The 111,613-nt window shown below is 33.5% G+C and overlaps 11 protein-coding genes and 4 long non-coding RNA genes across 24 annotated transcripts in view; 8 read left to right on the top strand and 7 right to left on the bottom strand.

The window, feature by feature from the left end:
- Positions 1-1,872, bottom strand: part of LOC108227890 (zinc finger CCCH domain-containing protein 30) — a 3,823-nt gene extending 1,951 nt beyond the window's left edge. The window contains exons 1-2 of one of the 4 annotated variants that reach the window (XM_017403271.2): positions 1,589-1,872; positions 1-638 (exon numbers count right to left, since the gene is read on the bottom strand). The exon at positions 1-638 is cut by the window's left edge and continues 1,951 nt beyond it. In XM_017403271.2, coding sequence (XP_017258760.1) covers positions 1-615 — 615 coding nt within the window. In that variant the 5' untranslated portion in view covers positions 616-638; positions 1,589-1,872. Of the gene's footprint in view, positions 670-733; positions 1,245-1,588 lie in introns of those variants that run through there. The other 3 variants (XM_064079058.1, XM_064079056.1, XM_064079057.1) reach the window with 3 other exon arrangements.
- A 20,259-nt stretch (positions 1,873-22,131) lies between these two features.
- On the bottom strand, positions 22,132-23,479 carry LOC108226799 (remorin 4.1). Its single transcript, XM_017401792.2, has 2 exons — positions 22,782-23,479; positions 22,132-22,472 (listed from the first exon to the last, which is right to left on the bottom strand). The coding sequence occupies exons 1-2, from the start codon at positions 23,373-23,375 to the stop codon at positions 22,284-22,286; spliced, it is 783 nt and encodes a 260-aa protein (XP_017257281.1). The 5' UTR covers positions 23,376-23,479; the 3' UTR covers positions 22,132-22,283.
- Positions 23,480-24,960: 1,481 nt separating this feature from the next.
- Positions 24,961-34,373, top strand: LOC108227721 (putative elongation factor TypA-like SVR3, chloroplastic). Its single transcript, XM_064079548.1, has 14 exons — positions 24,961-25,407; positions 26,229-26,338; positions 26,919-27,122; positions 27,734-27,910; positions 28,297-28,449; positions 29,555-29,644; positions 30,337-30,471; positions 30,571-30,687; positions 31,116-31,267; positions 31,365-31,449; positions 32,132-32,226; positions 33,099-33,264; positions 33,375-33,570; positions 33,814-34,373. Exons 1-14 carry the CDS (start codon positions 25,158-25,160, stop codon positions 33,945-33,947), a joined length of 2,064 nt encoding a protein of 687 aa, XP_063935618.1. The 5' UTR covers positions 24,961-25,157; the 3' UTR covers positions 33,948-34,373.
- A 4,005-nt stretch (positions 34,374-38,378) lies between these two features.
- On the top strand, positions 38,379-42,726 carry LOC108227856 (calcium-dependent protein kinase 8). The gene is made up of 8 exons (XM_017403222.2): positions 38,379-39,451; positions 39,605-39,728; positions 39,827-39,970; positions 40,435-40,587; positions 40,712-40,827; positions 40,971-41,138; positions 41,642-41,872; positions 42,336-42,726. Exons 1-8 carry the CDS (start codon positions 38,951-38,953, stop codon positions 42,480-42,482), a joined length of 1,584 nt encoding a protein of 527 aa, XP_017258711.1. The 5' UTR covers positions 38,379-38,950; the 3' UTR covers positions 42,483-42,726.
- Positions 42,727-47,005: 4,279 nt separating this feature from the next.
- Positions 47,006-55,667, top strand: LOC135147085 (uncharacterized). Its single transcript, XR_010284498.1, has 5 exons — positions 47,006-47,888; positions 49,203-49,395; positions 50,044-53,197; positions 54,512-54,704; positions 55,353-55,667. It is a non-coding gene; the product is annotated as an uncharacterized LOC135147085 (long non-coding RNA).
- A 1,422-nt stretch (positions 55,668-57,089) lies between these two features.
- On the bottom strand, positions 57,090-57,801 carry LOC108226957 (uncharacterized). Its single transcript, XR_001807761.2, has 2 exons — positions 57,539-57,801; positions 57,090-57,429 (listed from the first exon to the last, which is right to left on the bottom strand). It is a non-coding gene; the product is annotated as an uncharacterized LOC108226957 (long non-coding RNA).
- A 9,292-nt stretch (positions 57,802-67,093) lies between these two features.
- Positions 67,094-73,382, top strand: LOC108227400 (probable galactinol--sucrose galactosyltransferase 2). Its single transcript, XM_017402520.2, has 14 exons — positions 67,094-67,296; positions 68,322-68,544; positions 68,905-69,146; positions 69,409-69,499; positions 69,642-69,690; positions 69,792-69,883; positions 69,975-70,082; positions 70,199-70,321; positions 70,827-71,379; positions 71,553-71,620; positions 71,760-71,894; positions 71,975-72,192; positions 72,633-72,721; positions 72,809-73,382. The coding sequence occupies exons 2-14, from the start codon at positions 68,354-68,356 to the stop codon at positions 73,169-73,171; spliced, it is 2,322 nt and encodes a 773-aa protein (XP_017258009.1). The 5' UTR covers positions 67,094-67,296; positions 68,322-68,353; the 3' UTR covers positions 73,172-73,382.
- Positions 73,383-75,751: 2,369 nt separating this feature from the next.
- Positions 75,752-79,161, bottom strand: LOC135147029 (uncharacterized). Of its 4 annotated transcripts, XR_010284325.1 has the most exons (6): positions 79,079-79,161; positions 78,930-78,995; positions 78,413-78,508; positions 77,266-77,518; positions 77,009-77,126; positions 75,752-76,085 (listed from the first exon to the last, which is right to left on the bottom strand). It is a non-coding gene; the product is annotated as an uncharacterized LOC135147029 (long non-coding RNA). The 4 variants fall into 4 exon arrangements; XR_010284322.1 differs by having other exon boundaries at positions 78,930-79,155; XR_010284323.1 differs by having other exon boundaries at positions 75,752-76,064; positions 78,930-79,155.
- Positions 79,162-79,616: 455 nt separating this feature from the next.
- Positions 79,617-80,840, bottom strand: LOC135147357 (uncharacterized). 2 transcript variants are annotated; one of them, XR_010284915.1, is made up of 4 exons: positions 80,797-80,840; positions 80,437-80,702; positions 80,144-80,263; positions 79,617-80,042 (listed from the first exon to the last, which is right to left on the bottom strand). It is a non-coding gene; the product is annotated as an uncharacterized LOC135147357 (long non-coding RNA). The 2 variants fall into 2 exon arrangements; XR_010284914.1 differs by having other exon boundaries at positions 80,144-80,702.
- A 2,220-nt stretch (positions 80,841-83,060) lies between these two features.
- On the top strand, positions 83,061-84,367 carry LOC108225298 (uncharacterized). The gene is made up of 2 exons (XM_017400134.2): positions 83,061-83,723; positions 84,159-84,367. The coding sequence occupies exons 1-2, from the start codon at positions 83,242-83,244 to the stop codon at positions 84,199-84,201; spliced, it is 525 nt and encodes a 174-aa protein (XP_017255623.1). The 5' UTR covers positions 83,061-83,241; the 3' UTR covers positions 84,202-84,367.
- A 138-nt stretch (positions 84,368-84,505) lies between these two features.
- LOC108225297 (pentatricopeptide repeat-containing protein At2g02980, chloroplastic) lies at positions 84,506-86,695 on the bottom strand. The gene is made up of 2 exons (XM_017400133.2): positions 85,714-86,695; positions 84,506-85,614 (listed from the first exon to the last, which is right to left on the bottom strand). Exons 1-2 carry the CDS (start codon positions 86,632-86,634, stop codon positions 84,787-84,789), a joined length of 1,749 nt encoding a protein of 582 aa, XP_017255622.1. The 5' UTR covers positions 86,635-86,695; the 3' UTR covers positions 84,506-84,786.
- Positions 86,696-88,121: 1,426 nt separating this feature from the next.
- Positions 88,122-88,454, bottom strand: LOC108226940 (uncharacterized). Its single transcript, XM_017401933.2, has one exon. It carries the CDS (start codon positions 88,452-88,454, stop codon positions 88,122-88,124), a length of 333 nt encoding a protein of 110 aa, XP_017257422.1.
- A 2,015-nt stretch (positions 88,455-90,469) lies between these two features.
- On the top strand, positions 90,470-104,682 carry LOC108228172 (protein SEMI-ROLLED LEAF 2). 3 transcript variants are annotated; one of them, XM_017403684.2, is made up of 20 exons: positions 90,470-90,645; positions 90,805-91,105; positions 91,773-91,847; positions 92,161-92,276; positions 92,729-92,843; positions 92,924-93,052; positions 94,088-94,135; positions 94,673-94,830; positions 94,952-95,148; positions 95,281-95,573; positions 97,294-97,443; positions 97,542-97,967; positions 98,231-98,380; positions 99,099-99,174; positions 100,581-100,708; positions 100,971-101,171; positions 101,295-101,429; positions 101,507-101,629; positions 103,567-103,803; positions 104,163-104,682. In XM_017403684.2, exons 2-20 carry the CDS (start codon positions 90,959-90,961, stop codon positions 104,265-104,267), a joined length of 3,009 nt encoding a protein of 1,002 aa, XP_017259173.1. In that variant the 5' UTR covers positions 90,470-90,645; positions 90,805-90,958; the 3' UTR covers positions 104,268-104,682. The 3 variants fall into 3 exon arrangements, with proteins under 3 accessions (XP_017259173.1, XP_063935813.1, XP_063935814.1); XM_064079743.1 differs by lacking the exon at positions 90,470-90,645 and having other exon boundaries at positions 90,821-91,105; positions 101,543-101,629; positions 104,163-104,411; XM_064079744.1 differs by lacking the exons at positions 90,470-90,645; positions 94,088-94,135 and having other exon boundaries at positions 90,821-91,105; positions 104,163-104,411.
- Positions 104,683-106,708: 2,026 nt separating this feature from the next.
- Positions 106,709-108,462, top strand: LOC108226871 (protein TEEBE-like). Its single transcript, XM_017401865.2, has 3 exons — positions 106,709-106,986; positions 107,204-107,701; positions 107,784-108,462. The coding sequence occupies exons 1-3, from the start codon at positions 106,902-106,904 to the stop codon at positions 108,311-108,313; spliced, it is 1,113 nt and encodes a 370-aa protein (XP_017257354.1). The 5' UTR covers positions 106,709-106,901; the 3' UTR covers positions 108,314-108,462.
- A 650-nt stretch (positions 108,463-109,112) lies between these two features.
- LOC108227037 (protein TEEBE-like) lies at positions 109,113-110,846 on the top strand. Its single transcript, XM_017402034.2, has 3 exons — positions 109,113-109,422; positions 109,538-110,038; positions 110,109-110,846. Exons 1-3 carry the CDS (start codon positions 109,335-109,337, stop codon positions 110,630-110,632), a joined length of 1,113 nt encoding a protein of 370 aa, XP_017257523.1. The 5' UTR covers positions 109,113-109,334; the 3' UTR covers positions 110,633-110,846.
- The last annotated feature ends 767 nt before the right edge of the window (positions 110,847-111,613 follow it).

The raw sequence follows: 111,613 nt of genomic DNA, 5'->3' as shown, positions 1-111,613 counted from the left end.
ATTTGAATTAGAGGTGGCACATGACACCCTCAAGTCATTTATACCATCAGGACCATTGTTTACAAGGAGCTCTCCCAGCACAAGTTTCATGTCTTGGAACTTTGGAGAAACAAGAATCACATCAGCAGGGCGATAACCATTAGCATCAATCAAATTTGGATCAGCTCCTGCTGACAGGAGCAGTTTCACAACATCAATAGATTTCAAAGATCCACTTGAGGCGGCACAGTGAAGAGCAGTAGTTTTATCTAGTCCGCAGGACTGATTAACATCGGCCTCAGATAGAGAAAGGATCAGACTTAAAACATCAACACTCCCATAAGTAGCAGCAACCATTAAAGGGGTTCTATCCTCAAGAACCATCTGTTTAGAACCCTTCTGGCGGCCATACCACAGTCCAACCTCGTCAATAGCAGAAGGGTCTCGCTGGATCCATCTCTTAAACCCCTCGACATCGTTATTAGCAGCCATTTCAAGCAAAGTAACAAAAGTATCTTCTGTTTCAACATTCAAGCCGTTCATGTCTATGTCAGGAAGTTGAGTACTGTCTGTTTGGGAAGGAGACAACGAAATTGGAGGTAATATTTCCTTTACCCGCTCGGATGCACAGCCCATGCTTCCATTTATCAAAAACCCGGCTGAAAAAGTAAGGTAAAATATTGGATCAACCTGAATGCCTAGTCAGAGTATATATATCAATATATACGCATTTACATAGGCATATAATACTAACCAAAACTAGATAATAATCGCCATGAATGACTGACCATTATACAAAGAAACCCATATAGCAGAACAAGTGGTGACAAATCCATCTCAAACCGCTAATAGAGTAATAGTCACTTATAAGTTATGAACTTATGATCCTATGTAGGATACATGTACTGGAAGAAAAGTATTTTATGTATGGATCATGTAATAACAAGAATTTTTGTGGTACTACTGAGAGCACGAGACAGGAAATAAATTTCTCATCATCTCAAATTTCTTGTATAAATAGATTTTCACAATATATTCAAAGCTTCAAGGACCAAGTCTGGACCATATCCTAAAAAATAAAGAAAGGCAGCATCTTTAAAATAGTTAATACAACCGAAAGTTTTAGATCAGATAATAGTAATTCCCTCCCCCAGAAAAATAAAATTAGGGAATCAGAATAATTAGAAGATAAGGCATATATCTTTAATTAAAATTATAACTGCAGAACTCTTATCTATCACACACACAGAGAGAGACGGAGGAAGAGGAGGGAAGAGGGGGGGGGGGGGGGGGGGGGGGAGAGATGTTAAATTAATAGAACAAGTTCAAAGTGGAAAGCAAGAAACATGAGTTGCAGAAAATCAGAGTCAATAGAAGCTTATACAGTTGCATCAACAGGGTAATACTTAAAAACGAATTAGCCTTATTTCTTGAAAAAAGAAGAGATCTTGCTCTTGCACACCCCATGTTTTCATTTCTTGCAACACTTTTTCTTGAAAAGCCAAACAGAGCTTCAACATGAATACCCAAACAACGATCATCATTCTTGTCTCACACACACATATACATACATAACTTGAAATCAAGAAACAGTGAGAAAAATACTTACAGATGAGTTCAAGTTTGCAGCAACAACAATGAAAAAAATCAAGAAAGCAACTGAGATAGTCAAGTGAGGATGTAGAGAGAGAAAGAGCAAAAGGGTGAGAGAGAGAATGCAAGAGAAGTTGAAATTGATTGAGCTACTTGTTCTTCCTTTCCCATTTTTAATGATGCTCTTCTTCTCTTTCAAGAACAATCACAATAGCAGAGTGCTTCTGCTGAGATATAATAATACTAAATAATACTATCTCTCTCTTGATGTTATATACTAGCAAGTCAATAGATGACTAGTCACTAGACACAACTAGTACTCCCTCCGTCCCGGTCATTTGTATACAAATGGCTGGGACACGGTGACCAAGAAAAAGTGTAAGAAATGAGTAAAGTTAGGTGAAAAGTGAGTAGAGTGGTGGGATCTATTTATATTTAATAGTAATAGATTTGAGATACTGGAGGAAAGTAGTGGATGTAACAGTGTTTATATTATTATAGAAAGTAGATAGTGGAGGAAAGTAGTTGAGGTAATGTTATTTTATATTATAAAAGTTACTAATTTTGGTATGTATACAATTGATGGGACGTCACAAAAAGGAAACTGTATATAATTCATTGAGACAGAGGGAGTACTGAACCAGTGAACTGACAAAATGAACTGCATTTTTTTTATTTTTCAGCACATTTGTTTATTAAAAAACAAGAGGATATATAATATAATATTATTTGATATATGTATTTGTCTACAAATAAAAATATTATTTCTATGCGTTTTTTCACATGTATTTTAATTTATACATGCGTTCCATCAGTTAAACATTTTAAAAAACAGGTTAGAATGTATAACTGATATATAAAAAAACAAATGTCCCACATCAACAAATACGTTATACAAAAGTCTAAGATATACCAAATGTTGTAAATTGGTCACTTCAATAATTTGTTTTAAAAAACATAGCCCAGTCAAGTACAAGGTAAGTTCATAGACCCTCCTCCACTCAATAAAGATACCCCTTTTTAACTGCTCCCATTATAAAATCTTTTTCCCAATATATGTTTTTAATAAGTACAATTCTATTTTATTTTTTGGTGTGGGCCCTTTGTTAGGTTTTATTTGGTTTGATGGTAACGAGTCGACAATCAATTTACTACAATTTTTTGGTTTGTGCACATAAAAAAAGAAGATGTCAGTATCCATATCGCTTTTTTACTTATAAATTAGGCTGTAATTGTCGTCGATTTTTTGTTCTGCAATTTACAAGATGTCTATATCAGTATTTTTTATTTTTAAATGGAGTTGTCAATTTTTTTTTTGTTGGTTACGATTTGAGAATTTTTGAGTTCTTTGTGCAAGCCAAGGCCTTCTTATCAAATGACATTAGTTAAGCATTATGATTAGACATGACAAATTACATGTTAATGGATTATTACAAATATATTCATAATTTTTTTGCCATGTTTAACTTTTGAAAGTTAGACAAATATTAATTAATTATTAGTAAACAATCCTCATATATTTCATTAAAAAAAGCACGATAATGAATCTATTTATCTGAAATTTTAGTGATTTTTCACTTCAAACTGAAAAATGTTTGTTTGTGTAATAAGTTAGAAATCGATTTACAGTTAGAAATAAGTCAAAAATAACTTAAAACTAGAAGTTAGTTGATTTATTTTTTTCAGTGACTTAATTTTTCAAAATATTTTTTAATAAAAAATATAATTTATTCATAAACTATTTTTATTTCATTATTATATTTTTAATAATTCATAAATCATTAATAAATTAAATTTATTCAAATTTAAATTATAAATTTTCATTTTATGATATCAAATGATATTAAATAATAAAACATAAATTTTAAAATCAATGATCTCAGTATTCTCTATAATGACTATATAAATACTACTTCAACTAAACTTGCCGATTTAGATTCAACTAGAATATAGTACCATGTAGGTGGCCTTATAAATAACCTTTAAAATGGAATCAGAACACCGTCGTGATCTTTTAAGGTTTTTGCCAAATTTTGTATTTAATTATCTCATTTCCATCTTTCTTTTCCTTTTTATGACTTCCTTGACATGTACTTTATATGTTTTAAAATAAATATTATTTTTTACACCAAAATTAAGTTGTAAAATATATTTGTATACATTATTTTCCAATTTGTTTTATAAATAAAATGTAAATAATAAATTTTTATTCAAATTTTTTTAAAAAAATTTGCTTTTTAATCAGTTATGTGCAAAAAGTCAAAATATCACTTATTTTGCAACCGTATATTAATTTCACGGTGGTTTTTATCTTCTTTTTTATAAGGCACAAGTTTCTATTTTCCTTCCTATTAAATTTGATCAAAAAATATAAATTATGAAGTAACACGTATAATTTACTTTCACCAGACTATTTCCTTTGTTTAGCATCCTCCCGTTTCGCACTCACCTGCGCGAGAAGAGGTATTATCAGTTTCGAACCTAGCACCCCAGATGTAGACACCAGACAGAAATGAAAGGAGCATAAATTCCATTAAAAAAAAAAATGTAGATATCATAAATTTATATTCATATCATCAAGATAAGGCGGGGAGGGGCCCTTGGTTAACCATATCACAGGGTAATTTCTACTCGTTCTTTCTGATAACTAAAATAAAGCAGATTTTCACTAAGTGATTCCATTTGAGTTATAATAAATTAATGATAGACTATTTGGCTCACAGAAATTTCATCTTTTTCTTCTTCAGTATGTCCTCACCAAATTAAATAGATTGAACTTTCATCTCCATTGTATATTCAACTTTTAATTTTTTGGAGTTGGGAATTAGACGGATGATAAATGGATATCTGAATAAAATAAATGAAAATGAGAAAATCTAATTTAAAATTAAGTTTGAAATTATATTAAACAATAATCTTATCTAAAATTTTAAATTTTCATGTGGCTGTGGAGTGAATCATATAACAGTTTATAATAGTAAATATATTATGTTGTTCAGGATTTTAAGTTGGCACTTTCATTTTCTTCAGTTTTCTGGCGCACGTAATATATATTTCCTCCATTCTACTTATTTCTTTACATATCTTTCACTACTTGGTACTGTATGACTTAGCTTCATAATTTAAAAAAAAAAAAAGATTTGTGGTTCAAAATTTATATTTTTATTCAAAAATAAAAATTATTTATAAAATTATATTCCATCAAAATCATGTGTCGAGTTCCTATACTTAAAGTAACACAAACCCTAAAAGGTTGAGAGAAGAAGGGACGCGACAAGATTAAAAATGGGCGGCTGCCTACTTGACCTTGTATTATATTGTGGACCACAAAATATAGTAGAAAAAGACCTTCATTTCCATGGGCTGGGCCCCTGAAACCATGACTCTACACTTGGCAAGAGCATGGCTGTGTTAATGTAGCTTCAATCACAAGCACTGTGCTATACATCCTACCTCTGTTCTAAAAATCGCTGATTAATCACGATTAATCACCGATTAATCCCTGTTCCATAACTCGCCGAACTGATTAAATCTCCGATTAATCACCGATCAATCCGATTAATCTCCGATCAATTCAATTAATCCCTGATTAATCCTTGTTCCGTGACTTCACCGATTAAGTCCGATTCCCGCTTTTTACAACACTGCATCCTACACACATATATGTTGCATATTGCCCATAAATAAAAGTTGTACTTTGGGAGTTTTTTTTATGTGGTTGATGATTAAAGCTGCTTTTCTACATTCTACTGTTATCACTTATCCAAGGACAGATAGCTTCCCCGGTGTCTAGCAGCAGTAACTCAATAACCTTTCTTTTTGCCTGCACAAACACACACAAAACATAGGTGCTCCACCTCAAATTAAATGTGAAATATATTTTCTATCCTTTTACGTGTTTTTTTAAAAATATAAAAGCATCTTCGGATTCGTTATAATCGTGGGCTACATTGCACATGTAAGACATTAGGTAAAATTTGCTGAACCTGTAAAACATCGTGCTTGAATGGTATTGAATATATTGGTTGGCTATAATTTAAAAATAGTATGTTATTAATATTTTGAGTTGTTAAAATAGAATATATTAGTTTAATATGATAATAAATGATGTGCAATCTTCCTGCAGATTTCTTACCGACAGAAGGTTGACTAAAATTATAGACAACAAATAAATTTGATTGGAGTATGAGTTAAAGGTTTTCTGTGGTCCAAAGATGCTTTAAGAAAATGTTAGTTAAAATTTGTTTCTTCTATTTATTCCATTTTGTTGTGTGTTTATATATATTAGTAAAATACAGTGAATTGTAGTTCATGAATTAAAGGTATTCTTTAGAAAAATATTTCAAAAATTATTTTAAAATGAGGATAAATATTTTGAGACAAACTTTTCATAAAAGACTAGAAGGGGATGGAGTCACGCTCTATAAAAAAACAGATTTTCACGTTATTTAGATAATAAAACAATTATATTCGATATAACAATCATTCTTGGCCGAATTGATGTCTTTTTCGATTCAATATATTATCCTTTAATGCATTTCGAGTTTTTTTTAATTATAGAGGCATTCTTTCCACGCCCTGACTAAACGAAAAGGTATTGGTCAAGATTGCACTAATTTGTTATTTAGCTTACCAATTTGTCAGCATTTTCATCCCAATATAATAGTTTGGCATTATCAGTTCAGTTAAAAAATGTTAAATATAAATACAGTTCTGTCACATTTTTTGTTTTTTCTATAAGCATGTAGATTTTATTATTGAAGGCCATCAAAAAAGAAATTATCTTCTATATTTTGTACGTGTGATGTGACAAAAAGAAAAAAAAAGGCGACTAATTTCTCGTGCAAGTGGTAAACGCATATCAGCTACCAACTTTGTTTCCAGACAAATTCAAACGCTATGATGAAGTTGCCAATTTGCCGTATCTTTAGCCTCGTCACCCTTTTTCAAGTGACAAGCACCAACGTTGTCAACGAAATAAAAAGAATTATCTCGCTACTTTTATGAAAAATTGCCATCTTTTAATTTTATTCAGAAAAATAGATGGGTGTTGAACTGTTGTTAATTGAGCATAAATAAATAATACTCCCTCTGTCCCATTTAATTGTATACGTTTCTTTTCAACTGTTCGACACGCATTTCAATGCTCTTATAAAATATAGTTCCGTAACTTATTTTTGAGATTTTCTTTTTCTGAATAAAAATATAACATCCAAACTTTATTTCAGAAAAAGAAAATTTTAAAAATAAATTACACAACTATACTTTACGGGAGCATTAAAGTCCGTGCCGCGTCCCCGTCCCCCAATGTATACTACTCAGGGGGACGGAGGGAGTATTATTTAACAGGGCAATGCTAGAGACCCCCAAAAAAATTCCCAAAAATCTTTACCAAAATGATGTGGCAAACAAGTGGCTAGTTATGATTGGGTGATTGATGAATCTGCAGGGAGGTCTCATTATTATGGGAGTGAATTCAGCCAATCAGATTTGGACACATCATTTGGGAAAATTATTTGGGACAATTTTTTGGGGTCTCTAGCATTTTCCTATTTAACAAGCGATAGTATAGCTCGTTTACTTGTGTTGATGAGTAGGATGGTCTGCACACACGAAATTTATTCTAAAAATAAATGAATTATGTTACCTGCATATACAAAATGAAAACCGCAGTCATCTTACGAGGACAGCCTTGCTGAAGCCTGATGGTTAATGGGGTTCTTAAATTGGTTAATTGTTTTCGGGCCGGCCCAATATATTGGGCTTACTGATAAGAATCTGAACCACCAACTAGGGCTGCACATGGGCTGGGTTGGGTCGGTTTCGGCCATTCAAGCGACCCAACCCATTTAGTACGGGTTAGAAAAATTTAACCCATTAATCATAAAAAGAATTAGAAACCCAACCCTACTAATTGTATGACGGGTTGGGTTGGTTAGGGTAGGGTTGATCGGGTTGAAAAATTTCTGCACACTGCACTACACACACTGCACTACACTCACTGCACATTCTATCATTCTATCATCAAATAAGTAAATATAGTTCCGTGAGCAACCAAAAATATTCTACTCCCTCCGTCTCTTATTACTTTTCCTGTTTCTCTCTAGCATGTTTGCCAATACACACTTTTGATTCTTAATATCATTAATTTTGTATGAATATTAAATATAAAAACTTCATTGTATTAAAGTACTCGTGAATACGAATCCAACAAGATCACTCACGACTATATTTAGTCTTATAGATTAAACGTAAATTAATAATTAGTCTCATGTTATGAACAGTCCCGACATATCAGACGAGAAAAGAATAAAGAAACGGAGGGAGTATTAGAGTGTTAAAGATATATTTTGACCGGGTTGGGTTGGTTTAAGGTTTTTAAAAGTCATATTTCGACCCAACCCATTATAAACGGCTCAACCAAAAATCAACCCAATTAACCCACGGTTTGGAATGGGTCGGGTTAGTCGGCCTAGTTCAAGGTTGGGTTGGGTTGGTTTGAGCGGGTTGGACAACCCATGAGCAGCCCTACCACCAACTACTATTTTCAAATTTCGTATAGGTTTTCCTCTTTTCTGTCGAGACCCAAGTTCTAGATTTCCATTACTGATTTGGGTTTTCATCTAGAAGGATTCTCTAATATTAGACCGGGATTGCATTACGCGATGAATATTTATTTAATAGATCCCGAGGATAGCGGATGAGATAAATTTCATATTAGCACGAAGAGTATTTATAATTAGAATTAATTACATTTTGTAACCTCTAGGTTTGTAACTTTAAAACGTGACAATATACATTCTAAACTTAATTAATATTCCGTGCAAGTTGTAACCCTGATCACTATTCCGTCCAAATTAACACCTACTTTATCCCCTGTGAGTTGTGACCTCTCAAAAATTATGTATTATATTTTGAAATTATTTTTGAACACACACAACGATGTAAAAAAATTTAAAATAATTTTTAAAATATGTATCTAGATTTAGAATCTGAAAATTTATTTATTTTTACATAAACGATGTAACTTATTTTAAAATAAATACATATTTTAAAATTTGACGGAAGGAGCTCTATTTTATAAATATTATATTTTAACATAATTTATTTACGTAAAAGTGATTTCTATCTATAGAGAAAACAACAATTTAATAAAGCAGAACTAATTAAAACATCGCTGTCTATGTAGCTAAAAATATTTACTCGTCATGACTCAAGTTACATCTTTTAAATACTCTAATTAAATAAAAGGAAACGATTAACGCGTATTGACCACTAACCAGCTTTATTAGGGGTGAGCATAAAAATCCGAAATCCGGATTATCCGATTTTCCGGTCCGGTATCCGATTGAAAAAATCCGGAAATTTGGATATCCGATCCGAATAATCTGGACCGGATATCCGATCCGGTTTTTTCTTATAAATTCGGATATGGATCCGGATCACATATATATAAGAAATCGGATATCCGGATCCGATCCGGTTATATTATTTTTGATAAAATATATTTTTATAAATAATATATTAATAATTTTTAGTTTTGTAAAGAATCTACATCTTGTAAATTTCACATCATTTAAGCATGAGTACGTGATTTTGTTTAGAAGCAGCAGCCAGTGTAATACTCCTATAACACATCACAATATCGTCTACCGATCATAGTTAAAAGAGTTGAGTTTGATGCTTAAATGTATTTAGCTAATATCGACCTCCAAAGTCCAATCCTTGCCTTTGATATGTCAGTACTTTTTTATTTTAGTCTCGTTGTGAAGCAAATATGAAATACACGTTTTATATTATTAAATATTAAGTATGGTACATGTATTTTTATAATTTTTTGTGGACTTCCAAATTCAATCATCATTTACACATTTATTGCTCATGTTATGCTATATTATTATTATTATTATTATTATTATTATTATTATTAGCATATATTCACTTAGACCAGATGATACTTATTGCATTTTATTTATTGTTTCACTTATCAAATATTAATATGAATATGAATCTATTTACAATTTTATGGGTAAAAGGTATCACATAGTAGGTTATAAAAGTGTTTTTTTTTAATATTATTTGCCAAAAAAATAATAAGAAATGAGTATCAATCGGATTCGGATAATCCGGTTTCCGATCCGATTTAAGAGGATATCCGAATATTCGGATATCCGGTTAAACCGGAACCGGAATAGAATTTTAGTGATCCGAAAAACCGGATATCCGGTTTATATTTTATAACCGGACCGGATATCCGGTTATGCTCACCCCTAAGCTTTATACAATAATAGTAGTATTTTTTACCGTGTATGTATTTTTCCGGTTAATGTGTTCTTTGTCGACATGTATCTTCTAAGATCTTACTTTAAAGTTTCTTTCAAGTTGTTTATTACCTGACCTCTTTCCTCAATTATGCTTTTCGTTTGTCTTGTGTTGTCGAGTATTTTGAAGAGTATCGTTCGCAGGGAAGGACTGATATCAATACTAATTTCAAATCTCTTATCTCTTGCAATTCAGAAGTGTGGAGAAGAATTTGGTGATGTATGGTTATCAACTAATTAATATAATAAATAAATAAACTATATAATAAATATGAGAGAAAACAACCCAAGAATTAGAGTTCTTCAATGGCTATCATGAATGTCTAATTTGTGTCTCTTGTTTGCTAAAAACATCCTTCTAATATTTATAAAATCCTCTCCCAAGGTAGATTATAATGCCTACAATTATCCATTAAAAGCCACTCCCATGGTCAATCAAAGAACACTTGTAAACTATTAAGAACCAAGGATTTTATGTCTCACAATTCTCATATTAATCTCCCGATCCAATACTCAAATTGTGTCCATCATATCATGTACTAGAATTATAACTCCTCTCCCGATTCGTTATAACTCCTAGATATTCAATTACAAGTTAGCTACTCCTGTAATTGTATAAAGCGCTCAATGACAGATTAACAAATCAAGAGAAAACACAATCCAACTAAACAAACATAACAAGCCAAAGAATACTACCTAACTCTTGGATCAAAGGATTAGCTACTCATGATAAGATGAAACAAATATATATTTATACCACAAACCATGAGCGTAAGAATTTAAGTACAAAGAATACAACTTGATGAAAGTGCTTGAAGTCCGGATGAATCCCTTCACTCCTTCTTCCAAAATCTCTCACAAGTGTTTCTCTCCCTTTTCTCTCTACCAAGGCTATCTCTATATTATTCTATATGATACAAGTTAATTGTCTCAAATCTCTATCAAAACCCTCATATATATAAGAGTTTTCTTAGTTTACAAGAAAATAAAATAATATCCTAAAACTAGTTGGATTCTGATGCTGAAATTCGTAGGCTTCTGTTCAGGCCTGATTCTGGGCTGATCCAGTTGGATTTTGACATCTGGACCACCTTAAACTTGTAGAGAATTTCAATATCTTCGCGTGGGCTGTTGAATCGCCCAATTCTGACGTCCAGAACTCAAGTTACGGCCCAAACAAGATTTGATTCGCTGGCTAACCATAAAGTCCGAATTTTCATCTGATTAAGCCCAAATAAGCTTGATTTAATCCAACTTTAGGAAAATTTATTTTCCTGAAATTAAACACTTAAAATCAATTAGTAACATCCCGATTATTTACAAAATACTAAAAATTATGGGAATAAAATCATATAAAAACATATATAAATATATGCTCTATCAAATATCCCCACACTTAGTCTTTTGCACGTCCTCGGGCAAATAAAATAAATAACACTAACACCTAATAGATATACCACTTCCGTAGGTGATCACGGTTGCATTTGGCATATGCAACAAGCCCTTTAAACCCCTAGGCAGCCCTAGTGGACGAGTAAGGTCTCGTGAGGGCCTATAGCGAATGTACCCACAAAATTCATCTAGCTCATGTAATAATAATATAGATGACCACAAGAAATGCAACTAATAAATGTAAATGTATGGATCCCAATAATAATAATAGTGTATTCCAAGTCAGTGATAACCATCAGAATATGCAACAAGTTTAGACACATCAAGCTCACACCGCAATAAAACCACTTAGTGAACACAAGTACAGAGTGTGCGTGTGTGCCTAGCTTAACAACATGCTCTTCTTTGAATCAAGAACAGAGACACACAAGTTTCAACATGACTAGTCATGCGAGTTAATAGCTCCCAAGTTGAGTGCTAGAATAAATCTTAAACACTTCTTTACTTAGAACTAGCTATCATTCAAGTTTACAAGGGATTTCTATGTCTTCTTTTTATTTCTATAATACTACTATATATAATTTTTTATTCTTCTTTTTTTTCACATGCTTGGTCTAAGGTCGGGACGCTCCTCAGGGTAAGTGAGTTACGACCACCAAAAGACTTCACAAGCTCAATTTTTTTCTTTTTTTTTTAAAGTCAAGTAATTCTCCAGTAATCAAGGATAATGAAAAGTCACCAAGAAAAATATATTTCTAGTACAATTGCACTTAATACCAGCACAAGTACATGGATCGTCCCTTTCATATTCGCCACCCATTGATCTCAAAGGAGTACTTGATACTTTATTGAATTTTTCTTTTTTTTTTTCTCTTTTTTTTTTGAAGAAAACATTTACACCCCACAATCACCTCAAACTCAAGCATTTACGTACTAAGCTCAAAAGAGAATAGTCAAAATTCTAATCATCAACAAGAGGCTACCCCTCAAGAAGCAAGTATATCTAAGTCTCAATTCAATATTTAAGAGCATAATAAGCTTGTGTCAATAAATAAACTCTGCACTAGTGACACTGCACATGTAACATCACTAATATGTGATCATAGCAAGAATCAATCAAAAACAAGCTACACATAGTATCATCATAGGTTACTAACTTGGACTATTACATGGGATCATGATATGCTATGATATGCAATGAAACTTACATGTTATGCAACTATATGAACTAATGTATGCAATGTATGAGTGTTTATCCTAGCATGGTATGATCATCTAACTATTTTACAAGGCTAGAATTATTTTTGATTTTTAAATTCTATAATTTTTTTGTCTTTTTTTTTTTAATATTATAACATACTATTGAGAACACATCCCCACACTTAAATGAGTCAATGTCCTCAATGACACACTAATACTCCTCCTATAAATAATAGAAAAGTAAGAATACTCCCCTATGCATACGCATGAAGTGCCGTTTGAAAAATAAGCGAAGTGTGTTGCTTCTAAGTCGATGCACCGCGGGCACCTTAACCATGCCCATGGTGCAAATCATTCTGCCCGGACTTCATAAACTGACCTTCTGGACCTTAAAATCCGATCTCCACCGTTCAGAATTTAGATATTAGTGTAAGGAAGATGCTGTCCAAAATTCAGGACGATCCGACCGTTGAAACTCCGGGAAACGCAAAAACAATGCAGCTGATGCAACCAGAAAAATTGCTGCGAATTTTTTTATTTTTGCACCTGTAACAACCACTTCAAACAAACACATCAAGGTAACTTGTGGGAGTAAAAACAAATCAAAATCTACTTAATATTATAATCATGGGTTGCCTCCCAAGAAGCGCTTGTTTATTGTCATTAGCTCGACTTATTCACATACAAGTAACAAAACTAATGAGGTGAAAAAGCAAATAAGTGCACATATCTACGAATCAATAATATAATTATGATGTGCAAATATATCTTTGGTCCACAAACATATAAGTCAATTTGTATGGACCACACTGGCTGAAGAGACCTCGAAAAATCAAAGTAGCTAGAAAAGTCGTCAGAATAATCATCATAAGTACTACTCATAAACTCCACCCAAATTGGATCCTTATATTCTAAAGCAAAATCATCAATTAACACATCGTTCTCAATTAGAATTGGATACTCATCAATTTTTATCTCGTCTACCAATTCATTAAGCACAACATTATCTACTAAATCTGGCAGAATTTCAGTTGTATCCAATTTTTCATTATCAAGCACGGGACAATTATAATCTAAGCAAGTCGATTCATTAGACACAATATTTTCATGAATTGCTAAATAAGTATCATGACAAAGTGGAAAATCGACACAAGGAGGAATCCTAAAACAACCATTATGCATCACAAGTTGAACTTCCATAATAAAAGTATTTCTTTTAGCATTCTCCTCGTACCAACTTATCGAATCTTGACATATTATATCAGTCTTATTAGCAACTTCAAATTTTGGTTCATCAATATGGTCAAAAAGTCCCATAGACATTAAAGAAGAATTGTACTGAACTAAGTTTTTATCAACATCATAACATGGGTAAGGATCATAAAATTGATTTTCAGATGCATATGAAAAATCAGTGTTAGGTGGGTATGGAGGATAATATGAGTTGCAACAATCAAACGATTTCACCTGATACGCATTAAAATTCTGAAAAGAATTATAATCTTGATATCGTTCATTTTCAAGAGTATCGTTCGCAGGGAAGGACTAATATTAATACCAATTTCAAGTCTTTTATCTCTTATGATTCAGAAGTGTGGAGAAGAATTTGGTGGGTTTTATCTATCAACTAATTAATATAATAAATCAATAAATATAATAAATATGAGAGAAAACAACCCAAGAATTAGAGTTCTTCAATGGCTACCATGAATGCCTAATTTGTGTCTCTTGATTGCTAAAAACAATCCTTCTAATATTTATAAAATCCTCTCCCAAGGTAGATTATAATGCCTACAATTATCCATTAAAAGCCACTCCCATGGTCAATCAAAGAACACTTGTAAACTATTAAGAACCAAGGATTTTATGTCTCACAATTCTCATATCAATCTCCCGATCCAATACTCAAATTGTGTCCATCATATCATGTACTAGAATTATAACTCCTCTCCCGATTCGTTATAACTCCTAGAGATTCAATCACAAGTTAGCTACTCCTGTAATTGTATAAAGCGCTCAATGACAGATTAACAAATCAAGAGAAAACACAATCCAACTAAACAAACATAATAAGCCAAAGAATACTACCTAACTCTTGGATCAAAGGATTAGCTACTCATGATAAGATGAAACAAATATATATTTATACCACAAACCATGAGTGTAAGAATATAAGTACGAAGAATACAACTTGACGAAAGTGCTTGACGTCCGGATGAATCCCTTCACTCCTTCCAATCTCTCTCACAAGTGTTTCTCTCCTTTTTCTCTCTAAAAAGGCTATTTCTAAATTATTCTATATGATACAAGTTAGTTGTCTCTAATATCTATCAAACCCTAATATATATATAAGAGTTTTCTTAATTTACAAGAAAATAAAATAATATCCTAAAACTAGTTGGATTCTGATGCTGAAATTCGTAGGCTGCTGTTCAGGCCTGATTCTGGACTGATCCAGTTTCCTTTTGATATCTGGACCACCTTCAACTTGTAGAGAATTTCAATATCTTCGCGTGGGCTGTTAAATCGCCCAATTCTGACATCCAGAACTCAAGTTACGGCCCAAACAAGATTTGCTTCGCAGGCTATCCATAAAGTCCGAATTCCCATCTGATTAAGCCCAAATAAGCTTGATTTAATCCAACTTTAAGAATATTTATTTTCCTGCCATTAAACACTTAAAATCAATTAGTAACATCCCGATTATTTACAAAATACTAAAATTATGGGAATAAAATCATATAAAAACATATATAAATATATGCTCTATCAAATATCCCCACACTTAGTCTTTTGCACGTCCTCGGGCAAATAAAATAAATAAAACTAACACCTAATAGATATATACCACTTCCGTAGGTGATCACGGTTGCATTTGGCATATGCAACAAGCCCTTTAAACCCCTAGGCAGCCCTAGTGGACGAGTAAGGTCTCGTGAGGGCCTATAGCGAATGTACCCACAAAATTCATCTAGCTCATGTAATAATAATATAGATGACCACAAGAACACGAGAATGGAATGCAACTACATGAATTAATGCACTAATAAATGAAAATGTATGGATCCCAATAATAATAGTGTATTCCAAGTTAGTGATAACCATCAGAATATGCAACAAGTTTAGACACATCAAGCTCACACCGCAATAAAACCACTGAGTGAATACAAGTACAGAGTGTGCGTGTGTGCTTAGCTTAACAACATGCTCTTCTCTGAATTAAGAACAGAGACACACAAGTTTCAACATGACAAGTCATGCGAGTTAATAGCTCCCAAGTTGAGTACCAGAATAAATCTTAAACACTTCGTTACTTAGCACTAGTTATCATTCAAGTTTACAAGGGATTTCTATGTCTTCTTTTTATTTCTATAATACTACTATATATAATTTTTTATTCTTTTTTTTTCACATGCTTGGTCTAAGTCGGGACGCTCCTCAGGGTAAGTGAGTTACGACCACCAAAAGACTTCACAAGCTCTTTTTTTTCTTTTTTTTTTTTTAAAGTCAAGTAATTTTCCAGTAATCAAGGATAATGAAAAGTCACCAAGAAAAATATATTTCTAGTACAATTGCACTTAATACCAGCACAAGTACATGGATCGTCCCTTTCATTTTTGACACCCATTGATCTCAAAGGAGTGCTTGATACTTTATTGATTTTTTCTTTTTTTTTTTCTCTTTTTTTTTGAAGAAAACATTTACACCCCACAATCACCTCAAACTCAAGCATTTACGTACTAAGCTCAAAAGAGAATAGTCAAAATTCTAATCATCAACAAGAGGCTACCCCTCAAGAAGCAAGTATATCTAAGTCTCAATTCAATATTTAAGAGCATAATAAGCTTGTGTCAATAAAGAAGCTCTGCACTCGTGACACTACGCATGTAACATCACTAATATGTGATCATAGCAAGAATTAATCAAAAACAAGCTGCACATAGTATCATCATAGGTTACTAACTTGGACTATTACATGGGATCATGATATGCTATGATATGCAATGAAACTTACATGTTATGCAACTATATGAACTAATGTAAGCAATGTATGAGTGTTTATCCTAGCATGGTATGATCATCTAACTATTTTACAAGGCTAGAACTATATTTAATTTTTATATTATTTATTTGTTTTTTTTATTCAATAACATACCACATTTTTGAGAACACATCCCCACACTTAAATGAGTCAATGTCCTCAATGACATACTGATACTACTCTTATAAATAAAAGAAAAGTAAGAATACTCCCCTATGCATACGCATGAAGTGCCGTTTGAAAAATAAGCGAAGTGTGTTGCCTCTAAGTCGATGCACCACGGGCACCTTCACCATGCCCATGGTGCAAATCATTCTGCCCGGACTTCATAAACTGACCTTCTGGACCTCAAAATCCGATCTCCACCGTTCAGAATTTAGATAATGGAGTCAGGAAGATTCTGTCCAAAATTGAGGACGATCCGACCGTTGGAACTCCGGGAAACTAAAAAACAAGGCAGCTGATGTAACCAGAAAAATTGCTGCGAATTTTTTTATTTTTGCACCTGTAACAACCACTTCAAACAAACACATCAAGGTAACTTGTGGGAGTAAAAACAAATCAAAATCTACCTAATATTATAATCATGGGTTGCCTCCCAAGAAGCACTTGTTTATTGTCATTAGCTCGACTTATTCACATACAAGTAACAAAACTAATGAGGTGAAAAAGCAAATAAGTGCACATATCTACGAATCAATAATATAATTATGATGTGCAAATATATATATGGTTCACAAACATATAAGAAAATTAAAATGGACCACACTTGGTTAAGAGACTTCCAAAAATCAAAGTAGCTAGAAAAGTCGTCAGAATAATCATCATAAGTGCGTCTCATAAAATCTTCCCAAACCGGATCCTTATATTCTAAAGCAAAATCATCAAGTACCACATTCTTCTCAAGTATAATTGGACACTCATCAATTTTTATCTCGTCTACCAATTCATTAAGCACAACATTATCTACTAAATCTGGTAGAATTTCAGTTGCATCCAATTTATCAGTATTAAGCATGGGACAATTATCATCTAAGCAAGTAGATTCATTAGACACAATATTTTCATCAATTGCTAAATAAGTATCATGACAAAGTGGAAAATCGACACAAGGATGAATCCTAAAACAACCATTATGCATCACAAGTTGAACGTCCATAATAAACGTATTTCTTTTAGCATTCTCCTCGTACCAACTTATCGAATCTTGACAGATTATATCAGGCTTATTAGCAACTTCAAATTCAGGTTCATCAACATGGTCAAAAAGTCCCAAAGATATTAAAGAAGGATTATATTGAATTAAGCTTCTATCAACATCATAACATCGATAAGGATCATAACATTGATTTTCAGATGCATATGAAAAATCAGTGTTAGGTGGGTATGGAGGATAATATGAGTTGCAACAATCAAACGAGTTCACCTGATCCGCATTAAAATCCTGAAAAGAATTATAATCTTGATATCGTTCTTGATCATTGTTGAAATTCTGAGCGTTATTCCAACCAAAATTGTAATCCATGACGTCTCTTTAGCTCACAACTTTTTGGTGTCACCCTCAAAGAACCTGTAGACACACCAAAAACAACAAAAGAAGGGGGAAAAAATAATATACAACAATAAAATCTAAACCACAAGAAACAATTAACCTAAAATTATCTAATACTCAAATTGTGTCCATCATATCATGTACTAGAATTATAACTCCTCTCCCGATTCGTTATAACTCCTAGAGATTCAATCACAAGTTAGCTACTCCTGTAATTGTATAAAGCGCTCAATGACAGATTAACAAATCAAGAGAAAACACAATCCAACTAAACAAACATAACAAGCCAAAGAATACTACCTAACTCTTGGATCAAAGGATTAGCTACTCATGATAAGATGAAACAAATATATATTTATACCACAAACCATGAGCGTAAGAATTTAAGTACAAAGAATACAACTTGATGAAAGTGCTTGAAGTCCGGATGATACTTATTGCATTTTATTTATTGTTTCACTTATCAAATATTAATATGAATATGAATCTATTTACAATTTTATGGGTAAAAGGTATCACATAGTAGGTTATAAAAGTGTTTTTTTTAATATTATTTGCCAAAAAAATAATAAGAAATGAGTATCAATCGGATTCGGATAATCCGGTTTCCGATCCGATTTAAGAGGATATCCGAATATTCGGATATCCGGTTAAACCGGAACCGGAACCGGAATAGAATTTTAGTGATCCGAAAAACCGGATATCCGGTTTATATTTTATAACCGGACCGGATATCCGGTTATGCTCACCCCTAAGCTTTATACAATAATAGTAGTATTTTTTACCGTGTATGTATTTTTCCGGTTAATGTGTTCTTTGTCGACATGTATCTTCTAAGATCTTACTTTAAAGTTTCTTTCAAGTTGTTTATTACCTGACCTCTTTCCTCAATTATGCTTTTCGTTTGTCTTGTGTTGTCGAGTATTTTGAAGAGTATCGTTCGCAGGGAAGGACTGATATCAATACTAATTTCAAATCTCTTATCTCTTGCAATTCAGAAGTGTGGAGAAGAATTTGGTGATGTATGGTTATCAACTAATTAATATAATAAATAAATAAACTATATAATAAATATGAGAGAAAACAACCCAAGAATTAGAGTTCTTCAATGGCTATCATGAATGTCTAATTTGTGTCTCTTGTTTGCTAAAAACATCCTTCTAATATTTATAAAATCCTCTCCCAAGGTAGATTATAATGCCTACAATTATCCATTAAAAGCCACTCCCATGGTCAATCAAAGAACACTTGTAAACTATTAAGAACCAAGGATTTTATGTCTCACAATTCTCATATTAATCTCCCGATCCAATACTCAAATTGTGTCCATCATATCATGTACTAGAATTATAACTCCTCTCCCGATTCGTTATAACTCCTAGATATTCAATTACAAGTTAGCTACTCCTGTAATTGTATAAAGCGCTCAATGACAGATTAACAAATCAAGAGAAAACACAATCCAACTAAACAAACATAACAAGCCAAAGAATACTACCTAACTCTTGGATCAAAGGATTAGCTACTCATGATAAGATGAAACAAATATATATTTATACCACAAACCATGAGCGTAAGAATTTAAGTACAAAGAATACAACTTGATGAAAGTGCTTGAAGTCCGGATGAATCCCTTCACTCCTTCTTCCAAAATCTCTCACAAGTGTTTCTCTCCCTTTCCTCTCTACCAAGGCTATCTCTATATTATTCTATATGATACAAGTTAATTGTCTCAAATCTCTATCAAAACCCTCATATATATAAGAGTTTTCTTAGTTTACAAGAAAATAAAATAATATCCTAAAACTAGTTGGATTCTGATGCTGAAATTCGTAGGCTTCTGTTCAGGCCTGATTCTGGGCTGATCCAGTTGGATTTTGACATCTGGACCACCTTAAACTTGTAGAGAATTTCAATATCTTCGCGTGGGCTGTTGAATCGCCCAATTCTGACGTCCAGAACTCAAGTTACGGCCCAAACAAGATTTGATTCGCTGGCTAACCATAAAGTCCGAATTTTCATCTGATTAAGCCCAAATAAGCTTGATTTAATCCAACTTTAGGAATATTTATTTTCCTGAAATTAAACACTTAAAATCAATTAGTAACATCCCGATTATTTACAAAATACTAAAAATTATGGGAATAAAATCATATAAAAACATATATAAATATATGCTCTATCATCTTGTATAAGGGAGCGGTTTCTCTTTTAACATTACGTGTCAAATACAGAGCTACTCATAAATCTTTAGTTGTTATATGCATAATAATTATACAAAATTTGATTAATCATTTTAATTGTTTTTATTTTTGCAGCTTTTGATTTTTATGTTTCATATATAAAATTAGTTCTCTGCACACAGCAGTTTAAAAATATAAATTTCATTGTAATTTAATAAAATATATTTACCTGTCAAGGACTCCATCTGTTCCATGAAATTCTATATATATACATTTCTTGTCCGGATTTTCCGATCAATTTTATATGTTTATAAATTTATCAATTGAATATTGATGGATCCCTCATTTTCCTTTCTTTCTTTCATTAGGGTATGTTGCTTTATATGATTTTTTTTTTATCTTCGTAATCAATTGTGCTGCTATACATATCATCGAGATGGAGGGAGGGAGGGAGAAAAATATTGAACAATCTACAATTATGTTGGCTTTAGAAAAAAATAAAAAATAGGGCTTTTTTTATTCATAACTACGTTTTCAATCTTATTTCCAAAAATACTACCTTATCCAATCTTATTTTCAAAAATACTACCTTCTCTAAAATATTTTCAAAAATACTGTGGTTGCATATGCAACCATATATGCAACTACAAATCCTGATTTCAAGTTCCAGTTTTCAAATGTCATTTTCGACCTCATCGTTGGAGTCGATATATATATACAACGATGAGGTCGAAAATGACATTTGAAAACTGGAACTTGAAATCAGGATTTGTAGTTGCATATATGGTTGCATATGAGATTGTATTCAGTTGATTCTATTGTAATCTAATGGCCCCGCCAGGGGCACCCATACATCAGTTGCAACTTACAGTTTCCCGTTGCATATGAGGTTGCATATGAGGTTGCACGCAACCTCATATGCAACCTCATATACAACTAAATGCAACTGAAAACTGTAAGTTCCAACTGAAGTATGGGTGCCCCTGGCGGGGCCATTAGATTGCAATAGAATCAACTGAATGCAACCTCATATGCAACTAAATGCAACTGAAAACTGTAAGTTGCAACGGATGTATGGTGTGCCCCTGGCGGGGCCATTAGATTGCAATAGAATCAACTGAATGCAACCTCATATGCAACTAAATGCATATGAAAACTGTAAGTTGCAACGGATGTATGGTGTGCCCCTGGCGGGGCCATTAGATTGCAATAGAATCAACTGAATGCAACTGAATACAACCATATGCAACTATATATGCAACTGAATTCCTGATTTCGAGTTCCAGTTTTCAAATGTCATTTTCGACCTCATATTTGGAATCTATATATATATATATATATATATATATATATATATATATATATATATATATATATATATATATATATATATATATATATATATATATATCGACTCCAATGATGAGGTCGAAAATGACATTTGAAAACTGAAACTTGAAATCATGATTTGTAGTTGCATATATGGTTGCATATGCAACCACCGTATTTTTGGAAAATATTTTCAAAAAGGTAGTATTTTTGAAAATATTTTAGAGATTTGAAAATAAGATTGGATAAGGTAGTATTTTTGAAAATAAGATTGAAAAAATAATATATAAGATAATTCCCCTAAAACATATTATATCCAAAACATTTTTGTTATTTTCGGAGTAAAAACTGAATGAAAAGACAGACCGTCTCCTGCATACATAATAAACAGTACTTGAAAAATTTAATACAAGAATAATTTAATCTTTTTCATATTTTGTTACTCAGGAAATAACATTTTCCCCTCGTAAGCCAACAAATCTAGTGCTAACCAAGCATCTAAAATCGAACACACTCTCTCACAAGTAGCAAACAGTGAAACACACAAACATAGGGGCGTACCCTCAATTAAAAAGGTGAAGGGAGACCACAAATATAAAGCACACACCAGTGACTAGCCTACTAGTCTTACATTAGTACTTTGTGTTGCTTATGAATAATTATACTGAAAAATAATAATTAACTAGTCCTAATTAAAATGAGCGCTTGGGTGGTGCTCTTCCCATAGCTTTCATCAAATGTGCAATTTCAAAGACCTTGGCCACTTTTGTTCCTCTCCTGGCCTCTGCTGAAGCCTTCCTTTCCTCTGCTTTTCTGTGTGCCTTTGCTATCTCATTCTCCATCTTCTCCTGTGCTCTTGCTCTCTTTTCCTCCAGCTTCCTCTACATCATTTCGACATAATGCATTAAACACGAGTACGTGTCCAGAATACAATCATCATAACATCAAAAAACCCGTCTTTAAAGAATTTTGTCATTTTGACCTTTAAGACATATTTTAAGATGAACGAAAAATATAACTCTGGAGTCCTGAATAGATCATCATAACATCAAGAAAACCCCGTCTTTCAAGAATTTTGTCATTTTGACGTTTAAGATGTACTTTAAGGTGAATAAAAAATATAACTGGAGTCTGACAGACAAAAATTGCAAGAAAACTTAATTTTCACGGAAATTGACTTTGTAACATACCTCAACTTTCTTCATCCGAGAACTTGACTTCTGAATCTGCTCACCTTCCCAGCCCTTAATAATCGCATCCTCGCGCTTAAACCTGTTAGTAATCTTGGCAATCTTAGCATTTTGCCATGCAAGTATCTTCATCTCAACTTCCCCTTTCTTCACTCCATGCACTGACACATGATCCTCACCACCATTCACTAGACCAACACTCCCCCCTCTACCACCAGGCCTCCAAGGAGACGACTGAGGATCCACATGATGACTACTATCCGGCACAATAGCCAAAGGGTTCATCTCCTCCTCCTCTCCTATCATTCCCATGAAAATACTATGATGATCAGCCTCACTGCCATTGTTTCCTGTTGTAGACCCTCCAACAACTAATGCATTGAACTCTCTACTCATGGTGGAGTACACATTCGTCTCGACGGAGCCGCCATCAAGGCTACTTGTGTCCCACGCTTGTCGGCTGGCTGGAGGAGGATGAGGTGAGGCTAGAGCATGGATGTCTCTAAACCTAGGGTTCTGTTCTTGACTACTTCCATGGTCTAGGTTTTCATGAGTAGTGGTTGTGGTAGTTAATATGTGACTAGCTAAAGACATAGTGTTTGGTTTCAAATGTTGTTTGGAAAGAAGATGCTTAATTGTGGAAATGTGAGGTGCTTTTGGATTGAGTTAAGATTAAGGTTAAGGAGTGGTTTTGGTATGATGAGTGCATAATATAGAGTCAAATTTGTCATTCATGCATATTTTAATCAGAAAAAGAAAGTTTAAAGAGGGGAAAGCGATTAGCAAGTCAATCAGCCAATTAGATATAGTGAAAGATGCAGTGTCACATTGATCATTTAGTGATGGACACATAAGATATTTTCCATAATTTTTCTGCAGAATTAAAAAATGTATATTTATATTTAATTAGTGCTAAATACTAATTTGATGACTCTCACCTTATCTAATTTTTTCTGAAGTATTGACTTGTTAAGCTTGGAATCCCGGTCTTATTGCGTACGCTTGGAGTAATATATATTGTTGGTCTGTTGCACACATTAGCCAATGGGCGTATGGTTGAGCATAATTCTGATTACTCTGATAATGCATAAGATATAGGGTTAAGTCGTCATTAAGAAAGATACAGATCAATTTCAAGATATTAGAGTTGGGGGTAAGAGAATTTGGCGATTAAGTGGACCGATAGAGTAGGTAGTTTAGTTGGACCATCCACCACACTCGATAATTACAAAGATACTTCACATTTAGCGGATACTCCCTCCATCCCACCAAATTTTTTGAGTACCAATCGGAAATTAAATTACTATATTTTTTTGAGAGAAAATAAGTTGTTATATTTAATATATATTTATTAATTACAAATATATTTAACATAATAAAATATTTAATTATTTATTTTAATAATCAATTCTGTTGTTTGCGGTTCAGTTTTGACATTAACCAGAACCGAAATTGAACCCGTTTCTAACGGTTCGATTTTTCAATTCTCATTTTTCGATTTGAATTTGTTTTTCTATCGCCCCAGCCTAAATTCCTGAACACCGTAAATCACAACTCGGGTTTTTTCTTGCACCCAGCCTAAACTAATAAACCCTGTAAGGGGTCGTTTGGTTCATCTGATTCTGGTATCAGGTATGGGTTTTGTTGATTGCAAACCCATATTTGGTTGTCTATTTTTATAATCTGATACCCATACCTCAAACCCACCAGGAATCAGATTTGATACCTTAAGGAGGAGGTGGGTATGAGAGAGGGGTATGAGGTATCAAATGAAATTTTTATTAATTCATTTTTATTTATAAAGTTAAATACAATCTAAAAACACATAAATTAAATATGATATTTTTTTAATCTGAAATAAGTTATATTTATTTTTATTTACTATTAATTAGTAATATTAGTTATTACTAATTATTTATTTTCATTCCAGTACATAAATTATTTATTTTCATTCCAGTACTAAACCAAACACAAGATATGAAGAATGATTCCTCAACCCCATACCAGCTTAACCCGATTCCTGATTCCAAACCCATACCATCTCGTGAACCAAACGACCGCTAAGTTGAAACTTGATAACAACTGGTCTGATTTAGGATTTGTGGGTTGCATTTAGCCACACCACATCTGGCCCAATCAAAACCAAAACAAGACCATTCACAACAACACAAAATAAACCCACAAAACTCAACCAACCAAATATCAAAAACAAAACAAAATCCCAATCTCACCTCTCTATTATCTTTACTTGTATTATCTTTGTAACCAACGTACACACACACACACTACATATAGCACATATTTTCATTTGCAACCTCTCCTTTACCATCTCTTTTCTCTCCACTCTCTGCACTTGTGTTTCAGAGTGTGAGCAAAATGGAGATGGCCATTGGGATTAATAACTCTATCAAACCCACCTTCTGTGTCAACCCCATTAGACCAAGAAGCCTTAATTCCACTAGCCCATTTGTAAAAACCCAATCGTTTGCTCGTTCTTTGTGTTTGAACAAGAAGCCATTGTTCAATTCTTGTTCTAGTAAAAACCCAGGTTTTAATTCTATTAGATGCTCTGTTTCCGAAGTTGCTGACACGGATACTGAAGCAGCAGCTGCTGCTGCTAATACTGGTAGTCCCATCTTTTACATGTTCTTGATTATTATTTTACTTTCTTTTTGTTACTATTTACAGTAGAATTCGATACATGAATACCCAATAAACGAATAATCTTGATAAATTAGTATTTTTGTAATCCTAATACAACAGGGACTATGTATTTTGCATATAGAGGTTTAAGTGCTGGTATTGGGGAAATATTAATTTCTTGTTTGATGGGAAAATTGAAATTTTGAGTGGCTTATTGATTTCGATATTGTTAGTTTGCATATTAATATTTAAATGTCTTGACCAAGAAAAATAAGAAAGTGTGCTAAGAATTATGAATTGTCTAGCTAGGTACAAGTTTCCTTTATTATGTAGCTCAAATATGGTGGGAACTGAAAACGCACCGATGATTGGGTAATAAGTACATATTTACGACTTGGGATGCTAGCTGAACTAGCGTATTCGATAGTCAAGCCAACCATAAGAGATATTTGATTAGAAAAAACCAATTGCACATGGTTAAATATATGTATAAATATGTGGAAAAGAATACGGAGGTAGGCTATACCCCTTCTGGATATATGCATTTACTTGTGATCATGTCAAAATGTATATATACTTTTATATTTTTCAGTTTTAGCAAACCATGAAATTTAAGTTAGTCAAGAGTTAGATGAGTAAATCCTGAGATTAAAGTTCCCTACAGCTTACTACTCAAATTGTGATCTAGACGTAAACATCTGTTGCATACATACATAATGTTTTTTTACTCAACTGTTTTATGTACACCTGTATACCAAGCACAACTAAAGGATTACTTACTGACCACTTAATTTACTGCTTTAGAGAGGAGGAGCAAACTGATGAGGAGAAGCGACATAAGGAATATTGCAATTGTCGCTCATGTAGATCACGGAAAGACAACACTGGTGGATTCTATGTTGAAGCAAGCAAAAGTAACTCTTTTGGAAAATACTTATATAAATATTTTGTTTTACCTTGTAGTAGTTAAATTAAATGTGACGACTGTCGCTGATATGATTCATCTGTGATATATCCCATACACTGTCAAGATCCATCTGCAATATATAGATAGTTCTCTAAGACCTATAAGTTTCTATGAAAATTATTGTACTGAAAAGTACATATAATATTAGCTATGTAAAGTCCTTGTCATTTGCATTATATGTACAACTGATGATTGTCTTTGGAAGCACTTGGTGCATCACAACTTACAACATTGGTCTCGTATTTTAGTTACTGGTGAAGAATACTTTATCCTCTTGTAATCAGTTTATTCGTTGAAAGTATACTACACAATAAAATCTGTGACCCTGAACTTTATAGTAAGAGTTATTATTTCTCTAACCAAACAAAGAAAAATTGAGAGCTTGTGCTGATGCTTATTTAATTTTTTAGAGCTCTCAATCTAGCCGATGTCTTGCGCTGAGGCATTAATCTATGATTGTGGCATTTTGACAAGTGCGATTGAACTGATGTTTGATCATTTGCTTATATCTCTGTTATATTCCACAGGTTTTTCGTGACAACCAAGTTGTTCAAGAGAGGATAATGGACTCAAATGATCTTGAGCGTGAAAGGGGAATTACTATACTAAGCAAAAACACGTCAATCACTTACAAAGATACAAAAATAAACATTATCGATACTCCAGGACATTCTGACTTTGGTGGAGAGGTGGAACGTGTCTTAAATATGGTGGAGGGTGTTCTGTTAGTGGTAATGCTCTAAACGCTCTGGACGTCCTGGTAGTTCATCTTTGTAGACTTTGATTGCATTTTATACTTGTGTATATTTGCTTGCAAGATAAATTTCATCTGTGTCTCTGGTTATCCCATACTCATTATGTGTATTTTGGTAGATTTTACGAATCCATAGAGTGGCACAATGGCAGTCTTTCCCAAACAATGTCCTTGGTTTTGTCTTTGACCATGCTGGAGAAATTTATAAGTGCTAAATCCAGTCATTTAATTTACTCACTAAAGCTTTTTAGTACCATAATTACATATCATAGATAACACATCCCAATGCTTATAACAAACTGTCAGTAGTTTGCGCTGTCCTGCCAGCATAGTGTCTTTATAAAATTTCAGTTGCATTATTTGAGAAGGTTCTTGAATTAAGTTTACTAGGTTGATCTTTTAGGCTTACGATATACGTCTTATGGTGTTTACCTATTGCTTGTGTACATTATAAAATGTCACCTCAATGTGTTATGTCATTTTAAATTTCCCATTTTTGTTTGATTTCTGGACAAGTAATTCATTAATTCTTAATCCTTTTGTTTTAATGATCATCTAACAGACAACTTGACATCGCTTTATTTGTAGGTCGACTCTGTTGAGGGCCCAATGCCACAAACAAGGTTTGTTTTGAAGAAGGCTCTAGAATTTGGCCTTGCTGTTGTTGTTGTAGTTAATAAGATCGACAGAACCTCTGCTCGTCCAGAATTTGTTGTCAATTCTACTTTTGAACTCTTCATTGAACTTAATGCATCTGATGAGCAGGTAGTGGCAACTATATTATCTTGATTTTACAAAGAAAAGTATGCATGTTAAATTACTGTCAGTCTGAAGCTGCACATGGATTAAAAGCTGAAACTTGAATAGATGTTAGGCATGGAGAAGCTGTAATGGTCCAGAATAAAAAATGGGTCTAATATTACTATCTAAAGACTTTCTTACTATTTGATATACTAGGCCTTATAGGATAACAGACTATTGGCCTCTAAATTTAAAAGCTTTTCAAGCAAGGGGTAAAAATACATTATTACTAATTACAGAAAAGTGATCAGAAGTGTTAATTTTTATTTTTCAAAAATAATCATATTGTACAGGTACTCAGTGTCCTGGTACATCAGGATATATAAGTTATTCTTCATTTGTTTATGCAGTGTGACTTCCAAGTAATTTATGCAAGTGGTATAAAGGGGAAGGCTGGACTTGTTCCTGACACTTTGGCAGAGGATCTCGGACCTCTTTTTGAGACCATAATTCGATGCATACCGGGGCCACATATTGACAAAGATGGCGCACTTCAAATGCTTGTAAGTGAAAATTGTGCTGCATCTTTTCGCAGCTACGTCATATCATTGCTATTGTCGTAACATTCTTTGCTATGAAATATAGTATATCAAAGAAATACAAGCTGCTGTCTTTTTGGATTGATCTTCACCCTAATTTTATGGGTGAAGGAGAAGATCAAGATTTGTCCATTATACTGAAGAGTTTAAATATGAAATAAGCACGCAAAACCGGAATCCAATAATACTTAAACTTCGTAATTGACTATAACCTTGTAGGGATCTGAAGTAATTCAATACATGTGTGTTGGCACAGGGGATCCTTCCTCGACCACATCATGCAATCCGTTGCAGATCTCAGCTTTTCCCGATCTTTTAATCACAGAATCTTTTAAGGCTAGACCATAAACTAGATCAGCTTGTCTTTTTTAGCCACACTGAAAGTGATGGCTTATACTTGAAAGACTAAACTCAGACTAAACTCGCTCTGGATATGCAATCTTATTTGCCACAATTAAGTAAATTATATATATTTCCATTGCTCATGATACTATTCAAGTCTCTCATCAAGGATATTTCACATACTTCTTTGTTGGCCATGATATGCTGTTCTACCATAAAATCACATTGGCAATCCGCCGCCAAAAAGTCCCCTTATGAGCCTGCCCTCTCTTGCACCCACTTTTAACATTCATATTACAGCATGGTTTCTGACCCTTTTCTGATTTTCTGAGGGATATGTCTGAGTCTATATAAATACAGATGTGTCAGTACCAAAAACACAATTACCTCTTCTATTAAAATGGATTGATAAACATATAAAAAAATTAATAATCTGTTTGAGCCATGTTGAGTTGTTGACATGTAGATAACTTGAGCTTTATAGTAACAAGAAAATAAGGAAAAGCTTAGTTTTTCTTAATGCACATGAACAGAAACTATCTGCCACAAAGGAAGTACCTCATTTGACTGCTTAAAGCAGACAGTTTTAGTTCAACAATGAGAATGTCTCCACACCTTGATACAACAATATCTTTCTCTGCCAATCTATGTTGCAGTAATGAGTGGTGATATTAAATATTATGTACAGGAAACTTATGCTGAAAGTTACTTATGAAAAACATTGTAGGCGACAAATACTGAATATGAGGAACACAAAGGAAGGATTGCTATTGGACGTTTGCATGCAGGAGTTCTGACCAGAGGAATGGAAGTGCGGGTAAGATGCACTGCACCTACACTTGCTTGTGTTATGTTAATATATGTGCCCTAATCATTTACTGTTTTCTATCGAATCATTAAAAGTTTTGGGTTTTAAGGTTTATTTTCCAAGTTTCTCAAGAATAGATTGATCACTATGCTAGAGAGTTAGATTAAGTTGAGCAAATAAAAATAACTCTTTACAATTCACCACATCAACATGCCACAAATATTGTGAGAATTACTTTTATGGTTAATAAACACCAAAAGTATTGTAGTGATATTTTTTTCTTCTCTGGAAATCGATATTATAGGCAAACTTTTTTTTTTTTTTAATTTGCAGTTCACCAATCATTTAAGAATTTTCCCTGACACTTTCTTAAATCACTAACAAATTTATTTGCAGAAACGGGGAAGCCATTGTATTTGTGAGAGCTTGTTACTTGTAGTGTCATTTCATATTTTATGAACACAGATGCTAACTTATCTAACATCAATCAGGGTACATGACAAGTACATGTCATAATCTGTTCTAGCATGTCATAGATAGACTGATATTCTTTCTTTTATATGAAACTTTGATTTTGTTTCATGTTTTTATCTGAATATATTCATGCATAAGTACGTGCTTCTGCCATTATTTCCACAAATCTTGTTCTAAAGAAGCCAGTTGTTTTTAAAATTTTCTTCTAACTGTCTCCGCACTTGTAGGTATGCACCCCAGATGATGCATGCAGGTTTTCAAAAGTTAGTGAACTTTTCGTGTATGAGAAATTTTATAGGGTTCCTGTAGAATCTGTGGAAGCTGGTGATATCTGTGCGGTCTGTGGTATCGATGATATTCAGGTGTGAACTTTGCTTTCTTAATTAGACAAAGGAACAGTATATAAGAAGCCTAAATTTACTCTACAAACTAATGACAAGAAACTTGTTCTCTATACTCAGATTGGGGAAACAATTGCTGATAAGACTTTTGGAAAGCCCTTACCTGCCATTAGAGTCGAAGAACCAACAGTGAAGATGGCTTTCTCTATTAATACGTCACCATTTGTAGGCCGTGAGGTGTGTAATAAATAATTATACGGGTACACGTTTTGCTGTGTATAATCATTTTTTTGCAAGTACTATCTAATCTAGTTTTCCCAGTTATTTGCTTATTGTGCTTCACATACATACTTATATAATATGTACACTGTTTTGTTATACTTGTTTTACCTTTGACACTTTTTGCAACTTGTGTTGTGTGTGTGAAATTTGTAACGAGAGATTGCAGCCACTTTGCCTCCGGCACGATTTAAGTAGTTACTCTCATCCAATGTTTCTGAATTTAAATGGAAACTTAATAAACCATGTCCAGGTGCACTTTGTGCATGTATATTTGTGGTCTGTTTACAGCATGTTTTCTGCTGATGCCAATATATTATGTTTTCTTAATAAGCATAATGGCCTTTTCAGGGATTTCGAGTGACATGGTCTCTGTTATTTTGTAGGGAAAATATGTGACAAGCAGAAACCTAAGAGATAGGCTCTACCGCGAGATTGAACGAAATTTGGCTATGAAAGTTGAAGATGGTGAAACTGCAGATACATTTCTTGTCAGTGGACGTGGTACTTTACATATAACTATACTTATAGAGAACATGTAAGGAGTTCAAATTTCTCGACTTCAATTTATTTGTTCAGGTTTCGACTCATAATGATATTCTCCACACATGTTAACATGGTAATACAAATTTCAGGCGAAGAGAGAATTATGAGTTTATGGTTGGACCTCCTAAAGTTATCAACAAAAAAGTAAACGACAAATTGCTGGAACCTTATGAGGTGAGTGCCCATTGTTATGGTTTGCATAATAGATGGATTGGGTATATGTTGATTCCTTTAATATAAAATGTATGTGGTCACTGTACTGTTTCTTCAGTATGGTGATTTGGTTTTCTCTAATAATAGGAACATGATTTTTAACTGCATGCCAGGTGCAATTTAAATTTTAGCTTTTCTTCCTTTTTACTTTAGATAGTATTCCTTTTCTTTCTTCTTAATCTGGATCGATTTTAGTGTTCTATCTTTTATGAGGAGTGCTATGGACAAGGGTTAGATCAAGTTTTAGTAGTATAGCCTCAACAGTGAAAGTGGTGTCATACAGCCATGGTAAAGACGATTCTAAATTTATCTAAATTTTCTTAAAATAAAAGAGCTCTGTTGCTGTCAAAACTATAGACTGCATTTAGAGCCATTACAGTCTACAGAGTATTAACTGTGCTTACCTTTTTGTGTATGTATAGGTGGTTGAGATGAGTGAAATCTAGATTTCACTTTAAAGAACTATGTACAAGGGTTTCAAAAAATAATTGCATCTTTTTTACATCTGTATTGTGGTAAATGCCTGAGGATTGGCTAGAAGATGCCAACTTATGGACGCATTTGCAAATCTAAATATATAACAGTATCAGTATTCGAAAAGTTGCAGCTTCTGAAATTAGATTCTGTTAATGGATACTTGCAGATAGCCTCTGTGGAGGTACCGGAGACACACATGGGTTCGGTGGTTGAGCTTCTTGGAAAAAGACGAGGCCAGATGTTAGATATGCAAGGGCTAGGGTATGCGGAAAAACTAATTTCTCTATATGTGGCTTATACAAAATATTTATTCATTTGGGATTCTCATTATAGTAGATGTCGAATTAAATATTGAAGAATTTATTTTCTAGCTTCTGCATAAGTGATCACGATACCGAGAATTTTATACAGCACAAATTCTTTCAAAATTAAAACATGCATTATCTTGTTGAAGAGTCTATTGCATACTATATTGTTAATACTGTAAAAGTGAAGTAGATCCCTCACTGCAAACGGAGATACTAATGTATTTAACACAAGTGAAGATATATCTTCCCAGAAACAATGTACTCCCTCTTTTTTTAAATATATATGACGTTTGACTTTTTGACACATATTTTTAAGTGCTTTGATCGGGTAGTTAAAAGTATTATTTTTAAAATTTTCTTTTTCTGTATAAAAATATGTAATCAAAATTTTAATTCACAAAAAAAATCAATTAAAAAATAATAATTTTTACTATCCGGTCAACCCACCTAAAGATACGTGCCCAAGTCAAAAGTGACATATAAAAAAAATAGAGGGAGTAAGACAGTAAGAGGTCTAGGTTGTGATATGGTGATTATTGCATTATGCTTGTCTGGAATTTGAGTAACATGCCTGATGCCTTCATATGGGCCATTGCCTGATTCTTTGGCATTTTGACAGAAAAATTACATCGTTTGATATTGTGATATTATTGTAACAAAAAATATCCATGGTTTTTGTCATGTCTGATTGAAGATTGCAATCTAGTGTATTTCTTTGGGACATGATTTCCTTCATTTTAAGAAGCAGTCCTTTTACTTGTCTACAAAAAGGAAAGGATGATATCTGCAAGATTATATAAAGATTGCTTGTTACTTGTGTACTAGGTCTGAAGGAACGACATTGCTTAAATATAAGATACCAACTCGTGGACTTCTTGGACTGAGGAATGCAATTTTGACGGCTTCCCGAGGCACAGCAATTCTCAACACAATATTTGATAGCTATGGACCCTGGGCTGGTGATATATCTACACGTGATCAGGGTTCACTGGTAAGTTTTTGTACATATATTAGCAAAAATCGTGGTATGGATTGAATGTTTGAAAGCTCAGGTCTTTAATCCATTTCTTGCCCATGAAGTTTAGCATTGATTGGTTATAGGTTGCTTTTGAGAATGGAACCACGACATCTTATGCTCTATTTAGTGCACAAGAAAGAGGACAATTGTTTATTAGCCCTGGAGCAGAGGTGTATAAAGGTATGATTGTTGGCATTCATCAGCGGCCTGGTGACTTAGCACTGAACGTGTGCAAGAAAAAGGCTGCTACAAATGTGCGTTCCAATAAAGAAGTAACAGGTGAGAAACCTCTTAGTAACATTGGTGGAATGTGATTTACTTCTATTTGGGACAGAAAATAACGGGTTCATTATTTCTTCTGAACACTTACTAATAACCCCGAGCTCCTTTATATTTTATCAATTTTTCTGGTATACGTCTGCCTTACCGTTCATTTATATAAAACCATAGGTATATGAAGTTAAATACAAAGTTTCGTCTTGTTGCACCTAATAATTTGTATCTCCCTAATGGACTGTGCAGTGGTTCTTGACACCCATTTGGAGTATAGTTTAGATGACTGCATAGAGTACATTCAAGAGGATGAACTAGTGGAAGTCACTCCTCAAAGTATCCGAATGCTAAAGAACCCAAAGATGGGAAAGAAATCTCGGTAAGCTTACATGCAAACATCTAGAGGATCTCTCGGTTTTGCAAGGGTGCCAAATTCACAGCCGAATGATCCATGTCATGATACAACAAAAACATTCTTACCACAATTACGTTGGTCCAGTGGGGTTGGCTCCCATTAGCATACAGAGTTTTGAGTAATCTCAGGTATGTTGAGTTTACACATTCACAAAGGTGCATTCAATTTTGCATATTCACTCGATGGATGTATATAATAGCATGATAACTGCGAACAGATTTGTGTACTTGATGAGATTTCGTAGTTAGTACTGATTTTGAGAACCAGGAAAGGAGTTTTCTTGGATCTTTATGGGTCCTCTTGTACTTGTACTTAGCTAAGATGATTGAGCATAGCAATTCTGGCACTATGATTATATTGAATAAGTGGCTTGCAGGCCATTTCTATTTGTTTAGTCAGCTGTCCAGGTATTTTAGACTGGCACTACCTTATAGGCTTATACTGATAAAAATGATCGCATTGCCTTCTTTTTCCTTTTTATGCACGCTGACACAGAAGTTGTCAGTTGTCACCAATATACGATTTTATATCATCAAACTTACAGAAAGCAGCACGATGAGTACTAAAATAATTATAATAATTTCGGAAGGTTGATGACCTACATATAATTTGAACCGCATTTGTGGGTATTCATACGAACAAAGTTCCATGTAGTCCACATATTTACTGTAGTACCGTAGACCACGTATGTTCTACAACTATAGAATGACATAAAAACATTGCAAAATGTGTTATTTTGCAAATCATGTTCTATAAATATCATTATTTTGTTAAAAATTTTGACAATTCTAAACATTCTAAAAATTAAATAGTAAAAAACATATTATTCTGCAAAACATGTTAAGTTTGCAGAACATATTTACATATTACAGAACATATGTGTTCTACTTGTCGAACATAAATGATTTTCAATATTTTTCATGAAATAGTGATATATATAGAATGTATTTCACAAAATAACAAGTTTCATACCTTTTGCAATGTTTTCATGCCATTCTATAGTTGCAGAACATATGTGGTCTACGGTACCACGGTAAATATGTGGACTATATGGAATTTAACTCGTATTCATATTGATATTATATATTCCCACTCAAAGAACCGGGAATAACAAATTGATCTTTGTTATAAATACTATGACGAGGGATAATGCAACCAGATTGAAAGACAAATAAACAAGCTAGATAATCAGCCATTTTGTTTTCGGATTGTTTAACTAACTGAATATAAATATTCTGAAAATTAAAGATGAAAATAATAGTTTCTTGAGCAATCCAACCTGCATCTCTCAAATAATCACTAAAATATAACTAGAATGAAGATAATATGTATATATGAATTTATAAATAAATCACTAGAATAATTTTGACGAGATGTTCTATTATTTGGTTTTTAGAATATAACTAACTGTTACATTTTCATTAAACAAGTATTATAAGTATTTTTTTTGGCTGGAAAATAAGTATTATTTTAAATTTTCTAATTAGTGTTCTGATTAATCATTACGATTTGTTTTCCGTTTCTGATTAATCAATACAAGTTATTAAAGCAAACATGAGAGAACATATAATAACAATTAAAATTAATTCCCACACATAAATAAGAGTTAAAAAGGATGCTGTTAGGACCTTTGTATGTGGGATCTCAATCCGAATATAAGATTGCAAAACAAGGTAATATTTCATATTCTGATTTATTTTTTTCCTTTTTGAGGAAATATTCAAATTTTAGTTTTTACTCGAGGGAGAGATGCCGGATTGGATCATTCTTACTGATAAGTGGGTGCGTATAAAAATTGAATTAATAAACAGATAAAGAAGAGAAACAATCCATGAAAGTTGAAATCGCCTTGGAGGCATCTACCAAATTTGTAGGGGTTTTGTCATTTTCAGTCATTTGTCATTTGTTTTTGTGATCAATTTGGAGTTGTGGATTTTGCTTTGTTTAAACCCAAATTTCAACTTGTCCCGCTCTCTTTTCTTCTCCGCTAATATTGGCAGTAATATAAAATACAGAGCTCCTGGGACCAATAACAACAAAACAATTAATTTCTTTCTCAAAAAAAAAAAAAAACAATTAATTTATTATTTATTTGATTGCTTAATGCTAAGGCCCCATTTATTTAGTGCTTAATGGTAGCTTAATGAACTTAAATGACTGATTAAGATAATCCATCTCGTTTGGTAACCCGTTTTTATACAGCTGAGCGAAACTTTTAATGCTGATTGATTCATTCTCAAATTCCTGTCTCATCCATTCAGTTGTGTATATCCACGTAGAAGTACCTGTTTTAGAATCATGTACATTCACCTAGATAATAGATTAACATAGAGTAGTTTTAGAAGAAAAAAAAAAAGAAATGCTAATGATGCAGATTGGTGTGCAAAAAATATTTTTACAATTTAGAAATTAATTATTACTTATTTGCATGAAACCATTTAAAGATTCTTTCATTATTTATTTATTTATTTGATAAATATTTATTATAATTTTTTTAGTTCAATTAATAAATTATTGAGAAAATTAGGAAATAAAAACCATTCAGATATTATTACAATTTACGTCCCAAATGATATTTATTATTCAGCATTCAGATATTTTATTGATTTAGATATTTTATTCAATCAGATATAACTCGTTCAGATTTGCCGAATGACTCTTAAGACTGCTTCTGCACATGATCGACATTCTTAATAATAAATATTTTGCCAATCATTAACTACGGGATATAATTAAACATTAGCTTATAATGAACGGATCAAATGTGATCAGTCTCTTATAAGCGGGAAAAAAAAAAGGAATTAACAACCAAACAGCCTAAGAGCATCTCCAACAGCTTCCCTATATGGTGTTATAAGCTATTAATATAAGAAATATGACATAAAAAACAATTCCAACAGAGTCCTAATCATCCCTTAAAAAGTTAGGATACCCACTTCATCCCTCATTTTTTTAAGGATTGTGGAACCATTCCTCATACTATTTTGAGGAATAAAATATTCATTTCTCTCCTTTTTCTCCCTTTTTCCCTCTTTTTTCTCTCTCCTACTTACAAGTTGAATATAATATTATAATAATAATAAGGAATACAAATAGGGAATGTTCCATTCAATAAAATGTAGTAATCCTTTAAAAAAAGAATCTATACTATAATATAATAAGGCAACATAGGTTTAATTTGTAGTCGTACAAAATTTTAGTTTGGTCATCTCCTTTATAACTACAAGTCGGTCACATGTAGACTTCTCTTGCTCTTACAATATTAAAGAGTTTTATGCCGTTCAAATTACAAACACTTGTGATGTAATACAAGATAAAAAAACTCCACCATTATTCTTTTAAATATAATTTATATATTATTTATATACTATATATTATAATAAACCGATAGTGGTATAATTCGTAATCGTCCAAAAAATGTAATCAGTTGGTAAATATAATCAGGTTAAAATCTAATTCATTAATACTTAAATACTAATAAGATGATGTTAAAATTTAAATTATAATAATAAATTACGAATTTTATAACCGCCCGTGCTTCGCACGGGTTAAAGGCTAGTATTTTATTATAAAGGAAACATATTAGGACTCTGCTGAATATGCTCTAAAGGCTAGAATGTTTGGTGATAAAGTATCAAAGTGAATTTATTCATTTCTCGGTTATAACTATTATTTGATATATATAATTTAATATAATGTGCCGAACACAACTCAATTTATGTAATATATTCCTTCTGTTTTTTAATATCTATCTCTTTATTTCTTAACACATATTCTAGGTTATATTGATCACATAGTTAAAATTGTGTTTTTCAAGTATTTCATGTACTGATATAATATTTTTATTCAGAACTTTTTTTCCAAAAAAATCTTTTATTATATAATCAAACCATATTTACGTGCCAAAAATCAGATATCTAAGGAGATATTGTCTTAAATTTAATCGAAAAGTTAGATTTTACCTAAAAAAACCTCAAATACAGAGTTAGGAGGGGATGAATTTAAAGTTATTGCTGCTATACAATGAAACACACGGGCGGGGCGGTCAGAATGGAGGGATGACCAAAGTCAACTTCCAGAAGGCCGGCATATTAGACGCGACTTTTTCCAACTAATACTTCCCCAATGATAGGCATGCATTCATTGCCTCTTGCTGTTAGTTATGCCGTCGTATCAAACTGCTCTTCCAGTTATTATAAAATTTAAATAAATTTAGCTTTATTATTATTATTATTATATTTAACAATAATTATAAATTGTACCACAATTTTTATTAAATTGACGGAAATGGAACTTCACAGCTGAGTCAAACAAGGAAGAAGATTTGATTACACATGCCCAAAACATGATAACACTAAAACTAGGAATATAAGAATTTAAATACAGATAAATAAATTGCACTGAAATAAAAGTGTCTGACACACAAATCTTAACACCTGTAATTTAGTTTGTGCCACTGTTGTTTCTTACAGAACAAACAACATACAAGTAGAGTCAAAGATAGGAGAAGATTCAATACTTGTAAGAACAGAATAATCCAAACACACATACACATATTCATAATTTTGATTAGTAGTACTAGTAACATAAGAAGAAGTAGCCAAGAAATGGGTCAATAATTTATGTCCTTGACTTGTGAGTTGTTTAACTCTGTTTCATTGTCTTAAATTCCCTTTCTCGACCTCTTCTTCTCCAACCATCTTCCTCTCATCTTCCTTAAATCTCCTTCTTACCTGCCCTATTAATTATTCACTTCATTTACACATTGTTTTTCAGTTCTTGAATTAGCCCAACTCATTTTTTTAGTTGAATCATTCCTTTACTTATATTAAACTGTTTCCCAGTTGGGTTTTCATTTCTGTACAAGAATTTGAAGAAAGATTTGATCTTTATTGCCTTGTATAAATTTTCTTGATTTTTGGTGCCTAGTTGTATTGATATTTGTTTTAATTCATCTGGGATTTAGACAAGATGGGAAATTGTTGTGCAATTCCATCAGATCCTTCTGTGAAAAAGAAGGGGAGAAACAAGCCAAATCCATTCTCAGTTGATTATGTTGCAAACAATACAAAAGGTGGACACAAGTCTTATGTTTTGGAGGATCCCACTGGTCATGAAATTGAGGAGACATATGAGCTTGGTAATGAGCTGGGGCGTGGCGAATTCGGGGTTACTTATGTGTGTACTGAGAAATCAACAGGTGATGTTTATGCTTGCAAGTCGATTTCGAAGAAGAAGTTGAGGACTAGAGTGGATATTGAGGATGTGAGGCGAGAAGTTGAGATCATGAAGCACTTGCCTAAGCATACAAATATTGTGACCTTGAAGGACACTTATGAGGATGATAAGGCGGTGCATTTGGTTATGGAATTGTGTGAGGGTGGAGAATTGTTTGATCGGATTGTTGCTAGAGGACATTATACTGAAAGGGCTGCTGCAGGTGTTACTCGAACGATTATAGAAATTATTCTGGTGAGATTTTTACTTTATAGGATGTCGATGTTTATTCTGCGAATTTGGTCTTTATAATCATGCATACCTCTGGATTAGTTGGAGAACTAGCATTGCAACTACTGTGTTCTGCTTTGCTAAAAAATATGAATAAGTGTCTTTGTTATCTTGCAGATGTGCCACAAGCATGGTGTTATGCATAGGGACCTTAAACCTGAGAACTTTTTGTTTGCAAACAAAAAGGAAACAGCAGCCTTGAAGACGATTGATTTTGGATTGTCCGTATTCTTCAAACCTGGTAAGATTATACGTCTAGAGCACATGATTGATTAGCTCAATATATTATCAAGATAGCTAGATAAGTTTGCATTGCTAATACACTATTGGTCTTTGCAGGTGAGACATTTAATGAAATTGTAGGAAGTCCTTACTACATGGCACCTGAGGTGCTAAAGCGCAATTATGGTCCAGAGATAGATGTTTGGAGTGCTGGTGTAATTCTCTACATTTTACTCTGCGGTGTCCCACCCTTTTGGGCAGGTTAGTTTCTTTGTTTCTGAAATAGTTTTTCTTCTTTGATTGCTTAAAATTCCATGCTCGTAGTGTGTGTTTAAATTTGTGCAAATGTGCACTATAATCGTGAGGCGGCTGCAGGACAGCTCAGTAGCTTAATACTTTTCTGTGTATAATAAGATTAAAGTAGATACAATTTCAAGAACCTCAATGTTCATGTAGTTTGACCAAGGGAGGATGCAAGTTTTCGTAATGTTAACTTTTGCTCCCCTGGCACTCAATATTCTGGTTCCTGGCACGGAGTCAATGAATATCCTACAATTTGTTTTATTTATTAAATTATTGTTTAAAAGTGGACAATCCTATTATGATATCTTAGGTATGAATAGTTACTATACTAACAATGATTTTTCCGATACCCAGAGTACTTGAATTTTGTGGTTATTCAAGCCTCAGATATACTAATCTTATATTATTCTATGACTGAGCAGAAACTGAACAAGGAGTTGCACAGGCAATCATTAGGTCTGTTGTAGACTTTAAAAGAGACCCATGGCCAAAGGTATCTGATAGTGCAAAGGACCTTGTGCGTAGGATGCTTAATCCAGATCCTAAGAAACGTCTTACTGCTCAAGAAGTACTTGGTAATAACTTAGCATTTTCTTCTTATGTAAACTTCATAAATCATATATGTTTTAGTGCTTGCAAGTTGCAACCAATTGCATGAGTGTTAAATTTTAGTATCTTAATAATGGTTATTAATTGCAGATCATCCTTGGATACAAAACGCCAAGAAGGCTCCAAATGTTTCCTTGGGTGAAAATGTGAAAGCAAGACTCAAGCAATTTTCTATGATGAACAAGCTCAAGAAGAGGGCACTACAGGTATTGTTTGAAGCCTTCATTTTTTAATCAATATATTAGTCCATGTTCATAAAACCTTTAACTTTACTTCATATTGAAGTTGGCAAATTTTGTATGGTTATTTCTTTGTTTGTACCTGGGTACTAAACTGCCATCAATCACAGGTGATTGCTGAGCATTTGTCAGCTGAAGAAGTGGCAGGCATAAAGGAGGGATTCAAAGTGATGGATATTAATAACAAGGGAAAGATAAACATGGATGAGTTGAGAGCAGGGTTACATAAGATTGGGCAGCAGATTACTGATGCGGATCTCCAAATTCTTATGGATGCTGTAAGTATTAGATTTTCCAAAGTACTGTATGTCGAACCTTTGTTTTATACTTGTTGAAAGAATAGGATCACTTAAATTAAGCATATTGAAGGTGGCAAATTGATTCAGAAACAATAAAAATATAAATTTATTAATGATGGTATTAATGTTATTTTTGATACCAACCTGGAGCTTCCTAGGTTTGAAAACCATCATTTAAAATGTACAAACATATGGCTTTTCTTTATAGTTCAACTAACTTCAGAGCAAATATTTTTATTATCTGAATTTAAAGGAAATGAGGATAGATTATAAAGCAGCTGTTCTGGTTTAAAATTTAAACATTTAAAGTTGTGTATAGATTAGAAAGTTGCCAATAAATTTTAGATTATTTCCATAACCTGGATCAGAGGACCTAATCCGGAATTCCTTGTGAACACCCCGAGCCTTCAGCTGTAACACCTTGTTTTTATGCTGCTACTACTGTTCAAATTTGCAAGAATAACCATGGGCTGATTTCACAGGGAGATATTGATAAAGATGGACATCTGAACTATGGAGAATTTGTAGCCATTTCTGTCCACCTGAAAAAGATGGGAAATGATGACCACCTGCACAAAGCATTTGCATTCTTTGATCAGAACAAAAATGGATACATAGAGATTGAAGAGCTTAGAGATGCATTGTCAAATGAAGTTGACAGTAGTAGCGAAGAAGTTATTAATGCGATCATTCAGGACGTGGATACAGACAAGGTTTGTGATTACCAATCTTTTGTACAATACTAATTATTCTTCAAAAAAAAAAAAAAGAAAATCTAATGTTGATTTAATATTCAAATTTAGATTGTAGTAGAATATGTAAAATTCTGCATTATTTGGTGAAGTAGACTGATTGACTCTGATCAGATAACGAAGAAGTCATTAGTCATCACGGTTATAATTCAAAATTCATGCTGTATTTTCTTCCCTTTTAGAATCTAGAGTTACTGGATAGATTCGGTATCACCTCTGTTCTTTGATCCCAACATTGGTTCGGCCTGCCAGAACTGGTCACATCTAATTGACCCCGTGTTGAAGTTTCTAAACTTATTTAGTGCTCAGCATGTGCTCACAGACACACACTAGAAAAATCATTATATTTTTACACAATGCAGTTTCATACTTGTTCATATATCAAGTTTTGCTCCAAAATGTAAATTTTGTCAAATGTTTTCAGGATGGACGCATAAGTTATGAGGAGTTTGCTGCAATGATGAAGTCCGGAACAGATTGGAGAAAAGCATCCAGACAGTATTCGCGAGAACGATACAACAGTCTGAGCTTTGCACTTATCAGAGATGGATCAGTGAAGGTGAAGGACTAGTGAGATAACTCTCAACGTACATAACTGCCTACCTGTATAATACAAAGTGTGATGTGTTTTTCATTTCAAAGAAGATTTATTTTCTTTATTTTTTTTTGGTGAAAACCCTTGTTTGGGACCTGTAGCACGCAAGTTGATATCCGTCATGTAAGGCTTCGCAGAGATTTCTTTGTTACATTTTTTTATATGTGAAGAATGTATATATATGAGCACCGGCCTATAATTAATACATGTTACTTCTTGATTCTGCGGTGTACTCTGATGTTTCTTTCAAGTGGGAATAATGATCATCCAAACACAATACATGATTTTGAGTTTCCGATTTTCATTTATCGGACTCATTAATTAATAACCAAAAGCCCCTTCATGCTGCGGCCGGTAGACACATGCAGAGAATCACCTGGAAATGAGGTGATCTTGTGTTGGAAAGGAGGGAATGGACTCCTCCTTAGTAAACAATTGAAAATTTACTGCAAAACAAAGGTTACATACAGGGGTGAGCATAATTTTTCCGAAACCGCCCGAACCGCCCGAACCGAACCGTCCAAACCGAAAAATTCGGTTTCTTACCGGTTTGGTTTGGTTTTGGTTTATAATATATAAAAACCGAAATTTTCGGTTTGGTTTTGGTTTTTGAAAATAAACCGACCGTTTTACCCAAACCGAACCGAAAATATAATATATATATATATATATATATATTATTAGAAATATTATTTAAGACCTTTATACATGTGACCCTACCAATTCTAAACTATTGTACAGTGTACTGTGTACACCTCTTTTTTCTCTCCTGTCTCCTCGGCTTCTCATATCAGTTATTACTCTTATACTGATTGGTGGCTACTGGAGTCTGAAGTACACATAACATCCACGTTAACAAGACGACAACTCAATAACTTTACACAACACATTCTTCTTCTTAATCTTGTAAGTGCTACTTCATTTTATATTATCTTTTTATGATTAAGATTTAAGATATTAAATCCCTTTTGTAATGTATAGTGTACTATAATATTATTCAATCTTTTTTAGATAGTACTCTTTCATATCTTGATTCAATCTTATGCTAATTTTCACTGTTGTTTTCAACAGCTTACAACTTAACATGTCTACTCCAACTCCTGAAAATGAAAGTGTTCCTGCCGGAGCAAATGAAAGCGATATTTTGCGAAATGTTGCAGTCGATGATTCTCAACCGAGGCCTGCTACTAATGTTATTGCTGATCCTGATGTTATTATTGTGGATCCTGTTACTACTGATGGTGACAGCAAACAACCGGAAAATATATTGGATGAGCTTAAACCCCAAGGTATGAGGAAAAGAGGATTTAGATCTGATATATGGAAAGTTTTTCGTTTGGTTAACAGTGACAAGTTGGCTATTTGTAACTTTTGTAAGAAGAAGTATGCATATGATTCAAAAAATGGAACAAGTACTTTATGGGCCCATGCTAATCAATGTGTGAAAAATCCCTTTAAGAAAGTAAAAACTGATCAGCCATTGCTTTCATTTGATAAGAAAAAAGATGGAGGAAACACTCTTAAACCTCACACTTTTAATGTTGAAGAGTGTAGACAAGCCTTGGCTGAAATGATTATTTTAGATGAGTATCCTTTTCGTTGTGTCGAAGGTGAGGGCTTTGTTAGATACAGTAAGAAGTTAGAGCCTAGATTCAATCTTCCATCTAGGTGGACAGTTGCGAGGGACTGCATAAAAGTTTATAAAGATGAAAAGAAGAAAACAAGACTTATGATGAAAAATCAGCGCATATGCATGACTACTGATTGTTGGAGCTCGAATCAGATAATTAATTACATGTGCTTAACTTCTCATTGGATAGATGATAATTGGGTGCTTCAAAAGAAAATTTTAAACTTTCGTCACGTAGTAAGTCACAAAGGAAAGATGCTTGGGAAAGAGATTGAAAAGTGTATGCTAGAGTGGGGGATTGATAATATACTAACCTTGACGGCTGATAATGCTAGTGCAAATGATGCACTTCTTAAATACTTGAAAGACAAAACAGGAAAATGGAGTTCTTGCATTGCAAACAATGAGTTTCTACATGTTAGATGTTCTGCCCATGTTCTGAATTTGGTTGTAAAAGATGGACTAAGTGAAGAAAATGCATCAATTGAGGCAATTAGAAATGCTGTCAAATTCATTCGCTCCTCAGCTGCCCGGTTTGATGCATTTAAAAAATGTGCGGAGATAGAAAAGATTAAATCCAAAGCCATGCCATCAATAGATGTAGATACAAGGTGGAATACGATTTATCTAATGTTAGAGAGTGCAGTTGATTATGAATTAGCATTTGACAGATTATTGGAAGAAGATAAAGCATATAAGAGTTATTTTGATAAAAAAATTAGAGGGCCGCCTACTAAGGAAGATTGGACTTGTGCCAGAGTTTTTGTAGAGTTTTTAAAACTATTTTATGATTGCACTTTGAAATTTTCGAGCTCCCTGTATGTCTCATCTAATTCCTTTTTCCGTGAAATGTTACAAGTGCATGATATGTTGAAATGGATGATGAGTGGAAGTAATGATGAGGCTTTGAAGAATATGGCTCGAAAGATGAAAGTAAAGTACGATAAATATTGGGGAGAATATGCAGATTTTAATTATTTGTTATTTGTTTGTGTGGCTTTGGATCCGAGATATAAGATGAAATATGTTCGGTGGAATATAAAACGGTTGTGTGACAATGATATGGTGAAAGCTGGTACTATCACTGATAAGGTTGAGGAAGCGATGGAAAAAATTTATAAGTTTTACGAGTCCTCTGTTTCTAATCAGCATCATCAGAAGGTTGAGGACTCAAGGGCTGAGAAAGATGTGTCTAGTGAAAGATCCATGTACGCCATTTTGGATGAAAAAAGGGACAAAGAATGGGAAATGGATATGATGGCTGAGGATTTTGATGTTAAGAGTGAGTTGGAAATGTATTTATCAGAAAAAGTTGAGCCGCCAGCTAAAGATTTTGATATACTATCATGGTGGAAATGCAATGCTCCTAGATATCCAATTGTTTCAAAGATGGCACGAGAATATTGCTAGCCGTCCCTGTGTCAACCGTGTCTTCCGAATCTGCATTTTCTACTGGGGGCAGAGTCCTTGACCAATTCAGAAGTAGTTTACTCCCAAAGACAGTTGAAAGTTTAATTTGCGCTCAGAATTGGTTGAAAAGTCCTTCGGAACCAATTCAGTTACGTGAGAAGCTACTAGAGTTGGAAAAGTATGAAGAAATTGCTTCTGGTATGAAATTATATATTTAATAGTTTTCTTATTTTGTCTGCTTTCTATTTTCTTTAAAATGTATAAATTTTTTTGTTTCTTTTTTAGAATTGGATGGAGCTTTGATGGTGTCTGATGAAAATTGAGATTAGGTTCTTTTTTCTTAATATATAAGTTCTAACATTCCAGCTTCCAGGAGCATAATTGCAATACTAATATTATATAACTCTCCCTTTTAAAACAGGCCTGGGCATCTTTGTTTATTAGCATGCAAGCATCACTGTCTTCTCTTTTGTTAGGCCATTGTCCACATTTTTGATCCCTGTTTTAGTGAGTCATTAGGATTGATCATATTTATTCTTAATGTTTGGGTTGTAAGCTTATGTACTGATTTTTTTATTTTCTTTCTTCCTTGTAGGCTTGCAGTTGATGGCTTGAAGTTACTGGAACCTTAAAAATGATTATAATGATTTTGTTTTATTAGCCAGACTATGCTTTCAAATTGTATTCTATTTTGCTCTCTGGATTATGGATCATTTGCTACTTATTAAACAATGCAATGGATTTTAGTTATAAAAGTTATTTACTTTATTTATACATGTATGTGTGATGATGAATGGTAATCTGCTAGCATATGCAAAAATATATTCCAGAATTCTAGTACATATAAAATTAATTAGAATTTAACTAGAAAATATTTCAATAAAAAATTATTAAAATTTGGGTATTAAACCGAAACCGACCGAACCAAACCGTTAGTAATCGGTTTGGTTTGGTTTGGTTTTTCTAACTTTCGGTTCGGTTACGGTTTCATGGTGAAGGAAACCGTGATTTTCGGTTTGGTTTGGTTTGGCACTCCGAAACCGGCCAAACCGCCCGATGCTCAGCCCTAGTTACATAAATTGGGCTTTGGAAAAGTTGAATAAATCAAGTTTGTACGTGAGAAATAATTTTTATTAAAAGATGGGTTCAACTATGAACTGCTATGGTAAATATTCGAATCTATACTATATACGAGTGTGTTTTGAATTTTAAATGAAATTCATATTCTAGTTCTTTTTTTAATCTTTTTTTTTGGACAGAAATTCTTTTTTTAATCTAAATATTTTATTTAGTTAAACTCAGAATTTAAAATAAAATCAGATCATATATGGCTCTGGAATTTACTACACAAGCTCAAAAGATGAGAGACAACGATAAAACTATAATAGCCAAGCAACTGAGACGAAAAATTGGACAGTTGATTTGTTGAGAACCATTGTGACAACCCGGATTTTTCAAAATATTTTATTAATGGTTTTTATAAAAAGGAGGAATAAAATTTAATATTTTATTCCAGTTTGGTAAATTTCAAAAAAAAAAAAAATAATAAATAAAAATAAATATATTTGTTTAAATATTTTCCTGGTCAACGGGGTTATGGGAAAATATCTGTTGATCGTGCAATTATCTGTTAAGAGATTTAATTGATCTATTTGTATACGATTATGTCTATGTGTGCATTTATTTCTGCTTTTGATATTATTATATTATTTTATCAAAGATTTATTATCCTCTTAAATGGATATTTATTTTTGTAAAAATACAAAGATAATTTGAATAATTATTTTAATTGCTTAATAGTGATTATAAATATTTTAGGAGTTTTTAAAATATTAAAAATCTTATTTCTTTAAGAACATGATTTTTAATTATTTTTAAAGCGCAACTAACTTCTAAATTTTGTATAAATTTCGAAAATGCTCTATAAATCCCGAAACTTTAATTTTATTAGTTTTGTAATATTATTGGATTTATAAAAAAATGTTTCGATAAATTTCGGGAGAAATTTTATTGCAAGTTATCTCCGTAAAACAGTTAAAGAGGGTACGAATCAATTGATTAGCCAGATTGTTAAGGACATGTGACAACAAAAGGTTTAGCCACGTGCCCCTGCTTTTCCACCGCCTTTCTTTTCTTTTCTTTTTCCTTCCTCATTGTTTCTAATACTCTGCATAAAACTCTTGCTGCTATGTCTCATCTCTCACTCTCGCACGTATCTCACCCAAATCACTCTTGATCTCACCCTCTCCGTTGGCTCTTTCTTCCTCCTGCCGTTGCTATAGCCGCCGCCTATTTCTCCGGCGACCATCCAAACCCCTGCACCTCCTGTTACGATTCAATGGGTATAAACTCGATGGTTTTACTTATTAAATCAGTTATGTGATACATGTATGTGTATATATGCGTGTATTTACATGTCGGATAATCGAAATTATATTCGGGTGAACCGTGTTTATACGTGTACATGTATTTGATATGTGTGTATAATCTGATTTATGTGTGCTTGCATGAGTATAAACTGATTATATGCTTGTAATTGAAGGTTGATTGAATTTTTGAGATTGAGATTGGTGTTAGTAATTGTATGATTGAATTGTGTGCCTAATTGATATTTGAATTTGGTTGTTGTAGGTCGATTATAATCAGTACGCCAACTAGTAGTATAATTGGATGACTGGGGTACTTGAATTATGAGAATATATAACTGAGTATTTAGGCTTTCAAGTTTAATATTTTGTGTAAATGTAAGAGTTAAGTATTGGGCTAAAAATTCAGATTTACACATAATCGATTGAATTCTAGGTTGCGGCTGATCTGCTTTGTAGTACAATTCTGGGCTCATAGAATCGAATTATATGCTTAATATTTGTGTGTTTATGTGCTCCTCAGAGTCTAGTTTATGTGCGCGAAAGAATCGAATCGATTCGATTAGCGAGCTAGGAGATATGACCGTTTTAGTATAGTATGGTGCTGAAAATTCTGGGCAGGGTTGTCCTGTTCCAGGCTCTGTTTTACAGCTTTAAACTTGGATTTTCTTTCTGAAAATTTTACTGTAGGTTGGAATAATATTTAGGAGAGTCTCATAAAAATTTCGTATTAAAAAGATAAATTTTCAATTTATTAAAAATCATAGACCGAGGGCTGTTTGAACTATTTGTTCTATTTTTCTTTCTTTGCTAGTGCATAGTATGAGGTTATACTTGACTAATTGCATATAATTGATTATTACATTGATTGGCTCGGTTAACCTTGTATATCTAATTAAAAGTGTTTTGCGTATAACAAGTTAGCAATCCTGCTAAAAGATTTTATTATATGTTTACTACAAGTCAAGACAGATTTTCTTATGTGTTTACTGCAAGTCAAGGGATCTTTTTATATTAATAATTCATGTGTTAGCAATAGTATTGGTTGGTTGTTGGCATTGCAAACAGGTGGATAAGCTTATAAACAGAGGAGATGCTGCCGAATTTTCGTTAGAAATTATATGGATTTAATGCCTATAAAAAGGGTTGTTTGTACAACTATGTGCTATGTGTTTATGTGACTGTGGTATGTATATGCGAAGGGTAGATATATATATAGGTCTTAATGCAATTCAGGGTTAGTCAATATGTCTAATCCGACGACTGAAATACTATTTTATCATCGTATAGAATTGAAGACATTGACCGAGGCATTAATCGAGAAGTGATTGAAAGGGGTATTCAGAAATAGCCAAGCAGAATGTTACAAGTTGAAGTAGGACGGAGATTTGTTATAGATAAAAGTGTGTCAGAAGCTGGCAGAAAGGAATGATTATGCGGTATATAGTGTTACTAGGAATCTGAGCTAAACTTTGGAGTTAAGGCAAGTACTTCTACCTTCTCTCGCAATTTAGAAGCAAGTATTTCTACCCTACTCCTCTAGTACCTATAGATACTAAAACCTTCTTTATATCATGATTCAAATTATTTGCAATTACTTTCTTGTGAAGCATATCTAGTACTTTTAAACTTTTTGGTTGAACGGATAACACTTTTGGTATCAACTCTACACTATGATATGCATAAAGAAATTGTTTTAACAAAATGTTATTCTGGCTCTTGAATTACATGATGGAACTGCAGATTGTTTTAAAAATTAAACTATTGGGTTGTTTTTGCGTAAGAGGCTCGGGCACCGGCCCAGCGTGAAAGGTGGCTCCTTAAGCCCGGATTACCGGAATTCGTAATATTTGTCAACCTTGCTGAATAAGCTTGGTTTATGGACTATAGCATGACTGATCATCTGTTATAGCCAGGTGTCCAATTATTTTTAAAGCCCAATAAAATTGTGAATAGTTTAAAAAGAAGTTACCCTGCCTTCAAGAGATATTTGCTTATACATTCATTTCTGCAGTTTTAAATATTTTCACTTCTTTATTATGGCATTGCTGTACAACAAATATCAATTTCATTTTGTTATTCTTGCTGAGCATTATTGCTCATTCTTGCTATTCCTTCTAACCCTTTTCAGCTAGGAATAAAGATGATTCACTTAAGACTAGGCAAGGATTGCAAGTGGTTGAGTTCAGGAAAATTGTTAGGTAGGGTATCCGGGACGATGTGATTAAGACTAGATGCAGTTGGAGTTCTGCAATTCAATTCAGTTGGAAATGAGATTTGTTTATTTGGTCATCAGCTACTCTTCTTATCGATGTTTAGCTGATAATGCAGTTTAATTTGTAATTAAATTTGATAGTTTTAGTTTCTGATTTCAATGCTGTAACCTGTATGCGATCCTGTTTTCAGGGGGTGAATTTGAGTTTTAATTTAAATCATTTTTTTTATATATTCAGGTTTTGAAATACTTGTATTTTTTTAAATTGTTTTTCTTTCAGTGACTCAAAAATACAGGTTTTAAATTATTTTTATTTACACGTGGCACCAGATCCAGACCCCCGGATTTGAGGGCTGTCACAGTTGGTATCAGAGCTGCAGGTTATAAGTTATTGAAATCAGAATATAGGTGGTAATATTAGGTCTAATAAATAGGTGCACTAAGCGTAAACTCACATAGAGGTAGTCTACAACTCTTTGGAAGAGTCTGTGTCAATAGAACCAAGATTCCAATAGAGTACTGATTTTGAGTATAACATAGTGTGTATAATAGTTCTCTTAGTTCTCTTGACCCAGAACTAGTAAGTTTATATATCAGGGAAGGAAGAACATGCCCCACTAGTTTCTAGTCTATTGAGTAGTTAGTACCAATATCAGCAAACAAATAGTTTCACCTGTTGAGACTAGAAAGTCAATAATTATTTCATAGTCCTCGTCACCAAGACAGAGATAAATTAGAAGAGTGACTTTATGTGTTTTTATTATGGATCAAAATTTCTTAACACCAGTTTAATTGAGTTAGAAACTCATAGTAGGTGGATAAGATTTCTTTTGGTTGATTTAGATTCAAAACCATTTGAAGGATGAAAGATACACCTATTAGGTGAACTTTATAATGGGAACCAATTGAGGTTGGACTAGTATAGATTCTCACATAGTCTAGAGTAATCTTTATAGTGTCTGCCAATCTTTGAATAGTATTTGGGGAGTTATCTTTGATTCTTGTTAAAGATATATAGAATTGGTGAAAGAATATAGGTCTTAACAGGTCCGAATTTAAAGCTTTGTATATAGTGAAGTAGTGAGCATTAGAGCTAATACAAGAATATGAAACTTGTAGGGTCAAGTAAGAAGTTTCGTATATAGTTAAATAATGAACGTTAAAGTTATTTAGAGCTCGTGTAGATTAGTGGATATAGTACTTGTTAGTAAGTTAAGACGTCAACACTCAGTGGTGATGATTATACGAAACTCGATAATATTTCGGACTATGCGAAGCTGAGCAGGACTTCTGACGATCATGGATATTTATAATGAGATCTTCACAGACCATTGTGAGTCAACGATAATTTACGTTATTGAGCATCATCGACCGCTGAAAAATAGAAGAAGATTAGAATCGAATAATGATCCATCAGAGCAGCATATCTTGAAGAATCTTGGCAATACCTTCCTCTTTGTTGATTATATTGATTACCTTCTTCATCAATGAATTGTCTTAACATCTTTTCCTAGAGACGTTTGATAAAGACTATATTTCAATCTCATGAGTTATAAAATGATACTTGTGTCTATTTTATCATTTCTAACTAATCTTTTCATTGAAACTAGCACCTTTGGAACTTATTCAATTTTTAACCCAAGGTGCGCATCAAAGATTCATTCATCAAAAGTCAATCATTCTTAATTGATTTTGAATATCTATTATATCATTCTACTCTAACTGAGATGAACAACCCTACCTATAGGGGACACAAGGACTACCAGTCTGTGTGATAGGAGTTGGATGGGACGCCATCACTTGTGTGTGTTGTACATTACAAGAAGGTTAACTACCTTTAGTAGTGTCTTAATTTAGACACGCAACACCAAGTTCTTTAGATCATATTGATCTCTCGGTTATTCTTTTGTTTCCAATCACGTTATATTTGTTCCAATAGATCTAATCTTTCATATTCTTGTAATCTTTAATAGTTGAAGGTATGCCAACTGAGTTGCCAAGTAAAATTAAGCCTTTATAGTAGGAGGTACCATGAGCAAAAGCGAATGATGATGCGAATATACGACAGCAATCAATAGGATATCACCTCATAAAGAAGTATTATGGATTAAAGAGATCGTACGCTCTAGTTTTCTTTTCGCTGATTCCGAGGACGGAATCCTTTTAAGGGGGGTAGATTGTGACAACCCGGATTTTTCAAAATATTTTATTAATGGTTTTTATAAAAAGGAGGAATAAAATTTAATATTTTATTCCAGTTTGGTAAATTTCAAAAAAATAAAAATAAATATATTTGTTTAAATATTTTCCTGGTCAACGGGGTTATGGGAAAATATCTGTTGATCGTGCAATTATCTGTTAAGAGATTTAATTGATCTATTTGTATACGATTATGTCTATGTGTGCATTTATTTCTGCTTTTGATATTATTATATTATTTTATCAAAGATTTATTATCCTCTTAAATGGATATTTATTTTTGTAAAAATACAAAGATAATTTGAATAATTATTTTAATTGCTTAATAGTGATTATAAATATTTTAGGAGTTTTTAAAATATTAAAAATCTTATTTCTTTAAGAACATGATTTTTAATTATTTTTAAAGCGCAACTAACTTCTAAATTTTGTATAAATTTCGAAAATGCTCTATAAATCCCGAAACTTTAATTTTATTAGTTTTGTAATATTATTGGATTTATAAAAAAATGTTTCGATAAATTTCGGGAGAAATTTTATTGCAAGTTATCTCCGTAAAACAGTTAAAGAGGGTACGAATCAATTGATTAGCCAGATTGTTAAGGACATGTGACAACAAAAGGTTTAGCCACGTGCCCCTGCTTTTCCACCGCCTTTCTTTTCTTTTCTTTTTCCTTCCTCATTGTTTCTAATACTCTGCATAAAACTCTTGCTGCTATGTCTCATCTCTCACTCTCGCACGTATCTCACCCAAATCACTCTTGATCTCACCCTCTCCGTTGGCTCTTTCTTCCTCCTGCCGTTGCTATAGCCGCCGCCTATTTCTCCGGCGACCATCCAAACCCCTGCACCTCCTGTTACGATTCAATGGGTATAAACTCGATGGTTTTACTTATTAAATCAGTTATGTGATACATGTATGTGTATATATGCGTGTATTTACATGTCGGATAATCGAAATTATATTCGGGTGAACCGTGTTTATACGTGTACATGTATTTGATATGTGTGTATAATCTGATTTATGTGTGCTTGCATGAGTATAAACTGATTATATGCTTGTAATTGAAGGTTGATTGAATTTTTGAGATTGAGATTGGTGTTAGTAATTGTATGATTGAATTGTGTGCCTAATTGATATTTGAATTTGGTTGTTGTAGGTCGATTATAATCAGTACGCCAACTAGTAGTATAATTGGATGACTGGGGTACTTGAATTATGAGAATATATAACTGAGTATTTAGGCTTTCAAGTTTAATATTTTGTGTAAATGTAAGAGTTAAGTATTGGGCTAAAAATTCAGATTTACACATAATCGATTGAATTCTAGGTTGCGGCTGATCTGCTTTGTAGTACAATTCTGGGCTCATAGAATCGAATTATATGCTTAATATTTGTGTGTTTATGTGCTCCTCAGAGTCTAGTTTATGTGCGCGAAAGAATCGAATCGATTCGATTAGCGAGCTAGGAGATATGACCGTTTTAGTATAGTATGGTGCTGAAAATTCTGGGCAGGGTTGTCCTGTTCCAGGCTCTGTTTTACAGCTTTAAACTTGGATTTTCTTTCTGAAAATTTTACTGTAGGTTGGAATAATATTTAGGAGAGTCTCATAAAAATTTCGTATTAAAAAGATAAATTTTCAATTTATTAAAAATCATAGACCGAGGGCTGTTTGAACTATTTGTTCTATTTTTCTTTCTTTGCTAGTGCATAGTATGAGGTTATACTTGACTAATTGCATATAATTGATTATTACATTGATTGGCTCGGTTAACCTTGTATATCTAATTAAAAGTGTTTTGCGTATAACAAGTTAGCAATCCTGCTAAAAGATTTTATTATATGTTTACTACAAGTCAAGACAGATTTTCTTATGTGTTTACTGCAAGTCAAGGGATCTTTTTATATTAATAATTCATGTGTTAGCAATAGTATTGGTTGGTTGTTGGCATTGCAAACAGGTGGATAAGCTTATAAACAGAGGAGATGCTGCCGAATTTTCGTTAGAAATTATATGGATTTAATGCCTATAAAAAGGGTTGTTTGTACAACTATGTGCTATGTGTTTATGTGACTGTGGTATGTATATGCGAAGGGTAGATATATATATAGGTCTTAATGCAATTCAGGGTTAGTCAATATGTCTAATCCGACGACTGAAATACTATTTTATCATCGTATAGAATTGAAGACATTGACCGAGGCATTAATCGAGAAGTGATTGAAAGGGGTATTCAGAAATAGCCAAGCAGAATGTTACAAGTTGAAGTAGGACGGAGATTTGTTATAGATAAAAGTGTGTCAGAAGCTGGCAGAAAGGAATGATTATGCGGTATATAGTGTTACTAGGAATCTGAGCTAAACTTTGGAGTTAAGGCAAGTACTTCTACCTTCTCTCGCAATTTAGAAGCAAGTATTTCTACCCTACTCCTCTAGTACCTATAGATACTAAAACCTTCTTTATATCATGATTCAAATTATTTGCAATTACTTTCTTGTGAAGCATATCTAGTACTTTTAAACTTTTTGGTTGAACGGATAACACTTTTGGTATCAACTCTACACTATGATATGCATAAAGAAATTGTTTTAACAAAATGTTATTCTGGCTCTTGAATTACATGATGGAACTGCAGATTGTTTTAAAAATTAAACTATTGGGTTGTTTTTGCGTAAGAGGCTCGGGCACCGGCCCAGCGTGAAAGGTGGCTCCTTAAGCCCGGATTACCGGAATTCGTAATATTTGTCAACCTTGCTGAATAAGCTTGGTTTATGGACTATAGCATGACTGATCATCTGTTATAGCCAGGTGTCCAATTATTTTTAAAGCCCAATAAAATTGTGAATAGTTTAAAAAGAAGTTACCCTGCCTTCAAGAGATATTTGCTTATACATTCATTTCTGCAGTTTTAAATATTTTCACTTCTTTATTATGGCATTGCTGTACAACAAATATCAATTTCATTTTGTTATTCTTGCTGAGCATTATTGCTCATTCTTGCTATTCCTTCTAACCCTTTTCAGCTAGGAATAAAGATGATTCACTTAAGACTAGGCAAGGATTGCAAGTGGTTGAGTTCAGGAAAATTGTTAGGTAGGGTATCCGGGACGATGTGATTAAGACTAGATGCAGTTGGAGTTCTGCAATTCAATTCAGTTGGAAATGAGATTTGTTTATTTGGTCATCAGCTACTCTTCTTATCGATGTTTAGCTGATAATGCAGTTTAATTTGTAATTAAATTTGATAGTTTTAGTTTCTGATTTCAATGCTGTAACCTGTATGCGATCCTGTTTTCAGGGGGTGAATTTGAGTTTTAATTTAAATCATTTTTTTTATATATTCAGGTTTTGAAATACTTGTATTTTTTTAAATTGTTTTTCTTTCAGTGACTCAAAAATACAGGTTTTAAATTATTTTTATTTACACGTGGCACCAGATCCAGACCCCCGGATTTGAGGGCTGTCACAACCATTCCCTCTAAAACCTCCATTATTTGGGTTGAAGAGTGGATCACGGGCGCCCTCACTCGAAATCCCATTATTTGGGTGCCTTCACTCGAAATCCCATTATTTGGGTTGAAGAGTGGATCACTGAGCTCTGATACCAGGGAGAAAACCATTCCCTCTAAAACCTTAATGTTGTGTTTGGTTGGGGAGAATGGATGGAATGGAATGAAAAGAGTAAAATTACTTGGAACTAATAAAGATATGATGGAAGTTATGGAATAAATGTAAGTGAGGGCAAAATTGCTATGATGAGATTTGAGAAGAAATTGGGGGTAGAAGAGAATGGAGCATTCCATCTCAAATTGAAGGTATGATCTCTAGCACATAATATAAGGAATGGAATGGAGTAAGAAATGAAATTTGTTAACAATTGCCCATAATATAGTTCATTTTTCATTCCATTCCTTCCGGAATCATTCACCCCAACCAAATACAACATAAGGTGTTAGAGGAGGCTTCTTTATGGATCTTATACCTTATATTTCAACATGATTCAGGTTTGATTTTAAATGGGGCTAGCCGGCTAGGGGCTTAAACCTGGACCTGTATTGTTGCGCAGTGGACCTGGAAGCATTACATTTAGCTATAATATTCGATATTCGGCGCCGATCTGTTTTTTGCTTTAAACCAAAATAGTAGTATTTCTGTAATAAATATATTTTCATTCAAAGTTCAAACAGAAGAGTAATTGAGTAAAGACACCCCAACGGAGGGGCATTTTTTTTATATAGAGATACAATTTGATAAAATAAACATCACTTTGGAAGGTGATGATCAATTCTTGGATACAGTTTATGTATAAACATGCAACTTTTCGCAAAAGTAAAAAGTGATGAGCAATTCTGTTGGCAAATGGTTGGTTGACAAGATAAATGAAAACATCACTCGTCTTTGCAACAACACTTTGTAATGATTAACAAGTAAAAGACAGCCGCATTAACGTTAAACATAATCATTTACTCTGACTACTTAATCTACGGCTCCAGTCCATTAACGTTAAACAAGTAAAAAGTACAGTATAACTCAATTTTGTTAATATACATGATTTTTGATGATTCCAGAAAACATAAATTGGATAGGAATGGTTAATGTTCATTTCTTTCTGCTCGTTTTGCTCGTAGCAGTTGGTCCAGATAAGAAAAATGAATAATGGGTAAGTTGTTTGAGTCCTCCTTAATTAAGTACAACGAATTAATTTCATCGCTCATAAAGATATGAAAATTGCCGACTAAATACAGTAAATGTACCCGATAAAAAAACACAAAAAATTAAAAAATATTAATCAGACCAAGAAAACTATACATATTTGAAATGAATATCAATAGATATACAAATAAAGATCTCTGAAATCACAAAAAGAGAGTCGTTCTTCGATTATATGTGAAACTACTGTAATAAATATTGAGATTGATGGGCGTGACAGGCTGTGTTGTATGAGGTTAAATAAATTACAACAACAAAAGTAGTAAAGTACTGTAGATATTTTTACAGATGTAGGGATGAGCTTCATCTCTACATATTTAAAAAAATCAGATAAATCCCTTGAAGGCCACCCATTATCCTTGCTTGCCACCTCATCATGCGGGTATATTACTATATCAAGCATGAGTGCATGTTATGAAAAAGAATTCAAGATGCATGTAATTTAGACTCTGAATTCTGATACTATGAATGAAATATTATTAATTTTATGATATATTACCAAATTCTAAGCTAAAGCGCATCCAAAACTTCAAAAGTAATTTGACTTTGCCATTATCGGTAGGAACTAAGAAGGAATAGTTGGTGAAGATTTTAGATCTATGTTTGCGAACATTGCTGTATTTTGGACCCAGGCATGAAATGCTGACAAAAGTTGGTGGACAATCGGATTACAGAGCATTCCGTGTGTGCAATTGCTATAATCCAGCACCACAATATTTCATACTTGTCCAAACTATCAAATATATACAAACAATAATATTATTAATAATTATTACCAAAACTGTGGAAAAATCGATTTGAAACGTGCAAAGTTGACAGATGTATTACATGTGTAGTTACGTGAGGATGGTTTCTTCTTACGTGTAATAATCTTTTTTAATTTGATTGATTACTAATAAAATAAATGGTTTTTCTAGTGTGTACCTATGCTAAGCGCGGAATTTTATAAGTTTGATTTATTTTTATTAACCCTCTGCATATACAACCATCATACCAATCAAAATTTCTCAAACATATAAAATTCAGCACTTAGCATGTGCACATGGAGACACACTAAACAAACCCTAAAATAAAAATACGCAGGAGTACAAATGTATGGATAATGCATTAAGAAAAGTTTGTGGTGGCAAAAGCCACAGCGTTGATGATCTGGCCTAGTCCTCGCCGCACGAACTTATTGATAATTTGATACGGGGCTTGTCAAAAATGTGTTGCTGCAGCCAACAAAATTAAGTACATGCACGTTCTGGGAACTCACCATCTGACGTGTTTCTGAGCCGGAGCATCAAAATCTTCTCTTCTAAGTAAGTTGCGTGACCCGTGGTGCATGACTTGCGGTATGGAGATTTTGACTTATAATCGTCAATAAAACTGTCGGATCATTTCTTACACGACAGATTGGATGGTAGATAAATATCTTCGAGGCAACAACTGTACAAAACTAGGTACAATTACAAATCTACATATACTGGTAGGTTGTATATAAGTCTTCAAAAATAAAGCGGAATTAGTCGGAGTTCGAGCACTTTGCAACTTCAAAATTCATTCGATGTGTTATAATTAAGAAATATATATTATATATTTTGACGACGTTTTTTCTTGTTAAAATTTTAGTCATCCTTCATGTTGGTTATATCCGTTAAACTAGTGAAATTTCAATATATTTATCATCATATTAAAAAAAAATGTTGTTTCCGTTTTAAATTATAATGTCTTTTTTGACCTTTTTATAGTTAATTTGATGAATTTTAAATGATGTTTACACAAATTATGTGATTGTAAAAGTAAAATTATATTTTTCACCTAATTTGATTTTTAAATTCTTATAATATTATGAAATTAATGTGTACAATTCAGTTAAAAATGAGTTAAATTATCAAAGAAAAGTCAAAATTTGACAAAACAGATGGAGTTTATTTTATTTGTGACGGTTTGAAATAATAATAAAATTATTATTTTTAAATATAACCAATCACTCTAGTCATCCTCATCTTGCAAGTTTTTTTAAAAAAAGTGATCATATGTTTATATATTACTTTGATCAATTAATCTCGTTGAGATAGGTTTTAATGTGCTCATATAACACCACTTTATATTTGATATCGGTCATAATTTAACAATGTAATTTTATAAATTTTAATTTTGAACCAGCAAACTTAAAAAAGAACATATACTCCCTCTGTCCCAGTCATTTGTATACAAATGGCTGGGACACGAAAACCAAGAAATTGTGTAAGAAATGAGTAAAGTTAGATGAAAAGTGAGTATAGTGGTGGGACCCATTTATATTTAATGATAGATTTCAGATAGTGGAGGAAATTAATGGGTGTAATAGTGTTTATATTATTATAGAATGGAGATAGTGGAAAAAAGTAGCTGGTGTAATGATTTTTTATATTATAAAAATTTACTACTTTTGGAATGTATACAGGACGTCCCAAAAAGGAAACTGTATACAATTCATTGGGACGGAGGGAGTAACTATTTTAGAATTTTAAAATTCTAGTGGCACCACCAACTACAACATTTTTAAACTGAGAAGTGAGACCACTAGCGGAGATCGTCAAGTTTTAAAGAGTATTTAAAATTTATAAGTATATTGTATGACGCCAACATCCCCTCCTGTCAAAATAACATCGTCTCTCCTGATGGACCTGATCCACCTCATCTTTTATAGTATTATGCTGTGGCATTTGGTCTTATTTGGAGCGTAGAAATCTCGCATTTTAATTATTTTTTATGTTTGATATTGCCTTTCATTATTATATAAATTGTGGTCAAGACTCAAGACTCTAGATTTCGAGCAGGGTGGGCTGCATAGGATTCAGGCTGACATGGAATTGCATAGGATTGAAGTGGAGTAGTATATTCAGGCTGACATGGAATTGCATAGGATTGAAGTGGAGTGGGTCCGTCCAAACCAAACAACTTTGTTGTGGGATACTGCTCCTACACTACTTTTCCTCCGTTTCTGTGTTGGTCAGATTTTATATGCTACTCTACGATTCTACATGCTACGAATCTGCACTAGGCATGGATCACTCCTCCTTCCTAGGGTGGGAATCTGTTGGCGTCATTCTCGCCGAATCTGAAATTTTATTTCGTGTCGAATTTAATTTTAAACACTGCTCTCTCTCCCTTTCATTTCTTTACCGTTACTATTTTGGGATGTTCCTCTCATTAAATGTTACTATAAATAGTAAATTTTTCCCATCATTACACCCACTATCTTCCCCTACTATCTCATATTTAAAAATAAAAACTACTATTACACTCACTACTTTCCTCCACTGTCTCAAATCTATTACTTCCTTCGTCTCTGTTTATCTGTCCACTTTTAACATTTTCATGCATATTAAGAAAATTTAAGTTTGATAAGAAACTTCCATCAATACACTTATTTAATGCCTTAATTGTAGGAAAATACTAGTGAGATTACTCCATTATCCAATACAAATGTGATGAATCAGTGAATAGTAGTCATGATATTTATTGCTAGAAAAACAAAGTCAAAGACTCTTCAGGTTATTAAATGAAAAATTTTGCTTTGATTATATAAATGAACAGATAAATAGGGACAAATTTTTTACTTCTAAAGTTGACAGATAAATAGGGACGGAGGGAGTATTAAAAATTGATAGCTTTTCATCTAATTTTACTCATTTTTCATACATTGTCTTGATCTCCGTGTCTCCCTCCAATGTAAACAATTGAGGGGCACACAGGGAATAGTTTCTACGTTTTCTAGCCTTCAAAAAGATGTATAGGATTGAGCTATTAACCAAAAAACCCAACTAACTTGTCATTTTTTTGCCAATAAACCTTTAAATCTTTTTTTTCTTAAACAACCCATTAAACTTTGCTCAATCTTTGAAAAAAATTTAACTAGAGTTAATTATAGTTGATGTGGACTAACCATGATCATCACAAATCTTATGTGACAATATGATTACAATTAATCAAAAAATAAGAAAAATAAATAAATTTTTTACTCAAGCCTCATAAGACCAAAGAACCGCCAAAACATCACCTAGGTAGCATTTTGGTGTCCAGATATTATATTCGCACCACGACCTCCTGTTCCTCTGTGTAGTAAAGCTTCAGATACAGCTCATTTTTATTTGGTCAGGACCTTAGGAGGCTGGTTGGGTAGCCAAAGGATTTGACAATCAATTTCCTTACTCTATTATGTTTTGGCCCTCATAAATGTCGAGTTACAAACAAGGTCCATTTCGTTTTGAAGCGTAAAAACCCCAAGAGTTTGTTGAGCATCATGTTAAGTTCCCACCATCTGTGTCGTCTGACAAATTAGTCTAACAAATTAATCCAGTGTGCACTGTAATTTTGAAGCCCGACAATGAATTAAGAATCTTGGTTGATAGGGAAGAGAAAAAGAAGGTCATTTCTTGTCTGTGGACGATTTTTATCCAACCCTAATCCCAGCAAAGACAACTCCTGATTCAGATGACAAGAAACCTATAGATTAGGACAGAGAAAACCATCGGATCTTCTTTGGATTTATATTAATTAAAATATTATAAATGATTAAAAGATAAATTATTATTGAATAGACATGACATGGCAGACACGTGTAATGAATAGGCGTTATGTGGCACACGCGTGTATAAAAAGATACAAGTCATGGAGAGATACTTGACAAGTCAGATTAGAATATTAACTATGGTTTGTTTTGTATTTTTTTATATGATTTTAATAAAGTTTGTTGGAGTTGTTAGTGAAGAGAAAAGTTTAAAAGTTTTTTGGCAAAAAAATGACAAGTTCGTTAGGTTTTTTGGTTAATAGCTTTATAGGATTATATAATATCTCTAGCTCGGTGAAATAATGATTCACTCGCTTATTAAATAATGATTCACTCGCTTATTAATGATTGAACATGTATTTTATGTTAGACAAGCATCTCAAATTTTTTTTAAGCAGAAGAGAAGACGACATGTTACATAATTGAGACTCGAGAGTGAGCGGATTAGAGAGAAGCAGAGTGTTATATTAACACTTGCATAGATTACGACTAATTCTTGTTTAAACCTCTATAATTCGAAAGTGACACCGGATTTTATCCTGATTAGGTCACTATAAAACAACACGCACTCAGGTAATCAGGTTTAGGGGTGAGCAAAACCGAACCGGAACCGAAAAACCGAACCGAACCGTGTAAATTCGGTTCGGTCCTAATTTTCTGAAAATTCGGTCCATTCGGTCCGGACCGAATAGACCGAAATAAAGTTCGGTCCGGTCCGGTCCGTAAAAAAATATTTCGGTCCGGACCGAATAGACCGAAATATATATGATTTTAATTAATATTTATATTATATATCTTATATGTTATAATTATAATATCTAATTTGTAAATTTAATTATATCTATGTTTAATGAATTGGGGGTGATTAATTAATATGAAAATTTTAAAATAAAAGATGAATTTTAGTTTTATTTATAATATAATTTTTTATTTTAAAAATAATTTCGGTTCTTTCGGTCCGGACCGGACCGAACCGAATTATTTTGGTTCGGTCCGGTCCGGTCCATTATAAAACTTCGGTCCGGTTCGGTCCGAAAAAAATTAAAACTTCGGTCCTCGGTCTATTCGGAAAACCGGACCGACCGAATGCTCACCCCTAATCAGGTTTACGCTAAATTTAAGTTAAAGGCGGTGAGTCTCGTACGTAATTTATAAACTAAACATCGAGCAGTGTGCAAATTTATTAAAATAAGCAATCATTGCATGCAAATAATGCACAATTTATAGTATTATAAATGGGTTTCATTAGTGGTTTGAATTACCTTCACAACCGTATTTCAGTTCTGATCGGAGAGTCTTATTGATTGAATTTAATATTTAAGAGCATAAAGTTATTTTTCATTTTGTTTATTATTTATTTCTATGATAAAATATATATTTGTTTAGAAGAAAATAAGTTAAAAAATTATTTAAATCATGGGCTAGTATGAAGTATTTTCTTGAAATAACTGATTTTGTTTTTTATAATTTTATATGATAAAATATCATCATTTATATAGCTTATCAAAATTAATATTGTTATTGTTATATTATAACAATTAATAAATTATTCAACTAATAATCTTTGCTACATACTCAAGGTTTAACTTAAAAAATCATTAGTTCAAATTTGCTCCTTTAAGTCTGTGATTTGAAAGATACAAAATGATTCTTTATTAATAATATTAATGTTTGATCATGTATATATATATAATATAATTATAAATAAAATAAAATATGTACATTAACTAGATATCACCCGCTCGAGATAAATCATTATCTTGTGTATTACCTTTGTATTTTTTATTTAATTATAAAACTATATTATGTATGAGTTTTTTCAATTTATCGCGGAGAAAATAATATAAACTTGCATAAGTATGATTGAATCTTACATGGTGCTTCTCCGAAACTAGTTGAGATATCATCTACGTACACATCGCGTTGCAACAATACAGTCCGTCAGATATTTCAGAAAGCTGACTTAAAATATGCAACCGGCCACAAGTCCCGTCAGAAACACTGAAACACACACCAGGTTTTGTGCAGATAAAAAAACAGTCTCGGTAGATGCATTATTGCTTGCTTTGGCTTTAAGAAAATTATTTATTTTGAGACTCTGCAAAATATAATTTCATTATATTTTATTAGTTTTTTCAAATAAACATATTAAATTTTTATTCAGATAATTTTTTTTGAAAAAATATTATAAAATTATTTTATAGCAATCTTAAAATACGTGTAAGACAAAACCCAAGTATATGATCTGTGAGTCGGCACAGGTACATATCGGACCTATGAATCTATACTTTGAAGTCCAATTTATAATGAGAATGTTAAATCGGTAGATTCAGATCCGATGCATAAAAAACGCCAACTTTATAATTTCTTAACTTTGTGCCTGGATTCACTTGTTCACTCTCACGTGATTAACAGTGTCATGTCTTTTCTGTTGGAGCAACACACTATTCAGATTTCAGGGTACCAAGAATGAAAATTTTACTCCTTAGACTGTGTTCACTTCATGGAATAGAATGAGGGGAGAATGTAATGAAAATTTATATAGAAGTTTTAAGGAGAAAAAAGAAAATATGAAATAATAGTGACAAAATATGAATGTAATTAAATTTTTTGTGAGTAAGATTGTGAAGAAACATGGTATAGAAAAGGAATGAGCATTCTTTCCAAAACATGTGGGTTCAAGTTATAGTTAAAATAATAAGATTGGAATGATCGAAGGAATGAAAATTATTTACATTTTCTTTGATGAACACCATTTTAGAGTACAAAATTCATTCCATTCTCCCTCTATTCCATTCACTCCAAGTGAACACAACCTTAGTGTCTCAATATATAGGTCCAGTTTGAAAAAAAAATTTTGTCCCAAAATACTTGTCACTTTCTTATTTCAATACAAATTTATCTACATATTACTTGTGATTTTTTTGAAACTCAACATTATTCTCATTTCTCAATTCACTAAATCCCTATATTTTATTGTGATTTTTTTGAAACTCAAACTATATTCTCACTTATCAATACACTAATTAATGATACATGAGATAAGATTCTTTCTAATTAATTTTTTTTTAATATGTGTGTTTATTCCAAAATGAATATATAAATTGAGACAGAGGGGTAATTATTAGTAGATGCTATCATGCTAATTCCAAAGAAAGCTAAAGCCCCCGCCTTCATTCAAAATTTAATTGTTTGTTCTAAAAAATGTACAGTGAAAAGTCTTGTAATTATAATTTTTAAAAACTTTTTTCTTAGAAAACAAGTGAAAATCTATTTCAAAAATTTAAAAATAATTAATTGAAAACAGTTTTTATTATAAAAACAATCTTAGAACAGTTAAGTATCCTGAGAAAAAACTATAATTTAAATATCAAACATTATTATCATTTTCCAATTTAGCTCTAAACACGAGTATGGTAAAAGAATATTTTATCTGTGAATAATTTTTAAAAATTACATTAAACAAAACCTTAAAATCATAATTAAGCTGGTCAGTACTTGCTATAATCTATATACAGGTACGAGCATCTTCATTAATCATGGAAATCATTAACTAAAAATTATTAATACATATGTTAAAACTAAGCGCAAGGAAGAAAATTGACGTTTGAAACACAGGTTAGGGCAAGACTGGAAAAGGAGGTGGTGTGATCGCCAGCTCAAAGCAGAGTGTCGGGGAAAATTAAAACTTATCGCTGGAATTATGGTTGGACTGTAACAACAAATATAAGAAGCATGACTCCGCTCTGACTCAGCATTCAGATTTAGCAAGCGGCTGTCAATCAATCTCATCCATTTCGAAACAAGCTACTGCTGCTGGATCTTTATTATTGTACTATTATTAGACCACCTCTTTACACTTTCCACACGTGTCACTTCCTTATTTGATACAACTTCTCCACCTCTAAGAGCATCTCCAACCATCTAAAACCCTTGGCTAAAAGCTGAGTTGACATACTTAAAATAAAAAAATTTAGCCAACAGCTCCAAAAACTTAACTCCAACCATGCTCACCTGTTGTCTATAAATTTAGCCAACCTCCTATGGATGGCTAAATTTGTCGAACCTCTACAGGTCTGTAAGAAAATCTGTAGGAAGATTGTACATCATTTATTACCATATTCAACTGATATATTCTATTTTAACAATTTAAAATATTAATAACATATTATTTTTAAATTATAGCCAACCAATATAGCCAATACCATTGAAGCAAAATGTCTTACAGGTTCAGCAAATTTTACATAATGTCTTACAGGTCCAATTTAGCCAACGATTATAACCAACGCGGTTGGCGATGCTCTAACTAACAGGTCGCATCCAGTCCAGACCCACCCCCAGGTGTTGTGTCCGAAATTCTACACCTTTTAATTTGTGTATTATATTTTAAAGTTACTTCTGTACACACAACGATGTAAAAAAAAAAATATTTGCTTAGATTTAAATTCCGATGTAAAATGCAGGGTTCTGGAACTTTAGTGGTTTTAGAATTTTAAAAACATATTTGCTATATATTTTTTATTTAAATAAGATTAAATGATTGTAAAATTGAAAATAAATAATAAATATTATATATATAAAAGTTCCAGATATATTATCTAAAATATTAGAATTCACCATTTTTCATTTGGTTATACTAGCGTTGAAGAAAAATGTGTATAATTTAACAATTTTTTTTTTTTTTTACTTTCTCGATACATATTTAGAGGTATCCATTTGATATTTTATACGACTTTGATGATCAAAATGTTACCTCTCAAACATTTATATTACTTAACCCTAAAATAAAGAATGATGTTATTCGTTAAAACCTTGTCCCAATTTTTTTTCCTAAATAATGTGATAAACAAATAATCGATATTAATTTGATAATTTATATACATATGGAGTTTCATTATTAATAATCTGGGACAACCAAACAACTAGTATTTGCAAAATAAAACTGAAACAAATTTTTAGTTATTTTAATTTCCTAAAAATAAAAAATACAAATTATACATATATAAAGATGATTTATAAATTTCCTTGAAATTTTTTTTTTTATATAAATTTAGTCGGTTAACACGGCTAAATTATACTTATGGGGTAGGTGTTTTTTGTTCTTACCCCTTACTCCCTCTGTCCTAATCAATTGTATACGTTTCTTACCCCTTACTCCCTCTGTCCTAGTCAATTGTATACGTTTCTTTTTCACTGCTCGACACGCTTTTTAAGGCACTTATAAAACATAGTTCTACAACTTATTTTTAAGATTTTCTTTTTTTGTATAAAAGTATAAATGTTATACTTTTATACAGAAAAAGAAAATTTTAAAAATAATTTACAGAACTATACTATATTGAAGCATTAAAGTCCGTGCCGCGCCCCGTGTATATTATTGACTGGGACGGAGGGAGTAGTTGATTATCCACCGTACATTTTTCCCTTTCTCTAAATAACCCAAGATTAAAAATAAAGCGAAGACCCCAGGAAATTGGAAACAACCTCCCCTCACGACTATATAAACCCTGCTCTCCTCCCTTCTTCTCTCATTCATTCAACTCATTATTTATCATCACCCCGTTTCACTTCGTTTCTTCATTCAACAAACCCCGTTACTCTACATTTCTTCCCTAGATTCACTCCCCTCTCTCTCCTCTCTCATTCCTTCACATTATATTCACACGCTAAAACACTTTCAGTTTTCACACATTTTCACGCTGCTTCAACATCTCAAGGTGAGTTCGTTTCTGTCAATCTTTAACTTCTTTTCCTCTTTATGATCAAGCAAACATGTTTATGTATAATTATAATTTGTATAATTAGGTGTGTTTATGTAGATTTATTTCCCGGGGTTTTTAGAGGTTATTTACTGTTTAGATCGGTGGGAGATGAGAGAGAAAACTGATCAACGGCTGAGATTAACTTCTGAGAACTGATCTTAGATCGACGGCTCAGATTTGCTTAACTTTTAAATAATCTATCCATATTGTCCGATTCTGTACATACGCACATATAAATAGATGCATAGTATAGATATAACGGCGTGGATTCAGATGCATCACACAATGTTTATGTCATCAGACGACGACCACGGCGGCGGCGGTGGCGGTTTGACTTTTCCGGCGAACTCTGACCTCTTTAACTTGCGCCGACATTTAAAATTTTGAGATATCAACATATATATTATAAGTATACAGATATGTATACGCTTTGCTTAGCTTCAGTTCCTACCTGTTTTAAGAGATTCAACACAACACGAATTGTCTATAACTGTAGAGGTAATTCCACCGCTGTTATTATATACGTTTTCTTAACAATTAAGCTTACACGTCTTGTAAATGAGCACGAGTATAAGTTTTAACAAATTTCGGGGCAAACGAGAATCGAACACATTGTTATTATGTTATTTACGGTTAACAACACGTATTTTTTTCTAATTAGTTGAAATTATTATTTATTTATGGAAAGTCGGAAACAAACATTGCAACTGATTTGGTACCAAGTTGTAGTTGCGTAACTGACTTCTTCTGAAATAAATGTGTACATTTTTTTGTCATTTTTATATAGGTGCAGTTCTGGTGTTACAAGTTTGATGTATTTATTATAGCTGAAAATATAGAAATGATGAGTTGAAAACCTGTTAAATTAAATTGTGAGTGTTTACATGAGGCTGCGGTTTATATTAATTTTGTTTTATACTGCGAAATTGAATATAAGTTGTTAGCTCTGGTCTGATTACGTTTTTGCTTATTGACTGTAGCTAATTTTCCGCAACTATTTGAGTGTGCAAAAATGACAATTACACCAAAGATTTCCATTGATAACGGTGACCTGGTAGTGCATGGGAAAACTGTGCTCAAGGGGGTTCCGGACAACATTATGCTGACTCCAGGATCTGGAGCTGGACTGGTCTCGGGGGCTTTCATTGGTGCTACGGATACTAGTAGTAAAAGCATCCATGTCTTTCCCGTGGGTGTATTAGAGTAAGCACCAAAGTTTCCTTTCTAATTTGCTGTTATGTCTGTGTGTAATGATGTGGTTACTCTTTTCTATTGCTATGAAGTATTAATAGCCTACAAATGAAAAGATGAGAATATAGTTTCCAAAACACAACTCCAATATGAATTGAAAATGCTAAGCATTAAATTTTACTTGTTCGATTTGGGCAACAGTCACTTGTCTCTCATATGAGGAACTTTTTTTTAAAAATTTTAATAATCTACTCTTGCATTTAATTACTCTGTTCCACGTCTCATGAGGTCATTCGAAGTCTAGTAACACATTTCTATTCAGTGATTACAAACCAATCAATTGAAGTTAACATTTCTATTGAACTGTATCAGGGGTCTTCGTATTATGTGCCTTTTCCGTTTTAAAGTTTGGTGGATGACTCAGAGAATGGGAACGTGCGGAAAGGATATTCCATTTGAGACACAGTTTATGCTTGTTGAGAGCAAAGAGAGCCTTGACGGAGAAAGTGAAGGCCCAACTATCTACACAGTGTTCCTGCCTCTTCTTGAAGGCCCATTCCGTGCTGTTCTTCAGGGAAATGACAAGAATGAACTAGAGATTTTCCTAGAGAGTGGTAAGTTGTTCATGTAATTGAGTTATATTTAGTTGTCATGCACTAGCCTTGACAAGAGCATGATTTATTTCAGTTATAACTTACATCAAGCTATTTCAATCGGGTCCTTGAATTTCAGAATTTTGGTGTCTAGATATCTTGAATAAGTTGTATTTATGACCACAATAACAGCAAAGCAACAACTTACTACCCACCATATTAATTCTGACATAGGGAAGAAAAAGCAGATTCTGGAGATTAATGGTTAATTTTCTTTTTGTAGGTGATAATGCTGTTGAAACCAACCAAGGAATTTCCCTCGTCTACATGCATGCTGGAACCAACCCCTTTGAAGTCATCAATCAAGCTGTAAAGTAAGTCTGGAGACGGTCACTTGCGTGTATCATGTACTGTGTATTATCTGGATGATCCAAATTGTGATATGCTCCGATTTTGTTTCTGGTAAAACTGTCCACTGGAAATATAGAAGTTAATATTTGTCTGCTTGTGCTACAGGGCTGTGGAACAACACTTGCAAACTTTTCGTCACCGAGAGAAGAAGAAGGTCAGAACTTCTAACTATTTGATTTGTCAAGAACTTTGCTAAGGGTTTCTTACCCTATATTTAAGTCAATCCTAATTTTGGAATTTTCTTGGCGTTTTCAGTTGCCCTCCTTCATTGATTGGTTTGGGTGGTGCACATGGGATGCCTTCTACAAGGATGTCACAGCTGAAGGTGTTGATGAAGGGCTTCAAACGTAAGAAAGAACAGTCAACATTGTAACCTCTTTCTTTATTCCAAAATGTATAGAAATGGAATACTGAATTGTATTGTGGTCATTTCTGCAGCTTGTCTGAAGGCGGTACTCCAGCAAGATTCCTAATTATTGATGATGGTTGGCAACAGATAGAAAACTTGAACGAGGTTGTCAATGATGATGGTCATGACGGAGCAGAGTAAGACCCCTCTCTCTCTCATACCAAAGAAGTGTCTCGGCATATTTGGTGTTTGTTGTTATCTAATTACGCAGCATGTCATTAACTTCTTTGGTCCACCTTAATTAAAATTGCAGGTTTGCGATTAGGCTGACAGGAATCAAAGAGAATGAAAAGTTTCAAAAGAATGGGAAACATGATAACCACGTCCCAGGCTTAAAGCTTGTTGTGGATGACGCGAAGAAGCGGCATAATGTTAAGTACGTTACACACATTGTTGTTAAAGTTATGTTTGTTTCTGCGTTCTTGCTTTCCCAAACATCCTTATGAACTTTCTTTCAAAGTCTATTAAACCTATTCTAGAATTTGAAATGTGGTATAGATCAATCTATAAACTAGTATAGCCCAGCAAACTATCACCGTTATCCCTGTGAATCTTATTATATTCCATAATGTAAGATCACTTGCCGTTGCATAATAGTATATGTACAAATCTGAATCATTATATTTTTGAACTGCGAGAGCTTTCGTACAGCTTACTTAACTTATCTCTTGGCCTTCTTTTGCTGTCTTCCCAGGAGGTGATAATTCATTAGCATTAGTTTATGCACTTAAATAAATATTTTCATCACCATTCAGACCTTTGGAAAATGATTTAAAACCTTGATAGTCATTCAGAGTAAAATTTATAAGCTATAGAGTCTTTTCCTTTTGAAGTAATGCAATTTGCATTCTTGTGTTTGACCAATGCCTTGTTTGGTATAGGAATGTTTACGTGTGGCATGCACTGGCCGGTTACTGGGGTGGAGTTCGACCATCTGGAGCAGGTTTGGAACACTATGACAGTACTTTGGCATACCCTGTCCAGTCTGAAGCAATGTTGGGAAATGAACGCGACATGGTACTCGACAGTCTTAAAGTTTTTGGCCTGGGTTTGGTGCATCCCAAAAAGGTCTTCAAATTTTACAATGAGCTTCATGCATACCTGGCTTCGTGTGGAGTTGATGGAGTGAAAGTTGATGTCCAGAATGTTATTGAGACCCTTGGTGCTGGCTATGGGGGTAGAGTTTCTCTAACTCGCATGTATCACCAGGCTCTGGAAGCCTCCATTGCACGAAACTTTCCTGACAATGGATGTATTTCCTGTATGTGCCATAATACTGATGGACTATATAGTGCCAGTCAAACTGCTGTAGCGAGAGCTTCTGATGACTTCTTTCCTCATGACCCTGCTTCCCACACCATTCACGTGTCCGCTGTGTCCTACAACAGTCTGTTCCTTGGGGAATTCATGATACCGGACTGGGATATGTTTCACGTAAGTATAGCTGCATAACAGTAGGAGATACCTTTTAATTGGCCATCTCATATATATATACACTCGCACATTATATACAGAGGAAAAACAAGAAAGGATTACTGATATTGTGATTAAGTGAGAACTCCCAGAATTAATTGTTTGACAAACTTATCTTTTTTATTCTATTGCAGAGTCTCCATCCAGCAGCTGAATATCATGCTGCAGCTCGTGCAGTTGGCGGGTGTCCAGTATATGTGAGGTACATTACTACTTATGTCCTTGGTTGAGCTTTTACTTATGATTTATCCTTTAGCGGACTATAAAGATTCAAAATGAAGATTGCCAGTATTTGTTTTTGCATTAAAAAAAAATAATTAAATCTTGGTTTCTCTCCGTAGTGACAAGCCTGGCAACCACGATTTCAAGATTTTAGAGAAGTTGGTCCTCCCTGACGGATCTGTGCTCCGTGCACAATTGCCTGCCAAGCCCACTCGTGATTGCCTCTTTGTTGATCCAACTAGAGATGGAGCCAGGTTTGCTATTTTATATCATACCTTGCTTATTTCATTATTATCCAATGAACAAAACTTAATCATTATCCTTTGTTTTGCAGCTTACTGAAAATTTGGAACATGAACAAGTGCACTGGTGTGGTCGGCGTGTTCAACTGCCAAGGGGCTGGTTGGGATAAGGTGACTAAGAAGACTCTCATCCATGATCCATCTCCTGGAGCGCTCACAACTTTTGTGACAGCTACTGATGTTGATGCCATTGCTCAAGTTGCTGGGTCAAGTTGGAGTGGAGAGAGCATAGTGTATGCCCAAAAATCAGGTAACTTGTGCAGCATTTGTAGATGGCATGGCATTACTAAGGGATTTGCATTTAGACATAAAGTTGATTGGAGGGAAGTCTCCAAATTGAAAACCTTAATGGCTTAAATAAATTTGAAATTGACCTGGCAAGACATATAATACATGAGTTTCCCTTGTGATCATCCTCGGTCCTTTTGATTTGTGCACAACCAAACCAAAATTATCTTTTACAAGATGAAGTCTTAAAAAGGGATACATCACTGATGCAATAACAACTGCTATCTACGATATAAATACATTTATAAGTGTAATCTAGTGACAACATAGTTTAATTATGAAGAACTTAAAAATGCTAGTGCAGGATTACTAACAGTTTGTCTTTTACCTTGAGCATCTTTGTATCATACTTTTTAGCTAGATTGTTTCACCTAACATGCTTAATTTTTTTGTATTTAATAGGGGAAGTAACTCGTTTGCCGAGCGGTGCATCAATCCCCGTGACGCTCCATGTTCTAGAACATGAACTCTTCCATATCTGTCCTCTCAAGGTGAGTCCTTTTAATGAGTAACATTCGTTTATTTACCATCTATCACTCAAGTTAAGGTAGACTCAATAATTATGGTCTTTGTTGCAGGAAATCACACCCAGCATTTCCTTTGCTGCAATTGGTTTGCTGGACATGTTCAATACTGGCGGTGCTGTTGAGGAAGTTGAAGTACATATGTCTTCAGAGAAAAATTCTGAGCTCTTCGATGGTGATGTTTTGTCCGAGGTGACCACTCATTTAAGCGAAAACCGATCACCATCTGCTGCAATTGCACTCAAGGTCAGGGGACGTGGCCGATTTGGTGCTTACTGTTCCCAGCCCCCTTTGAAATGCACTGTGGGGAATATAGATACCTCATTTATCTATGATGCTGATACTGGATTGGTGTCGCTGAATATCCCCGTACCGGAAAAGGAAATGTACAGATGGCATATTGAAATCCAAGTCTGAGTAATCATTTATTCATTTTTTTTAATTAGTCATTTAAGCTGCATAGGCTGGTCCATCATGTTGGAGGTAGAAGTTAGTAGGAGGATCAGGAAATGTATTGCATTGCTCGACTGCACTGAGGGTCCGAGTGCGACTCCTGTTGTAGAATTCTTGTGTCGCATATTAGTTTTCTGAAATAAAAATGCGTGGCTATACATGCCTTAATTTTCCACTGCCTTGTGTTGTTCATTTGTTCTTGTTAGTAGCAACTCTGCACAAATTCGAACCAGATATAATATATCTCTTTTTTTTTTTTTTTTTTTTAAATGAGAATGAATCTCAACCAATAATTCTTTCATTCAAGAAAACTTATCATCTAACCATTGGACATGCAAGATGACCGGAAAAATTTAGATAATAAAACTTTAATGTCCGAAAAGAAAAACCCGTCTTCTTCCGAGCATCCTCAAAATATAAACAAATGAAGCAGGGAGAATATAAGTCCATATATATGACTGATTATATATATGTATTTTAAAAAAAAAGATAAGATATCCAATAAATAATAATTATTAAAATCATGTGTATATCATTTCAAGTAGTGAAAAGGAAATTAATTAAAGTCCCAACCAAATATAGATCTTTGGTGAGACGCGAAGAAAAAAAATAATATACCAAAATTATAAAATAACAATTATTGACAAGCCAACAAAATGGCACGTAATTGGAGCCAACAAAGTGGCACATAATTGCACCTTACAAGCCAATAATATGCCATCAATTATGGTCACGGTACAAAATTAGCCATCAATAGCATATCTCTTATTTAGTCATATAAGCTGCATTCAATATCTTCAGTTTAAAATAATGACTCATGTTTTATAGTGATTTATTGAATAAGTCATTGGCTAATTAATTTTTGTCAAAAAAGAAAAATTGGATAAATTATTTATTTTAGTGTTAAAAACAAATCATATAAATACTTAAATAATACAAAATAGTACAATCTTCCAACTTTTAATTAAATGTCAGTTTTAATTTATTTATTTTTTTGATTTTTTATTATATAAATAGACATTTTCATCGATCCTATCATATGAATTATTGTTTTATTTTATGAAAAGTATCCCGCAATACTCATTTTAAAAAGGAACATCCTTAGTAAAATTTTACTTTTTACTAATCGAACCTGAAATTTGTATCATATACAACATCACAGCTTCATCCATACCTCACCGTTTACCCCGATCGATAAGATCGGGACTAACAAGAATGGTCCGGACGGCACTACCACCGCCTCATGATCGATGAAATGGTAGAGATCAAATATGAGCAAGTCAGGTTACATATTTTTGTAATGGGCATTATGATGGCAAAAACAAACTAGGTATTGTGATGATACCTTTTGCCTTCAACTAGGGAATTATGCCCGCGCTTCGCGTGCGAGTAAATTATTAAAATTTTCATTAAAATGAGGTTGGAATTAACATTAGATTTTTAATCTTTATTTAGCATATTATGTATATTTAAAGGTATTACATCATCAAAAAATTAATTATTTGTGATATACAGTATTCCCTGTTAAAAATTGAGATTTATGCTAACAAAATATAGTGAAGTAATATTTGTATCTGAATTATACTTATTAATTTATTAATTTTTATATACTACAACATTTTTTTAAAATTAAAGATTCCGAATGATCAAATTTTAAGCTATATTTGCATAAAATTTTAAATTTAATTATAACGTCAGTGAGAATATCATTTTAAAAAATTTTGTTAAATATGATAACCAAAATTCTATGTTGATTCTAACAATTATTTGTTATACATTATATGAAAACCATGCTTGCACGTGCTAAGATCTTCAATAATTTTCAAACTTAAAAAGAAGGATTGTAAAAAATTATTGAAAAAAGGAAAAACGAAGGAAGATAAGCTTTTATTAATATTTATGATTGACATAAAAAGATACTAAAAATTTAAATACTTAATAAAATTTAGCGGTTCCAATGCTATTAATTTATATAAAAAAAATTATATATAATTATTTCAAACAACAATACCAAATGAAGATTACTCTTTATTATTATTAATTTCAGAATTTAAAAATCCTAGAAAAATAAACTCTCACACGCAGAGTAATCGTTAACTATATAGCTCTGAGATGTTTGGCAAGATTGTCCCATGGATTCTAGAAACTGTCTTTATAGGATGGAGAGATATGTTACGCTCCTCAGATTATTCCAACTACAAAGCTAGAGAGGGATGGTGTGGAGACTGGTTGTTTCCTCTGCTCTGACTGAAGGTTCTAAGAATCAGTGGGTTGCTTACGATCCTGAGGCTGATAAATGGCATTCTCTTCTCAGTATATCTCAACTTTAAACTAAAACAGAAAATGCCTCTTACCCTCTTATAGCTCCTCAACTTCTGCTATTAGAAAGAGGCCAAGGATAATTCAATTGAGAGATTAAATAAAACTTGGTCTATCTTCTTAGCAAAATTTGATTACCCTGAGCCAAATCTATTAATAATGTGCATAATCAAGTGACATAGAAGCACATGAAAATTAAATCACTTCATCCAAATGGAGAATGAATGAACCTGAACAATCTTCCATGGCTTTTAACAGTAAAATTGTTTGAATTTTGATAAATCTGAAACCTAGAGTCTGATCAGGATAATTGGCTTTTCTTGGCTCTCTCTCTTGTTCAAAAAACAATTGTACAACCATGAGTACCATGTGTTAAAATACCAGAGCATTAGTAAATGCCCAAGCACCCTCATATTTAGCTAGATACCTGCCACTGCAAGTTAATAGCCTCGTACTCTATTTTCTTGACTGCCATCATATACTCCCTTTGTGCATAAGTTGAATTATGTCCATGGTATCCCAACAATAATGTCCAGACCTGAATACATAAAATTAAGACCTGAAAAAAATTCGACTCAATATACCAGCATATATAAAAGGAATATTAAAACTCTCTCCACAACACACACGCACACACACAATTGTATATAAACTGCAAAAGTATAACAGTCCTAATATTAAGAATCTCAGCATCTCTGTTGTGTACTCCATAATATGTTGAGCTAAGTGCAATGCAGTCTGATGCAGAACTATTGGTGACATAGTTTGCAATTAGTATGAAGATTCAGGCTAATTCAGATCTGGAGTTTGTCAATAGATCAGATAAGTTGTGATACAAAAATCATATCAGAAATCAAATTAAACTAAATGATGGAAACATTGTGGCCATACTATTGCTAAAAAAAAATATCAAATAAAATATAAAACCATTTACAAAAGCCTCTGAGTCTTTGCACATTATTAAGGGAAAGAAGTTTAAATTATAATTTAAGCATATTGAAAGTACCACATTAACGAAATTGATAGAAACAAACTAAATATATTAATGTACCTCGATAAAATTATATGTATCTAACACTTAGTTACCATGACATTGATTTCAGACGCTTTTGTAGTTTTTTGATTTGGAAAAGTTTCAACCCCTTCAAACACATTCGAGGCGAAATATATAGTGTTACATAAAGGATGTGATCCAGTAAAGCCATAGTTTTAACATGCTAATATTTTAGGAGATGATGAGTCCACATGCTATCAGAGGTCATGCAATACTGGAGGCCTCACTTTCAAACTCACTACCTTCTTAATAATAAAAATTGTTCTTTTATTAGATCAGAAGTATAAAGTTAAGACAAACTGGAAGCCAGGACACCCAAACTTAAAAAAAATATCCTACTTAAAAATAGAACTAATATCAAGCTTCTATGAAAAAGTACACCCAAACTTGCAAAATATTGAAATGCACAAATTATAAAGCAGACAAACCTGATACAAACGTCAACCAAGCATCCCTTCAGCTTCATCCAGCATTCCTTGAGTTCTATCCAGTATTCCTTGAGTTCCATCCAGCATTCTTTCAACAAAATACATATATCATCCTTCACTAATAACAAAATGAACATTTCATTTGAAGATTGTAACAAAAAACTCTAAACAGTAAACAATAAATAAAAATATTAAATTCTTTTATAAGAAATTAATTAGTTAAACCAAACTGGGTGAAAAAGAAGAAAGAACAAAACCTGAAAAGTTGGCCAAACAGGGAACCCAATTTGACAAAGAAAAAACCAATTTCTCAACTGTCCAGTGCACTAAAACCCTTTCCCTGAAGATGGTACACCCCAATAGATTGGCTTAACAGTCGAGTATCCAGGCCAGATGATGCTTCTTAGAACATCAACAGAAGTGGAATATTTTGAAGATCTGCCGACTGAATCTAGATATCTTGATAGCCCTCTATTGTTGTCCAGTGACCTATCGGTCTCTCTCCTTTTCCTGTCACATGGAGTACTTCAAAGGTTGATATTTGCAATTGGCCATTAACTAAATTATAATCTCCACCTAAGACCTTGAACCTGGTACGCAAAATTTCTTTCAAAAGTATTGGAACTATTTAGAACTGCTTAAATCGTTCATATTCTGTGCATTGTGTTGTTCCGTCTCCTTAAAACAACAATAAAGCTTGGTAAATTATTAATAAGCAGAAAGAAGCGATGGAAGTAAGGATCATCTAATTCTAACATTCTCAGGAAGGTTTTGTGTTCAGTACTCCAACTATCTATTTTTTTGCACAAAATATTCTAATTATAACTACCTATTTTTATAATCTGTTTTAGTTGATGATTTAGATAGATTATTGCGTAGCTTCAGATCTCTTATTCAAAATAATGCAAATATAAAATCCAACACCATATAAAAAAATTACACACAAATCTGCAGTATACTTGAAGCATAATTTACATAAATATATAAAAGTGTTCCAAAAATGGGAAGGCAGACATGTTGCTTCTGTGCTGGAGCCCATTTTAACATGACATTTAACAAAACAAACGACAAAAATTTAAACAGCTCATTTCATTTGGTCCTCAATAAATGTTAAACTTATAAATAGGAGTATAGGACACTACAATGAAAGTGCCCCAGACCGCCAAAGAGGTCCCAGACTATTTCTTTTGATCAACTCCAATGGAAAGTCACAGGAAAACTTCCATTTCACAGGTCCCGAAGCATGAATTGATCGTGGGTGCTCTTAGGTCGTGAGTAAATGTGTAGCCTTGTAAAATTAGGAGAATTACATATTTTATGTAAATATTGGGATTAGGCTGAAGAAAACTGAAATTAGGTGGGTAAGATGGAAATTATATTTTTATATAAAATAATAAAATGTACCCGATGAATACTTCGTATAATCATTTTGATAAATCTCTGGCGAGTTGATTAATCACTGAAAGATACTTTAGTACTTAACATTCCCCTGACATTTTCCTGCAACATTGATAGATCTATTTTAAGACTTGTTAGAGGCTAATTGCATCAATACGGGGATTAATAGAGTTGGTAGTAATAAAAGTAATTCACATGAATTCTGATATCTACTTAATGTAAATAGTAAACGATTAACATTCATACCTTAAATATTTGCGGTTATTAGCAGGGCGTGATGAAGAGCAATCATTGAGCAAGGTGATCAAAAAAAAGATGTTAAAAAATTATGAGAGCTGAATATCACTTAATAAAATTAAGTTTGAAAAATATTAGACTATTTCATGTATGTTTTCTAGATGTCTAGCATATAAGTTCCAGTGAATTGTAGAGGAAACGAATAATGTTAAAGAATACATGGACATCTCTCGTTTCAATTTATTTAGTTGTTTATATTAAATGACAAAATTATATTTCACATTACCTTGGTGCAGGGCGTGTTGTCAATTGACAAACAATTTGCTCTGATGCTACCTCACGTTCAATGTCCCTGGAAGTACATGAAGGAAGTTGTATGTTTATGTTGTCTGGTGTAAGTTAAGTGAGAAGTACTAAACAGTGGAATCTACTTGCCTTGTTATATAGACTTCCAATAAGAGCAGGATGGACGGCTCTATCAAGCTCTGCATCATCAAATAATACGATAGGTGATTTTTTTAATTGTGTCAATTTATGTGTTTTTTAAATTTTAGTAATACGTCTCATTTTTATTGATTTTGCCAACAAATTACTTGGACATAAATCCCAGATTACAGATCCAAGACTGTAGATATTGCTTATAGCATTAATTTTTAAATTATGAAGTATGCGAGTTAAGATTTTTAATTAATATTTGCATACGAAAATAATTTTAAATAATATTTATAAAACAGGGATTAAGGTTAAATTGGAAAAAATGCGAAAAATTGCATATGATATTTTCTCAACTATTTGTTGAAAAATGTGTGATTGATGTTAAATATATCGGTGAATATTGAACTTTCGGTAAAGATTCGATTAATTTTAAAGCAAAAATAAAGATAGCGTGCTGCGCTGTGTGAGCTTCTTTAATTAAAACAAACTTATTCATATATATAAAAAAGATATTGATCTTGAACTTTGGAGAAAAAATGCCTCACAAATGATTCTTTCAACTTACCAGGCACAGAGTATGGACACATTTTGAGCATTAAAACGATTTACAAAAACCAAAATAAAATTCCTTCATTCAAGTGAGGCACACCTCTTGTAATTTTTTAAGATATGTATTATGTCATCGGTTACATTAGGCTCTATGATTGTGTTAAATATTTTTTGGTAGCTAGAATCAATATTGAGCATATTTGACTGTATCTTAAGAATCTTTCAGATACAAAACTTCAAGTTGCAAGCATATTAGAAGGGAACAAAAAATCTAATACAGCTCCATCAATCTCACCACAAAAAATGACATTGTTGTAAACTGCGGAATGCAGCAGATGCGGGCTAATTTCTTGAGGTGAGCTGATATTAAAATCTGGAAAGAAGACTTCCTTGCGGCCACAATATGTTCTGCACACTGCAAGGATAGACCCAGAAAACCAAAAGTCAGCTAAAAGAATATTTTATAGGAACTACAAAGATTAATATACAATTCATGTGATGCTAAGTTATCCCAACCTCAATGAGTGACATCCTCTCCAAGATATCCCCCTTATATGGTTAAATATAACCATATTTTGTCATCTCAGCATCTAGCTGCAACCGAAGTGGCTAATCAAGAAAAAGAGGAGAATAAATCTGCAAAGAAATTGATAAAGAAGAGGCAAGATAGTGTCATCAGTCAGCCAAAAGAAGACGACGATATTGGTTCAGCAGATGCGGATAATAGCGCATTAGCGAGTGATCATTCTGGAGGCCAGGCAAAAGATAAAAATGGTCAAGGGAAAGAACATAAACATAGCATTATAAACCTGCATGTTTTTTCTGAAGTGTGCTGATTGTTCACTACCAGATAGAAGGAAGCAAGAGGCTCGGGAGGCTGTTCTTCCGGATGAAATTTAAGATGACCATTTTTGCAGCAAAGAGAAAAATGTTGGAGTAGCATTTTATTTGATTTATTATTTCGCTCCATAATCCATGTACATGAACCACACTACTTGCAAACACCAGTGGAGGACCAGGATTCATGTATCCTTCCCAAGAAGTATCAACATCCGGCTCTTCCTCAACATATAAACTGCATTTAAAGATATGGGAACAATTATCATAGCATAACAAAATATATAATGAGGATAATTAGCGCATGATGAAACTAATTGAATGATTCTTACATTCTTCGGCTCCTTCCTCATATAAATGACTATCATAGTATCATATGCTTCATTGTATCCATCAAATTCCCAACTCCAGATGAGGTACCGTGTACTGCTTTTTAATTTAGTCTTTATTTAGTCTTTCTTTGTCCCGACTCGAATAAACAAAATTTATTGGTGACCTATTATAGACTGCATATCCAGAGTGTATGATGTGTGTCTGATGGAGGAATTTTGTCCTGCACAAATGTTTTTAAGACCTATTATAGACTGCATATCCAGAGTTCATATTTATAGAGTACGTGGAACAGTTATATAATTTGTTAATCCAAGCATTTGAATTTTTGGATACCATCTTCATGTCCTAAAATACTTGTTTGATATACAATATCTGCAGTAGCAGATGAGAGATGCTACTCTAAAATTGTAGCTATGCTGGGACCACGGCCTTAATATCATATGAATTATTGTTTTATTTTATGAAAAGTATCCCGCAATACTCATTTTAAAAAGGAACATCCTTAGTAAAATTTTACTTTTTACTAATCGAACCTGAAATTTGTATCATATACAACATCACAGCTTCATCCATACCTCACCGTTTACCCCGATCGATAAGATCGGGACTAACAAGAATGGTCCGGACGGCACTACCACCGCCTCATGATCGATGAAATGGTAGAGATCAAATATGAGCAAGTCAGGTTACATATTTTTGTAATGGGCATTATGATGGCAAAAACAAACTAGGTATTGTGATGATACCTTTTGCCTTCAATTTGAAAGTTGTATTATTGTATAAATATGCAAAATTTATGATAATTATGGATTTTTTTTCTTAAGTTGACATAATTATGTCTAATTTTGATATTCATCCTTTATTGCCATCAAACACACATAGTTAAATTATTAAAAAAAATCTTTTATTATGCATAATACATGCATATAGGAATAAATTATTATTTTTTAGTTTACGAAAATATTAGGTACCCAAAAAGTGTTTGGCGAATTTTTTTTCTCAAATTTAGTTGTTATGATTGGTTCCACTCACATAAATAATAATGGACATCCTATAAAGCACAGAAGCCACCGAATTAAGAATAACTGTATGTCTGTTACGTTGTTTAGAAAATAAAATTTGAGATTCGGTAATATTATTCTTTAATTTATATGAGTACTTCGAGCCTTAAATGGGGCATCATTGGTATGTGCTATCAAACATACACTATCAAACATGCACACTTGTTACGGTCATATTGGTTATGAAATCTTTAATTATATATAACACATATAAATATGTGTGTGAGTAAATTATTAACTTTTAAATTATATTAAAAAGATATACATGATGCAGCAAAAATATCTCATATATATTTATGTTTCTTATAACAAAAATTTCAAAATTTGAAATTAATCTATAAATATATTTTTTATATCAAATTTATTTTATCACTATATCTAAAGTCTAAACATATATATACTCTTCTTATTTGTAACGCCAGCTTTTTTATATATAACGCTCTTCATTTGTCGTTTGTAACGTCCCGTATTCCCCATAAACCATATCTGCTCTTTTCTATATATAACGTTCTTAATTTCTTGTTTATAAGGTTGCCGTAGTTCCGGTGATCTACCCATCTTAATCACATCTTCGATCAATAAGGTACGCTCATTTTTAATAATTCATTTTGAATTGGATGAAAGTATCTCATTTTTAATACTGAAATTTCGCATCACTAAATTGATCTAATGATTTGGATCATTACTTTTGTATTTAAGTTGATATAATAACTTGCATCATTAATCTTGTTTTGTGTTGGGTGTAGAATGTGTTGTCGTTCTATAAGAAAATTGTCATAAGATCTAGCTTAAAAACTGTTTATCTACTTTTTAAGAAATACCTTCTGCTCTGATTTAGTCCGTAAGAATAAAACTAAACATATTCATAAGATTGTTGAGTTTAGTTATTTTTTGGGAATGATGAAAAGGGAAGGGGGTTCAAAGCAATCTGGTATATATTTTTATAAGCACACTCAATTGAAATTTTTTACTATAATTTGGGGTGACAATTTCTAATCAGATTGACATATTCGATAAAATATTTTATTCAAATATGAACCAGAATATTTAAATCGGTAAAAATGCTCAACCCAAAACCTGACCTGACCGGGTGAATTGAATCCAACTCGAAATAGTAATCGTTCATTTATATATACTATTTTAATACCCGTGCCAAGCTGAAACTTTATCGGTAGCATTAGTTATGTCATTTTATGCATTTTCTAGAGATTTTTTAATTTTTCTACAAATGATATGATATTGTTTTTTTGTGAGATTTTATTATAATATTTTCTTTGTTCAAATTATGTGGTTATTTTGAGATTAATTATGAGATATAAATGGCTATACGTGCTTTAATTCTTCACTCATTCCCTGTAAATTTCAGACCATTGAATCCTAATCATGGCTAGGAAGAAACAGTGCAAATCTGCTGTAACCGGAAGTACTAGGGTATTAAGGCCGCGAAAAACACGAGATGCAAAAGCTAATGACAGGGATACGGTGAAGGTCCCTAAAGCCAGTGAAAAGCTTAAGACTGAAGATGCTGGGACAGCTGATATTGTTATAAAGAGAGAACCGGAGGACTCTGAGGGTGCTCGTAGTCAAGCGAAAAAATTAAAGACCATGCATAAGACTCACATGGATGGAGATGGTGAACGTGGAAGCACTCGAATACTCAGAAGCAGTATAAAGAAAGAAAAGGAAGCAGAGGAGGAAGTTGTTAATGCAAATGATAAAACTCCTGAAATTTCTTCTTCACTTGCTACTGACTTTGCTGGTCCAGAATCCTCGGGTAAAAGCGTCACAGGATCTGTTTCCAGGCGTCGGGGGAGAAAGGCACAACGTAAGTATCACTGGATAAGCGTAAGCGTAAGCCTAACCAAGTAAGTTCTTACTTTGTCTTGAATGATTTGGAATTTCAGATAATATGGAAGAGAAGCTGTACTTTTAAATAAAGTAATGTTGATATGATTATTTTGCAGCTATTACAGGTCTTCTGTAGATTAACAAGTAGTGCAGTAATAAATATACATCTTATTATGTGCTGAACTATAGTTGTTTGTGTTACTAAAAAAAAAACTATAGTTGTTTGTGTATTAGTACATGTTAAATTATACTTGCCAATGCAATAACGTGTTCCCAACAATGTTATATTATTCTTGATGTAATAATGCTAGATACGTTAAAAACAAATTTCAAAATTTTCCCCTAATTTTCAGAGGAGTTTCAACTGGTAATTTAGATGGACTATTGTTGTAACTTAACTGATTTTGTTGAAGTTGCTAAAGTGTCTACTATTTTGGTGTTTTTGTGTGCAGAAAGCAATGGGAGCAGATGAAATCACATTTTGGGAGAATTTAGACATCATGCCAGATGCTTGAGAACCAACTTTTGACCATTCTATTTGATCGTTATCATTTAGAAGTTATAGATTCTTCCATTTTTGTGATTCTTCGTTGGTGCTTAGAGTTTATGTGAAACCTGGTTTATGCTCATTCGTATTTTGGATGCAGGTACTGTATAAGTGTTTTCAGTCGTTTACCTTTTGAAGTGACCATGAATTGCCAAAATTGCAGTCAAAAAGACCTGCCTAGTATGAATTTTCATGAAACTTTCTAAGAAATTCCTTCTTGTCTTCCGCTCTTCCCATGTTGAGTTACTTAGATGCATGACAGAATAATAATGTTAAGTGTAATCCATATATAGGTTTTGAACCAATGTAAGTTTCACGATAAATTGATCATCCAACTATTGAGGTTTTGTGTTGAGATCAACCACGCCTTTGTAGTGTGCCTCGGTGTATGTATGCCTCACATTAAGTTTGTTGTCGTGATTCAAGACTTGATGCCTCGGTTTTGAGGTTCTGTGTTGAGATCAAATATTGAAGAATTCATGCCCTCTCGGGACTTGGGTTGTTTGATAATATTAGTAACAGGGATCCCAGATTTACCAAAAATCTCCGCAAGAACAAGATCCATTGACAAATTTGTGGAACCGGAGCCGGTCCCTAACAATGATCTCTCTCATGTACAATTTACTGATAATCTTTGTCACTTCATGACAATCATCACATGCCCTGAGGTTCTTTACTACCCTAATCACCGTTGGCGCTTTAGTCTTGAATAGTCCATAAGCAATTGCAAGTCTTTCACTATGCTCACAAAGATCATTTTCTTTCTCTTTATCACCCACATCATGTAATACAGCTGAAATCCAGGGCTCATGCCCAGAATCATGGACCCTCTGACGTACATCCTCCAGAACTTCTCTTATCTCCTTGTGCTCTGGATGAGACCAATCACCCATTACAAATTCGTGGACAACACCATTAACTTCGATAGACGTACAACCAGGTGTTACTTTGACACCTTTAACCTTCATTTGCTTCCTCACAAGGCTCATCTTCCCCCACTGGGAACACGATGCATAAAGATTGGATATGAGAGTATAATTTTCTGCATTTAGTGGCTCTAACTTGAGCAACCGCTCACCTACCAACTCACCTTTCTCCAAAATTTTGTTCCTCTTGCATCCTACAAGTAAAGTTCGCCAAATTGCTGGATCTGGTTTGATAGGCATTCTTTCAACAAATGCATAAGCATCTTCAATAAGGTTAGCACGGCATAATACATCAACCATGCAGCCATAATGCTCAATTGATGCTTCAAACCCATAACCTAGCATTGTAGACCAATATCTACGGCCATCAGAGACTAGCCCACCATGAGCACATGCTAGCAAAACACCAAGAAATGCCACACTGTTTGGCCGCACCTGCCAAAAGTTGCACACATCACAAAGAATCAAATGTCCAGCAGGAGCCTCTTGTCTTATTACATTACATTCAACACGAGTATGGTAAAAACAAGTTACCTTTGCTGCTTCCATTAAAGCAAATGTCTGTAATGCATCTTCAGCATGCCCGTGAATTGCAAAATCAACAATCATCGAACTCCACGCCTTAGTATCTCTAACCGGCATTGCATCAAAAACTTCTTTAGCTGCATTAATACAACCACACTTAGCATACATATTAACCAACCCAGTCATTAACATAGTATCTTTTCCAATCATCTTCTTATCAATATACAAATGCACCCACCTCCCAACATCCAACGCTCCAGCAACACCACAAGCCGAAACCACACTCGACATAATCACTTCATCAGGCACAACACCAGCCATTTGCATCTCCCTAAACAACCCCAATGTCTCATCAAACAACCCCAATTTCGAATACCCGCTAATCATACTACTCCAAGCGATCAAATTTCTCTCAGTCATTTCATCAAACATCTTCCGTGCCCCCGCAATCTCCTCACACTTCGCATAAAAATTAACCAATGCACTCTGAACAAACACATTGGAACCAAAACCAGTTCGTATAACACAAGAATGGACCTGCCCACCTTCTCCAAAATCCGATAAAACCGAGCAAGACTTGAGTATCAATGACAGCGTAAAAGTGTTTGATTTAGGATAACCTCTATTAATCAACGTTTTGAAGATTACAAATGGTTTATGAGATGGGTTTCGAAGATTAGTACATGCCTTGATGAGAGAATTGTGAACAAAAATGTTGGGATTGGGGATTTGAGAGAAGAGTTTTTGGGCGTAGCTAAGGTTTGTATGAGGAGAGAGAGAGCAGAAGGAGAGGAGTTTAGAGAGAGAAAATGAAAGAGTAGAGATGGGTAGGAGTGGATGAGTGAGAAGATGAGCATGGATTTGACGGAGAACTCTAATGTTTGGGCATTTTGAGATTAAATTGGCGATACTTCTTTCTTTTTCTTCCATTCTTTCTTTGCTTTTATGCGCGGCAGAAGGTTTGATTCAAATACGCTATATACCTCAGAATGTATTTATAGCTTAAGCGTGTTTCTTTGATCGTCCAAATTGTGAAAAATATTTTTTCATCAAACAAAATTTTAATATTTTCTCATCAAACGAAATATTCAAATCATCTATAAAAAATGATATTCAAATAAAAACGATTGATAGAAAATATTTAAACCAATAACTGATATCACAATTATCTTTTATACCCGCCTACTGAGAGTTTTTTACCGTCGGAGAACTGAACAAGTAGTGCTTTTGTTTATGATAAGAATTAGAAACGGTTATATAATTTACTATTGTTTATATATAAGAGATTTGAAAATTTTGAGATCTTTAATTATTATGGGTTCAACGGAAAATTAATAATAAAAAATAAGTGGACGGGGATGTTGATAATTTTATGAAATTTTAATACCCAATAAACCTAACAACCCCTTACTTACAAATATAAATCTAAATTGGCCAAATTCAAATAAAAGAGACGTTAAACACATTCTCATATTATGTCGAATTAGTCATTTACAGAGATAATGCTTACCTCGTTTAGAAACAAGAATCATTTATTTTCGGACAAAGTTTCAAGAAATTACAATAAAGAAAATATAATTTTAATATTAATTTAATATTTTATTTCATAGAAAATTTAAAAATTAATCTTTACAACCCTAGTAACTATTTAAAATGAGTGCCAAAAATTTCGGCAGTAGTATTTCTAAATTGAAACCAAGTAACGGATAATGGGTCTTTCAACGGTAACAAATTGTTACTTAGAACAATGATTCAATTTATATATTTAATGAGATTTAAAATTTTGGAGAGCCTGGTAGGAAGTTGAAAGCGGGCAAGTTCCCCTGCTAAAAAAATTATCTTGAGCAAGGAGAATGGTGGGCTTCTGATATTTTTTTGCAGATTTTTCAGGGAAATGTTATAACTTATATCCAGATCAATTTTTTAATTTCCAGGGCAATTTGTAAAGATTTGTAGTGAAAGTGTATGATTTGTGTAAATGCAGGGAGAGAGAGAATTGAATTTGTTCTAGAACTAAAAATGTTATACCTAAGGTTCTCTCTGGAAAAACTTTTCACATGTTGATAGATATATCTGAAAGAATATAGCATCTTGGATATAATACAAACAGATAATGCTGTGGCAGATTTAAAAGCTGGGTTCTGAAACAAATTTTTTAGTCATGGACCCAAACAATGGCAATGGAATAGTAAGAAAGTTAGAAAGGTAGATAATGTGTTAGATTAATGTTTGTATATATTACAACACACACTAGTAAATTGTCTGATGCTACAAAACATATTTTCAATAAACTGCACACTGCTGCTCAAAAGATTTCCTAGCTTAGCACCCTAATTAATTTGGATAAAACTATAACAGAGAAGCAGTAACATTTTGCAGTAACTTTTAAATTGCAATATTGCATTAACCTCTTGATGCTACTTCTTTGTTTCTTCAGCTGCTGCTGGCTTTGCTGTATCTGCAACTCCAGCATCAATGCAATTTCTGCATTTCCTTTCTACCCATCCTTCGATGTCATGCTCCCCGTTGCCACCGTAATGTCGGCCACCGCATAGCCGGGCTATGATCCCTGCAATCACACCAACAATTATGATCACTGCTAGCACAACAACTAAGGTCTCTATGGACTTGTGTGTGCTGCTCCTGCTGGACTGGCTTGGCTCCACTACCGCTGCCACGGGTGGCGTCTCGACCAGTGGTTGAACTTGATTCTCGACTTTCTTTACCAGAGTAAGCATTGATCTAGCCATTATATGCACATGAAAACTTAATGCTAAGTTATGAAAGAAATGAGAAAGCTGTAGGGGTTTTTTGTGATGTTGTAAAGGTGAAGAAAAAAGAAAATGTGTGATACTATAGGATCCCAAGTTTGAAATAATTGCCCCCTGTTACTTTTATTAACATTGGATCTTCTTTATAGTGTTATAATGTTGTCACCTATTTATAAAGGGTCTGGATCCTGAATGCCGGGCTGAATGACTTAATCCTAAATTTTTATGCATACACGAGATGATGAGGAGCTAAAGTGTCTGTGTCACTGAACGAAAAATTGACTCATTATAAAATTTCTTTGATCCGAAATTTAAATTGTGAGCTTTTATCCACTTTGATATTATATAGAAGTTGGTGGTGGTCTTTTGAGGTACCAGTAAAAAGGCCAAAAAGATGAGTTTGTTGAGTAGGTTTTGACATTTTGTTGCAAATAGTTAAAAGTTACAGCTTGCTTGTCAGGTGGTGAGGCCTGGGGGTAATTTTTTATAGACTGGTTGAGTAAATTGTGGTTCCATTTCATTATTCATTTCTCTTCCCAATTTGTCCATAGTGAACTCACATGTTGGTTTTGATAAGCCCCAAGCCCCCAGCAATAAGTCAGTGAGTCTTGAGTAAGTTTCTGTGTTTTGAAATTTGCTCCTGCTGTACTCTGTACCTAGTTATTTACACTTGCCATTTTTGTGTTATTCAATTCTTTGTCATCATGTATAATGTGACAAATATATAATTTCACGATTCTTTTGACTGGTAGTATATAGATTTATGCTGCAATTGCAACATGTGATGAAGGCAAGGCAACAGGGAAACTTTTGTTATTTCAAGTCGGAAACAGACCCCGATGCCCTGATTGATTCTCGAAAAATAGTTAAAATTTTATGCATACCACAAATTTAATATATCCAGTTACAAAAAATAATTTTAGCCAAGATTAAATTAATTCTAATCAAGTCTCGTCTTGCGTATATTTCTGGTTCCGTCACTGTCCAAGTATGCATGGATTCAATTGTTCGATCAGAATTTATGCAATCTAAGTATGAAAATGTGGGGGCATCATTGATTAGTCCATTCTGAATTCTGACAAACACAAAAGATTCCTAATTCACAGCTGAATTCTGTACAAGGCAGGAGGAGTTATTATTGACTATGAAGAATTCGAATACATAAATCATGCTAGCATAACGTCGATATTGGAAACTGTTGCGATATGCTGTTGTCCAAGTACTGTAACAGTACCACCGTATATATCCAACATCCCCTTGCTCGAAATCTCGTTTATTTGGGTTTGAACGGTGAATCACTGTGTAGCTATTCATCATAGTGCATTGAACTCGAAAGAGACCTATTTCTGGTAATCTCCGGCTCAAATACAGTATATCCTGGTCATCTGCAAATCATCAGAAGTACTTCACATATGAAAATAATGCGTAGTAGTCCGGAGGTTGTGCAATGGATATGTTTCTGAGAGTGTCACATTCAGTAAAGATTTATGATACATGTTTACACAACTCAATGTGTCCGAGATTTGTGTCCGTTTAAAAAAAGTGATTTTATTTATTTAAGAATTATAATGAGATTTTAAAGAAAATATACTGAATAATCTCATAAAATTTATTATTTTAAAAAGTCCAAAAAAATCAATAAATATTTGAATAATCCCAATTAAATATCATCATATATATAGATATAATTTAAAATTTTGAATACCGTCAGATTTTATAATATAATTGAATTTTTTAAGATTCAGGTACGCATTTTAAAATCTAAATTCCAAATTGAATATACGTGAATTTTGTTGATATGTTTTCTTATAAAAATCTTAATTAAATACATCCCGCTGTATTATGTGTAAAATATTTATAAATTAATTTCAAAATTTTATAAAATTTTAATTCCTCGCTACTCAAATCAAATAAAAGAATAATACAGAACATCAACCGGCCGGCCATGTGATTATTATAATACATAATAATAATACACTTTGACAATTGTCTGTAAATCATCTTGTTGTGTTTTATGCTTCTCCTCTACAATTTATATGTGTACATGTAGAGACACAAACATAATGTGAATAAGTTGTGGGTCGCCATGAATCACATTTGTTGTTGTTGTTAAGATTGTTTTATTCATCCTGCTACACTGCCAGCCTTTCGGACAAGCATCCATCCGAAGGTGCTTTCTTCTTACATTACATAATTTACATGTGTATATATGTTATGTCTGCTTTCCGACATAATGCATTAAGAAATTCTTTTAATCGTATTGTATTTGTTCTAATTCCCTTTTGTTTGATTTTGAAATTGAGTGAGGTTTTGATGATCAATTTTGTAGGCTGGTGATGAAATAAGAAAGAAAGCTGCCTAATGATTTTTGAGGGCTTTAATTTCCCTTCTTGTTGAATTTACGATTTCTTGCGATCAAGAAGGGAAAGGAGGCAGAATCTTGTTTTTTTGACCCAGAAATTAGGATTTTCAATTGATTAGATATGAGTGTTGTTTCTGGGGTTGTTTCGAGGCAAGTTCTGCCGGTATGTGGCAATTTTTGTATGTTCTGCCCCGCATTGCGACCAAGGTCTAGGCAACCTGTCAAAAGGTACAAGAAGCTGATTTCGGATATTTTCCCCCGTTCCCAGGTTAGCTCCATTCTTTTCTACTTAAATGTGGTTATACTGCACTTTGCATTTGTGGCCTTATTAATCTTCTGAGTTTGTAGTTATGCAAATTTACTTGAACCTGTACTATAAACTTCATATTAGAGTTCTTACATGGTACACAGTGTGCATCGAGTGCTACTTTTATTCAATAAGATGGAGAACTATATAGTCTTTTATGAAAATTGTCTATCCACTCCACCTTGTGTGTCGGTCAGTTATGTAGGGATTTATGTTCCTATTTCTGAATTTTACTTCCAGCCTCCATATAAGATACAACTAAATCTGCATAATCTTTTTTATGGTTCTTGCAGTTTTTGTATTTCACCTTGCACTACATTTTCTTGATAGCACCATTGTGTCTATCCCGCCATTGCATCCTCTTCTTTAAAGTGCATATAGGTGCATTGTCAATCTAATTTTGCAAGATTACTTATGAAAGTGACTTTAAGTGCTTAAGAAATACTACTTGATTAATTCATGTCTAGACTAAAAAAATTGGTTAATTGTTGTCTGGTTAAAGGTCAGACGTCTTGATTTTATTTTGCTTATTAAATATTCACCAGTCTAGATATATTCTTCTTCTCCAACACACTCTTGTGATATATTTTCCATGTCTACATTTTTTTATAATTATTCAAGTTTATAGGATCAAGAGCCAAATGTACGGATGATTGGGAAGCTATGCGACTATGCTTCAAAAAATCCTTTTCGCATCCCCAAGGTATCTCTATGTAAGAATATTTTCTTGGATAAAAGCTAAAGTTGATAACTCCATAAATGTATTTTTGTGTTAATGTGAAATCCCTTCCAATAAATTTCTTGTATTTAGCTTACCCAAAAAAAAATATGACAATAGAATAATTAAAAATATATATCATGAAGGTGTGAGTTACAAGAAAAGATTGTGCTATGGATATATTAAGTTTTGCTACCTGTATTTTACCACTTAGCTGACCTTCTCAGAAAAAGCTTATGCTTATCATTGTTATTCATCTATTTCATAACCAACATTGAGTTTATAATTTGACTCCCAGATCTCAGAATTGCTGGAGCAACGGTTTTACAAGGAACTGAGAAATGAAAATTTTCGGTCGACAAAAATTGTCATGATGATCTACAGGAAGTTATTATTTTCTTGTAAGGATGAACTGTAAGTATCAATTAGTATCTGTTATTATTTTTGACAAACATGTTCAAGTGCCATCACCTATTCTTTTCCACATATAAGAGATTTGTTCCACTCAAATTCCCTCCCCATATACCAACATTCGTTTTCTGACAAGGTAATCCTTCAAAATTGAATAGAGAAACCTAAACTTAATATTATTTTGAAAAGGGATGTACTTACATGTACTATCTCATCCTAGGGGCAGATGGCAGCTTAAAATTATATGAAGCAACAAGAAATTAATAAATTTCTTAATTCAATAGAAAGTTGATGTAACATATAAGCAAAGATACTATACTGCATCAGCAAATCTAAACTTTTATCCACCTACTTTATCTTAATAAATATAGAAGTTGCATCAGGATGTGCATATATTTTTTATTGCTAAAGCTCTTGATCCTACCCTTATCTACGGACTTTTGCACACAATACAGGCCTTTATTTGCTAAAAGCTTACTAAGTATTATGCAAACTCTTCTGGATCAGAGAGGCCAGGATGAAATCCTTATATTAGGATGTGAAACACTTTTCGACTTTGTAAATAATCAGGTATTTTGTTCTCAGTTTCTGCACTTATAGATCTTTGTTATCAAATTCTTGATCTTACATGAATGTTGCTTATATCACAGAAAGATGGAACTTATATGTTTAATTTAGAGGTGTATATTCCAAAGCTCTGCGAACTAGCTCAAGAAAATGGGGATGATGAAAGGGCACATCATCTGCGTGCCGCTGGACTGCAAGCCCTTTCTTCAATGGTACATCATTTAAAGCACCATATACTGGGTTTCTATTCTATATGTAATATTCTAAAGAAAGAAAATGTGATGTACTTGACATATACTACTATATTTCGGCCTCCTCCGATATTCAGATTTCACTGTGCAAATGAGATCAGAAGCATATACTAAAACTTTTACTAAGATATGGAAAAATAACTAACGAGTCTTCACCCACGCACCTATATAATCTATTACAGATGAGAGGACATACAACTTCAGTCCATTATCTTTGACATTGGCTATAGATTCGACTGGGTGCCTTTTTGGGAATAGAGATCGTTGATTATTATAAGTAGAGACTGTGATTGCTGATGAAGTCATTTGCAAACTGACAAGCATTATTGATTACACAAAGAAGGGAGAAGGAAATAGGAATCTAACTGGCATCTTTTGATCAAATCTCTAAACATAGGACTTTATTCACAATATCTATCTCAAATATTTTTATCTAATACATCTAAACTACTTCCAAGAAGTTAGCACTATGTTATTCTATGTGATCGTTATATAGGCAATAAAGTACCAGATATCATGACGTATGCTCCAGAATTCATCTCTCCCCTCAAATGTCATATATATATATAGGCAAATGATTAAATAGGAAAATATATTAGAATAGAAACTAAAAACTAATTTAAGCCCGTAGCTCAATCTAATCTAATGGCCTCTAAAGAGTCACTACAAACACTTGAAATACACCCTCCCATACGTAATCCCCTCTGTTCCTTATTTGATTTTTCCCGTCAACCGGTGATTTTTTTTAAATCTGACTTCACTGTATTTTTCTTCACCTCTCCAACGATCAATTGCGTACCAATGTGCTATATTTCAATGTGATTTAGGAAATTTTTTATTTTAGTTTCTAGTTTTTATTTTAAGGAGGTTTTTGGTGGAGTAAGACCACACACACACACACACACACACACATAATTACTATGTTCTTCGGTTCTTCTTAACATGTTACATTGATGAGTTATTTTACCATGTTAATCCTTTTTATTTTGTGCGTAGGTCTGTCTCATGGGTAAACATTCTACTATATCTGTGGATTTTGATGATGTAAGATGGTTTGATTTCAATAATATATACTTTCAGAGTAGTTAGTAACTCCTTATAGTTTTGCCATTTTTCTCTTTTAGAGTCCTGGATCATAATAACAAATCATAATTTGGTGCTTGTATATAGATTTGATCAAACCTTATGTTTGCGTGTAGTCCACCCATATTGACAACTTATAAAAATGATAAAACCATAAAAAATATATAAAATTATTTACGGGCTATATGAGGTTTACATTGTAAATAGATTGAAGTTATACAATTATAAACTGTAACCATGTCTTGTGAAAAACTCTTCATGGATTGTAGCTTAAAATGATCTGCCAAGTAAATAATGTAAACTTATACTCACTTATGTAGTTATAGTAAATATGGATTATAACATAGAACAGCTTGCTAGTTTTCTCTCTATGTATTATGTAAACAAAAACCCCTAATATCCATCTACACATAGTAGCATAGTTGTCAAGTTATGCTTTTGCTATGTTATGTCTATTTAAGACTTATACTGTCAAATCTGTTTCATTATTATATTCAGATTGTCTCAATAGTCTTGGAGAATTATGGAAGACCAAGTAAAGAGATTCATGAAGTTGGTAAAGATGAAAACCATGCTTCTCCATCACCAGAGACCTTGACAAAGGTTCATTCTTGGAGAATGATTTTAGATGATAAAGGAGAATTAAGTGTGACAGAGTAATTTGTTGCCCCATAGTTTCTGAGTGATTTTATTCCCTTTAAGCTCAACCAAACAAAAAATTATGGTGGAATTTATATTGCGTGGTTTGTATTTTTTATACAATCATATTCATTACAGGGAAAATGCCAAGAATCCCTGCTTTTGGTCTAGGGTGTGCCTAAACAACATGGCCAAGCTCGCCAAGGAAGCGACCACCATGCGTCGAATTCTGGAATCTTTATTCCGCTATTTCGACGATAACAAGCTCTGGTCCGGTGCAGACGGGCTTGCTTTACCCGTCCTTAAAGACTTGCAGTTCCTGGTAGATGATTCTGGTACTAAAGTTACCTTTTTCATCTATTATTTGCTACTTCTAGAATCCCAAACCTTTCTTATCACAAATAATCATCTTTATCTTTTGCAGTTTTTTGATAGATCCTGATACTTCTCTTATCACATGATTTCAGGTCACAATACACACGTTCTGCTTTCGACATTAATCAAACATCTTGATAATAAGAATGTACAAAAACAACCTGATATGCAGCTAGATATTGTCAAGGTTACCAACTCCCTCACTCTCGGTACAAAGGTTCAGCCATCTGTGGCTCTACTTGGTGCTATAGGCGATATAATAAGGCATCTGCGCAGAAGCATACAACTTTCAGCGGATGACGCAAATATAGATGTCAATGCACTCAAATGGAATAGAAGTTTTGGAGAAGCAGTGGACAAGTGCTTGGTGGAGTTATCTTTAAAGGTTACATCACTTGCCTCCTGAAACTTTTTAAGTCAATATAAATTTATTTCATTTTGTTATTCAAGTATTAAGGCATTAAGTTCTTTGATATTTAACTTATATTATCGTAGATCTTTTCTATGATAAGTTATACACAATTATATTAGTACTGCCAAATTACATTATTAGGTGAATAATTGTTAAGCAGCAGAAATATCCTATATATTGGATCATGTGTATACATAGCTAAGGACAGAAAGACAGGGACATGCAAGCTATGCTGATATGTGTTAGGAAACATAATAAACACTTTAATTATTTACTCAGTTACAAAATCTGAATGATTAGTTGTGCATCGGTTAGAATTTGAGAGGGAGTGATTGGTGGAATATTATAATTCCAGCTTTAATTTAGGGATTATGATTTGATGTTGGGGGTTATAAATAGGGAAACCAGCGGTATATTGAAGGATTGGTGTTTGAAGGGTAGGAAGAAATAAAAGTGAAGTGTGTGAGTGGATAGTGGGTGGCCTCTCGAATACCACCTAAGGTTGTGTTGCAAGGGTGTCGATAATTAGATTTAGGTCAGATTATCTTGTACTCCTTACATCCATTTATCAGCATATATCAGTTCTTATCAATATTTTAAACCGGAAAAGAGTAAATAGATGGTTTAGAAAAACTGAAAAATAGTTTTATCATTGGGGTTAAGAAGTGGCGGTTTGGTGGTATCTCCCTCGCTTCCTTTCTGGGAGGTCAAGAGTTCAAATCTTGTCGAAGACAAAACGGTGTGTTGACTTATAATTGTCTAGGTTTATTTAAGTTTAAAGTCATCTTCTCATGTCTCAGGTTGATATAGTAAACTATAATTATATGGAAGAGGTAAATAGTAAACTTCAATGGTCAACAATAAAAGCATACGATTGTCTAAGTTCATTGAAGTTAATGTCATCATGCTTTGCTAGTCCAATTCTGTCTACCTTAAAAGAGTCGATATTTTCAAGAGAAACATATCCCTAACGAAGCCTGAATTAACCACCCTTGGTCTTCGCCATGCATATCAATAGATAGTGAATTTTTTTTTTCTCATATAATTTGCAGTTGAAGGCCAAGAAAACTTCTCTCGTGGAACTCTATTCCCTTCTGATCTAAACTTGAATCGAAATTATACTATTAGAAGTTAATTCCCAACTGATGATACTTGGAGCAACGACCAAGAGATGGCTGACTGTAGTTTGCAACATCTAGTTTTCTTCAAAAATATTATTGTAGTTTCTTTTGTGCCATACTATCAACATTAATCTTGTGATGGGATGCGAACAACATTAATTAAGTGAAGACTCCCAAGATTAGACATTGATCAACTAGTATTCGTCATGTAAGGAACCTTTTTTTAAGGGAGTAAAAGAGTGAAACACTATTAATTTATTTTAATTCTCAGTAAATAATGGTTCTTTTTTTAACTGGACTTGACCAAGTACAACTTAAGTTGTCTATCTTATATCCATATAAGTGCTGTTTGTACTTTGTGCATATCATAAAATTATAAAACTTACCTTTAGCTTGAAACAAATTTATTTTCCGGTACTCAAGGTTACTATTTAACAAGGACATGTTTAAACTTTACAGTTTTTATGGACCAGGTACTTTACAGTAAAAAGATATGTTTTGACCCATGTCTGTTTACCATATTTATATATCATGTTTTTAATATTATTATATTAAATTGTAATAAATTACAGGTTGGAGATGCAGGCCCAATATATGATATTATGGCAGGGACGTTGGAGAATATCTCACCTGTTACGGCTGGAGCACGGACAGCTCTTTCTGCAGTTTATCGTACGGCTCAAATCATAGCCCCTCTGCCAAATATGTCATATCAAAACAAGGCAAAACCTCGTATTATAAGTATTTATTATGTTTCTATATCATTGCGCTGTTTGTCTTTATCAAAACTGACATCTCATAAAAATTTAATTCTCGTTAGGCATTCCCTGATGCCTTGTTTCACGAGTTACTCACAGCTATGGTCCATCCAGACCATGAAACACGAGTTGGAGCTCACCGTGTATTTTCAGTCATCCTTGTGCCATCTTCAGTGAGCCCCCTTTCACAAGAATCATTGGGAGAATCAGCTAATCATGCAAGTTTGTCTAGAACACTCTCAAGAACTGTATCAGTCTTTTCTTCTTCAGCTGCCCTCTTTGAAAAGCTGAAAAATGAGAAGTCTTCGCCAAGGAGATACCATGCTCTGGAAAATCAAGAAACTGTTTCTGGTGAGGGGGGACAAAAAAACAACAGTGGATTGCTTGAAAGAATTAGATCAACTTATAGTCGTGCGTATAGCTCTAGTAATCCAGATGTTCTTTCAACACAAGATGAAGGATCGAGTGCTAATTTATATAAAAAAGTGGTACAGTATTAAACTTTTCCCCCTCTTTAAACCAATCTTATTAGGGCTGGGAATTGATCTCGTAAACGTTATTGTGGAACTTTTTTTAATTAGGATTACTATTTGCTGGGAAGTTTTGTCCTAAATTACCGATCCTCATTCACGATATATGTAGTAAAATATTTTATTCTACCATATCATGGTGGATCATATATATACTTTAGTCAAGAGATGGGGCTCATCAGGTTGTATAATTGTTTACAGTTTTTTTTTTTGAATATCAGGAAGCCACCTCTTTAAGGCTGAGCAGCCACCAAATTATCCTCCTTTTTTCATCAATATGGATACAGTCAATTTCCCCAGCAAATGTACCCGAAAACTATGAAGCTATTGCTCACACGTACAGTTTGATCTTGTTATTCTCTCGGACCAAGGTAAGTACTGGCTTTCTTAATGTAATCTGAATTCCTTTGTGACATATGGAAGAGTGAATGCACTAAAATGAACAAGTGTGTAATCAGATGAAGAAACTAAATAGGAAAAATGTTGAAGGACATAAGAGATATAATCTCTGAGAAGGCGATGCTAATTTTAAGGGGACATTAGATGTTCTGGCTATCTTAGAGTAGTATGATTTAACTGTACAAGATCCGCATCTTATATACAGTGATATCAAAGAATCCACTGAAAAATTACCAAAAGAGACTATAAAATTTACTGAAAATGTCAAAAGACATATTAGATTTCACCAGAAAGTACCGAAAGACAGATAATTGGAAGGAGAATCCGGAACTATCACTAGATTAATACTGTATGAAATTTCAAACAGCATCTCCAACTTGTCATTTTCTGTTTATAATAATTATATTTTGGTAGAATCTGGTTCAATTTTTATTATCGCCAAACAAATAATTTACTCTCTCTTTCAAATAATCCTTGCAAGTCTGATCAACAAGAAAATTAGTACTTCTCAGCACATTAAGTAGCTGTCTAAATTTATGTTAGTGTGCCAACCATGCTACTTGTATTCATTAAATGTCAACCCCCCCCCCCCAAAAGAAGAAAAAGAAAAAGAAAAGGGATGACTTTTAAGCAACATATTCTGTGGGAGCAAAATATTTTTTTTTTGACATATACTATCATCTTCTGCAGAATTCCAGCCGTGAGGTCCTAGTGCGCAGTTTTCAGCTTGCATTTTCCTTACGCAGTGTTACTTTTTCTGATGAAGGTTAGGATGCAACATCTGATTACCTATATTAATGAGTGGAGTTGTGAAGTTACCTCTTTCTACTGAAGGAGAAAGGAGGAGAACGGTGACATTGGTTCCATTTTATTGTTTAGAAAGATATATATGTGTGTGTCATTGCTTAAAGAAGAACACCCTTAACAGAAGAACATTGTAGAATCGAATATAGAATCTCATCTAAAATTTAAATTAAATTTTAATTTTAAGCTAATTAACTTTTCATTATAAATAATTATAGTTCTAACATGTTTAATGATAAATATGGATTATAAATAACATGATTCCATGTAAAATTCATAGTGCAAAACATACACACATATGATTCTATTCTGGATTCTGTTTATCATATTTAATAATTTGGATGAGCTTGGATGTTAGAATTCATATATTAAGTTTAATTGTTGTTCAATTATGCAAGTATAGTCTTAACAAATCAATTTTATGAAAAATAAAATATAATGATAGTTTCCTTTGTTCTTTTTTAAAAGTGTTCTTTCTAAAGTGCATCATACTATATCAGTTATGTTGTGGAATAATATAGTTTACTTATCTGTAGTGAGAAAATCAAAAAGGATGGTTGTCTTGTAGAAATAAATTTTGAATGGGATATTGTTGAAGGACTGCTTTATCTCATTTCAAACTGTGAAAAAGATTGACTTGATTCTGTGTAGGTCCTTTATGTTTTATAATCTTTTAAAACTTTTTCAATTAAATTGGTTGCTTACTGTGGAAGGTTGATGATTCTCCCTGTTCCTGTGAAGTTAATTTACGAATTTGCTAAGAAATTTTTATCATGCTTGATTAGCTGTTTTGTCATTTAGCATGCTTTCATCACATGAATAATTTTTGCTATTTAGTTTTAGACCTTTTAACCCGCGCAGGCAATTTGAAAAACACAGGCCTGCATTATACAAACTACGACTGAGGACATTGTTACCCACTGGGCAGTGGCCATGGATCTAGTGAATTATATTACTCAATGTTGCCTCTTTTCGTGCAATCTTTATCTGGAACTTTTTTTGAATGCTTCATCTGGAACTTTGGAGTATTCAAATTGTTGTATATGATTATGAATTGGAAAAGTGATCATTTATCACCTAAATGCCCCAAAACTGACAAATTAGATGGTCCAGAGTGCACTTGCATCATACGATTATTATAATTACTTTATATTCACCAGTTTGACTCAACATTATAAGTGCCGATGAGAGGCTCCAGTGCTTAAGTCTTTGGTTAAATAGTTACATAAATATTAACAAATGTATGAGGCAAGTTGCGAAAGACTTGCTTCTAGTTGTAAGTTTGTGGTTTTTATAGTGATTAATTGTGGAATCTTTTAAATCGGCTTCTCATTACACTGGAATCAATTGTTCCCTCTCTTTCTGCAGGGAAACTACCACCATCACGTCGTAGATCTCTCTTTATGCTAGCAACTTCTATGATTATATTTACATCAAAGGCATACAATATTTCTCCTCTTATTCCCTGTGTCAAGGCTACAATTACAAATAAAATGGTAAGCACTCAATTGACTGCTTTCTTCTTCTTCTTCTTCCGTTTTTTTTGCATTTTGTTATCTTAAACTCTACTGCTTTTGTGTGTGGCTAGCTATTTACGACTCTATTTCCTCTCCTTCACATGGTTGTATGTATGACTGTACATATATATCATCATTAACAAGAACTAGAATGTCTTTATATTTAATAGTTTTATTTTGAACCGTCATTGGGCCATATATGTTTCTGTTTCCTCAAAAGTTTTTGTATTGTTCTTGTCAGGTTGATCCCTTTTTGTGTTTGGTTGAGGACTGCAAGTTAAAGGCAGTTGACAATGAATCTGGCCATCGCAAGATTATATATGGATCGGATGAAGATGATAATACTGCATTGAAGTTTCTTTCGAAACTTGAATTAACAGAGTCCCAGTCTAAGGAATCCTTAGCTTCTCTGTTAGTGGAGACTTTGGAAAATTTGTCAGATGTAAACTTCATATTGCATATCAAGCTTTAGGAGTGATTATATACCTTTTTTTAACGAGTGAACTTCTCCTTCAACGTACAGTAACCTAAATCTTTTCTTATTATTTGTTGCTTTGTGTTGCAGTCTGAAACATCAACCATAAAAGAACAGCTGCTAAGTATATTTGTGCCTGATGATATGTGCCCTCGGGAAACATTCAGTAATACCCAACAAAAAGCATATAAGGGCAATTCTGACAATCAAAAATCAGAGGAAGAGGTGATTAAGATATAACTTTAAATCTTTTATCCTACCTGTTTCTGCATTCTTTTATATTGTCTTCGCCTGTTATGCAGGTTTCTCCTCACATCTCAATGGATGATTCTCTTCAGGATTCATTCAGAAGTGATGATATAAATGATACAGAAATGGCCATGGAATTGCCTGGCCTTTTAAGTGCCAATCAACTTCTAGACTCTGTATGTACTTTCACACTTTAATAGTTAGCTTCCATTACATTTGGGTCAAAGTCAAGTGGAAGAAGTGACCAAGAAGGGAGAAACATTATTTGATGCGTTTGAACCTGCGGACTATGAATTAACTTCTGTAGCATGCTAACTCCAGGCCTGGCATATTAGTTCCTAAATAAAAACCTTTCTCAACATAAACTAAGAAACACACAACATATACCCTGGGCAAAAATCATGTTGAAAAATCTTGACAACGTATATTTGAGACTGATGCATAAGAAGTGTTAACAGATGAAGAATAACTGGAATATCTTAATACTTCTCTTTTTTGTGGATTGTGGAGCTATGAACTGACCTGAAAATCTATTCCGTGTCAACCCAAAGCAACCCAAAAACATACTATTGTATATTAGCAGAATTTAGTAGACAAGGTAAGTAGTTCAGACCGAAACAGTATAGTATATATGTGTAGCTTGTTAACATATAACCAAGCATATTATATCAGCTTAAGTGTTACCGTCCTGGGGTCAGTGGAAAGTGTCTTAATTAGGCACATAACATGGCTCTAGCATTTTAGCCTAACATTAAGGCTCTGATTGTTTGCCAGAAAATAACATTAAGGCTCTGTTTGTTTGCCAGAAAATAACTTGTTTTGAAAAATATTTTCCGCGAAAGCATATTTCGGAGAATATATTCTCGGGAAAATATTTCCGTCATGTGACTATCATGAAAAAAATATTAAAATTGGTGAGCAAATTTTCAATTTGGGAATACAAATTCTATTTTGGAAAGGGGAAGTCATTTTCCAGGATTCAATGCATTTTTTAAAGGAAATTTCCTAGTCCGGAAAACATTTTATTTTCCAGGGATCAAACATATGTAGGAAAATATTTTTCAAAATTTCTAATTGCGTTTATTTGACCTCTGGAAAACATTTCCCGGAAGAAAAAAAATGCTTGAATTTCTAGAAAACATTTTCTGACAAACAAACGGTGCCTAAGTGTTCTGGGCAAGAATTTTGCACTGTTCCGCGCAATTGTTTTTAGTGTTACACAGATTACTATGGAAAAACCAAGTGTGCCTGGTTAGTGTGTTCTGCATACACCCATAATTCTATCCGTTAATCTTCTGGAATAGGGGTGTAAACAAACCAAACTGTTTGTGAGCTACTCGAGCTCGGCTCGTAAAATATTCAAATTTGATTCGGTAATAATCGAGCCGAGCTCGAGCTCTTTGGATGTTTTACCGAGCCGAGCTCGAGCTTCAAATTACTCGGCTCGTAAGGTTCGCGAGCCTTATCGAGCCTCTACTATTTTTTAATTTTTTTATTATAAATATATTTTTACAAGTATATTTAATATTTTATTTATAATATATATATATATATTTAGTCGAATTGAACTCGAGCCAAACCGATCATACTTCGAGTTTTTGTCAATATTTGGTGACTCGATTCGAGCTTTCGAGCCAATCTCGAGCCTATCGAACTGTTTACAAACTGAGCTTCGAACTTGAAAATAAAGGTTCGATCGAACTTGAACTCGAGCTCGAGCCCCGAACTTTTCAATCGAGCTCGAGCCGAGCCTGGCAATGTTCGACTCGGCTCGGCTCGATTACACCCCTTTTCCTGAAAATAGTTTCTGACTGAAATTAAGTATATGTACTTGACAGATCAATGCATCACTGTTGGGTGAATAGAGCAAGTTTTTCCTCTTCTTTTTTGGATGATAACTAAGATAGTTTAGTGTTAGTTCTCACTTTTTATATATTGAACTGAAGCTTTGTATTGCTAAGATTTGTCAATATAAAATTACCAGCAATCAAATAATAAATGCTATGCTGGTTTCAGCAAATTTATGTATTTAAGCACTTGTATTTTTGGAATACTTTCTCATATATTAATGTACTTGCTTAAACTTTTATAACTCATGTGTATGGCATGGTAGGTTTTGGAGACAGCACACCAAGTTGGTATATTATCTGGAAGCACTGGATTTGATGTCCCTTATATGGAAATGGCTAATCAGTGTGAGGAACTAACATCTGGGAAGCAGGAGAAGATGTCCCACTTGATGAACATTCAAATAGAAGAGCAAATTTTGCCAAGCACAACCTCACAAAATGGCTATGAAGAAGATAAGTCGGTGGCTCCGTATTCTCAAAGTGACATGGGCTATCAAATGGTATCAACTTTTCCTTTAGTATATGGAATATGCAGTTATTGGCCGAATGCCTGCAGAAATTTGAAACTGATGTGCTTACTTTTGTCTTCTAAATTGCCCCACCTGTTAGCATCCAAGCTTCATTGTATTTCCTAATACATGAACTTGTGCAAATATATAGCTTCTGCGAGTCTTGTGTTGAATTTTATGTTAGTTTTTTACTCCAAAACTTGCAATTATTGCAAAGGCATGTTTATTCATGAATTTCATGTATCAATGATTAAGAATTATAAACTAGGTGCTTGTCTAATTTAACATAATTTGTATGTGTTATCTAATGTGTTCATGAATCATAATAGAATTTCTTTCTCCGGCTTCAGGTTGGTTATCCATCCGCCAATCAGAATGAAGCTGCTTATGGAGAACCATTGAGACTACCCTCTTCAAGCCCATACGACAACTTTTTGAAAGCAGCAGGATGTTGATACACAAGTGTGATAAGTTACATAATCCCATGAATTCATATAGCGAGAAGTTCCCTTGATCCCCGCGCTTTGGATGTGGAAATTCATAATTATTTTTTGGTTGTCATCCTGCATATGGAATATGGTGTGAATATGTGGTGGACTGAGCCAAGGAGTAATCTGTCACCGTTAGAAATTTTGGCAGTTGTAAGATATCTTTTTTTTTCCCCTAGAATTTTGAGTGTATGTATTAGGTTTATATATGTAGGCAAGTCTTATTTTAGTTGAATTGTGATGGAAGGAAATGCACAAGCTTTTATAAGTGGGAGAATTTGGTGTTTCCAAAACTTGGGTTTTTTGGGATTACATTTTTAAAAAAAATGTGCAGATAATATGTTGGACGCCGAGGCGCATTTTAAGAAATCATTCTCCTGGATGATCTGTTTCGTTCTCCTGCTTGATTCTTCATCTCTTCCAACTTGAACAGATATTACAATTCACACAACACCATCTTAACACATTCTGATAGAACCGATAACGGTTAATAAAATCTTGTACGAAAAAAATGTACTCCCTCCGTCCCTTTTTACATGTCCCTTTTGAAAAAAAAATTTGTCCCAAATTACTTGTCCACTTCTATTTTCAAAGCAACTTTTTGTATGTTTTTTCAAAATGTAACAATTTCCAATGTTTGACTAGCATATATATATACACAACTCTATCTAATTCATTACATTTATTAGAGATATATATGAAAACAAGATATCCACCTAACATTTTCTTAAGATGCGTTATTTTTTCAAAAGGGACAAGTAAAAAGGGACGGAGGGAGTATCTAGTACTGCCTCCCTCCTTATTGGTCTTTTACACATCTTGAAGTACATAAAGGATACTTCGATAATTATTATTAAAAAAATCATTAATGAATAAAATTTATAATTTATATTTTTTGAAAAATTTTGAAAAATAATAATCTGAAATATTATTTTATACGCATTAAATTACGTGGAACAAACAGAAAATTTAAGGGTACCAACTACGAAGGGAACATAGATTCCCCTTCCGTGCCTAGGCTTCTCCTGTTAGGTACCCCCTCTGTCCCATATTAGATGGCCCCGTTGACTTTGGGCACACAATTTAAGGTTCATTGATACGTGACTTATTTTTAAAATTTTATTTTTGCAAATAAAAATTAAAATATGAAATTTTCATTTATAAAAGAAAAAATAAAAAAATAAATTTTGGAAGTAGACGGTCAATGCACCTAAAGTTACATGGCCAAAGTCAACGGGTACATCTAATTTGGGATGGAAGTAGTATTTAAGAGCTGTTTGATTCGGGAAAATAACTCTGGTTTAGCAAATATCAAGTCTCCATCTCTCTAGTTCAGCAAGTGTAAAGTACTCCCTCCGTCCCACCCAGTTTTTTACGCTTTCCTTTTTGGAATGCCCCACCCAATTTTTTATATTTCAAAACTTACCAAAAATAGTCAATAGATCTCACTACTTCTTCACTTTTCTTTTTTTTTTCACATTACTTTTACTCCACTATCTTCCTTTTATACATTAAAAATCAATGGGTCCCACTATTTTACCCACTTTTCTTCATTTTTTCCACTACTTTATACATATTTCTTAACATCTGTGCCTAACACATTCGATAAGAAATGGGTGAGACGGAGGGAGTATATCCAAAGTGATTCTAAACACAAACCCCTGTGGGTGAGAAAGTGGGAATACATGGTATTAAGAGTAGCATCTCCAATAAATTTTTTATAATGGCTCTTAAATTAAAAATTGAGGAGTATGAATATTTTTGCTTGCTCCAATAAATTCTTCGGTACTCTTAAATTTACTAAATTTCTCTTATCTCTCCTCACTTTTAAGAGTTACTAATCACTTTAAATCACTAAAAGCCAATAATTTATGTTATATTTAAGAGTGAGTTAGAAAAGTATTAGAAATTTATATTATACAGTATTTAAGAATGAGTCAAGAGAGTATTGGAGATGGCTATAACTAGTTCACTCTATACTCTAACAAGTTGACCTTTCTCAACATGGCGTAACTCTGGCTCCTGCATAATGCACGAGTACCGTACAATCTGGTACGTACGTACACTGGCTGCATCATGATACTAATAGCTGCAACGGATGCTTGATACAGTAAATGATAAGTTGATCCAAACTCTACTCCATCAAAATCACTACAACTAGTCGCATCGCATATTTTAAACTTGGCATCACATGATTGTGATTTATGAATCATGACACAAAAATTATACTGGAGTAACTCATTCATCTATCTATCTAATAAAATGTCAACACAATAAATGCATGATTCAACTAGAGCGAATCACGGGCCATGTACATGCCCTCACCGCCCACTGGATCAATTAAGGTTGTTTCATCACTTTAATCTTCATTTGCATGTCAACTAGGTTAATAACTAGTTTGATAAGCAGAGGATGAGACAGCATTACACATCTGCCGGCTTACTTGGTGCACCTTAACATGCAGGCCCATGCCCATGCTTATGCTGTTTGTATTGTATATATAAACCATATACGTACCCAGACTACATAGATGTGGCTCCTCTTATCTAACTTCACACCTATTTCCTAATTTCTTCTTCTTTTTTTAATTGCTTCCAAACAATGTCTGCTTTCTTACTCTTCCTATTATGCTTTCTGTTCTTCTTCTCTCGCCTTTCATCTGCAGCTGTTCCTGCGTATCTCGATGGTAATCATTTATGTTTCTTCTCAATAACTTCTCGTACAATCCATCTTTTTATATGGTTCACCTTAATTTTTTAAATTAAAATTTAAGGCCTTGAGATAATGTGAAATGAGTAAAGAATTACCAGCTTCTACTGAGATTGAGAGTTTGACTCGGTGGAAGCATGTACTTGAGTATTTGAATTTCTGTAATCGACTCGTGTTTGGTTTTTTCGTTTCAGGACTTCTTCCAAATGGAAACTTTGAGCAACCTCCAAAGCCGTCAAATTTGAGGAAAACAGTGATCATAGGAAGATACTCCCTGCCCAAATGGGAAATCAGTGGCTTGGTGGAGTACGTCTCGGGTGGGCCTCAGCCACGAGGGTTCTACTTCGCGATCCCTCGTGGGTCCCATGCGGCGAGGCTAGGAAATGAGGCATCCATATCACAAGTTGTGAGAGTAAAAGCAGGTAAACTTTACTCTCTAACCTTTGCAGCTACAAGGACTTGTGCCCAAGATGAGGTGCTTCGGGTTTCGATTCCTGGTCAGTCAAGTGATCTTCCCATTCAGACTTTGTATAGCACTGATGGAGGTGATACCTATGCCTGGGCTTTCAAGGCTCCTTCAAACAGAGTCAAGGTCACTTTTCATAACACGGGTATTCAAGAAGATCCCACTTGTGGCCCTCTTTTAGATGCTGTTGCAATCAAGGAGATGCAACCTCTAAGATACACCCGAGGTAAAATTCTTTGCATCATGGACTTTTGGATTTTTGTGACTCACCGTATCATATATCATGAACAATCATGGCCTCTACACAGGGAACTTGGTGAAAAATGGCGAGTTTGACATTGGCCCCCATATTTTCAAGAACTACTCAACAGGGGTCCTTCTCCTTCCGAAAAAGCAAGACAAGCATTCTCCTCTCCCTGGATGGATAGTCGAGTCCATCAAACCCGTAAAATACATTGATTCCAAGCACTTTACAGTCCCCTCCGGATCAGCTGCCATTGAGCTAGTTGGAGGAAGAGAATGCGCCATTGCTCAAATCATAAGAACTGTGCCCAATAAAATATACAGCCTTTCGTTCATGGTTGGAGATGCCAAAAATGGCTGTCACGGGACAATGGTGGTCGAAGCATTTGCAGCCAGGAGCACTTTAAAAGTTGATTTCACATCTCTAGGGAATGGAGGCTTCAAAAAAGCAAACATGAGGTTTAAAGCGATCTCAGCTAGAACAAGAATCACATTTTACAGTCCATATTATCACACAAAACTTTATGACTATGGTCACATTTGTGGCCCTGTTGTGGACAATGTTAGAGTTGTGTCTGTGAGGTATCAAAGTTAAAAAATGTGGTCTAACTGGGAAATTATCAATTTTAATTCAACTTATATGTAGTCATTGCCTTGCTTTCACTTTCCATCTTGTATCACCATAAGGTTGCTTAAGTTACATTTTCAATATTACCAGTACAGTGTGGCTTGAAGCCAAGAATATATGCAACTTGGCAATTCATTGATTTTCTCAATATATAATTTTATAGACTTTGTCTATTTGCATTGAAGTTAATTATATAATGCCTTGTTAGTTTGTACTAAACATTAAGAGTGACTGATATACAATCGACGTTAAATCTTAACAACCTGTTGCCTATAGTACCTGTTTTTCGTTCAAAATCTGTAGTTTTTCATTCAAAATCTGTAATAAAAAGAAAAAGATAAAAACCAGATGCTCGGTGTAGTTAACTCTCAGATAATTTATCAATACTGTATAGGTCTGCGAAGTTAGAACAACACCAAGAAACTACAGATATCTTAATCCTGTACTTACAGATGATAGATTAATAAAAAAATGCTGAAGAGCATAAGGTCCAGGCAGATACATGTGCTGCATCTAATGATTTCTGTATTGAGAATGGTGATAAGAGCACTGAGAAATTCTGCAGAAACAACAAATTCATTTTATATTTGCTTAATTTAGTCTTTTTGATTGAAAGATAAGAGAAGATTTTGAGATGCTAAATTTGTGTTATTAACTGCTTGCAGTACAGAGAACTGTGAACTAGCCAAAAAACAAATGCTCCACGAGGTGCAATCTGAATATTGAAAAATATTGTTATTACTTAAAAACTCTGAATACTTGTAAAAGACAGCAGCAAAGAGCTCTGGTTGAAAGGTATGGTTCCGCCCCCAGATAGAACCGAACACATCTGACGCCTAATATGATGGTTCTTCAACATGCTTTGCCCCATTATTTGATACCCTTTTGTCAACCTCCACGTTTATAAATAACAGAGAGACATCTTCAAGTTCTTGTGTGGTGTTAAGGTTCAATCAGCTTTATATTTCAGTTGTTGCAGTTTACATACATGGCTTTGTTAATGTCTCTTCTGTATAGTTTCATCATCTTACTCTCCAGCAACTATTCCTCAGCTGCTGCTTCTCCACATCTTCAAGGTAATTAAGCACTCATCAATTGCTCACTGTTTATAAATTAAAAGGTCGTACCCAATGTATAAGGCTTGAAACATTTACGAAAGAAGCTTATTTTTAATACATTTGTTTTATGCAGGATATCTTGCAAATGGCAACTTTGAACTAGGGCCAAGGCCATCAAACATGAAGAAAACAGTAATTAAAGGTAGATCATCGTTGCCCAAATGGGATATCAGTGGTGTGGTTGAGTATGTTAAAGGAGGGCCGCAACCAGGAGGCTTGTACTTGGCCATCCCTCGCGGGATCCATGCTGTTAGACTAGGAAATGAAGCTTCCATCTCACAAGTTGTTACTCATCTTAAGCCAGGCTCAACCTACATTCTCACATTTGCAGCGACGAGGACCTGTGCACAAGATGAAGTGCTCAGAGTCTCTGTCCCTGGTCAAACAGATGATCTTCCCATCCAAACAGTGTTTAGCACTGATGGGGCTGACACTTATGCTTGGGCCTTTAAGGCTACTTTAACTTCTCTCAGGATTACCTTTCATAACATTGGCACCGAAGAAGATCCAACTTGCGGTCCTCTCTTGGATGCTATTGCAATCAAAGAAATGCTACCCATTAGATACACTAGAGGTTAGTTTAAAATAAGGAAGCTGATCTCTTTTTTTTCTTACCAAGTGGCTGATCATTTTACTGAATGCAGGTAACTTGGTGAAGAATGGAGATTTTGAAGTTGGCCCTCATGTATACAAGAACTTCTCAACAGGGGTCCTTGTCTTGCCACAACAGGAAGATCAAATTTCTCCACTTCCTGGCTGGATAATCGAATCTCTAAAACCAGTCAAGTACATTGACTCGAGGCATTTCTACGTTCCCTCAGGGCACACCGCGGTAGAATTAGTATCAGGAAGAGAAAGTGCCATTGCACAAATCATAAGGACAGTGCCTAACAAATTCTACTACCTAAACTTCACTATTGGAGACGCTAAGAATGGCTGCAGGGGATCGATGATGGTTGAAGCTTTCGCGGCCAGGGGGACAATAAAAGTGCCCTATACATCACAAGGAAAAGGAGGATTCAGAACTGCTAGTCTGAGATTCCAAGCCATATCAGCTAGAACAAGAATAACATTCTACAGTGCATTTTATCATTCAAGATTTGATAACTACGGTCATGTCTGTGGCCCTGTTTTGGACAATGTTGGTGTGTTTGCTGCACGGAAGTGAAGCTTACCATTCAGCCAATGCCAGCGAAGAAAGGAGTTGGCTTCTCATTATATGAACTTACTGACAATATTTTCAAAACCTGAGTTTGTTTGTTAGAGACGCGAGTCTTTTCTGTCTGAGTTAAATTGTCTTGAAACCTTCTATAAATTATTTGTATTTCTTGTTCCAGTTATGATATGTGATTGAAGGTAGAACAATGCCATCCATCCCCAAACGACACAGTCTCCACACTATTCTTCCTGTCTAAAATCCCATTATCCCAATCTCCACAATTTGGTGATAGATATAAAACTTCAATGAAGCGACTTCGAGATGCGTCTAGTTCAGATGCACTATAACTATAAGTCTATAACTGTTTGATGAGAACAGGAGCCCGTTTGAGCTCATCACTCAAGCGGCTTATGACTTGTGAATTATCTGATAATCTGTTTGGACGACTTATGAATTATTAAAAATGTAATAACAAAAATAAAAGTGATTTATGAGTAATTTATGGCTTGGGAGTAATTTTTATATATAAAAAAAATGTCCAAAAAATTTTATCACGGAAAAAAATACCTCAAACAGACTTCTCGCTTTAAGTCAGTTTCTGTCTTATTTTTTATTGTAAGTCGACTTCTGATTTATTAGACATTTTTTAGCTTAAAATAAGAGATTACTTAAAGCTCGGGTTTTAAACCGACAAACAGGCTCCAGGTCAGTGAGAATGTTATCATTGCAGACTCCTCGATGGAAATTTATCAATCAAAATCAAGAAACTTTATTTATCTTATTATGGGAAACGATCACTATAAATTAATTTTTTCAAAAACAAAATCACATTTGTATTTTCAGTTATAGATTGTGTTTTTAGAATTAAAATTTAAAAAATAATAAATTTGAAAATAGGTTTCAGGATGCCCGTGTTTTTAAAAAAAAAAATATTTCCTGTAACATCATGCATCGATTATAAACGGATGTAATATCAGGATTATACACCTA

The sequence above is a fragment of the Daucus carota genome, chromosome 6, assembly GCF_001625215.2.
Source record: "Daucus carota subsp. sativus chromosome 6, DH1 v3.0, whole genome shotgun sequence".
NCBI classification, from domain to species: domain Eukaryota; kingdom Viridiplantae; phylum Streptophyta; class Magnoliopsida; order Apiales; family Apiaceae; genus Daucus; species Daucus carota.
This window is presented reverse-complemented; position numbering and strand designations above follow the sequence as displayed.

Excerpts from the sequence above, each read along its gene's own strand:
- LOC108228172 (XM_017403684.2), top strand. The coding sequence starts at position 90,959 with ATGAGTGTTGTTTCTGGGGTTGTTTCGAGGCAAGTTCTGCCGGTATGT. Across the intron at positions 99,175-100,580 it reads TGTTACTTTTTCTGATGAAG|GGAAACTACCACCATCACGT; the intron begins GTTAGGATGCAA and ends CTCTTTCTGCAG. Across the intron at positions 103,804-104,162 it reads GTGACATGGGCTATCAAATG|GTTGGTTATCCATCCGCCAA; the intron begins GTATCAACTTTT and ends CTCCGGCTTCAG.
- LOC108227037 (XM_017402034.2), top strand. The coding sequence starts at position 109,335 with ATGGCTTTGTTAATGTCTCTTCTGTATAGTTTCATCATCTTACTCTCC. Across the intron at positions 109,423-109,537 it reads TGCTTCTCCACATCTTCAAG|GATATCTTGCAAATGGCAAC; the intron begins GTAATTAAGCAC and ends TGTTTTATGCAG. Across the intron at positions 110,039-110,108 it reads ACCCATTAGATACACTAGAG|GTAACTTGGTGAAGAATGGA; the intron begins GTTAGTTTAAAA and ends TACTGAATGCAG.
- LOC108227400 (XM_017402520.2), top strand. The coding sequence starts at position 68,354 with ATGACAATTACACCAAAGATTTCCATTGATAACGGTGACCTGGTAGTG. Across the intron at positions 71,380-71,552 it reads CGGACTGGGATATGTTTCAC|AGTCTCCATCCAGCAGCTGA; the intron begins GTAAGTATAGCT and ends ATTCTATTGCAG. Across the intron at positions 71,621-71,759 it reads GGGTGTCCAGTATATGTGAG|TGACAAGCCTGGCAACCACG; the intron begins GTACATTACTAC and ends TTCTCTCCGTAG.
- LOC108226871 (XM_017401865.2), top strand. The coding sequence starts at position 106,902 with ATGTCTGCTTTCTTACTCTTCCTATTATGCTTTCTGTTCTTCTTCTCT. Across the intron at positions 106,987-107,203 it reads TGTTCCTGCGTATCTCGATG|GACTTCTTCCAAATGGAAAC; the intron begins GTAATCATTTAT and ends TTTTCGTTTCAG. Across the intron at positions 107,702-107,783 it reads ACCTCTAAGATACACCCGAG|GGAACTTGGTGAAAAATGGC; the intron begins GTAAAATTCTTT and ends GCCTCTACACAG.
- LOC108227721 (XM_064079548.1), top strand. The coding sequence starts at position 25,158 with ATGGAGATGGCCATTGGGATTAATAACTCTATCAAACCCACCTTCTGT. Across the intron at positions 27,911-28,296 it reads TTAATGCATCTGATGAGCAG|TGTGACTTCCAAGTAATTTA; the intron begins GTAGTGGCAACT and ends TTGTTTATGCAG. Across the intron at positions 31,268-31,364 it reads ACTATACTTATAGAGAACAT|GCGAAGAGAGAATTATGAGT; the intron begins GTAAGGAGTTCA and ends TACAAATTTCAG.
- LOC108227856 (XM_017403222.2), top strand. The coding sequence starts at position 38,951 with ATGGGAAATTGTTGTGCAATTCCATCAGATCCTTCTGTGAAAAAGAAG. Across the intron at positions 39,452-39,604 it reads CGATTATAGAAATTATTCTG|ATGTGCCACAAGCATGGTGT; the intron begins GTGAGATTTTTA and ends GTTATCTTGCAG. Across the intron at positions 40,828-40,970 it reads TCAAGAAGAGGGCACTACAG|GTGATTGCTGAGCATTTGTC; the intron begins GTATTGTTTGAA and ends CATCAATCACAG.
- LOC108225297 (XM_017400133.2), bottom strand. The coding sequence starts at position 86,634 with ATGGAAGAAAAAGAAAGAAGTATCGCCAATTTAATCTCAAAATGCCCA. Across the intron at positions 85,615-85,713 it reads CTTTAATGGAAGCAGCAAAG|GTGCGGCCAAACAGTGTGGC; the intron begins GTAACTTGTTTT and ends AACTTTTGGCAG.
- LOC108226799 (XM_017401792.2), bottom strand. The coding sequence starts at position 23,375 with ATGTCTTTAGCTAGTCACATATTAACTACCACAACCACTACTCATGAA. Across the intron at positions 22,473-22,781 it reads CTCGGATGAAGAAAGTTGAG|AGGAAGCTGGAGGAAAAGAG; the intron begins GTATGTTACAAA and ends GAAATGATGTAG.
- LOC108226940 (XM_017401933.2), bottom strand. The coding sequence starts at position 88,454 with ATGGCTAGATCAATGCTTACTCTGGTAAAGAAAGTCGAGAATCAAGTT.
- LOC108225298 (XM_017400134.2), top strand. The coding sequence starts at position 83,242 with ATGGCTAGGAAGAAACAGTGCAAATCTGCTGTAACCGGAAGTACTAGG. Across the intron at positions 83,724-84,158 it reads GTAAGCGTAAGCCTAACCAA|AAAGCAATGGGAGCAGATGA; the intron begins GTAAGTTCTTAC and ends TTTTGTGTGCAG.